At 31.8% G+C, this 144,179-nt stretch overlaps 4 protein-coding genes and 2 long non-coding RNA genes across 12 annotated transcripts; 5 read left to right on the top strand and 1 right to left on the bottom strand.

Moving 5' to 3' along the window:
• Positions 1-5,658: 5,658 nt before the first annotated feature.
• On the top strand, positions 5,659-6,120 carry LOC139510756 (uncharacterized). The gene has a single exon (XM_071297284.1). It carries the CDS (start codon positions 5,659-5,661, stop codon positions 6,118-6,120), a length of 462 nt encoding a protein of 153 aa, XP_071153385.1.
• A 646-nt stretch (positions 6,121-6,766) lies between these two features.
• Positions 6,767-13,096, top strand: LOC139511658 (26S proteasome non-ATPase regulatory subunit 9-like). The gene is made up of 6 exons (XM_071298625.1): positions 6,767-6,926; positions 9,182-9,284; positions 9,859-10,058; positions 10,646-10,747; positions 11,833-11,921; positions 12,986-13,096. The coding sequence occupies exons 1-6, from the start codon at positions 6,834-6,836 to the stop codon at positions 13,014-13,016; spliced, it is 618 nt and encodes a 205-aa protein (XP_071154726.1). The 5' UTR covers positions 6,767-6,833; the 3' UTR covers positions 13,017-13,096.
• A 1,686-nt stretch (positions 13,097-14,782) lies between these two features.
• LOC139511662 (alkylglycerol monooxygenase-like) lies at positions 14,783-41,673 on the bottom strand. 6 transcript variants are annotated; one of them, XM_071298649.1, is made up of 11 exons: positions 41,513-41,671; positions 40,683-40,810; positions 40,030-40,181; positions 25,608-25,711; positions 25,033-25,128; positions 23,265-23,397; positions 22,685-22,764; positions 22,103-22,237; positions 17,269-17,388; positions 16,783-16,865; positions 14,783-15,747 (listed from the first exon to the last, which is right to left on the bottom strand). In XM_071298649.1, exons 1-11 carry the CDS (start codon positions 41,615-41,617, stop codon positions 15,558-15,560), a joined length of 1,326 nt encoding a protein of 441 aa, XP_071154750.1. In that variant the 5' UTR covers positions 41,618-41,671; the 3' UTR covers positions 14,783-15,557. The 6 variants fall into 6 exon arrangements, with proteins under 6 accessions (XP_071154750.1, XP_071154751.1, XP_071154754.1 ...); XM_071298650.1 differs by lacking the exon at positions 25,608-25,711 and adding an exon at positions 38,958-39,061; XM_071298653.1 differs by having other exon boundaries at positions 40,076-40,181; positions 41,513-41,663.
• Positions 18,889-20,098, top strand: LOC139511664 (uncharacterized). The gene is made up of 3 exons (XR_011662072.1): positions 18,889-19,003; positions 19,354-19,432; positions 19,992-20,098. It is a non-coding gene; the product is annotated as an uncharacterized lncRNA (long non-coding RNA).
• Positions 26,159-32,073, top strand: LOC139511663 (uncharacterized). Its single transcript, XR_011662071.1, has 3 exons — positions 26,159-26,280; positions 30,683-30,771; positions 31,934-32,073. It is a non-coding gene; the product is annotated as an uncharacterized lncRNA (long non-coding RNA).
• LOC139511661 (methionine--tRNA ligase, cytoplasmic-like) lies at positions 41,668-90,936 on the top strand. Of its 2 annotated transcripts, XM_071298647.1 has the most exons (25): positions 41,668-41,867; positions 49,009-49,099; positions 50,244-50,322; positions 51,495-51,623; positions 52,143-52,218; positions 52,583-52,698; positions 54,256-54,387; positions 55,044-55,150; positions 57,401-57,517; positions 58,151-58,354; positions 61,173-61,262; positions 61,615-61,801; positions 63,903-64,073; positions 66,784-66,879; positions 67,965-68,082; positions 73,862-73,995; positions 74,910-74,989; positions 75,582-75,713; positions 76,048-76,152; positions 76,628-76,811; positions 79,596-79,691; positions 83,639-83,713; positions 83,901-84,074; positions 88,740-88,913; positions 90,700-90,936. In XM_071298647.1, exons 1-25 carry the CDS (start codon positions 41,759-41,761, stop codon positions 90,859-90,861), a joined length of 3,138 nt encoding a protein of 1,045 aa, XP_071154748.1. In that variant the 5' UTR covers positions 41,668-41,758; the 3' UTR covers positions 90,862-90,936. The 2 variants fall into 2 exon arrangements, with proteins under 2 accessions (XP_071154748.1, XP_071154749.1); XM_071298648.1 differs by lacking the exon at positions 88,740-88,913 and having other exon boundaries at positions 41,682-41,867.
• The last annotated feature ends 53,243 nt before the right edge of the window (positions 90,937-144,179 follow it).

The raw sequence follows: 144,179 nt of genomic DNA on the forward strand, positions 1-144,179 counted from the left end.
TACCAGTCCTCCCTTTTGTGTATACATATGAGAAAACATTTCAAAGTTATTGATTGAATTCAAATGCATCACACATACGTTACACATTGTAGTCCAAAAAAATAAAGGACTTCATTCCTATCAAACACCTTTTTAATTGTTTACCAGTATATTTCTTTTAGTTTTGGGTAAAGTTTTAAAGGAAATAATACTATCAAGACGTCCTTCCATAAATCTTTTTTTTCTGTTCTGACTTTGAAGAAATGACTACTTTTCGCCCAATCGAAATGGTGCATGGACATATTTTGTTTCATATTATTAGAATTATTTTCAATATTATCGGTATTAAACTTGCATGATTATCGACACATGAAAGTTTGTCAGCATTGTCAATCTTTTTAACGTTAAAGTACCATTAGTTCGGTAACTACTCAATTAAGTTTGTCGATAACGTAGCTAATTTTGACGGTAAAGAAACATCAATTCGATCACTTCTCTGTTACGGGCTGTAATATATCTCCGTTCTATTCAAGTGAAGGGTTTTTTGTTTAGAATCTCATCTAAATCGTTCTTTTCAGATTTGGTTTGAACTTGTTAATTAGTTTCAGAGAAAATGGTGAACATGTGAGTTCCTGCATAAGGTTTTAATTGATTGATGACGCACAGTGGCAGATATATCATGCACGTTCAGGACGAGGGTTTAATCTCAACCTGTAACATGAATAATACTGCTATATGTATGCCAATTGAGCAACATTAAATGATGATAGTTTGAATATGGTCTCACAATCGATCATCGATCCTGTAAAATCTTTATTTCTTGTATTTCTTAAAGGATACTGAGAGTTTTCGATATTGGTCAATCCGATAGTATCGAAGCTTGCCTTGTCCGATCAGAACCAATTAAGTGTCGTTTGAAGGACGAAGGACTCCAAATTTTGGCAAAAGCTCAAACGAACTTTCGGATTTATGATTCTTATTTGTCAAATAAAGTAATTTGTCTCATGGACAACTTAAAAAAAATACTATTTTAAACAAAATCGTTATATCTGTTTAAGTAAAATTTGGCATAATTTGGCCGCAAGTTCGTTATTCATTACCCCCTTCAAAACTCCATTCTCTGTTCGATTTTATGTCTGGAAACCACATTCCAACCAATATAAACTTTTAGCTATTATTTCGGATATTGCAAGTCACAGACTTTTCAAACCAGTTCGCATTGGAAAAGATGAAAAAGAGAAAAGATCTTTTCTTACTCTTTCCTTTGCCAACGAAGGTCTCGATGGCGTCAACTTAGGCAATATCCTTCATCCTAAATAAGTCGTAGATACCTCCTTATTCAAGGCCGTTACTACCCTTGAGGCAAGTGAGGCAATTGCCTCACTAAAATTTCGACACTGTTTTGTTTTTTTATACATATATATAAATATAATAGTCATTTGTTGTTCTATCTCAACCTTAATTTCTGTAACTTGTCATCCTTCCTTTTAAACTATTCTTCATGGATATAACTCAGCATCTCAACGGGTGGTGTTTCTCGATTACATTAACCTAGTAACAATAATCATCATGGATCTTTAGTTAAAAACAGGATCTTGCAGAAAAGGGAAAAGCGACACTGAAGGTAAAGAAGGAATAATTCTAGTAAACTAGTTTTTTTTGTGAACAGAGTCTGAGTATTGCATATAACTTCATTAGAACAATAAAAAAACGATAAGTAGACTGACAAATAAAGTACTGGTCTTCGGAAGGGGGCAGTCCTGTCTGCATATTCATTTCTCCGTTTCACCAACTTTTGACAAATCAAGTACTGGGCATCGCAAGGAGACAGTGAGTCCTGACTGCGTATTCATTTCACGAACTTTAATCTTTCTCTTTACAGATTTATAAATGAAATATAAATAATATGAAACATGAATGCATGGATTAGTTTTATCCATGTTTCTTTAACCTTAAAAATTGAAAGAATATCCCATATTCCAATTTGATATTATTGAGGAATGGTAGAACCTTTAACACAGGATTTTGTCTTTACTTATTCGGGACTACGGAATTTCATTTCTTTATATTCGGGGTTTCGGAATCGGACACCCCCAAACCCTAACTCCTAAATTTATAGATTGTGGAACTAAAATACCACCAACTATTTCCAGAAAATTACGGAACTACATGTACAAACGTCAAAAACTCCATTCCAATTCCCCTGTACCCATATATACTTACTCCATAGATAGAATCATATACATCATACGTTCAGGTATTTCACATCCAATTTTTAATGGAAATATTCTTTATAAAGCACAAAGGTGTCAGTATTCACCTCAAAAACTTACAAAACCTTTGAATAGACTTATTAAGAAGGGATATAGTTACGATACTGTTGTCAGGTCATTAAAGATTGCATATTTTGGCGTTAATATTGATTCACTTATAGGGTCTTTGCATCGGAACTAAACACATTTATTAAAAAAACCAGGTGTTGGCATGACACGGGTTATGTTCTTCTCATATATGTTATGATACTAAACCCCTAACGGAAAGGATTGTGCCTGATGTTCATATGATGAAATCATAATCTTTCAGTCAGTTCAATTGAAGCCTGGAGCTGGCATGTCAGTTAACTGCTAGTAGTCTGTTGTTATTTATGTATTATTGTCATTTTGTTTATTTTCTTTGGTTACATCTTCTGACATCAGACTCGGACTTCTCTTGAACTGAATTTTAATGTGCGTATTGTTATGCGTTTACTTTTCTACATTGGCTAGAGGTATAGGGGGAGGGTTTAGATCTCACAAACATGTTTAACCCCGCCGCATTTTTGCGCCTGTCCCAAGTCAGGAGCCTCTGGCCTTTGTTAGTCTTGTATTATTTTAATTTTAGTTTCTTGTGTACAATTTGGAAATTAGTATGGCGTTCATTATCACTGAACTAGTATATATTTGTTTAGGGGCCAGCTCAAGGACGCCTCCGGGTGCGGGAATTTCTCGCTACATTGAAGACCTGTTGGTGACCTTCTGCTGTTGTTTTTTTCTATGGTCGGGTTGTTGTCTCTTTGGCACATTTCCCATTTCCATTCTCAATTTTATGTATCTTATTTCATTCCATCTCTAGTTCGTCTAATCTTTGTCAGCATAAAAGCGAGTTTTATATTTTGTAACTGCGACTGTATGATGGTGCTTACAGGAAAGCTTAATTCCCTTTTGCAAACAAAACTGTTACTACCGATGCTGCTACCGAATTGCTGATGGAGAAGGAATAGGAAGAAGACATTGATCATTGTGTTGATGATGATGTGCTACCTTTTGAAACACAGACTGCCATGAAACGACTGAAAACTTGGAAAAGAGCATGCATGAGTGGCGAGAGATTGTGCGGTCTTGCCATGCTCCATGTTCATTGCGATAAAAGAGGGACGAAAGATACCAAAGGGACAGTCAAACTCATAAATCTAAAACAAACTGACAACGCCATGGCTACAAATGAAAAAGACAAACAGAAAAACAATAGTACACATGACACAAGTTTTCCTGATAAGGATATCAGCAGACCAAATTATGATTCTGAAACGATTTGACTAAACCGGCCATAGAAAAATTTGGAAAACTCTACTGAATCGATGTTTGTTCTATGTTCTGGCAGCAGACTCAAAAATCGAAGCGAGGCGAAATTTTTTTTGGAGGGTATGAAATGAATGGTGCAAAATCCTGCATTCTAGGCATTTTTAGAGAGTTTGATAATGTTTTGCATTTGAACTTTTTAAATAAATTTTTTCATATTTTAAGACTTTTACTAACATCAAATTTTTAACAACTTTATTTAAATTTATATGTAAGATAATCATCCAAATATCACTGATTTTTGAGTCTGCTGCCAGAACATAGAACAAACATCGATTTAAGAAGGGTCTAAAAACTGCACAAACAACATTTTCCAAAAGACCAAAAAAGTGAAAAAGTATATTTAAACAAAACGCATTTAACTAACAGGTCGAACAACTGATGTTCTTTAACCCTGTTGACTGCCATTGGCGATTGCCAAATAAAATTTATCACACATATATATATATACAACTCGTCTAAACATCAACCCAACACTGTTAGATCTGTAAATTGGCTTTCGCAAATTTTCTGTTCTTCCCTCACCGGGATTCGAACACATGCTACTGAGATATCGTGACACCAAATCGCCTGCACTGTAGCCGTCCCGCTAGACCACACGACCACCTGGGCTTTACCTTTCCTCGTCAGTTTTAATCTAGCGTCGTACTACAGTACATGATATATTAAGGCATGGAGATGTTATTGTTACAGATCAGCTCAATTATCTATAGTAAAGGATCCTACAAATTAATGCAAGATACAGTCACAGAAAATAATTATATTTATAAGTACGTCTCAGTCAGTGACAACTCTACAACAGATTTATCCATCGGATCACCAGCAATGATGGTGATACATGGCTGTGTACATTATGTATATACAACTTGTCTAAACATCAACCCAACAATGTTAGATCTGTAAATTGGCTTTCGCAAATTTTTTGTTCTTCCCTCGCCGGGATTCGAATCCATGCTACTGAGATATCGTGACACAAAACCGCCTGCACTGTAGTCGTCCCGCTAGACTACACGACCACCTGGGCTTCACAAAAATAAAGCTTTCGGTGGTCGTGTGTTACCTTTCCTCGTCAGTTTTAATCTAGCGTCGTACTACAGTGCATGATATATAAGGCATGGAGATGTTATTGTTACAGATCAGCTCAATTATCTATAGTAAAGAATCCTACAAATTAATGCAAGATACAGTCACAGAAAATATGCCGAACATGTACGCTAGTTTATAACATCTTGCGAGTGCTATCATGGAGATCTATCAGTGTACTACGTATGTTGAAAACAAATGTACGATCAGCAATGAACAACGACATACAGTTACTGCATATTCATCGGTATTTCAGTGTGAATATTGACAAAGTAATAGAGAAGTTTGTTTCTGCCTAGACCCGAAGAGCAGATTTTTGACGATTTTGAGTAAATTCTGTATCACAAATACATGTATGTTTTGTTTATGTATTACTCTATTCAGAAGATTAATTAATAATTTTCATAGGTTTTTATGGGATTAGAGGTAACACCCTAAAATGGATTTCATCATTTTTGTCATCTCGAACTCAAAGAGTGATAGTAGAAGGCTCTACCTCAGAGAAGCTAGATGTTCTGTCTGGAGTTCCTCAAGGCACTGTCCTAGGTCCCCTCTTGTTCCTGGTATACATTAACGACCTGCCTGACACAGTATCATCTTCTGCAGTTCGCCTTTTTGCCGATGACAGCTTGTTATATAAGCACATCAGGAATCAAGCAGATGCAATTAATCTTCAACAAGACCTGACTGCCATAGAGCAATGGGAACATGTATGGCAGATGAGCTTTCACCCTGCTAAATGCACAGTCATAAGAATAGGCACCAACCGAAAAAACATCTTGGAGACACAGTACCACCTACATGGACACCAACTCGAAGTTGTGGACAGCAGCAAATATCTTGGTGTTACTCTTAGCGAAGACTTAACTTGGAAAAAGCACGCAGAGATAACAGCAGCCAAAGCATCAAGAACTCTAGGATTCTTGCGCCGCAACTTCAGGGACTGTAAAAAACAGTCCGAGAAACAACCTACAGATCCATGGTCCGACCATCATTGGAGTATGCGTCCGCTGTGTGGGACCCATACAAAGTGGAAGACATAAACCGACTAGACAAAGTGCAAAGAAGGGGAGCCCGCTATGTCTGTAATAACTACAGAGACAAAACTCCTGGATGTGTCACCAACATGATTCAGCTTCTGAAATGGGAATCATTACAAGATCGACGTAAGGACCATCGACTATTGATCATGTACAAGGCCATCAATGGTATGATTTCCATACCAGAAGCCAACAGCATCATCAACAAAAGTGACACCAGAACCAGAGGGGCAAACAGATTGAGGCAGATCTACACCAAAACAGAAGTGTACCGACAATCCTTCTTTCCTCGCACTATCCAGAATTGGAACCAGCTACCAACAACGGTGACCAACTCATCCACTCTGGACGACTTCAAGGCCAGCCTCCATGCAGCGGCGGCCCTGAGGACAACCACATAAACCACCACTTGATGTACAGTGGCGGATCCAGAGGGGGGGGGGGGGGTTCCGGGGGTGCGCACCCCCCCTTTATTTTTGCCGATCAATGCATTTGTATCGGGACATATGTTTTGCACCCCCCTGCACCCCCCCTTTTGCCCTGGGTTAGCACCCCCCTTTCGAAAATTCCTGCATCCGCCCCTGATGTAGATAGTTTTAACTGTAAATACAAGCTTTTTATTTGTACATATAAAACCTGTGTGGAGAGTGGCTCCCTCAGACCTACGCCTGGTCAATATTTACAGTCGTCTACGACTCCTGACCATTATTGGAAGATGATGATGATGATGATGATTTTTTTTATAAGTCCTGACTACATATAGCGCCTCTTTTAACCGTCCTATGACCGAAAACCGAAAAAAAAAACATTTTTCTGCATAAAAGGGTTCCAAAAATTTTTTTCGACTCGCTCCGCTCGGCGGGAGTTGCTTGCACATTGTTTCTTTCTAGCTACGCCCCTGTAACCTGATAACAGTTGTTATCCATTCTTTTGATGTGTTTGGCTTTTGATTTTGTTATTTGATTAGGGACTTTCCGTTTTAAGTTTCCGCGGATTTCAGTACTTTTGTAATTTTTACTTTTTCCTTGAAACGGTTTATTTTTGGACGTTCTTGTACGATGTTATCTAAATTGCGATGAACGGTGTTTAGCCAAAGTAGTATAGAAAAACAAATATGGCAGCCCCCATGGAAAACATGAATCGTCTGGTCAAAAAGAAAGAAGAGATTGAAGCAGACATACAAGCGTTGTTTGAAGTTCTAAAATCAGTAAATGACTTTTACGAAATCAAATTCCACTGTATAACATTGTAATGAATGGAGTATTGTTCTTTGTTTAAATGTGAAACGAGTGGTTCTGATCTCAAAATGATTTTTGCAGAATCATTGTGTAGTTCTTGCTATCTCAATTCTCAAGTGTAAATGGTGGCAATTTATATATGTGGTACTGTTTTAATTGACAATCAATAAGACTTCTCTAAATCTTATAAATGGCTGACGGTTATATTATACTGTTAGAGGACGACCATGTCCGGCAAAAAAGGGGGGGATGAAAAAGGGATTTCGAAACTAAATATTTGGTCGGGTAGCATTCATACCATCCATCTGAGACTGTACATGTGAATCACTGAATTATTCAGTTAGAACCCCCCTCCCTCCCATCAGAATACCCAATCAATACACCTTATCGCTATTTGTCCGCCATTGCTGGAAATCACACAGGTTCCCGTAAAATTTTGACGTCATAAAACAAAATGTCTGACGCCACAATGGAAAAGTGATTGTTGTTGACGTCAAAAGTTCAAGCGGACGGGTCAGCCGGGAATAGCGATAAGGTGTATTGCTTCAAAAGAATGTCATATTTAAATGTTTATAGTTCACAATTTATCATTATTGATTTTCCTTAATAAGGAGTGACATACATATGAAAAGTTATACAAACTGTGAAAAAGAAGTGCCCTAAAAATCGCAAAGGTGAATTAAGGGGGGGGCCAGGCTCAGTCGCCTTTTGTGGGAATTTTGTTGTTGATTGTATAGAAAATCACTTATAAGCAAGACTGGAGCTGACTTTTTCTTATGCAGTCAGTGGGTCTCCTTAAGCAAATTTCTGGATCCACCTCTGAATCTTTCTTAAGCAAAACATAATGTTTCATCCATGATTCCATCTCTTTAAACAACTTGGTTGGCTAATATAACTATTAAGAATTACTACAGGTTGAAAATCTTGCTGTTACTTTGAAAAACGCTTAAGATGAAGAACAGCAATACAACACTTACTTTGCACAGGGTTAAGTAACATGTAGGTGTGTGTAGGGACTTTGTGTTTTCATTTAATACATTGTATTTCTTCTTTTCCATTTAAAGATACTATGAATTCATTATTATTCGTTGGATACCTATTTTCGTGGGTACAGGTGAACCTTGAAATTAGGTGTTCAATGAAAGACAAATTTTCTGTAGGCTTTTATGCAGAATTCGGCAAAACTACAAAATAAACAAGAAGTAATTGTAACAGGATGCTATTACGAAGTCTCCCAAACAAAGCTCCCATAATTCACCATTCATATGGTCCCATATGCATTTAATTTGTTTAATTGTCCCATACAAGAATATATATGGTTTAGGGGTGGGGATCTTGACCGTTTACAATTTATCGAACATAAGGGGGTGGGGGTGAACCCCATGGACTTCACCTATATTTCAATTGATTTGTTTTGTTGTCCCATTCAAGAATTAACATGGTTTAGGGGTGGGGATCTTGACCATTTACAATTTATCAAACATGAGGGGGTGGGGGTGACCCCCATGGACTTCACCTATATTTCATTTGATTTGTTTTATTGTCCCATACAAGAATATATATGGTTTAGGGGTGGGGATCTCAACCATTTCAAAAGTTTTTTCAAACATGAGGGGGTGGGGTAACCCCCATGGACACTCCCTATATTTCATTTGATGTGTTTTATTATTCCATACAAGAATATATATGGTTTAGGGGTGGGGATCTTGACCGTTTACAAGTTTTCAAACAAGAGGGGGTGGGGTGACCCCCCAGGGACTTCCCTTTCTTTCATTTGATTTGTTTTATTGTCCCATACAAGAATATATGTGGTTTAGGGGTGAGGATCTGGTTCTATAGTAAATCCCTCCCTTCTTTAAGCCCCCAAAATACCTCTTAATAGACCCCAATGAACAAACGAAAGATTGATGGCTCCCCTAGACATATTAGTCTAACATTTTATAAAACCCTAAGTAAATCTGACAAGCGGTGTTGGAGAAACCCTGTGGGCAAGTTAATTTTTAAAGTGGCGGAAGAAGAGGTGGAGAAGAAGAAAAAGAAGAACTGAGCAAAAACAATGAGTCTCTAAACTTTGTTTGGGAGACTTAAATATCATCAATAATCTTAGTTTTCCCTAATCCCAAAAATTGGTTCCACAGTACAGTTTTTGTGTATAAATGTAATTATTATTCATGATTGATGGCTAAGATGGTAAATAATAATTTTCATGTTCTATTTTAAATAGCAAAAAGGAGTTGGTATGAAAGAACCACTGGTGGATAAAGATGGATTTCCACGTAATGACATTGATATTCATACAGTAAGAACCGCAAGACATGATATTAATTGTAGGTATTTACAATCTGAATATAACTTAGTTACCATATAAATGAAATTAGCACTGTCACTCAATGAAGAAGAAAAAAAAGTATTATATTTTGCTGATTTAATATTAAAGAAAACTTGATGATAGATTTAAAAGTCAAATCTGAAAACTTTACAAAGACATAGTATAGTTTTGTAAGCTTTATATTTAAAACAAATGAACCACCAACTGAACCAGTTTATCATGATCATGTTTATGTGAGGGTCTTTTTTAATCTTCTGATTTTGTTTTTTAAGCTAACTTTTTATTATTAAGTGTATAAATGTTTTTTTCCTGGAAAATGAGCTGAAAAGTTCACTTTTCCTTGAAGGCAAAAGGAATCTGAAGATTTAGATTGCTATGACTGTTAATTTAGAAGATAGGTTTATGCTTAATGAGAAACTATAAAAAAAAAAAAAGAAAAAAAAAAGGTGGTTATGATGACCCTTGATACATCTATCCAACAAAGACTATAGGAATAGGCTATAAACAACAACATGCAACTGTATGCCTTCAACAATGAGCAAAAGTAATACTCAGCTTTTAATATTTTACAGGTTTACAGAATGACCATCTAGCAATAATGACTGAAATTGAAGAGGAACTGTATAAAATCCATGAAGTAGCTAGAGCAAACAACCCTCAAAGGGAAACCATGGATACAACAGATGCTTCAATGTCAGTTGAAATGAAGGAGAGGTTATCTCCCTTCCTGGAAGTCAATAAAGTTGATGATGGATCACCAGCCTCTACTGCAGTAAATAACACTTCCAATAAGATTTTTGAAACCTAAATTTTAAACTGTCTTTATAAAGATTTTATTCATAAGCTCAGTGAAATGTTTAATTGTCACTTGGCATTTTGTTTTTCCTTTCTGTTAATATATCATATTATTCTTGATATCCTAACAAAATGAAACAAAATTTTGCAGAAAAATTGATGTCAAGATCTTTACTTTACATTACTATTTTATTTTCGAGTCAACACACATGACTTCCTTTTCCTTTTGCTGGTTTGAAATGGTTAAACTATTTCTCAAGCACTATTTAATTCATTGAAACCTAACTTGACAGAAATATTTCTTTGAAGGTTTGTTATAATTGTTCTTTTTTGGTGTTGATCAGATATTCATATTGCTTCTAGTTGAGGTCAAATTTTACAATAACAATGCAACTAATTCAGGAAATTGGTTTATAAACTGAAAATCTAGTCAATTGTATCATTATAACCATCCAAATATTGAAAGGCTGGCAATTAGGCACATCGTACTGAAAGTCACTGTGACTGCTGTTTTAACATTCAAATGATCATACTTCGTTTTGAAAGTAGGTATTTCTTTTTTAGCAATTACAAGAAGGAGATAAAATTCTACAATTTGGATCTATTACTGCACAGAATTTTAAGAGTTTGCAAGACATAGCATCAGTGGTACAGCACAGCAAAGGGGTAAGAAAGATATTGACCAAAAGTGGAATATAAGTTTAGGGAGAACTGTTTTTTGTCATACATTTATATTGGAATATGAATATTATAATGTAACAATAAGAAAAGTTAGTAAGGAATAAGAAGAGTTTTCATGATCATCTTAAAACAATGTTTTCCGTCTCATATTACAAAATGCAGAAAAAAACAACAAAGGAATAACCTATGATTAAATGTTAAATAAAAAGTCATGAAACTGCAACACAATGACATAAAACTTCTGAAACCAACGTATGGTGATATCAATAGCCACTATACTTATATGATATATTTATTATGTCAGGCAGGGTAACTTACTTAAGTGTTAGTCTTTGTAAGAAGCAGGCAATTTAGGTAAAAATCAAAACATGATCAGAAAAAACCAACTGAGGTAATCATGTTATTTAATACTAACCGTCATCCTGAGTTAAAAATTATTAGTCTTTCGTTTGTGTGTGTCTGGTAATATCAAATAACTTGGTTAGAAAATTGGTTTGAATGATAGCAAATTACAGAGTTATCTCCCCTTATTCGAAAATTTCTAGTGCATTTCAACCAAATTGTATCTTCTATTACCAGAAGAGAAAACGAAAATGAATGTTATTTTTGTGCATATTAACTACATATTATGAACTGAAATCAGTGTCAAAATGGGTGGGTTTTTTTGGTCATGTTTTCACCACTGCCTGATTCTTAGGCAGACTGGCACTTAAGTCCTCATGAAGAAAATGGAAACATGCCAATGGGTATTCAAGAGTTTTAAATAGAATTTATGATAATCTTCATTGCTTGAATGTGCAACATGGGAGACAACTGCAATAACAATCTGATTTATGATTTTCTTCAAAAATGTTATGTAAATAATTTTCTAGTCACTACGGTATTAAAAATTATAGTTATCCGTTTGAAAACAGAAAAGATTTTTCTCTACCAGAACATCAGTGTAAAAGCAAATTATAAGAAACAGCCTAAATTTATATGTATGAATAATGAAGGTAAACAGTACTCAAGCCTATTTATTTTTTATATTTTAAAATGTAATAAATAAAAATTTTATATTTATTTTACAGAAACCATTTACATTAACAGTATCTAGGAGCAACACAGACCTTAGATTGTCTTTAACACCTAACACATGGAGTGGCAAAGGCTTATTAGGGTAACAATCATGGCTACACAATTGTTCAGCATCTTTATATCTACACAAAAACCATGTTTTAATGTTAAATATATTCTTAGACAAGAACTGTAACTTTTTTATGTATTGGGCAACAATCAGTGAACATTTATAGTCAATCTCAAGTCACACAAGTTATAAAATTATTCTTGTTATTATTTCTTAAAAAAAAAAGATATTGCAGAATCAAGCCTTTCTTCTTTCTCGATCAACTTTTAATTACAAGTAAAAGGGAAAGAAGAAATCCTTATTTTATGTAAAGGGGAGATAATAAATTGTAGACTTCTGAATTTCACTACATACATGTATAACATTAAATATCCAAATGAAAAGTGCAGTGCTATGGTGATGTTGTCAGAGGGTTAAAACAATTTTAAATCATTTTATTTAATAATCAAAAAACAAACAATTACTTTTTAATATTTACATAATTTATATTTTTGCATTAAAATGTATTATTTCGATATATATATACAGTTTGATACCACAAGTAGAAGAGCAGTGAAAGGGTGTGAATGTTCATGATTTGAGATAACAACATTTTATAAACTTTGTTTAAATGTTTTGAAAGAACTACAAAAGATACCAGAGGGACAGTCAAACACATATATTGAAAATAAACTGATAATGCCATTGCTAAAGAAGAAAAAGACAAACAGACAAATAATTGTACACAAGACACAACATAGAAAACTAAAGACTAAGCAACACAAACCCCACCAAAAACTAGCGGTGATCTCAGATGCTCCTAAACGGTAAGCATATCCTGCTCCACATGTGGCACCAGTCATGTTGCTCATTTTATGACAAACCTAGTTAATAGTCTAATTCGGTAGGTCACATTCGTGAAAAGGGAAGGGGATTGTAGTTACAACATTAGGAACATATCCAATATCATAAGTGAAACAGTTATTCCATAACGGTCAACCAACTTGTCATGGCGTCTGTAAACCTCTATCAAGGAAATCATGATCATGAAAATTGTTCAAAGCTTTTTTTAATTTCAATTTGTATTATAATAATTGAACTATATTCTTAACTTTCAGATGTAATATTGTTCCACTGAAGAAGTCATGACATTATTAGAAAGAAAAATTGGATTTATTTATTATTTGTTCTGTAAATGATTCTGATTATAATAAATTTATTTCAAGTCACCTACACTTTCTAGTAAAAAATGTTTAGGAGGTCAACAGAACAGCATATCCTTCTTATCTTTTCATAACCAATTGTTAAAAAGTTATGAGAAAAAAAGAATTTGTCTTGAAATATAAAAAAAGAAGATGTAGTATGATTGCAAAAGTGACAACTTTTCACAAACACCAAATGACACAGAAATTAATATCTATAATAGTTCACTGTACAGCCTTCAACAATGAACAAAGCCAATACCTCATAGTCAGCTTTAAAAGGCCCTGAAATATGTCTGTCTGATTTTTTCCTGTCTGTCATATCTTAGTAATGCTTTCATGGAAGTAATAATTCATAAACTGTTGGCAATAGCCAAAGGTTCCGTTACCGTGAATACAGGTAATTTCAAAACAGTCAAAGACTGTTTTGGTACTGTATAAAAGCACACTTCATCTCATAAGAGTGTGAATGTTAAAATGTAAATGATTAACCAATGGCTGTCTTATGTGCTCAAGCAACAAATATTACATATATAGATATAAGAAGATGTGGTACGAGTACGAATGAGTTAACTCTCCATCCAAGTCACAATTTGTAAAAGTAAACCATTATAGGTCAAAGTACAGTCTTCAATAGGAAGCCTTTGGTCACATCAAACAGCAAGCTATAATGAGCCCCAAAATTGACTAGTATAAAACCATTAAAACAGGAAAACCAACGATCTAATCTATATATATAAAAGGAGAAACACTTATCAGACAACTACATTCTTGGTCCAAACAGGAAAACCAACGGTCTAATCTATATAAAAGGAGAAACACTTATCAGACAACTACATTCTTTCATAAGATAAACCTGGTCCAAACAGGAAAACCAACGGTCTAATCTATATAAAATGAGAAACACTTATCAGACAACTACATTCTTTCATAAGATAAACCTGGTCCAAACAGGAAAACCAACGGTCTAATCTATATAAAAGGAGAAACACTTATCAGACAACTACATTCTTTCATAAGATAAACCTGGTCCAAACAGGAAAACCAACGGTCTAATCTATATAAAAGGAAAAACACTTATCAGACAACTACATTCTTTCATAAGATAAACCTGGTCCAAACAGGAAAACCAACGGTCTAATCTATATAAAAGGAGAAACACTTATCAGACAACTACATTCTTTCATAAGATAAACCTGGTCCAAACAGGAAAACCAACGGTCTAATCTATATAAAAGGAGAAACACTTATCAGACAACTACATTCTTTCATAAGATAAACCTGGTCCAAACAGGAAAACCAACGGTCTAATCTATATAAAAGGAGAAACACTTATCAGACAACTACATTCTTTCATAAGATAAACCTGGTCCAAACAGGAAAACCAACGGTCTAATCTATATAAAAGGAAAAACACTTATCAGACAACTACATTCTTTCATAAGATAAACCTGGTCCAAACAGGAAAACCAACGGTCTAATCTATATAAAATGAGAAACACTTATCAGACAACTACATTCTTTCATAAAATAAACCTGGTCCAAACAGGAAAACCAACGGTCTAATCTATATAAAAGGAAAAACACTTATCAGACAACTACATTCTTTCATAAGATAAACCTGGTCCAAAATGTAAGCGTGACCTCTTGCAGCCACTTGTCATCAATCTTGTGTCCATTTGTTGACATAAAAAATCAATCTGAAATAGCCAGTTTAATTTGATTCTTAATTTTCTTTATTGCACAAACTTTTATCACATATCATTTGAATTAACACATTTCAACACAATGTAAAAAAAACACAATAATTTAATCTCTTGCATTAACCAGAAATACACATAATGATGTGAACATTTTTTAAAATATCAAATATAAAAACTTATAATGTTATTTGGTTATCATGGTTATAGCATATATGAATAAAATCAATAATCTTAAAACAAGAATGTGTCCCCAGTACACAGATGCCCCACTCAGACTATCATTTTCTATGGTTAGCGGACCATGAAATTGGGGTTAAAACCCTTATTTGGCATTGAAATCAGAAAGATCATATCATAAGGAACATGTGTACTAAGTATCAAGTTGATTGGACTTCAACTTCATCAAAAACTACCTTGACCAAAATCTTTAACCTATAGCGGGGCAAACGGACGGACGAACAGACTGATGGACGAACAGACGTACAGATCAGAAAACATAACGATGTAAAAATACAAATGTATAAATATTATTCAAAATATCACAGTATTGGCATGAAAAATCAATCATTTATACCGGGTAGTTAATCAATATCTAAACCACTTGAAAATCATTTCTACATGCAACTGTAGCTTGAAAAGTCATGTATAAGTCGGCCATTTTGACTCCATCAAGGTGAGACAAAAATCCTTTCATAAATAAATAATACCATGGTCATAATATGTGGAGTAAATAATCATGAGCATCACCATGACTAGACAATTGGGCTTTTTAAGTATATTGAATATTACAAAGCCTTCTTAAATTTTGTAGTATACTGGTTAAATGTCAAGTAACCCCACAATATTGCAGATCCTATATAAATCCAATACACTAAAGAAGTAAATGTCAAAGACATTCCTATTGTAGGACTTCCAGCCTTACAGACAATGATGAAACACAAACATCTAAATAACTCCATATAGGATGCCATCATCCTGAAAATAAAAAAAATAAATTTTGAGGTTATTTATTAAAATACAAGAAGCATCTCAAGGCCTAAATCACTTGCCTGTCAAAAATATATTTTGTATTGCTTATTATCACCCCTAAGTTGTTGAAGGGGACTTGAGGTTTGCACTCTGTCTGTCAGTCTGGGAAATCAGTTTTCCACACTTTTTTCTTCATGCTTGAAGATATTGATTTGATATTTGGTATTGTTTTATGTTGACAAGTTCAAATTTTGTTCTGGTCCGATGATTTTGTGCAGTGCTATATTCCTTTGACGTAGAAAATTCACTTAGATAATCAGTTATAGATTAATTGACATTTTGTTCAAGTGCAATGCATTTTTAACTGTGCAATACTGTCATCAAACTCATCATGCTTGAAGATATTGAATGGATAGTTGGTATATAGCTTTATCATGACAAGGAATAGATTGAATACAAATTTTGTTCAGGTCTGATGATTTGGTGCAGTTATGGTCCTTGGACTTCGAAAATGCACTTCAATAATCAGTTATAGATCAAGTTTGTTCCAGTACAATGAATTTTTAACTGTGCAGTTCTCTCAGAATGAATATGTCTTAGGTTTAACTGTTATGGGCAAAATCAAAACCTGAATTAAAGATATTAAAATTGAAAATGGAAATGGGGAATGTGTCAAAGAGACAACAACCCGACCATAGAGCAGACAACAGCAGAAGGTCACCAACAGGTCTTCAATGCAACAAGAAATTCTCGCACCCAGAGGCGTCCTTCAGTTGGCCCCTTAACAAATATATACTGTTTCAGTGATAATGAACACCATACTAAACTCCAAATTGTACACAAGAAACTAAAAGTTAAAATAATACAAGACTAACAAAGGCCAGAGGCTCCTGACTTGGGACAGGCTGAATGAATAGTTGGTACATGTTTATAGTTTGATGAACAGGAACAAATTAAAATCAAATTTTGTTATGATAAAATGTTTAAGAATTATGGTAGTCGATGTTAATGTATGCATGTTAGCTGAGTTTTTATTCTTACCTTGCATCAAAAAGGGCTCCAAAAACTTCTAGACAATAAATTATATACAAAATATAGCATACCACACTAAATGCATTCATGCTCTGAAATAAAACAAGATTTTTTATTAATTATAGATCAACAAGGTACAAAATAAAACATCAAGATTAAAGCATCCTAAAAATAAAAACCAAAGCAAAATTTCAATGCATTTAGTACTTTAACAAACTTCTGAAATGCTGATCAGTTTGAGTGGCTATGTTTCTGTTTTTTTTCAGGAGCATAATCATTTTTGGAAATAAAATTCACTGCCAAGAAATTACAATAGAATTCTCAAAAACTAGTCTGTATAATGAAGTGTTGTGTGCAGCATTAATTGAAAGATATTTGTTTTGATGAAAATCATTTTAATGTTCTAAAAACAATTTCAGACATACATAAAAGGAACGTTAAGAATCAAAAGAAAAATCTGTTCCCTTATTGCTGTGTCTATGGTATTCCTCTTACCTGGTCTCTATGAGCTAACACATCATACCCAACAATAAGTAAAGCAAAATGAACCCATATGTAAACATTCATCCACGTTGGTAACATGGGTCCTTCAAACTTTGGCATTGGAGCTGACACCTGTAATAAAACTCAACACATTATTCATTTTTTCAAAATTCTACTGCAAAAATTAAAAGCAATTGACAGTGTGTGTCAATTTTTTACCTGGTATGTAATAACATGAGCAACATGACGGGTGTCACATGTGGAGCAGGATCTGCTTACCCTTCTGGAGCACCTGAGATAACCCCAGTTTTTGGTGGGGTTCGTATTGCTCAGTCTTTAGTTTTCTATGTTGTTTCTTGTGTACTATTATTTGTCTGTTTGTCCTTTTCATTTTTAGCCATTGCGTTGTCAGTTTTTTTTAATTTATGAGTTTGACTGTTCCTCTGGTATCTTTCGCCCCTCTTTTAGGACTAATGTGCATGTAATAAATGGTTTATTGATTGAAGACATCAGTACACATTGAATATGTTACAGTAAGAATAAAGGAGAAATTTCTAGAAAATGATTTAAGGAGGCTAATGGATAGAAAAATTTCAGCAAAAATTTAAACATATTTTTTTTTCTTTACAAATCATATATGTTACACTATTACTTTATGATATGGCACAAAACTCAATTCTTTTTGGTCTTTGATGACTTTTTAAATGTTTATATTATTGAAAAAGCTCTGAATTATCTCCCTTTGGTGCCAAAATGCCATTATTTGGCATTACAATTGAAATATATTCTTTAACTCATCGGTGACCTATATTTTTTATTATTTTTTTCAAGTAAGCTGTACTTGAACTAAACAATTTTAAAGTCTAAGCAATTTCAATGGCAAGCTGTTTTACTATTTATTTTCGAATTTCAAGATATCTCATATAATATATAAGATATCATAAAATATATAAGATATCTCCTTTAATATATAAGATATCTTATAAGATTTCATTATCATAAGATATCTTATATATTATATAAGATATCTCATAAAGTTTCTGCGATATCTTATATACTTTATAAGATATCTTCTAAAGTTTATAAGATATCTTCTAATGTTTATAAGATATCTTATAAAGTATATTAACTATCTTATTAATATTTTTTATACAAGATATCTTATATAACTTACGAGATATCGTCTAAAGATTTAAAGATATCTTATATATTTATAAGACATCTCATATAGTTTAAAAGATATCTTATATAAATTATGAGATATCTTATATAAATTATGAGATATCTTATAAAGAAAATCATATAAGATATCTTATAAAGTATATGAGATATCTTATAAACTATATAAGATATCTTATAAAGGTGTAATACCACCAAATCATGGTACGTCACATCCGGTTGCATACGAAAGTAGGCCTAAAAAAATATTCCCTTGAATTTGACAGTTGTAGAAAATTAACCCTGCATTTCAGTGCACTTAAATTTTTCTGAGTCGTAAATATGTATGTTGGATGTCTGAAAGCAGCATTCTTTTTTTATTTGATGGTCTTATAAAATATTTTGGAGCGTTAAGGTTACATAGTTACCAAAGCAGGTAACCAGTAAATAACAGTGTAAAAATTGGGTTGTTTACTTCCGGTGCTGGTTACTTTCTTATATGCAATGAAATGTAGTGTGAAATTTTCACTGTATCACTGGAAAGGATTAAACTTTATACATGCAAAGTATTTCTTTGGTTGAAATAAAGGTAAATACTATACAATTTTTTTAAAAGTGCCAATTTAACAAAGACTAATTGGGAAAAATCAATGGTGGTATTACACCTATTTAGGGAAACTCCATGTGCACTCGTGACCTTATTGTACTTTCATTTTTAAAAGTTATTAATAAACCAGTTCATGCATTGTAAACATGGACTATTCGGAATGGATTTAGACACAGAAAGCACGTTTGAGGTACAATTGCCTTGAAATGGGGGTTTACGGGTGTTTTCTAAGTCAAATGGGTGGACAGACGAGGCTGTATTTAGTTTACTGTGTTAAATTTTAAATTGCCCTTACAGTTTTGTTTATACAACATATGAATTTTTTATTTCAGTGTTACCCATGTTCTGAAGAGCATTCTGTTGAAAAATCTTATATGTGAATTGGTCGGCAGATGACACTTCAGCATTAAAGTATGTATCAACTATGGTCATGTTATTTTTTGTTTTGACCGCAAAAGTTTACAATTTGCCAGTGTGCCGTCTACATTTTGCACAGACAATAAATCATTTAAACACTTATTTGCCCTGGATTTATACACATCAGAATCCAGTTCACATACTTAAACTTTATAATTCTTACCAATTTATTTTTTGTACCAGCATTCCAAGGGACATAACCCTTTTTTAAAACATTTTGAGGTATTTTTTTATTACTCTCTCCCCATTTTCTAATGTAAAATACAAGAAAGTGGATTTTTGTGTAAACCTATTAGAATTAAACTGTTATGAGTAAATAAAAAGACTTTAATACCAGTAACAATTAATGATCGACTGAAAGGGAACCGTTATTTGTCACACTAGGGGAACAGACCAAAAACTCAAGTTACACATAAGGGCTTATAGAAACTTCCGTGTAGACTGTTAACATTTATAGAGACAGTTCTTTCAGCTAAAACACTTTAATTATTGATTTAACAGTACATTTATTTCATTTTTGTAGGAAAGTAATCACATTTGTTTTATTTTTTAGACAAAAGATATCAAGTTTTGATGAAAAAGGAAGGAAGGAAGAAAAATAGACCAAAACAGACCTTCAAATGAACTCTAAAAGGTGCAATAAACTTGTTTATCATCTTAAAATTGTCTTTTGTATTCTATTTAATTGTTTGAATGCATATATCATGAGTTTATGATCAGATATTAGTCAACACTGCATTTTATTATGATACACTGAAATTAGGATTTTTCGAAGAAATTAGACTGAAATTGCCGTAGGATATGGCCTTACATTATAGTGATTTTCTCTGAAACAATAGCTCTGACTGAGACAAAACTTGACAGTTATGCTTGAAATAACTTGCAATTGGAGGGAAAAAAATTTAATTAAGTTTATTTGACATTTAGGTGTTCTTTAGGTGTAATACCACCAAATCATGGTACGTCACATCCAGTTGCATACGAAAGTAGGCCTAAAAAAATATTCCCTTGAATTTGACAGTTGTAGAAAATTAACCCTGCATTTCAGTGCACTTAAATTTTTCTGAGTCGTAAATATGTATGTTGGATGTCTGAAAGCAGCATTCTTTTTTTATTTGATGGTCTTATAAAATATTTTGGAGCGTTAAGGTTACGTAGTTACCAAAGCAGGTAACCAGTAAATAACAGTGTAAAAATTGGGTTGTTTACTTCCGGTGCTGGTTACTTTCTTATATGCAATGAAATGTAGTGTGAAATTTTCACTGTATCACTGGAAAGGATTAAACTTTATACATGCAAAGTATTTCTTTGGTTGAAATAAAGGTAAATACTATACAATTTTTTTAAAAGTGCCAATTTAACAAAGACTAATAGGGAAAAATCAATGGTGGTATTACACCTAAACTATATAAGATATCTTACAAGATATCTTATAAACTTATATAAGATATTCTTTTAAACTATATAAGATATCTTGTATAATATATCTGATATAATAAATAAGATATCTTATATAATATATCTAATATAATAAATAAGATATCTTATATAATATATCTAATATAATAAATAAGATATCTTATATAATATAGCAGATATCTTATATAGTTTATAAGATATCTTCTAATGTTTATAAGATATCTCATATAATAAATAAGATATCTACTAAAGTTTATATCTCATATAGTTTATAAGATATCTTATAACTTAAGAAGATATCTTACAAAGAAAAGTATATGAGATATCTTATAAACTATATAAGATATCTCATAAACTATGAAAGATATCTCATAAACTATATAAGATATCTTATAAACTATATAAGATATCTTATAAACTATATAAGATATCTTATAAACTATATAAGATATCTTCTAAAGTTTGTATCTCATATAGTTTATAAGATATCTTATAACTTAAGAAGATATCTTACAAAGAAAAGTATATGAGATATCTTATAAACTATATAAGATATCTCATAAACTATGAAAGATATCTCATAAACTATATAAGATATCTTATAAACTATATAAGATATCTTATAAACTATATAAGATATCTTATAAACTATATAAGATATCTTATAAAACTATATAAGATATCTTATAAAGTTTATGAGATATCTCGGTGTAAGAATAAATAGCAAAACGGCTTGCCATAAATTTCTGTAATTTAGTTCTCTTTTTATTTTGATATTATCTCTATTTCTCCTATTAGTTAAACAGAAAAAAAGTACCTGTACGAAAATGCATGCTTCTTTCTAAGGGAGATCGTGAGCTGAAATGAACAGTGACCCCATTTTTTTATTTTATTTTTCCATAAAGTATATGACAAAGTTCATTTAAAGAAAAATATTGGATTTATACCCTTTAGCCGCCTTAATGGCCATTATCTTATCACAATGCATTACCATAATCATAGTGACCAATTAAAAACTGGAATAATGATTGACAATGCTTTTAAAAAAAATATATTTACCTATTTGCATTAAATTATGTCAATACAAATTGTATTAACAAATATTTCATTTTCCAAATGAAAATTACTACCGGTATTAATGAATATTTATAAAATCTACACATTCTTTTAACACATGTTTGATTGTGTTCTTTTAATTGCACTATTTTACATGGTTTGAACTTAAAACCTTTATTTAATTGTTACCATAGGTATATCTTCTATCAATCCCAATCTTGGTTTCCCTGGAGACCATCCAGGACCTTTAAAAATAACTGATAATTTGTTTCCAATCCCTGAAGTATCAATGAAAGTTTTCATCATGTATTGCAGATGGCATATCTATAAAAAGAACAATACAAAACATCAATGCAAGTATAATTTATTACGAAGTCAAAAGTTTATAATATTGAAAAGAAACAAAATTAATTTTCTCATGATTTTTTAAAGGCTAGTAGTCGCCTGGTAAGGATCTGGTAAATAAAGTGCATACATTACTGTAAATTCAGAAATTATTGCAATGTTATTATAATGGTGAAAAATAAAACAGGGTTATAATCGCAATAAATTGAACTAGCATTTAAATTTTTTGTATATGAATTCAACAGGATTTTTCTCAATATTGCAAAAATTAAATCGCATGTTAGTCTAAAATGACAAAATCGCAATAATAAATGCATGCAATAATATCTGAATTTATCGTACTTGATTCCTGTAATGTTTCATCACTTGATCTGTAATTTAATCATTTAAAGGGTGTCTCTACAAAAAAAAAAAAATAGTGCTTACCTGAGAGTGAATAGGACCCCAAGAATCTAGAGGATGTACAAGACCATAAACAACTTCTTCTTTTTCTGCCTCAAATGTTCCTATGATAATAACAAATACATAAAATTTTATGAATGTAAATGTAAAAGATTAAGGAAAATCTCAATAAATATTTAAAACAGCTCAAGGATTTTTTCATGACTTGATTAATAATTTAAAATGTTTAGGTTATATATTAGTAACTGCAACTATTGCCCCAAACCAAAAAGTTAATTATATTAACTTTAGATTTTTTTCTGTAAATACCATACATCAAACAAAATCAGAGGTGCTTTTTGAAAATCACTGTTTGTTAGAAAACTTTATATATTTATATCCTATTTACATATTAAGGACATCGTTCTGAATATACATACATTATTTATTGTAAATGAACAATATAAGTTATTCAAAGCAGAATGGATTTACAGTGTTCCATATTAATGAAATAGATTACCAACATGAGTCATAATTCAGATTATTTTTTTTGCTTAATTTGCATTAGTCAAAATTCTGTTTCCAGTTTCCTTTAATGGTGTTTATGTTGTGTATAAATATTTACCAAATAGTCTGTCAAATATAATGAGTGTTCCTCCAAAGTTTTTATCTATATATTGTCTGTTTCTGCCATGATGGGCTCTGTGGTGGCCTGGACTATTCAAAATCCATTCTAATGGACCAATGCTTTTAATTGTCTGAAATAAAACACAATCATGCAATAAATTCTAATATTTATAGTGAATGTAAAGCAGACGACCCTCGTCAGTGATCTTTCAGGGCTTGTTTGGTTTTGAAAGTGATTACATACTTTATAGTGGCTGATCCTTGTTAATATTTCATTATCAGGGGCGGATCCAGCCATTTAAAAAAGGGGGGTTCCCAACCCCAAATATATGTCCCCATTCAAATGCATTGATTGTCCAAAAAAAAAAGGGGGGGGGGGGTCCAACCCCTGGAACCCTCCCCCTGGATCTGCCACTGGTGTAATGATTTTATTTGTGAATGTTTTGTAACTGTACTTGTGAGTTACATGTAAGTTATCACGATGCCATTGATGGACCAAAACAAGTGGAGTCAAAATACACAATCATGAATTAACATAAAAAAATGCACAATGTTCTAAATTTTTCATATCGTATTTAGTTCATTCAAAATTTATGACAACACACTAGACCTTGGAAGAGTCAAATCATAGATTAGTTGAATACTTTCGTTCTATCACTTTGATTTTGACGTAAGGAAGTTTGCTACTCAGTTTCAAAATAACAAGCTTTTCATTACACTAGTATATATTGATAGGGGATTAATAAAGGAACCAAAAGAGCAAAAAAATATATGTCAATGTGCTTGTTTTCGAGATATTAGCCATTGAAATTTTGGCAGGAAAATGTTCTGTCTTGATTTTTCAAAGCTTTATCATTGACTAGTTTAAGTTCTGAATTCTGAAAATCTGACAAAAATTCAAAAACATGACAAGCAAACTTCCTTAACCCTTACCATGCTGAATTGTTTTCAGAAAATGTCTTATTTTCGTTTATTTGCAAAAATATGCGAATTATATGCAAATGAGCTTAGCCCTGTTGCTGTAGCATATTGATTCCTTTAAACCTAATGTAGGTGATCACGGGGTGGGGTGGTCAGGGTGATGAGGTGGGGGTAGGTGGGTGGGAATTTGCCCCAAAGTGGGTCATCAAGTGCAAAAAGCGTCAATTTTGCTGATTTTTCGTCCTTTCTCTTGACTCAGAAGACCCAGGAATGCTGGTAAAGGTATCCATCCAGCTGCAGCCTGCATGTAGAGTGGACCCTAGTTAACAAATTGACCCCAACAGTTGTTAGGTCCGAGTGAATCTGATCTTGGTTCAGCAGTCTACAGAAGGTCATTTGTACCAAAAATACTGAATTTCACGTTTTTTGCCGATTGTTGACTTCAAATGGACACAAAACTGGAAGTAGTTGTTTCCTATGCGTATTTCAATAATAATAACGATCAGTAGTTATATGGCCGTGGGTTTGCACTATTTTTGCAAGTTTTATGCCTCTGAACTTCCTGTGTAAGATACAGATGTGAAGCCCACCCCCTCCAGAAAACCGAGTTTTAGCCAATTTTCCAAGTCCCTATTTGTGCTCAAAATGCTACTTATACATGAGAAACGTGAATATGGATAGCCTCAGGTTGATGGAACATGCATAACTTTTAAAATAAGTATCATAAAGTGGACTTCTAAAAAGTATGGAAGGCCATTGGAGCCAAATAACGGTTATTTGGGTACGCTCGACATATGACGGTCACTGCATGGTAAGGTACATGTACATTGTATCAATTTTATTACCTCTGTATGTATCCAGAACTGGTACAGCAGACTAAACTGGTTGTGGACAAGGAAAATTGATGGTGGTACACATAAAGCCATTGGAAGATAAAACATCTAATAAATAGAAACATTTCATTATTTCAACATTTATACTTTTTGGCAGTATAGATAAGAATTAGTTTGGTTTTACCAATTCACTATTTCATAAATGACTACTATCAAACTTGAAAACTGTTATAATTAATTTTTTCCATCTCTAATTGGACTAAAAAATATGAAGAAAATTGATAACTTTGTATTATATTTAAAATGCAGATTGTTTAAAATATCATGTATAATTGATACAATAGTTATTTCCCCTTATACATAATCAACATTTCACAATGTAAGGCTTGCATTAAAAAAAATAGGAACAAGAAAAGGTTGTTTTATTTGATCAAATTTCTTCCAACTACCGGTATTATATATAAAAAAAACCCAATAAAAGTGTGTCTGGTATCTTAGCTTGTATTGGTTGAACAAGTGTCAATAAAATGTAATAACTTTCAGATTAATTTGTTAGGTTCAATCTTTGCAATAAATAGTTAACATACCCAAGAAATATACTTAAGTAAGCAGGACTGTCTAAGTGCTGTGGTAAGGTTATAATCTTCTGAGCTGTGATGGGTTTGGTGTGCTGCCCAAATGATATTCACTTCTGTGTAAAGCAAGGTAGGAAGGAATCAATAGAATTTCCTTTACATTAAGGATTGATTTTAACACAAAAATATGTCACACTTGAATAATTATAAGTTTTATACCTATTAAATATAAAGACTAAGTATAAAAGTGCTTCATTTTCTTTTTTTTTTTTTTAACATTCATAAATTCTTTATTGCACTCTTTGCTGTTTTAACAAATTACTTAATGTACAGCATTCCATCAAGTATCCCTGTTACATACAATTATAACTGATATCCAGGGAGAATATACAGTAAAACTTATCTTATTTTATACATAGCCATTTAATACATTTCTATTTTCTATCATTACTTTATAAATATACATAATATCATATAAAATCTTATCGAAGTACTTAAAGATGTTACAGACCATGTGTCGTGAAATTTACGGAGAAAAATCCGTTATCGGTTCTTTTAATAGAATTTTGAACCATATGAAAATATGAATGAGATACAGCGTGGTTACTGTTTCTGTTAACTTTTGTTAATTCGTACCTTTGGATTTATACAATTCTTTGGAAGTGTTTGTTAATACTAAAAAATGGTAAGTAAAGTATTCTCTTTGTATGTTTCTTATAAGCTTTTGTCATGATTTTTGATTTTACAAATTTGACCCAAATTTTATTACCTGTGAACAGTCTGTGACCTGTCTGTGACCTTTATATTGTAAACATTAGAATTATCCTTATTATTCTTGTACATAATATGTTCATATAGTTTCACATAAAAAAAAAGAAAAACATCATTAAACATATGAAAATGTACATAATCTTTGTTGTACAGATATAATAGAATACATGTTGAATATTTTTTTTTTTTTACCTTTATCCCCCCCTTTTGTTTCCAAATTATTTTTATACTTCACTTTCATGCATACATAACTTACATATCTACATACATGCATTCACACTTACATATATATTCATTCACACATATGCTCTAGTTACATACATACATGTCCACACACATATAACATGTATAAAGACCTTTACAAAAAGATGCATTCACATACATTGTACATGTATCTACATGTGTTTTCATACATTTTTTGTACATAGACACCTATACTTATATTATAGTATCATATTTTTTTACTAGTCCACTGGTGAAATATTGAAAACAAGTACACAATATTAACATTCTAGAACATACATTCTGGTTTTTTCCAAGAGTTAATTTTGTTTATTTCAAGATCTGCAACACTTTTTTAAACATTTTGTTTATTTCCATATTGGCCGTATAATATAATTCAACTGTACTCGAGATTTCATATTTAAAAATTTTCACTATATCTATTTTTTTTGCCTTATTATTGGATTTATAATTTGATTTATAGACTGAAAAAAACATTAAACTCAGCAAGTGATTGAGTCCAAAATAAGCATCATCATGAATCTTGTATCCTATTACTAGAGAGTGTAGGCTTATTACATGTTTGTCAATACCTATTTTGTTAAATATATCTCTCATTGATCTCCAGAAGTTTGTGTTATATGCGCATGTGATGAAAAAATGTTTGTAGTTGTCTTGTTCATTACAATATGAACAAAGGCTGTTTTCAGAAATTTTCCATTGAAATAATAGCTCTTTATTTGCTAAGATGAAATGCATTAATTTCCACCTGAACATCTTAATTTTATTATCTTTTAAGTATTCAAAAGTGAATTTTATCGTGTCTTTGAATTCACTATTTATATTTCCTGTATGTAATATCTTTTCCCATTTCAAAAAACCAATGGGTGTTTCTGTTTTTATTCTACTTTGCACTATCTTATAAATATCTTTATTATTAATGCCGAGTATATCCTCATCATCTCTTAATCTGATTTTTTCTCTGTTAATATTTACTTTAGTTTTGAATGATCTCTCAGTTTTAAGCTTCTCCTCCCAGTTATTTGGTATGGCTTTTTTAAGTTTTGAAAATTCAGCAATCCAATTACCTTTGTTTTTTAGTTTTAAATTGATTACTTTTTCTGATATTTGTCCTCTATTGTCAATTATGTCATTTATAAATAGAATATCACTTTCAATCCATTTATCAAAAAACAGACATTGTCCTTTAAATTTTATCAAGTTATTGCCCCATATTATTTGCTTTCTGATCTCTAAAAAGTTCCATGTTTTATTATTTTTAGCTTCATTCAGATTTACCTGAATCCATGATTTTATCAGTTCTTGATAGAATAATGGTGTATTGTTCCATATTTTTTTGTCAATTAATTTTATATTTCTTATATTTATCTTGAAAATTAGCAAATTTTTGCCAAACTTATTCAGGTATAGTTTAGGCAACACTGACCAGTTAGCATTTTCTGATTGTATTATTTTTTTAATCCATTTTATATGTATTGACATTATATAAGACTCCAGATCAATCATTTTTAATCCCCCTTCAGCATAATTTTTTGTTAATATTGACCTCTTTATTTTATCTTTTCTGCCATTCCAAACAAACCTATAAATTATATTGTTGATGATTTGCAACTTATCTTTAGTAATAATACCATTAGTAGCAAAATAAGTTAAATTTGGTAGCAGAAGAGCTTTTACAATTAAAATTTTTCCAAGCAATGTTAAATTTCTTTTTGACCATCTGTCTACAAGTTTTGTAATTTTATCCAAGATTTTTTCTATGTTCAATGTTTGACATTCCTTATTATCATATCCAAAATAAATACCTAGACTTTTGACTGGTTTATTTGTCCAGTTTATATTTTCATATTTATCTTTACTGCTTTTTAATCTCCCTAACCATATTCCTTCTGTTTTATTCCTATTAAGTTTCAGCCCTGATAGACTTCCAAATGTCTCTATTATACTGAGAGCTAGACTTATATCTTTACGAGACTGAAGAAATAGTGTTGTGTCGTCTGCTAATTGACAGATTTTTAAATTACAAGATTGTCCGTCTAATTTTATTGTTATTCCCTTAAGTTCTTTATTTTTTCTTAATCTTATGGCCATTAATTCAACAGTTATAACAAACAGTAACGCAGAAATCGGACACCCTTGTCGAATACCGCGGTATATTTTAAATGGACCTGAGACCCACCCATTATTCAAAATACACCCTTTAATATCATTATACATAGTTTCAACCCATCTGATAAATCCACTTTTAAATCCAAACTTTTTGAGAGTTTCTGTCATAAAGATCCATTCTAAGGAATCAAAAGCCTTACTGAAATCTAGAAATAGTACTGCTCCTTCTATGTTAAATTTCTCTGAATAATCAATTATGTCTTGAATTTGCCTTATATTAAAACCAATATATCTATTCTTTACATATCCAGTTTGGTCTAGACTTATAATAGATGGTAAAACTTTTTTTAGTCTTTGTGCTAACACATAAGCCAGTAGTTTTGTATCTATGTTAAGTAATGTAATTGGACGGTAATTATTTAATGAAAGCGGGTCATCTTTTTTATATATTAAGGAAATCGCACCTTTTTTTTGTGAATTGGTAAGTTCTTTTTTCTCATAATTATTATTGAATACTTTAACCATAATATTTTTTAAATTATTCCAAAATTGCCTATAAAATTCCACCGTCAGACCATCCAGGCCAGGGGATTTATTTAACTTCATTTTAAAGATTGCTTCTGTACATTCTTTCTCAGTTACTTCCCCTTCACATTGATTGCTTTCTGATTCATCTAGCTGTTTTGATATTTCTGTTTCTGTTATATACTTCTTAACCTCATTATCACAGGGATTAGTTGATTCATAAAGTTTTTTATAGTATTTTACTTCTAACTCTAAAATTTTATTTTGATTTTTAGTAGCCAAACCATTTTCATCATATAATTCAGTAACAACTTTTTTTGTTTGACGACTCTTTTCTAGCCCCAAAAAATATGCACTATTTTTTTCACCTTCTTCAAACCATTTTACCCTTGACCTTATTTTTTGACCTTTAATCTTATCTTTATACAGAGTGTCTAACTTATTTTCAACATTCTGTATTTCTTTTTGTAATGTTTTATTTATATCAGTACTATCATTTATTTTATTATTAAGGTTATTCAACTTTGTTTCTAGAACATTTATCTCATCTTTTCTTACTTTAGCTTTTCTTTTACAATAGTCTAAACTTGCATCCCTTACTTCTATTTTCAAATTATCCCAAAGAATCCCCAAATCGTCACAGTTTGTTAATTCTTTTTCATATTTAGATATTAGTTTTTTAATAACATAAACATATTCTTCATTGTTCATTATGCTAGCATTTAACTTCCAATACCCCCTTCCTTTATTTCCTCTTTCAGTATTTATTTTGAGTGACACTGCATTATGGTCAGTTATTTTTTGGACAATAGGTCTAATATCACAATTTTTGCAGTTTTTTTGTACTTCTTTAGAAACAAAAAAATAATCAATTCTGGTAGCTTCTGTTCTATCTTTCCTACACCAAGTAAATTGTCTAGTATTTTTATTTTTATTTCTCCAAATATCAATTAGTTTACATGATTTTATAAGCCCTTTTAAACTTGTTACAGGTTTATCAAATTTTTTGGAAGATTTAGTTTTATTTTTTGTATCTAGCAGTGACCAAATGTCATTAAAATCACCTCCTAGAATGACTTGCCCGAGTCCGTATTTATTAATAAACACTTTTATTGTTTTAAAGAAACTATTTCTTTCTCTTAATCTGTTCGGAGCATAGATATTAACTAATGTGTAAATATTTTCATCAATTTCAATATTAATCATAATGACTCTCCCTTCTAAGTCTTTATGTTCATCTATGTATTTGAATCTGGTTTTATCTTTTATCCATATCGCTACCCCACGTGAATTGCTTGTCCCATCGCTTCTAAAAAGATTTTCACCAAATTCCTTTTGTAATGTGAACTTCATTTTATTTGTAAAATGGGTTTCCTGTATGAATAGAATATCATTTTTTTGTTGATTCGACCAGCTTACAATTTTACTTATTTTTTCAGGTTGTTGCAGGCCATTGGCATTGACCGTGCTTATATGTAGATTATTCTTCATTTTGGATTAAAAAAAATTTGATTGAGCGTTTTATCTGGTAAGTACCATTTTCTAATCATAGTTTTCAAAATATTTTCCATATATAATATACAGCTGTTGCTATACATTTGTATATCATTTTTATACTTTGCTTTTTCATAGGGCTTTTTATTCATTTTTTGGCAGAAACCTTTTACCATATATGTAGCATTTTTATAACTTTTAAATGTATGTTTACAGAAAGGTTTTAAATGGCTTTTTCTTTTCATATACAGGTATATTTCCTGAGTATTTACAAAATACGCTTCACTGATTCTTACGGATTTAAATTTTATCGATGTACCTTTAAACAATTGTCTAGCTTTTACTACCGGCGATTTTTTGTTACGGTTTATCCTACATTTATTTAAATTTGCTTGCCTCTTTACATATGTTCTAGATTTTAACCTACTGTTATTAATAACTCTTCTATTGAGTCTAATGTTTAAGGCTGAATCGAATTTTGATGATTGTTTCCATTGTTTTAATGATTTACACTCATTATAAACTATGTTATAAAATTTAATAGACAACCATTTAAGACATTCGTCAGTAGATCTTGTTGCAAGATACAAAACTTTTGAAATTGATTTAAAAGTCCGTTCAAGGTCGAATGACCTATATTTACTTGCCCACGTGACACTGTATGTAAACACAAGCACGTGTTGACACACTTTTTTTAACCACAAAATAATGCATGTAAACTTAGGCGCTTTTTGGCACAATATGCAGTTATCAGTACTCTTTTCATCATAAATATGATAAGATAATTTTATCACAATACATATCTCTAGAACGTATATCATTAGTATTAATAGATATAAAAATGTCCATACATAATAGCATACATATACATATAAATTTCTTATAACAAAAACATGTGATATATAGTATACTGTTTTTCTCAAGTACACAGTTTGAAAAATAGCATTTTTAGAGCTTTTACTATTAGGCAAAATATTAAAAACCTTTACTGAAGCTAATCTGAGTATTGAATGTGTGCTTCTTATATATTTTACAAACAAATTTAACATTATTATCATTTGACAAGTCATAATTCGCTTTGAATAGAAAAGATTTGTTTTACTCAAATTTATTAAATGTAATTTATTCACTATCTTAGTACACCTTTGTTCTATATCAGAATCTTCATATTTTATTTTTACTTTTTTCTTTTTCAGGTTAAACATTTCAAACAGGATTAACTTCAGTAGAGTTAAAGAATCTGTTGAAACTAGACCTTCAATTCTCTTCACAACTTGCTGCAATAGAATACAGCTTACATCAAATTTACAGATCAAACATTTTAGATAGTAAATACTGGATGATATAAATAAAAACAGTGCTGTACAAACTATTTTGTGAGACATTTTAACATGGCAATGCATTTTTTTTAATGTTTATATATAATTTTTATTAAAAGTATTTCTATCTAAAGTTTGTATTTTTAATATCATCATCATCAAGCTAGCGTCTCTTCTTTGGCTTCTTTGCATCTCTCGTTGCGTCATGAAGATTTTCAGTTGGCGTCACAGGAGATTTTTCAACGTTTGGATTTTTATTTCTTAACTGTTTAGGCGTATCATTAATATTGTTAGTGCTGTCTTGATCTCTGCCTTTTGTTGATAGATATCTTGTTATGCTCTCTTTGTGGCCTGTGTTTTTGTTGTTCTTTGGTGTTTGACCTTGTTGTTTCTTGGACAACACACTTTGAGTTTCAAGGATTGACTGAGACTGTTCTGGATTGTTATCCGTCTTCTTACTTTCCTCGATACTCATTGACGGCTTTGTTATATTTTGGGAATTTCCTTCCTCAAGAGACTGATTGTTTTCACCTGTGCAATCATCATTGCTTTCGTCATCATCATCATCATGATTTTCTTTGTTGAACGTGTTATTCATTTCATCACCATCATCATTTACCTCACTATCAGAATTCATATTTTCTGTACATTCAAATTGTTTATGCCCAAATTGCCCACATTTTTTGCATTTCCAGCCATTTGGACATTCTCTTGCTGTATGTCCTTCATCAAGGCACTTGCTGCATTTTGTACTTGGCCTTGTTGTATGAGGTTGACCATAATGATTTATGTTGGCCCAGTATTTCCCAACCTGCATAGTTTTAGGTAAGGGTTGTTCAAAAGTTTTGCATATCAATATGCGGTCACCATTTTTACAATTTGTAATCTTGTTGTCTATTCGGAGCCTCTCCCTATAACAGCTAAGAACCTCACATTTACTGACAGAAGTTTCTAATGTTCTTATTATTTGGTTGTCGTCAGCTGAGAGGGGAATGTTTTTTACCCGTACTCTGATTGTATCTTCCTGTTCACGAAAAGTAATTTTTGGATTTCGAGTGTACAGGGTAACAGAAATCCTTCTGATTGTAACTCCTTTGGACAACAGGTCTTTTTTGTCCATTTCGTTATCAAAGTATATTCTCCATATACCGCGTACTCTTTGTAGACCAGACAGTGATTTGACTGGAACTTGCTCATTTATTGCATGGTAAACTTCATGGTGAGTTAAAAAGTAACGCTGACCATTGGAACTTACAAGATTGTTTCCGAATACATCTTCTTCCAGTAAAAAAATAGGTTTAACTCCGGTCATTTTATCATCATATGCTTGTGATTGTGTATTGTCACCTTTTGCTGCCTCGGCATATGAGGCAGCCATGTTTTTTTCTTTGTTTGGATCGTCTTTGTCAGTACACATTGACAATAGTAATTTACTGGGTTTTATCCCGAAATATTGCAGAAAAGTTCTTTAGAGTAGTGCAACTACCTACTGTCTTCAACACATATAAGAATGTTACCATTAAATCTTCAAAATCTTCAAATAGGTTTAATTTTCGTCGGAGCTATGTAACACCCGTCACCTTAGTTCAGGGGCCGCAACTCATCTCCCTTATATTTAAAATGCAGATTGTTTAAAATATCATGTATAATTGATACAATAGTTATTTCCCCTTATACATAATCAACATTTCACAATGTAAGGCTTGCATTAAAAAAAATAGGAACAAGAAAAGGTTGTTTTATTTGATCAAATTTCTTCCAACTACCGGTATTATATATAAAAAAAACCCAATAAAAGTGTGTCTGGTATCTTAGCTTGTATTGGTTGAACAAGTGTCAATAAAATGTAATAACTTTCAGATTAATTTGTTAGGTTCAATCTTTGCAATAAATAGTTAACATACCCAAGAAATATACTTAAGTAAGCAGGACTGTCTAAGTGCTGTGGTAAGGTTATAATCTTCTGAGCTGTGATGGGTTTGGTGTGCTGCCCAAATGATATTCACTTCTGTGTAAAGCAAGGTAGGAAGGAATCAATAGAATTTCCTTTACATTAAGGATTGATTTTAACACAAAAATATGTCACACTTGAATAATTATAAGTTTTATACCTATTAAATATAAAGACTAAGTATAAAAGTGCTTCATTTTCAGTAATTGAAGAAAATCAACACCATATTACCCTATTTCATCTGTTTTTAAATTGTAAGAAGAGATAAAAACTAGCTTGCTCAGAGATTTCTACAATGCCATCCTTTCAATTATTTTTACATATACAGTCAAACCAGGTTTAAGAGACCAAAAGTGGTCTCACAAGACAGGTGATCTTTTAATACAGGATCAATTTATATGAAATGTACTACAGGTGTTTGCTTAATACAGATGGTCTCTTAAGCAAGTTTGACTGTATCAATAAAAATTTAACCTTTTAAAACAATGAATTATTTAAAATTTGAATATACACACAACACAAAAAAATGATTACATGTATTGACGGCTATTGGTACTTTACGGAACGGAAGGTATCCAAAGGGGGCATTTATCAAAATTTCGAAAAATCTTTAAAACAAAACAAACTTTAAAATTTCTGTGTTTTACGGTTTTCCATATACAAATAACACAAATGTATACTTAATCTCATCTCATCTTCACAGGTGAAATGTGTAATAATGTATAACATCGGGAAATATTCTGTAGATGAATATGTCGGATTGTCCTGATAAATTATCATGAAATTAACGCATTTGCAAGTCATGCATTATGATATCTAGACTGACCTCACGTCGTCCTTGATTAGAGACAGTGATCCAGTTGAATCTGATGTAAACTTTTTAATTTATTTTTCCGTTCCGTTCCGTTCCGCAAAGTACCAATTGCTCTGAGGAATTGGTATTTAACGGAAAAAACGGAAACAGACATCTTTAATGTAATTAAAGCAGTATGATAAAAAAAAATTGTCTGACACCTCTTTTTGCATGAGTGGTATGTGTTTTAGATAGCATTTTCGACTTGATCAATATTAAAATTTTAACACAAAGGCAGGTTACACAAAAAGTCTTTCTCCTTCCATCGGTAATTATATTTTAAAAAAGGGGCCTTCAACAGCCCGTTCGGACGATGATTAGAGACAGTGATCCAGTTGAATCTGATGTAAACTTTTTAATTTATTTTTCCGTTCCGTTCCGTTCCGCAAAGTACCAATTGCTCTGAGGAATTGGTATTTAACGGAAAAAACGGAAACAGACATCTTTAATGTAATTAAAGCAGTATGATAAAAAAAAATTGTCTGACACCTCTTTTTGCATGAGTGGTATGTGTTTTAGATAGCATTTTCGACTTGATCAATAATAAAAAATTTAATACAAAGGCAGGTTACACAAAAAGTCTTTCTCCTTCCATCGGTAATTATATTTTAAAAAAGGGGCCTTCAACAGCCCGTTCGGACGATGATTAGAGACAGTGATCCAGTTGAATCTGATGTAAACTTTTTAATTTATTTTTCCGTTCCGTTCCGTTCCGCAAAGTACCAATTGCTCTGAGGAATTGGTATTTCCCTTTTTTTAAATACTAGAACACACCCGTATATCGCGGGTCCGTGACTGAATTAAAGTATATAACTATGCGCAAGCCTTATTTCGGTATTAGTATTGTCATCTGATAAAGTCATGCTGATTATAAGATACAGTTTTCTCTGCTTTCAAATCTTTCTGTTTGAACCCGTCGAACTGGAACTTATCAATTATTGATAATATTAATTATTTGGAAAACAAAAGGTCCTGGAATGGAGTATTTTTTTATCAACAGCATTGTCCTATATTAGTTATAAATATTGAATTCTTTGATTCGCTGTTTTACGTCATGCCCGCTAACAAATTGAATACTGTACCTATACGCCTTATTTTAGTCCAGATTGTTAGTATTCGTATTGTTATCTTAGAAAGTCTAACTGATTAAAATACTACAATAGGTAACAATTCGACAATTAAGTAGTGTCAACCCTGTGATTTTGACCCGTGTAATACTATATAGCATATTAATCCTGAATACACCGTTTGGTGGTGCGCCTGTCAGATGCGGACCATACAGATAAGGTAATCGGTAACAGGTGAATATACTATTGGTATCGGTATCGGACTCGACCCGGAACTTCTTAATTATTGGCAATACTAATTACGTGGAAAACAAAAAGGCCTGGAGTGGTGTAATTTTTAATCTACACCTTTGTACTATATTAGTTATATATAAAGTTGAATTTTTTGATTCGTCGTTTTTACGTGATGACGGCTGACAAATTGGACCTCGTAATTTTAGCATTATAGATAATTACCGATGGAAGGAGAAAGACTTTTTGTGTAACCTGCCTTTGTGTTAAATTTTTTATTATTGATCAAGTCGAAAATGCTATCTAAAACACATACCACTCATGCAAAAAGAGGTGTCAGACAATTTTTTTTTATCATACTGCTTTAATTACATTAAAGATGTCTGTTTCCGTTTTTTCCGTTAAATACCAATTCCTCAGAGCAATTGGTACTTTGCGGAACGGAACGGAACGGAAAAATAAATTAAAAAGTTTACATCAGATTCAACTGGATCACTGTCTCTAATCATCGTCGGAACGGGCTGTTGAAGGCCCCTTTTTTAAAATATGATTACCGATGGAAGGAGAAAGACTTTTTGTGTAACATGCCTTTGTGTTAAATTTTTTATTATTGATCAAGTCGAAAATGCTATCTAAAACACATACCACTCATGCAAAAAGAGGTGTCAGACAATTTTTTTTTATCATACTGCTTTAATTACATTAAAGATGTCTGTTTCCGTTTTTTCCGTTAAATACCAACTCCTCAGAGCAATTGGTACTTTGCGGAACGGAACGGAAAAATAAATTAAAAAGTTTACATCAGATTCAACTTGATCACTGGCTCTAATCATCGTCGGAACGGGCTGTTGAAGGCCTCTTTTTTAAAATATAATTACCGATGGAAGGAGAAAGACTTTTTGTGTAACCTGCCTTTGTGTTAAATTTTTTATTATTGATCAAGTCGAAAATGCTATCTAAAACACATACCACTCATGCAAAAAGAGGTGTCAGACAATTTTTTTTTATCATACTGCTTTAGGGGTCATCCATAATTGTCAACCATTTTCCAAAGTGTACAAAACGTACACTTTTTCAGACCCCCCACCCTCCCTCAAAAAGTGTACATCAACCATTTTCAGATTTCAAGAGAAGAATCAATCATTCTTAATAAAAAGAAGATCCTGTCTATTATATTTTTAGTTTAATATAGAAATTTGCATTGAAAAAAAAACTAAAACATATCTGACTATTTTATTTGATGACATCTATCTGTGATACTTGTGTTTTGTCAGAATAAAGAGTACAAAGATTAGTGTTTCCCCTATCACACAGTGGGAATGGTAACTCCAATAAAAAAGGGCTCCTAGAGCATGCAAAAGATTAACAAAAGGGCACATAAATTATGCTAAGAATCAAAGAAAGGGAAATGCATGGTTATATTGCATTGGTAAAGTATGGACTGACAGTTGTTGATGGAATCAGAGCTCAAGACAGCAATCAATAAAAGTGTAATGTTTTAAAACATTTTGAGTTCTTAAATTTCCTGCCTGTATTTCTATTTAAATGGTCCCTGTAAATATGCCATTCATGGCACTTTTATCGTTTATGTATTATATATACTGTTACGTGTACATATATTGGATATTTTTAAAGTTAAGGTTAAACTTCATATGGAGGTGCTCCTAATTAAAGGAGGCTTATACTAAGAAAAATAAGTTTACTTCCGGTTTACTGGTTTACTATTTTAGAATGCATTACAAGGAAATCAATCGAAGGACCAGTTTAAAATCTTTTCACAAAATGGCGTCTTGTCAAAATCAAAACATTCAAAGAATTTAGTGTTTCCATCAATTTTGTTTATTAAACAGAGTAAAACGATATCGATCAATAATAAAGCAGCTGAAATTGACAATCGGGGGTACTGATCGAGAAATGCTTGCAAACTTTTTGTTTAAATAATTTTACTAGTTCACATTTTTGAAAGATTTAGTTTTCATATGATTTGATCTTTTAATCGTTCAATTCCGATTGAGTAGAATTATGATATAGAAATCAATATCATCAAGTGAAAATAATAAAGAAGAAATAAGAAGAGAAACACACCCAAGCCAATTCTCGATTTTATAAATCGACTTTCCCTACGGAAACGATATAAATTCCGGAAATAAAAAAAAAAGCGTACGCTAAAAATGTTGATTGTTTAACCCCCTCCCCCCAAGTGTACGTTTTGTACACTTTGGAAAATGGTTGACAATTATGGATGACCCCTTAATTACATTAAAGATGTCTGTTTCCGTTTTTTCCGTTAAATACCAATTCCTCAGAGCAATTGGTACTTTGCGGAACGGAACGGAACGGAAAAATAAATTAAAAAGTTTACATCAGATTCATTTTGATCACTTTCTCTAATCAAGGACGACGTGAGGTCAGTCTAGATATCATAATGCATGACTTGCAAATGCGTTAATTTCATGATAATTTATCAGGACAATCCGACATATTCATCTACAGAATATTTCCCGATGTTATACATTATTACACATTTCACCTGTGAAGATGAGATTAAGTATACATTTGTGTTATTTGTATATGGAAAACCGTAAAACACAGAAATTTTAAAGTTTGTTTTGTTTTAAAGATTTTTCGAAATTTTGATAAATGCCCCCTTTGGATACCTTAAATGAAATTCCGTTCCGTTCCGTTCCGTAAAGTACCAATAGCCGTATTGACAAAGGTTTGTAGAGATGCTGATGAAGAATAAAAATCATGGGTAAAACATGTGTGTGTGTGGTGATTTTATAAGGTGTTATACTTAACCCAAGCAATATATCTATGAATAGTAGACTGACGTAGCGCTGTTGTTAAATTATAATCCTCAGCGCTATGATGTGTCTGATGACCAGCCCACATTATATTGACTTCTAAAAAGTGTAAGAAGTTGTGAAAATGAGATAAAACGCTTTGCTGTTAATCACTTTAAATCTCATTAATCATAAAAATAAAATCACTTGAAATAAAAAAGGAAATAATTTTTTTTAATCAATTTTAGAAAATTCTTTAAAACACTGAAATCATAGTGTTCTTATGTTGAGTTGATACACTGCCGTCCAATGTTTGTAGGGTTTTAATTGTTTACAGACATGTTTACAACTCTTTCAAATTCATAATGTGGCTGTCTCAAGTCATTCTGTGGTTGTTGTTTGCCATATTTTTTTTTAGTTATTTCTTTAGTATAAAATAGCTAAATATATTAAAGTCATTGTTTTTTCTCGTTGATTTTTTTTCACATTTTGTCTTACTAGAGCCTTAGTATGTGATATGTGATTTGCTTGTTGTTGAAAAACTAAGTGACATCTATATTATATTGTCTTTGTTGGATATTAACTGTCTAATTGGCAATCCAATCACATCTCCTTATATTTTTTTTATGTTCTATTTGCTGTTTCATATATTTCTCAGTTGGCATCAATGTGTTTTCAACAAAGTTTCAGTTAATATCAATCAATATAATATTTCTGTTACTGAAAAACTTCTTAAACAGGCATCTCTTATAGCTCATTATACAGTACAAAGGTGTAGCAAGGTATCCAATCAGTGGCGGATCCAGAACTTTTCCTAAAGGGGGGGGGGGGCCCGCTGACTGACCTAAGGGGGGGGCCCGTTCCAGTCATGCTTCAATAATTCCCTATATAATCAACCAAATTTTTCCCACGAAAGGGGGGGCCGGGCCCCCTGGATCCGCCTATGCCAATAATCTGTATGCCCTAATTGCGGCAGGGGATGTTGGGCATAGACTGGTCCAAGGCATAGACTTACACATTTTTAGTAGCAAAATTTTGTGTACACAAAAGAGAAAAGTTAAACTCCTTATTATTGTCAAATTCATTACCATGTCCCCATCTGTGAACCCAGTAGTAACAGAAATCCACACCAACCATTCCAAGGATCCACGTCCATGGGTTGTTCCATGGTAACTGTATCATATTAAACCTCTCATAAAACCATACATAAGTAGACAACTCTACAGATCTGAACAGCAACCTAAAATACAAGTGTTTAAAACATTAATCTCTATGTACCGGTAACTCCTAGAACACTAACATACCATCTTTATAACTTTTCTAGTTTCAGTAATTGGAACATAAAAATACATTTTTATTACAGACAAAACTTGAATTTGTATCAAAGCTTCCATTAAACTTATCTAAATTAAAAAAAAGAATTGTTGAATTAAAATACTGTTATCTAATACTTAAATAATATTTACAAAACTAATTGTGTAGAATGATAAATCATTATATATATTCTTCAAAATGTTCAAATCTACATAAATTCATATTGAACATACTAATATGTATATATTGGAAAGTATAAGGATGATTTTACTTCTTTCAAATGCTTATAAATCTTCATATATCATGCATGTAAATGATCATGACAAGCTTAGGTCATTATGTAAAACTTCATATATACATGTGTATGGATGGAGAGTTGTCTCATTGGAGCTCATATAACATCTTCTTATTTCCATTTATTTATTACCCATGCATTAATGAAAGTAATCCATTAGCAACAGAACTAAATCCATCATTGAATCTTGGTAATGGCTTTCCTTGTATATATCTTACGATTGCTTCTATTATTATCATAGAGACAAAGTATGGTATTGCCTGAAAGATTTAAATATATTTAATTGTTTGTGTGCAAAAAAAAATAAATTAATACAATGTACAACATTATAAACATGTCATAAGTACTTTGTAAACCAAACCATTCCATTTTCAAGAGAGCAAACATTAGGGAAATAACTCAAGATCAAATTAATATATTTCTATTTGAATAGGCACTAAAGATAGAGATACATGAATATGAAAAATCTAAAATATGATTTTTTTGGTTCAATCATTAATAAAAGTGAAATAGTGAATTAATAATTCGCTTTAAGCAGCCAGTATGGTTCAATATCTTAAAATAAGCAAAGAACATTGATAATGTATTATTCACTTGCAAGTGAATAATTCCACCTCATTAAAATTCCATATTCATGTGAATTTCAATTTAACCACCTAGCTAAAAATAGATTACACATGAATTGCTTGTATTTAGTTATTTAAAGGAAAAGAATGTCAACATTGAAAGTGAAGGTAAATCATTTAATTGACTAATTCAATCTATAAAAAAGGTCATTTTTATGCAGGTAAAAAACAATTATTTGCATATATTTCTAATCTATAATATGAAATTAGACAAACTTAGAAACATCAGGTTTATCTATTTATGTCTTTGTTTATGTTTATATCACTTATAAATATGGTCTTTGGGGTATATAGTCTGATAAGTCTCTTTTAACAGGTACTGTAAGAAAACCTTGCCTCGTCCACATATTTTGGAACCTCCTCCAGTTTCTCGAATGATGTTTCATTTGGAGAAACAAAATAAAACAGTCTTCTTAGAGGTTCTGCAGGAAACTTTGCCATTGTTTATACTTTGATCTTGTGACAGACGTATTCGGAACTGAAACCCGTTCGTTTTTATTTTTATACACAAACACGTGTATTTCCGGTTCTGTGACTGATGAAATTTCTTATTTTTATCGCGAATTATCTCCTTATTTTTGAATGAAAATGAAGCTATATACAGAAAAGGGTAATCTGAATACCCTGAAACTACTAGCTGCAGCAGAAGAAAGCGGAATCAAGCCGGAAGTTATCGAGAAAAAGCATGGAGGTATGTTCATGACATATGGCCCTAGTTTCTTCAAGCTCGACCCAATTATACCAACTCGCCCTACAGATGAAACGCGTCTGTGAGTTCGTGGTCTAGTGGTTAAGACCGATGGCTACAGTGCTGAAGGTCCCGAGTTCGATTCTCACTCGGGGTGCTAAAAATATCAGTACATCAGAAGGGTAATTTTCACCCTCTGACACACCGGAGTTTAAACTAGAATGGGTACTTAGGGGACTTCGGTTGGTCAAAGTTGTCCCCTACTTTGACCTGTAGATCAATCTTCTGATATCTCTCTGGTTTGTCTGTTTCCACCGAGTGACCCGGTGGTTCTCTCCGAGTACTTCGGCTTCCTCCACCATAATAACAGACTTCCCGGTGTCCTTACGCTCCCTTGGGCGGTGTTGGGTGGGGATTGTTCTGGTGGTGGGATAATATTGTAAAGGACACATCTCCATTAATCCTTAGGGAGTGTACATGGATCCTCTGTACCCTTGCAGTCAATCAAGGGGTGCGTCTAAATTGGTGGAATCTCGAGTACATATATAAATACTGTGAATAAAGACTTGCAAACAAGCCCCGGTTGTCTTCCAATCCTAATAAAACTGGTATATAGTATTTTTTATGCAATTTTTTTTTACAATAACAATTGTATTTACACGCAACACTAACATCACAGGCGCTTGTTTCTATCCATGGAAAGACCCACTATCAAGTATATTTACCATGTTTACTATACGTTGATAATCATAGTGGGTCTTCCCATGGATCGAAACAAGTGCCTGTGACAAACATGACTATACTAGCCCATGAATTAGTTATATTAGATAAACTGTTCCCAGACTAGCCCTAGTACAAATAATTATGTCTGGAAAGGCTAATTTAATTTTTTACTGTGACATGGCAGGAAGGCGTCACAGAAAAAAAATGTAAAAAGCCTTACACATGTTACAAGACTTCATAATATATCACTTCTGGAATCATGTCTTTCACCAGAAAATATCATCAATTTCGCATGTGTTTATGACGTCATTTACCAGATAGTAGGCGCACCTGTATCCCTGCACTATTAAAAGTTTCCAGCACTCTCATAATTGTCATTCTGTAGAATAGTATAGAAATAATTTATGTTCAGTAAGTACGTAATCTTAATTCCCGTATGACTGAGGGAGGTGACCATCTTATTAGATTTTAATTTCCCAAATATTTTGTAAAGTATAAAATCAAACGTTTTCATTCGTTTGTTCAACATGTGTTGGAAAAAAACGATAAATATATTTTTGTCACGTGGTGATGGAAGTCACATGACAGATTCATCTGAAAACAGTATCCCAGAACTGGCCTATTGGACTAAACTACCTCAATAGACAAAATTTAGTTCAAACCTAGCTGAATCAAACATAGTTATAGGAACTCACATATTACATGTATCTCTTAAGATATGTACATTGTAAGTCAGGGGCGCGAAAATCAAAATATTCAACTCGATTTCAAATAAAGATTACTTTACTTTACTTTGTATATAGATTGTACCACAATGCATGCATTTTTGTTTTAAATTTGATATTAGTTCTGCATTCTTCTTTATATTTGCTGTCATGTAAGATACAAAGTTTTTGGTCGATAATATTTAAACTATATTTCAATACCTTGTAATTGGAAATGAAGTTTGTTTTCACATTGTTGAACTTAAGAAAAAAACCTTTCCCATCCAAGATACAACCAATGATGGTCTACTCTTTGTTTTGACATTTCTCTAACATCTCAGCAACATGTGTACATGTACAGACACAGGTACAATTAATGAAAGGCAAATAAGTTTGGATACATATATATGTAAACACTGCAAGATGGTGTCAAAGGAACATCATCATCTGAAAAAGGAAAATTAACCATGGGGAAAGAAAAATCATCCCTTTTGTGGTAATTGATTTTGTAGATTTCCTGCTTTCTTGTGTAAAGCTGACATCTAGGAATGTAGTTATTCCTGTGTTTTTTTTTTAATTTGTTACATGTTTATTAAAGAAAGTTCCTTTGGGTAAATATTGGCAGCATATTTTGAGAATATTTGGAAACCGTTGTTGAATTTATCAATTAATTGGAATTACAAATGTAAGATGGGTCTTTAATGAGTTTGACCATAAACTGTGTTTCAATATATAACAAGAAAGAAACAAGTCTGCTATTAAAATGGATTGAATGGGAGCAATAATTCCCACAGGAATACCTAAATATTTGCTGTATTATATATAATTTCTCTATATCTATTTATGGTTTCTGTAAGAAAATGAAAACATTAACAAAAATCATCTTTCATGGACAATAACTCTTATAAGTGGCCAATTGACAATTTTGGCAAAGTTGACTTCTTTCATAGACCTTATTTTGCTGAACACTTCTGCTTCATACATTTTCTCTCTACTAACGTTTCTACAACGAATGCATGTCTAAGTCAGGAATCTGATGTACAGTAGTTGTTGTTTGTTTATGTAATTTATACATGTTTCTCGTCTCTCGGTTTTTATATGTAGATTAGACTTTTAGTTTTCTTGTTTGAATGGTTTTACCCTAGTAATTTTGGGGCCCTTTATAGCTTATTGTTCGGTGTGAGCCAAGGCTCCGTGTTGAAGGCCGTATATTGACCTACATGTATAATGGGTTACTTTTATAAATTGTTATTTGGATGGAGAGTTGTCTCATTGGTCCCACACCACATCTTCCTATAAATATCTATTATGTGTCATTTAGGGTCATTTGAGGATTTCTTACAAGTTAACCTATTAATCGATATTGCATTGGTTATTTTAATAACTAAAATTTCTCTGTCTGTAATTATAGTTTTCAATATGATAATTAAAACTGGAAATATTTTTTTTTTTTTTTTCAAATAGACATTTCAGAAACAACAACTCCGAAAAGGTGGTAATTTTTTTTTCTGAAATTCTCTAGGAGATTGACCTTGACCTACTTTGTAATAATACCCTTATCAAAATTTGGTGTCACTGCTTTAATTTTTGAGATATAAGCCACAAAATGTCTAACTATATATACATTTTGTATATCTTTAAAGTAAACTTTGGTAAAATTGGCCCAGGATTTCAGAGAGTTTTTATACGACCGCAAAATTTGAAAAATTTTTCGTCGTATAATGCTATCACGTTGGCGTTGTCGTCTTCGTCGTCCGAATACTTTTAGTTTTCGCACTCTAACTTTAGTAAAAGTGAATGGAAATCTATGAAATTTTAACACAAGGTTTATGACCACAAAAGGAAGGTTGGTATTGATTTTGGGAGTTTTGGTCCCAACATTTTAGAAATTAGGGGCCAAAAAGGGCCCAAATAAGCATTTTCTTGGTTTTCGCACTATAACTTTAGTTTAAGTGAATAGAAATCTATGAAATTTTGACACAAGGTTTATGACCACAAAAGAACGGTTGGGATTGATTTTGGGAGTTTTGGTTTCAACAGTTTAGGAATTAGGGGCCAAAAAAGGGCCCAAATAAGCATTATTCTTGGTTTTCACACAATAACTTTAGTTTAAGTAAATAGAAATCAATGAAATTTAAACACAATGTTAATGACTACAAAAGGAAGGTTGGTATTGATTTTGGGAGTTTAGGTCCCAACAGTTTAGGAATTAGGGGCCAAAAAGGGAAACAAATAAGCATTTTTCTTGGTTTTCGCACCATAACGTTAGTATAAGTAAATAGAAATCTATGAAATTTAAATACAAGGTTTATGACCATAAAAGGAAGGTTGGTATTGATTTTGGGAGTTTTGGTCCCAACAGAATAAGGGGCCCAAAGGGTCCAAAATTAAACTTTGTTTGATTTCATCAAAATTGAATAATTGGGGTTCTTTGATATGCCCAATCTAACTGTCATGACTGTGTATGTAGATTCTTAACTTTTGGTCTCGTTTTCAAATTGGTCTACATTAAGGTCCAAAGGGTCCAAAATTAAACTTAGTTTGGTTTTGACAAAAAATGAATCAGTTAGGTTCTTTGATATGCTGAATCTAAAAATGTACTTAGATTCTTGATTATTGGCCCAGTTTTCAAGTTGGTCCAAATCGGGGTCCAAAATTAAACTTTGTTTGATTTCATCAAAAATTGAATAAATGGGGTTCTTTGATATACCAAATCTAACTGTGTATGTAGATTCTTCATTTTTGGTCCTGTTTTTAAATTGGTCTACACTAAAGTCCAAAGGGTACAAAATTAAACTTAGTCTGATTTTAACAAAAATTGAAATATTGGGGTTCTTTGTTATGCTGAATCCAAAAATGTACTTAGATTTTTTATTATGGGCCCAGTTTTCAAGTTGGTCCAAATCAGGATCTAAAATTATTATATTAAGTATTGTGCAATAGCAAGTCTTTTCAATTGCACAGTATTGCGCAATGGCAAGAAATATCTAATTGCACAATATTGTGAAATAGCAATTTTTTTTTAATTAGAGTTATCTTTCTTTGTCCAGAATAGTAAGCAAGAAATATCTAATTGCAAAATATTGTGCAATATCAAGATTTTTTTTTAATTGGAGTTCTCTTTCTTTGTCCAGAATCAACTTAAATCTTTGTTATATACAATATAAAGTGTATATTCACTTTTTACTACCAACTGATAAATTAAAATAATCTTTACCATTCAGTGATAACAAGCAGTTTTTTTACATCTTAATATTTTATGATGTATTTAAATGAGTAGTTATTGTTGCAAACTCCATTAGAAATTTTAATTGAGATTGGTTTTGGAATAAGGGAAAGGGGGATGTGATTAAAAAAATTGGGTTCAATTTTTCTCATTTGAAATTTCATAAATAAAAAAGAAAATTTCTTCAAACATTTTTTTGAGAGGATTAATATTCAACAGCATAGTGAATTGCTCTAAGAGAAAACAAAAATTTTAAGTTCATTAGAACACATTCATTCTGTGTCAGAAACCTATGCTGTGTCAACTATTTAATCACAATCCAAATTTAGAGCTGAATCCAGCTTGAATGTTGTGTCCATACTTGCCCCAACCGTTCAGGGTTCAACCTCTGCGGTCGTATAAAGCTACGCCCTGCGGAGCATCTGGTTTTTAAGTTAACATATATTTATTGCCTCTTTATATTAAATAGTTTATGGAAAAGATTTCAATTTTAGAATAAGTCAAACTAACAGATAATTATTTTTTTACAGGTAGAACTTGTGTAACATACTATTTATAAATGTCTATATAAGTCATGTATTTGAGACTTGTTCATGGTTGTATGAATGTCACTAAAGTGTGTCTATTTCATGTTAAACTTGTAAAAAAATCCCTTTCATGTCTATAACAGTTTCATATCTGCCTTAAATTCATTTGAACACATTGATGATGAAATAACAGTCCTGTCATGCTCTTCATGTAAATTCATTACTTACAATTTTAAAAGGTGTTTTAGTTTGATGTACATATATATATACATTACTACACAATGATCAGTTTTTAAAATTTGTTAAGGAAACCTGTCGTGGTAAGTGAAATTTAATTGAAAGAACATTTTAAACTTCATTAAACTTCATTAGGCAGTTTATTTCTTCAAATAAATTATTAGTAAAATTTGATGTATGGATAAACTACTGTTGATTGATTTATTTTAATGGGTACCTTGTTAGTGGATTGAGAAGTACCTTGTTAGTGGATTGAGAAGTACCTTATTAGTGGATTGAGAAACAAGTGTATTTATTTCATTATTTTAATGGGTACCTTGTTAGTGGATTGAGAAACAAGTGTATTTATTTTAATGGGTACCTTGTTAGTGGATTGAGAAGTACCTTGTTAGTGGATTGAGAAGTACCTTATTAGTGGATTGAGAAACAAGTGTATTTATTTCATTATTTTAATGGGTACCTTGTTAGTGGATTGAGAAACAAGTGTATTTATTTTAATGGGTACCTTGTTAGTGGATTGAGAAACAAGTGTATTTATTTTAATGGGTACCTTGTTAGTGGATTGAGAAACAAGTGTATTTATTTTAATGGGTACCTTGTTAGTGGATTGAGAAACAAGGGTATTTATTTTAATGGGTACCTTGTTAGTGGATTGAGAAACAAGTGTATTTATTTTAATGGGTACCTTGTTAGTGGATTGAGAAACAAGTGTATTTATTTTAATGGGTACCTTGTTAGTGGATTGAGAAACAAGTGTATTTATTTTAATGGGTACCTTGTTAGTGGATTGAGAAACAAGTGTTTTTAACTTTTATTTTAATGGGTACCTTGTTAGTGGATTGAGAAACAAGTGTATTTATTTTAATGGGTACCTTGTTAGTGGATTGAGAAACAAGTGTATTTATTTTAATATTTGATTGTGGTTTAGAAAAAGTTTGTATAAACATGATAAAGCCTATAGAAAGATAATACTTTGTTGAACATTTCAATTTATGGTATCCCTTTTACCCCAAAAAAACAATGAAAATTGGTATTCCACAAATAAAAATGAATCCAGGGAACATGTACAGTTAAGATATGGTTATTAGGTTTTGAAAGAATGTTGCAGACTACCATCCAACACTTTTCTTTGTAGTCAATCATTTCATTTTGATTTGTTTTATTTGTTGGAAAGTTTTTGAAAACTTCATATAGAATAATGATTGCAAATGATAGAGTTGTTGTCCTTAGACAGGGTAAATTCTTTAAAGATTATTGTTTTTCTGCATTTTTAACTGATGCATTTTTTTTGGGAAGTATTGGCTTTCATCTCATTCCATTTCCCCCACTTTTTTTTAGTAAAGTCTGATTCAATTAATTAAAAAATCGATATATATAGTCATAAGTACTCTAGAAGTAACAGATTTGACTTGGTTTTTGAAATGGGTAATTTTGAATTTTAATTAAACATTCAGTTGATCTCCATCACAATAGAACCTTTATTTCAAACATGTGTAATTCCCCCCAAATTAAATGCCCAATGTCTCACGTAACAAATATTGTACATGTATTGCATAAGCTTTTTTTTTTATTAAATTCTAATGCGTTTTCTGTTTATTTGTGAAATTACAAGTTTTCCTCAATCTATGGAAATTGGCACATTATAGAAAACAAATACACCCACAGTGTGCTGTTCTACTTATTCTGCTTCATTATGACTTACTGCTATTGAACTTTTTTTTCTTCAGAAAAAGTAATTCCTTACCTGACTGCAAATGTGTTACCAGTGTTAGAAGTGTACCCTGGAAAGTTTTTGTTTTCTCCAAATTCTGCAACTAGGTTAGTCAATGATAAGTTCTATATGTAAATGTATTACTTTGAAATCTGAAGAACACTGTAGCATAGAAATGAGGAGAGGTGGTAGGATTGTCAATGAGACAACTATCCACCATTCAAATGAAGTTGATGTAAACAATCATAGGCAACTGTATGGCCTTCAGCAATGAGAAAAAAACAATGCTGTAAAGTCAACTATAAAAAGCTCATACATTAAAGCTTGAATGTGTCACATATAATTGATCTAGTCTTTGCTGTACATTGTTAAGGTATTTTGAATTCTGTTTGGTTAATTTGAATATCAGTCATGTCAAACTTCCAGCATTGTTTAAAACAGGCGAAAGAAATTCTGAAAGAATAAAGTGATCAAAATAATTTTTTACATTATAATACTCTCTTGCACTATATTCTGGAAAGCATTTACAGTAATAGATTAAAGTATTGAAGTTGTGGACCATTTTGAAATAACATCTAAAACTAACATCTGCAACTATAACACACACATTTACACAGTCACATGAACATGTCACTGACTATTTGTTACTTTTTCCAAAAGATCATTTCCATCTGTAGAGTCAAAAGTAAATCTCATTGGGTGAAGTAAAAATTAACAGAACAGAAAATTTAACATAGCATTGTCAGGTTCTTGTAATTGATTTAATTGTACTCAAATAATTGTAATCATTTTGTAATCATTGTACCAAATTTAACTTGTGATTATTCTGCCTGTAATGGGCGTCTTTAATTGACAATAAAATATATTTTGATTTGATTTTGTAATAGAAAAATAAGGAGATGTGGTATGATTGCCAATGAGACAACTATCCATCAAAGTTCAAATAAAGTGGATGTAAGCAATTAAAGGCAACCATATGACTTTCAAAAATGAGAAAAACATGTGCTGCATAGTTACCTATAAAAGGCCCAGACAATAGGTCTGTAGTTAAATCCAATTTACATTTATATACATATATACCTATATATACATGTATATGTATTATTTATTCACAATTGGTTCAGACTTGGGACAATTTAGTGATAAATTTCAAATAAAACATTTTTATTATATGAAATGGAATGTTTGCCATCAAATTAAATATTTATAAACTAATATTTGTTTATGCAATGACTTGATATTTGATTTTAGATATATTTCAAATAAAAAAGCAGAAGAAACTGATGCTGATGTAGATAAATGGTTAGAGTGGGAGAGTTCACAGCTACAGGTAGGTAGGTCAGGATGATGTCTTCATGGTGGTTAGAGTGGGAGAGTTCACAGCTACAGGTAGGTAGGTCAGGATGATGTCTTCATGGTGGTTAGAGTGGGAAAGTTCACAGCTACAGGTAGGTAGGCCACTAAGAATTCCTCATGATTCAATCTTGACAAAAGAGGCAAACAGTATCAAATAGATATTCAAACCCATAAGTCTAATACAAGCTGATAAAAAAAAAAGAAAAATAACAAACAACAGTATAAAAAACACAACATAGAAAATTAAAGACTGAGCAGCATGAATCCCATTAAGGATTTAGGAGGGGTCTCATGTGACCAGAAGGGTAAGCTGATCCTACTGCACATGTAGCACCTGTCATGTTGTTGCATAGTAAGTGTGTAACAGAACGATAGTAAAAACTGCTAAAGAAAAAAAGTTGTGCAATTATAATAAAAATGGGGCCCATTTTTAATAAGAAATGGGATTTGATTGATTGTTGTAAGCCTTAGATCAAGTGGCAAATTAAGAGTTTGATAACACTCTTATTAATAAATATCTATTGAAAAAATAAATTCCTGCCCACAAAATGTGATGATTCGTAAAAGTTTCACAGAAAATAATGTACATAATAAGTACCATGTAAAACATTTATGGACACCATTGTGCAAAGTTCTTGCATACTAGTTCTAAAAAAATGAATATTTTAACTTTAATTTTTATTCCAGTGTCTCCTTCTTTAAAAAATCATATTCTGATTGTTGCAAATTACTCATTTATATTCTGATAAAAATGAGAAAATAATTCAAGGGAAAACCAGGTTGATGGAAACATGTTTTATAATTTTATTTATATCGCTGTATTATTTGCAATCTAAAGTAATTTATAAAAAATCTAAATTGCCTTGGGCAAAAATGTGCCTTTACGCTCCTAGGTTCTTTCTAAAAAAAAATTATCCTGATGATGCCTATCTACTAGGTGAAACATGTAGACCAAATAAACAGATACTTTGCAGTTAAAACTTGAGTGTTGTTGTCTTTATTGTCGACACATTCATTTTTTCAGGATGACTGTGAATACCTAGCGGTATCCACTCGTTTTAACCCTACCACACGATCACCACTTCAGTAGTTGATTCACCTATATTTTTATAATTTAAAAAAAACCCACTTTTTATTTTGTTGTAGCCAGTTTTATATCCTTACCTTGTTAGTGTTATTGGCTCAGGGAAACCAGAGACTGGATTACTAGTACATATACAAACTTTACTGAAATCATTGAATGGAGAATTAAAAGGCAAGAAATTTCTGTCAGAGGTAAGTACTTAGGAAAGTTATTTATTGGTAAACAAAATATCAGAGATTTGTTTTGCGAGTTGTCTTGTATAACTGAATTTTAGTAGTAATTTGTATAAGGAATTTATGGCACACAGTATTCTTTCTGCTGCATTTTGTAGAAAAACAAGCAATGAAACACAACAACATTGATAGATGACGTCACCATTAACAGTAGAGGTGACATCATGATCTTGAACCCTCTATGAAATTAGCTACCCCCTACTGATCCATGGGGGGTCAACACCTGACAGCCTTTAACAATCACAACTTGATAGTTTCCCGGTGGTGCGATAATGCAATTTAACTAAAAGGTCATGCACAGTAACATTTTATTTATTTAAGGTACATGATATATGCAAAAAGGACAGTTCTTAAAATTATATTTAAGTTATTTATACACTATATAAAGTTTTATTTTAGATTATATTTTGAGTTTTGAGTTTTAGTTTTTATATTGTACATACAAATGATTTATGATGAATATTGTATGTGTTACAGATTGGTCTATCAGCTGCTGATTTTGTTCTGTGGGGTTCACTCTACCCACTTCTTGCTGGGAAATTTGTGTTAAAAGGTAGGAGTTACTTCCCTTAGACTGTTGATTTATCCTTGATTGTCATATCTTGATTAAAATGAAAACAATTTTTCTGAAATATTGTCTTTATAAGAAGGTGAATGCATTATTTGGGGTCGAATTGATCATACAATCAAATCGATTTAGAATTTCTCAGAATTAAAGAATTAAAAGTTATATCTGCATGTATGAATATACAATGCACTTGGTTTGAAAAAAAATCTTTTTGTTGGTTATACAGCCACAATATTGTAGCCAATAGTTAAAATTGCAAAATGCTGACAGTCTGACTCATATCTGCTAGAAATAAAAATGAATTTATATTTGCATAAATTAAGGAATAATCAAGAGACCATTATTTCAGGTTGGGAAGGCTTATATCCCAAGATAAAAACTTGGTTTACTGCAATGTGTGATTTGCCATCTTGCCAAAAAGCTGTTACATTGGTGATAACAAATGGTGATACAGCTTCATTGAAGGTAACATATTAAAGTTAAAATAAGCATTTTTGAATAAAAGTTCTACTCATTTTAGCAATTTTATAAGGGTCTGTTCATCAAATGGCAGTATCTAAATATTTTATAGGAATTTTAAATTGTTATATTGTCTTAGGTTAAAAAAAAATGTTGAATGAACTTGTTATTTTTTTGAAAATAGGCATCCAAGTCTAAAAAAAAATTTGAATAAGGGTAAGACAGAATTTATTTTTGGGATACGATTGCTTTTAAGCAATCTGTAGACTAATACCATTGACTCAGGGCCATGCCCTCACGTCAACTGTTTTATTCTAAACATCAAGGAACATCTCAGATTCTTGAGATTGTCTTGCTTTAAATGTTATAAAAAACAAAAGGATTGAATTTAAACAACTGTCCTATAATGTTCTTCTCATAATCTTCATGTTTCAATATTTCCCTTGACTTGTATGCGTGTTTTTAACAACGCGGAAAATCAGAATTAAGCAGTATTTATATTTAATGTTTTTATAAATTTAGAAACATGTCAGAGGGAATTCCCCAGTTTTGATAACATGCGAAAGTTCTCTGAATTCCGTTCGATAAATCTATTTCTGTCATATAAGAAATGAAGTGGTGTTTTCTTATATGTCACCGTTATGAAACTGATATTTGATCTTGTACTTCCATAAAGAAATGGAGGTCGTTTAATTAACATTTAATATATGTCCTTGCTACATGACAAGTCTAGGGTTTGTTTAGGTAATTATGCACATGTCTATAGTTTTCTTGACTTGAAGGGGTATCAGATTGAATGGTTGCTCTGGATTCCCTACTCCATTGATTAATTTGAAACTCATGAGATCCTTTCTACGTCTGTCTGCTATTGAGGGTTATTGTTGTTGCATAATTTTAAATCATATGCATTATTTAAATTAAAATAAATGTAGTCCACAAAGTGAAGGTGTAACTAGAACACCCCTTCAGCCAAAATGGAGTCATCCATATTATCACTTCAAGTTGTCTCCCGCCAAACGACAATACGTTGAAAAAAATTAACTCGTTCTGTCGAGACCTCGTATTATATTAAAACCGATGTCAATTTAAATAGAGGAATGTGCAGGGAAAGGAGTCTTGCCTACTGACCCAAAGGAAATTAAATATTTAAAGAGTTAGGAATGGGGTTCAACCTAGAATTCATGTAGGAAAATAGGTGATAAGGTACGAAGTGAAATACCTTCTCTCACTCTCAGTGACTGCTGTGGAAAGTAAACTTGGAACTGATAGTACAAAAATAAAACACAATAAGTTCATTGTTCATACACTTGTATCGAGGATTGGCTATTTTTTAAAGTTGAATAACTATTCAGATTACGTAAATTACATTTTACGAGCATTTTACACATGCAGTTGAATTATTTTTGAAAATAATACTAATGCATGTATCAATGAAAACAATGGCAATCATATCCCTCAGAGCAATCTGCTCTTTGATTATAAAGAGGGTCAGATAAAAAAAAGAACAACTCAACTATTACTAAAAACTGTAAGTGAAACAGTCCAGTTTTGTTATTTTTTTAGGAATCATTATTGTCACAACCTGCACCACTACCTCTTCCTCATCTGAAAAATATTGAAAAACTAGAAAAAGTAAAAGGAGACGATAAAGTGAAAGTGAAAGTAGAGAAAGCAGCTGAACCAGAAGAAATACAGGTACCAATTTTTATCAGTCTTTCTTGCTCATGCATAATCTTGCTCAGCTTTTTTGTAAAACCTGATGACGTGGCATCATGATTTCAGATTTGCTATAGCCTGCCGTAGCTTGATGACTCAGAAGCAGTCAGATCATATTTTATTTGGCCTGACATTGGTTAGATTGAAGCGAAGTTTGAATTTGGTTGGGGTCACTTTTGCCTTTCTCTAGTCATGTCCTTGTATAAATTGGAAAAATGCTGAATTTGCCATATATTTACAATCTGTGTTCTATGGAGACATTCTTCTCTTATTAAGTATTGTAACAATAAAACCTTAGGAACTCAACTCCTCAGAGTCCATTTTGAAGAAATATTTCACATTTGGTACTGATGTTTACCATCATATGTCGATAACCATATTATATATCATTTTGTTACAGAAGCTATGGAACTTAGACCAAATTACAGCCAACCTCCCAGTTTTTGCCAAACAGAGACGCCTGTTTTTTCATCAAATAACTGTGTTTTATTTTGGCAGTTTCTTGCAAATGAATTTGATATCTTCTTTTCAATGCAAAATTTTGATATTTAAAGCGGTATATTTAGTATCAGCCAAAGTAATAATTTGAACAAAAAAATATTTGTACAGCCTTTTGCATTTGAATTATTTTATAGGTAATATCACAAAAAGCTGTAACAAAAGAAGAGTTGGCAGCAGCTGTAAATGCATGGAATTCTGGGAAGAGTAAATGTCCAAAACCACTGGAGCGTAAACATCCAATGTAAGTACATATGAAGCCTTTTAGGTTTACAAAATATATATTGACTGTTGGAAAAGTAATAGTAAAAATATTTCATTTTAATACTAGAATGAAGTTCTTCCTACAATCAATATCATTTTTGCACTTTGATGAAAAATACTTGAGCTACAAACTGATGATAATTCTTGAAATTGTAATGAGGTATAAACTTCGGTAGTGGCTATATATAAGTGCTGGCAAAATAGCAAAGGTAATGGCCAATTTTGGCCTCAAATTTCCGGTCCATCTGACGAAAGATTTTGGACACTTTTTAAACACTTTTAAAAGTGTCTATTTCAGTTGATTCAAGTAGTTTATGTGAAAGATTTTAACTGATTTAGTCATTGAAAACACTCCGATTCAAGCTTAAATATGAAAAATCTATCAAATATGCCAAAAAAACTTCACTTTTCAGATGGTTTTTGTCAAAACTGAAAGTGTGAGCATCAGTGTTCATCCTCAACCTTTATATATTTATGTATTATCATCAAATACAACTTACATTTCAATATTAAGAATGAACACGAATGCGACCACATTCATTTAAGATGGAAACCGTCTAAAATTTAACTAAAATGCTAAAATTGTAAAGATTTCAGTAGTTTAGCATGACTTAACCCTTTCCCTTTCAGGCATTTTTGACCTTTACATATCGAAAAGACATTATCGAAGTTTAAATGAATACTGCATTCGCATCAATGGTCATACACATGCCATGTTGGGCTCAAATGAAAGATAATTGGTAAAATATTCCAAAAAATTAGGTTTGAAGATCATTCGTCATTTTTTGGTCACGTGGTATATTTCCAAAAGTCACGTGACTGTTGGAGAAAAAGTGAAAAATACGAAATCCTTGTTCAAAAAGTCGTGCAGAGACATATTGGTGGGCTAATAGGGTCAGGTTTTGGTGGAAACACAATGCCTCGAGTCTGTTGAAGCCATATAAGTTATCATAGTGGTATAAGTAGACGCATAATGTGCTATAGGCCTTGAAATAAAGATGTCCATAACATTCACAATAACTGATTTTAGACGCCCTTTTTGTCCGATTTGAAACTTGGACCTTAGTTATTTGTCGAATTTGTTTTGAATCAATCAGCAACCTAAACTTTGTTTTTACAAGGGAAAAGTCATTGAATTACCAATGCTAGCTTGATCTGGGACACCCTTGACCGAGCCCGATGGAGCACAGGGGGTTAAAAAAGGGGGGGGGGGGGGGGCAATTTGGCACACACATTCTTTTAAAAAAATTTCGTAGGTTTTTTTATTGAAATTGAAAGTAAAGTACTTGAGTCTACTACTACAGCAGTTTGTTTTCTTTTTGGAATTATGTGTTCAGATGATAATTTTTTGTTGTCAAATGCATGATTTTTACGCAAATCTAGGAGGAATCCACTCTTTAAAATGTCATTTTTTCATTGAAATATACATGTTCCTTTATTCAAACAAAAGTGTTTTCAACTTAATCATACCGCAACACTTACGAAACCATGTTTTGTTACATCTTATTCTATTTTAACTTTGCATAAAAAATTCAGAATATTTTAGTGGTTTTTGTCTCTTTTCTCATAATATCTTAAAGAAATGACTTCGGATTTTTAGCGCATTTCAAGTTTGTGATTGCGCTGCTACACTAAAAATTACATTAGCAACTAGTGTACAAGTTAGAACTATTAGTTTAATACTATTCTTCAAAAACTCACTGCACAGTTATTGAAAAAAGTCATAAATCCTCTTAAAAGAGCAATTTTCTTTGCACTTCTTTTTGAGAATATTCCTCAAAATTTGAAGAAAAATAAATGGTTTTTACAGAAAAATTACACATCAGTAAGGGGCGACTTGTTTAAAAGGAGTCTTACTGAACCTACTCCTTTGCAATTTGCTTTTTTGATGGCTCTGGTTAAAATATCTTAATTCAATAGAAATATCCTATTTTGCCAGCTTGAGTTTTAAGATATTTTAATCAGTGCCGGCAAAAAAGCCACTGCCAATTTTTTCCATGCTGAAAACTGACTGGGTTGGAGAACAGCAATAATAATGCTGTTAGGTGCATGTTAGCATTTGTTGCCATGGATTTATAGACTATATCCCATCTTTTTCATCATATTGATTTCAATCTTTTTTGAATGAAGATGAAATAAAATGAAAATATAGCTTGAAAAATTTCACAGTAATTATGTATCTATGTTATTATTTGATTCAAATCAACCATGTTAGTTTTTTTATTTACAGATTGCCAAAGGAGGGTGAAAGAAACATACTTATTACTAGTGCACTGCCATATGTAAACAATGTGCCACATCTTGGTAATATTATTGGTTGTGTACTTAGTGCTGATGTCTTCTCTAGGTATGTTAAATTGTTGATCGGGAATATTTTCAACAATGTCTTATATGAACAGGGTACTGCATTGCAATCAATAAATAGCTTACAAAAATGTGTATCTACAGGGGATGATATAGCTTTCAACAAATATTTCATAATTACAGGGGACTGCTTTGCATTCAACAAATACCTTTTATCTACAGGGAACTGTACAGCTTTCAACAAAAAGTTGTATTCAACAGTGACGTATTCAACTCCCAACAAAAACCTTGATATCTACAGGGACTATACAGTCATCAAAGAAAAACTTGGACATATATAGGGAAATGTACAGCTTTTAACAAAAATAAGATGTCAATGAGGGACTTGACAGCCTTAAAAAGATGAAATCTACAGGGGACTATGACTTGTAACACAAAGTTGGTATATACAGAGGACTGTACAGCCATTGACAAACTAATTGACAAAGAAAAAGGACTATTGTATGAATTATAGACTCACAAACTGGAAATATTAAATCATATTCCACAACTATGATGGTATTTGCTAGATTTTGTCATTCTTTTACCTTTAAAGAAAGATTTTTTTTTTCTGTTAGCCTGTATGCAACTTTTAATTATGTGGCTGATTCTACTGTATTATTTCTTCCTGTTATAGATATTGTAGACTGAGAGGATATAACTGTTTATATGTCTGTGGTACAGATGAATATGGGACTGCTACAGAAACTAAGGCCATTGAGGAAAAGCTGACGCCACAACAGATCTGTGATAAATATAACAAGCTACATACTGAAATCTATGATTGGTTCAATATTGATTGTGACTTCTTTGGCAGGACAACAACTAAAGAACAGACAAGGTAACATTGACGGGACGTTTCATTTGTATTAACATTTTGCAGGTCCAAATAGAAGCTCTGATATGTTTAAGGGCATACGATACAGTTACAGGGGAGATATTATAAGTTATCTACGTTCATATACGTTCATATACGTAGATATGGGTATTTTAACACCCTGAAGTACCCAAGTACACCCTGAGGTGCAGACGAAGGTTGACAGGGGTACTGAAGGGTGTTAAAATACCCATATCTACGGATAGGAACGTAGATAACGCCTATCCGTAGATAACAAAATTATCCCCAGTCTTAGTCCTAATTGGGCGAGTTTTAGGGGAATTCGGGTACAAAATGTGAAAACAACGTTTTTTTTCATTATCTTTAAAAAGTTTAATTGAAGTTTGGAAATTTGACATATTTTTTACGGGGTGTAGGGTACAACCTTTGGTAGAACCCTACAGGTAGTAATATAAGACGTTTTTTATACGGAGACAAGAGAAACTGGATTGAGTCAAATTTTGCGCTCAATGTTGTGAGAGTTACGTCATATATGGCGTGACGTTAACGTGGGTCATTTGCATAGCTAGGTCAGTAGTCCCATTCCTTCAATGTGGCAGTCAAGTGATGCATTTTATGAAATGAGTGTAAATGATCGGCATAATAGGACAAAATCGTTAATGAATTAAATATTTGATTACGGACATCATGTATAATCTACAAATTCAATATTTCAAAAGGAGCAACCATGAACTAAGGAAAACTTGCATGAAGTTCCACGGAATAATGGTTAGCAACGTCAGGGTATATGGGTTAGCAACACCCAGGGACTATGGGTTTTGTAAAGACGCGCATTAACCAATCAAAATCCTAGAAATATACTAAGCTGGGGATAATGACGTTTCTAACGTAAATTGTTATTTTCGCAACGTCAAACTATGACTTATCCGGAAAAGATTCAGTTTTCGACTGTTTTTTATCATTCAAACTGATTTAACTTGAAAACAAGTTCATAAACCCCTCTTTTTTAAAATGCCATTTGGTTTGTTTACGGGAGAAAATGATGTGTGTCAATTTTCATAATAACGTAAATAGTGCAATTTTTATAAATTTGATAAATAAACATTCATGAAATTTTGATGAAAATGAGTTATTTCTGAATAAAAAATGTATACATTTTTAGGATACTTATAAAATACAGAAATTACAAATTATTAAACAAAAAACAATTTGTGTTTATCTTTTAAAACAAAAAAGTTATGTCTTTCTTTCGAAAGGGAAAATACAGCCACAAATCTGAATTTTGAGCAAATATACCAAATTTCGCCCTTATTTTTCTCAAAAAGTAGCACATGACGGTATATTTTTTATTACATATTTGATTTAATCAGGTAAAAAATAGTCTATATGGAAATTTTTATCAAAACATATACGGGATCAAAACTGTATCGTATGCCCTTTTAAAGATCTATCTTGATGATAGAATATCATACAAATAGAAGTTCATTCTAGCACTTGGACAAGGTAACATTGATCTGAGGTTTCATACATAATTATCCATCTAACATCCCAAATAAATGCAAACTTTTAAATGAGTTCTATCTCTTATACAGAATGTTATAAAAATAGAAGCGCTTTAGTCATCCTATTTGATACCTGATGATTTAAGTGACACATGGCAAAAGTTACCTGTTGGTAGCGAAAACATTTGCTGTACTTTTACGCCAAAAATTGAAAATAACATTTATATGTATGTTATACATCAGATTCACATATAGGATTTCCCTTCACCAGAAATGCTCAAGGCAGAATATTTTGAAAGCAATAGGTATATATGAACTGACACCTGTTTTAATTATTTATTCCTAAGTCAGACAAAAACTATAAAATTAGATACTTCGAATTTTACTATAGTATAAACTGTTGAATATGGACGTGTAATTTTGATGACTTCAAATTATTCTTGAAAGCAAGAGAGGACTGTTTTTAGGATTATTTTTTGGAAGATTTCTAAACCAATAAAAAAAATGTCAAAAAAACTTAATCCAGTCTAAATACTTCTATAGACTATTAACCCTTTCACCGATTGCTGCCCAGACAGAAGCCACTCTGAGACGATGGCTTCCCTGGCTACTTTTACTCAAGTGGGAGACCTTCATAATAAATGTCAATAAAAACTTATTTATAGTTATTTGTGTATTTATTTCATTCACTAACACCATGTTCACAGTTTTGTTCATGTTTTGATAATTTTTTCTTCATAAAATATTCAAATTTTCAAATTTTCGGTTATCTTGGTGAAATTCTCAAAATTCTGCTCTAAGACCCCAAATCGTAATTTTTTAACCCAAAACGGCAAAATTTTGAAAAATTTTATGAGGCTGTACAAATTCCTCACACTGAACGATGTCCATTTCAAGTGTTTTGTATATAAAATGACATTTTATGTCAAAAAAGTATACTAGTTTGGCTTCAATTCTTCCATATTCTTTCAAAAAAATGTTCCCTCATTTCAAATTCTCGTAAATTCCGTAAATTTCGTCTGATTTTGACATGGTTTTCAACAAACGAAAACGCCATGTTTACACTTTCATCCGGGTATTTATCAAAGAAAGATAACTCATGTTTGCACTGTTTTGAGCGGGAAATATAAAAGAGGTATTCCGATCCCGGTAAAACGGGACTCATCGTCAGCTGTCTGAAGCGTGAATCCCGGTAAACCGGGACTCATCGGCGAAAGGGCTAAAACAGCAATACAGGTCTACTAAATATAGTTTATTGATTTTGCTGTAGAAATTAATTTGGAAACAATAATTTATGTAACAATACCTTTTGGTTACAGTATAGCACAGGATATATTTTGGAAGTTATACAATCAAGGATATATACTGAAGGACAGCATTGATCAACTTCATTGTACAGCTTGTGATAGGTAGGTTACTGTGAATTAGTCATTATACCTATTTTCATAGATTTAATGGGCAAAGGAGAGCCACCATTCAATTGTTCAGCTTATTACAAATTTTCTATAGGATTGAATTCTGACTTTGGCAAAAATATTGAAATCAATAATCAACATAAGTATGGTATGCTTGTAGATATATATCAATAAACATAGATATAAATATGAAATAAGAAAGAAACAATATGATATTCTTTTAAAATTTAATAGAAAATTGTTTTTGGTAAATTTTCAAATATATTTCTGATTTAAAAGTTTGATGAAGATGTTTTTATATTTGTATTTTATCTCAAGCAGATTTACATATGTTTGTGTGTTTTAGGTTTTTAGCTGACAGATTTGTAGAAGGCACATGTCCACTTTGTACATATGAAGATGCCCGAGGCGACCAGTGTGACAAATGTGGAAAATTAATTAATGCTGTAGATCTAGGCAACCCTAAGTGTAAACTATGTAAAGCTACACCTGTCATCAAAAGTACACAACATTTATTCTTAGATTTACCCAAGGTAAATATCTCAGTCATCAAAAGTACACAACATTGACTCTTAGATTTACTCAAGGTAAAGCTATCTCAGTCATGAAAAGTACACAACATTTATTCTTAGATTTACCCAAGGTAAATTAAAGCTATCTCAATCTTAAAGTACACAACATTTATTCCTAGATTTACCCAAGGTAAAGCTACATAAGTCATCAAAAGTACACAACATTTACTCTTAAGTTTTACCCAAGGTAAAGCTATCTCAGTCATCAAAAGTACACAACATTTATTCTTAGATTTACCCACGGTAAAGCTATCTCAGTCATGAAAAGTACACAACATTTATTCTTAGATTTACCCACGGTAAAGCTATCTCAGTCATGAAAAGTACACAACATTTATTCTTAGATTTACCCAAGATAAAGCTATCTCAGTCATGAAAAGTACACAACATTTATTCTTAGATTTACCCAAGATAAAGCTATCTCAGTCATGAAAAGTACACAACATTTATTCTTAGATTTACCCAAGATAAAGCTATCTCAGTCATTACATCCCAGCTTCTTTGTTCTAATAGGGGTGATCTGAGCCTGATCACCCCTACCAGATCACCCCAGTTTGATTTTCTTTGTTAGTCATACTTTCCTTTGTTCTGTAACATTTTGGCGGGAATGTCAAATCAACTATAAAACTTATAATTAATTATACTGAAAAGACTATCTATCAAAATTCACGTAGAAAAAATCCAGTGTATATGCTGGGATTCGAACTCAAGACCTTTAGCATATGAATCCATGACACATACCACTAAACCAGGATACGAACTAACAGTAATTTAACATACTTAAAGGAAGTAAGATCTTTTTATAAGTGGGGCGAGTTGGCAGACCTTTATTCAGTGGGGTTTAAACCTTTTCCCTTAATAAATGAGTTGTCAGACTGATTGTTCAATTTGATTTTACACTTTTTCAAAAGTGGGGTGAGTCGGTAAACAAGAGTTGGGTGTTTTTTTTAGCGTGGGCCGACAGGCAAGTGGGGTGAGTTGACATTGTTTGATTTCTACTCGTCGTGTTCGGGGTCATAAAGGGTATACATCATATAGTAATATATAAAGTATATTATAATGATTGTGTGAGGTTCTAAACTAGATATTATGAATTTTAAATGATATTTTGTCTAATCTAAAACAGCTGGGATGTAAAATAGTTATCCCACTCGGACTTGGTGTGTCAGTGTTAGATCAACCTCTGGCCTCCGGCCATCGGGATGATCTTACACTGACACACAGCGTCCTTGTGGTATAACTATTAATATAAAGTACACAACATTTATTCTTAGATTTACCCAAGGTAAATTAAAACTATCTTAATCTTCAAAAGTACACAACATTTATTCTTAGATTTACCCAAGGTAAAGATATCTCAGTCATCAAAAGTACACAACATTTATTCTTAGATTAACCCATAATAAAACTATCTCAGTCGCCAAAAAGTACACAACATTTATTCTTAGATGTGCACAAGGTAAAGCTATCTCAGTCATCAAAAGTACACAATATTTATTCTTAGATGTGCACAAGGTAAAGCTACATCAGAAATCAATCTACATACTGTAAACCAAACTTATATTTAGGAGATACTTTCTTTTGCGCTATGCCCTTTCTAGCTAACTTCACAGGGATTTATTTTCATGATAGTCTTATTTTTTGAGGAATTTATGCTAGGACATCTGTGTTTTACTAATTCCCGACGATTCACATTCACTTTATTTTTCTTCTCGCTCAAGTAGTGAATAAAAATAAATATGCTTGTGACGATAAGTTAGTTTACATTATTCAGAATTCATTTGAATTTTACATAATGAACAAGTCATTTTTCTTTTGGCTTTTAGCATAACAATAAAAAAAGGTAATTGATGTTTGTATTTCACTGATTTCATTATATTGTACATATTTTTCAAAGGAAGTAAATATAGAATAAAGAAAATTTGTTTTTGCTACTGACCTTATCAAGGTGAAACAAAGGCGAGCACAATTTAAAAGTTATTTAGCAACTACTGATAATTGATTAATAAAATAGATGATTTATTGCTATTGAAGAAATAATAAGATCGTCTTTTTGTTTTAGATTGAACCACAGCTGCAGAAACATTTAGACAAAGTATTTAAATCAGGCACATGGACGAATAATGCCAAAGTAATAACAAGCTCTTGGATACGAGATGGACTAAAGCCTAGATGTATCAGCAGAGATCTAAAATGGGGAACACAAGTACCATTGTCAGGGTACACTGACAAGGTAAATACTCAACTTTGTTGTAATGGTCTATCTGTCAGTCCTTCGGTCTGAAACACATAAATACTAAGAGACCATTTGAATTAAAGCATTCATATGTGATACATTATTTTTCATCATTTGACTGTGCTATATTGCGAGTTTTAATTTGTCAATTTTCACATGAGTTAATGAACTTTACCCATTATTGTTTAGTATATATAGTAACATTGACAGCTTCTGAATGTTACTTTTCTGAGTCTGTTTTACATAAAGCTCTGATACTTTTTTGCATTGTTTGCAATCATGTGTAGTTGACCATATTGTTCTACCATTTTTATAGGAGTTATGGGACTTTGATATTTTTATGCCCCACCTACGATAGTAGAGGGGCATTATGTTTTCTGGTCTGTGGCTCTGTTCGTTCGTCCGTCCGTCCGTCCGTCCGTTCGTTCGTTCGTTCGTCCCGCTTCAGGTTAAAGTTTTTGGTCAAGGTAGTTTTTGATGAAATTGAAGTCCAATAAACTTGACACTTAGTACACATGTTCCCTATAGTATAATCTTTCTAATTTTAATGCCAAATTAGATATTTACCCAATTTCAAAGTCAATAAAACATGGAAAATGATAGTGCGAGTGGGGCATCCGTGTACTTCGGACACATTCTTGTTTAATATATTGTGACACACCCATCCTTCATCAACCAACTAACTATCAAATATTTGTAGATGGGGTATTATTTGTTAGCAAAAGACTTAGGTCCCATACTTTGAAAAAAATATGAAAAGCTTTTGATAAAAAAATATGATTTTAAAAAGGTGTATTATTCATGAAGATTCCTACATTAACATATATTTGTCTTTGAGGCCAACCTTAAAAATATGTTTGTTTGTAGTTTTCCGACTGTACCTTCAGACTGCAGGGTCAGTATGTAGGGAAAATATTTTATTTTATCAGCCAAAATAAAGTTTAAACAAGCAGTTGCACAAATCAAGTTTTTTGTGAAGAAAAACTTTTTAAAACAACAAAACAACAAACACTGAAAACCAACATGAAATGAACAGGCATTTTCAGGTAAAAACCCTTTTAACCAAAACTGAAACTTAACATAGTGTCATTATACAATTTATGACATAAAATTATGGTATTATGAAATACTGGAACACTTATAAACAAGAAATGACTAGAATTGTTGTAAAGAAACATATTCACTGACATATATGCATCTTTACTAGATGTTTTCATGAGTAGAGTATTTGCATCAGAAAAACATAGATATTAAAGATTCAAAAGACAATGTAGGAGTGTGTTAAAAATAATAATCAACCATTAAATCTTCCTCAATTGAAAAAAAAAGACAACAAAAATATATTAGACATCTGACTGTTATAAAGGTTATATTTTGAAAGATCTGTTGATGCCAAGCTTTAATTAAAACAAACAAAAATGTTAAGACTAGCTTTGGGGTGAAATCCATAGCACCGGGTGACCCCATTAAAAGTAAATGGTCTGTACTGAAATGTTTTGACTGCATAAAAAAATTGGCAGCATAGCTCCTAAGGATATGTTTCAATTCAATTCACACAGGCCACACAGTTTGGGTATATTTAATATTGTAAGAAAGAGAATAATTGCAATGAGTGGGACAGCCCCCTTATCCTAAAGAAGCATACTCATTGCAATTAATGATAGATTTGATACAGACAGAATATATTTATTTCTCAAGCCAACTATTCATTTTCTTTACATCTTTGTGTAGTTTGTGTGGCTTCTTACTGATTTGACATTTCAAATGTGCCCTTCTACCATACAGGCGTCTTTACAGGTATTCATGAAGTCATGGAGGAGTGGTTTCATCTTTGTTGTCTTCACAACGATTAAAAGAAAATATGGCATACTTCAGGCTGCTGTCGAATTGTTGAACCACTGATATTGGTTCCATAAAGTCAGTCTCAAAAGATTCTGTATCCAATTTGTTTGACACAGAAACGGTTATCGTGTTGGTTTTATAAATATTCGCTTCATCATCGTCAATGATATCATTGAAGACATCATAATAATGATTGAACAATTCTGTCTGAATCAGTATAAACAGTTTACTATGATTCTTTTCTGTGTATTATTTGTCTTAAAGTTGACAGAAGACGACAGAATAAAGTACTCCTCCATGCCTCGTGGATACCGGTAAACAATCTCCATGTGCTTTACCATTAAAGGGTCCGATGAACGCTTGACAGGAAGGGAAGAAAAACTTCAAACATGTAATTGACCTAGACTTTAAATCTATTCCGGAAACGACCCGAAATTCTGGATGGATCGAGTCAATAGAAGTATTAAAAATAATTTCTTCAAATTAAAAGCAATAAAATTTTCACAGTCGGGCGGATTTTCGAAGGTCGGTTGGTAAATTGCAAACAAACACTATTTTGATTTAAGCCTGACAGTTCTTTTATGCATGAATATTCCTATATTTGAATTTAGTTTTACTTTTGACAGACTTGTATGTATGAAGATTCCTTAACTAACATATATTTGTCCCGTGACAGTTTTTTTCAAGGTTGATCTTTTCTCTTTTAAAATTTAATTGTCCTTTTCACAGTTGCTATATATGTATGAAGAAGACCTAAAGATAGATAGATATAGATAAATATATTTTATTTCCAATAGTGGACCCATTACAGGCATAATCAGTACATTGATTTTCCTATAATAACATATAATTGTCCTTTTGACAGGTGTTCTATGTATGGTTTGATGCACCTATTGGCTATATTTCAATAACAGCCAATTACACAGAGCATTGGGAGCAATGGTGGAAGAATCCTGACAAGGTAGTTGTCCATAACATTTTACGACCAGTCTATTTGTCTTTGTGACCCATATGTAAATCAGGAAATGAAACACTGTGGATTCACATATTCTCGTGAATTGTGAAAAAAAGGTAGTTTCGTGGATATTTGACTACATTGTTTTGCCAGAATCTGCTACAACCTATAAAAATGTTTACTTTGTTGTGAAATAAATAAATTCATGGTTTCCCTATACCAATGAAATCCGCAAAAATTGGTATCCCACCAATAATAATGAATCTGCAGAACCTCTGTAGTTACCAGGGAATACAGTGAAAATCAGTTTAATAATTAGAATTACATTTAACTTGGGTAAAACAAAGTCTTGTCTAATATGAACAAAATTTTCAATGCTGAAAAATGTTCAATTTAGACAGGTGATACATTTAAATGAAAGATCTTTATGATATATGAAGGTAATCAGTGAAATGAAAAAAGATCATGCATATGTACTAACTATTTACAGATTAAATTTAAATATTGTTCCAGTTAGCATACTTTTTATTCTATTACAACCTATATAAAGGACTTAAAAAATATCATACAAAAAAACAATTTTCTTTTCATTATTCAGTCTTTTGTATATAAACTGATATTTGGTTGCATATGAATTTTGTTCTGATTGACTTGCTTATGAAATAATGATGGCTATTAGACATAGACAATTTCACTAGAATAATAGCTTTCCTATACATTTTCTACCCATATAGATTTTGGACTTTAGTAACAAGGTGAAGGTCACACATTAGACTAGTTTAGTTCTGGTTGACCTACTTTTGACCAAACTATGCAAAGAATTAATAATGATGTCAGAAAATTCATTTGTGAGCAAGCAAAACCAGAAGAACCAAATTGGATGTGCAAAACCATTTAAGATAAGCTATTGCGAGGGAAAGTCAACCATTTAAAAAAAAAAAGTACAATAACAATTTTTGAAATTGAAGATTAGCTCATTTATTATTTTAGTATGAATCATGATTTTTGCTGATTGTCAATGAATTCCATTTATAATATGCATATTAAATTTTGAGTTGACTGTATGTTGTAAGTTTCCCAATTGGTTTCAGGTTGATATGTATAATTTCCTTGGGAAAGACAACGTTCCATTCCATTCTGTCATATTCCCATGTACAATGCTAGGAGCTAACGATAACTACACAGTTGTCAAACACATGATAGCAACAGGTAATTACACATGATAGTTACAGGTAATTACACACGATAGCTACACAGTTGTCAAACACATGATAGCAACAGGTAATTACATGTGATAGCTACAGGTAATTACACATTATAGCTACAGACAATTACAAATGATAGCCACAGGTAATTACACACGATAGCAACATTTAATTACAAATGATAGCTACAGGTAATTACATATGATAACAACATTTAATTAGTCCGTCCGTCCGTCCGTCCGTCCGTCCGTCCCGCTTCAGGTTAAAGTTTTTGGTCAAAGTAGTTTTTGATGAAGTTGAAGTCCAATCAACTTAAAACTTAGTACATATGTTCCATATGATATGATCTTTATAATTTTAATGCCAAATTGGAGTTTTACCCCAATTTCATGGTCCACTGAACATAGAAAATGATAGTGTGAGTGGGACATCCGTGTACTGGGGACACATTCTTGTTATATATAATTATGACCCACCTACGATAGTAGAGGGGCATTATGTTTTCTGGTCTGTGCTTCCGTTCGTTCGTTCGTCCGTTTCTTTGTTCGTCCGTCTGTGCCTTTCGCTTCAGGTTAAAGTTTTTGGTCGAGGTAGTTTTTGATGAAGCTGAAGTCCAATCAACGTGAAACTTAATACACATGTTCCCCCTGATATGATCTTTCTAATTTTAATGCCAAATTATAGTTTTTACCCCAATTTCATGGTCCACTGAACATAGAAAATGATAGTGCAAAGTTCAGGTTAAAGTTTTTGGTCAAGGTAGTTTTTGATGAAGTTAAAGTTACATCAACTTGAAACTTAGTACACATGTTCCCTATGATATGATCTTTCTAATTTTAATTCCAAATTAATGTTTTGACCCCAATTTCTCGGTCCACTGAACATAGAAAATGATAATGGGAGTGGGGCATCCGTGTACTATGGACACATTCTTGTTGTTTTCTTATTTCTTAATAGGGCAATAATATTCAGATTTTAGTAACCTCAAACAGACCCCTCACCTAATATTGTTTGCCAGACTTTGCTTGGCTGTTATAACCTACTTTACTAATAGGTGCATCCTAATTCCAAAAGTTTTGAGAGCCCTGGTCAATAATCATGAACACAATGAATTATAGATATAGAAAATCTAACAAGAGCAGAAAAGTTCAGAAGGTCAAGATTTATATATATAGCTTGTTGTTCAATTGACTAAATTATTGGATAACTATTGTTTAAAGATGGCCTTGAAATGTGTAAAATCTTTAGGTGATAAATAATTATATTTCCTCTATATCTAGATGTTAAATTAACAGATAAGATTATGAAAAAAAGCTTTTAACATTTGAAGGATAAGAATGAATCCAAAAGAAAATTAACAGATAAGGTTTTGAAAGCAGTTTGGATTATAATATGAATGATAGGATAAAGGCAAAAGGAAATGACCAATTAAAGTGTCCTTTAAGTGATAAGTATCCCCTGAAATGTGACGATTGAATAGGTATTGACATTCACAATTTTGGCAGTGATCTGTATAGGGATTAGATGTTGATCTTTGGATGATTTATAAGTTAGAAGGTCTCCCATTTAATAAATGCTAATAACTTGGAGAGTAACATTTAAATCATATGGATAATTTGACTTGAATGACGATTATTACCAGCATGAATCAATCTGTAAATGGAAGTCATGTTGATCTTTAAAAAAGTTGTAAATTAGAAACCTTACATAAAAAATGCTATTCATACGTGATGTCATTATTTACCTTGTACACAAAGCCATGTTCTGATTAACACAAAATATGTTTGACACATAAACACAAACTTACTTTAAACATTCTCGCTATTTTCATGTTATCCTAGTAAAATAAATTTATTTTAGCTGCTTACATAAAATGTTATGATATATTGTTATTAAAACATCATAAATTAACTCTGCTGTTAGTTTTTAAACTTATTTAAAATGGAAATATTCATAATGCATGGGGAGGACACAGGAATAGCCAAATATTCCTAAGACATTTCCGTATGCTTCGACCTATAAAAGTACTGTATGTGTCCTATTTGAATCGAAATAATTCCTTCGTGTAATGCTCTATGCTCATTTTAACATGGGTAGGCATTATATTTGATCATATTTTACACCTTGCTAACACTCAGGGTAAAATACCAACAAATATAATGCCTACCCATGTTAAAATGTGCATAGAGCATGACAGGAAGAAATTAATTCCTAAATATAAACTTGGAGAATTACATTTAAAAAATCATATGGATAAATTTGCCTTAAATGACAACTTTTACCACCAGGAAAAGATCTCTTAAGGGATTTGATGTTGATTTTTGGATAATTGGTAAATTAGAAATTTTCCAATTTAATAATAACATGAACAGTACATGTACCAATTTTTCAACACCAGATGTGTATTCAGGGCTGTAAATTACATAGAGGCATGTAGGCAGTTGCCTCCTATTGCTGGCTGAATGAAAAAAGAAGGAAAAGCAGAAAAGTAAAATGGTTAAAATCATGCATTATTTTAAGAACGCTGTTTGTTAGTTTAACCAACAAGGTGATTAATCATACTGGAAGGTTTTTTTTCTCGATATTTAGATCTGGTAAATATCTCTGAACCCAACTTCTTTGCACACTTTGAATTTAAGCTAATATTAACAAATTTTACTTGCTACCCTGGTATTTTCTTAACTTAAACCGAAGACATTATTAGGCTCTATTGCTAATGAGTATATAAATGATATCCCATACCCTGGTCCACAGATGGAAAACTTTTATGATGGCGAATAAAACTTTCTGTGAGAACAAACAGTGTTACTTTCTAATACTTTGAATTAAAGTAAAATTATGAGTCATTACGTGTGCATTTACATTTTAAGTATTGAAAATTGAGTCTGTGAAACGAATTTATTAAAATAGCTCGATTGGGACAGCCAAAAAAGCAGAAACAAAAAACAAAAAAACAAAAGTGCTCAACTTCAGAGGGGCCTTTCATTTGAAGTTCGCAAATTGTTAACTTCCCTAAGACTAAGTAAAATAGTTTGTGAAGAGTCATAAAGTAGGAAAATCGTTAAAAAAATCTTACTTTACTGGCACACCTAATCTAGCTCTTGTTTATAACTGTATTCAATATATTTCAGGCGCTTATTTATTGAAATGTAACAAAAATATACCAAGTGGTGGATTCTGGGGAGGTACATTGCATACAGGAATATTGCCCGATAAATATAATTTTCTGCATAAAATAGGTTCTAAAAAAAATTCGTCTCGCTCCGCTCGGCGGCTTGCCTCCTCTTTAACACCAGGCAATTTACGGCCCTGGTATTTTGACAATCAATGTCTCTTCAGTGATGCTTAAGCCAAAATTATTGGAAAACCCAAAGCTTCTTATAAATAACTCAATTTTCAAACAGTTGCACTTTTGCAGACTTTGCTAGGAGATTGTTTCAAACAGAAATAGTTTAACAGATGTATTGATATTTATTAAAATTTGCATATGGTCAATTTCTACCTACCGGGTAATTCAGCTCAAATACTTATTACTTGGATAGTCAAATTTGCCTGGAGAAAATTTTTTTTTTACCTGGAGATAAAGATCTATAGATGAACTTGATTTTGATCTTTGAATAATTTGTAAATTAGAAACTTCCATTTAGTAAATGTTAATAACTTTGAGAGTAACATTTAAACGATGAACAAATTAGCTGTTAATAATGATTTTTGCCAATTTTCTGAATTTTGGCTTTTATTTTGAAAATCATTATACTAGTCGAGATAAACTTTAAATGGCAGAAATGATCAGCAAATAGTCTCTATGGCTGAAATTGTCAGTTACCTACTTATAAATAATTTGAAGTGTTAGGTTGAAAGTATTGAAGATGGAGAAAAACTGTAAAAGCAAATATTTTGTTTTTTTTGTATCAGTATTTGTTATTTGTTTACCTTCTTGTTTCAAATATAATAAGTTCAAGGACACTTGTGTCAGTTTTCTACTGTTGTTTAAAGATACCATTAAAATGTGTAAAATCTTATGGCGTTCGATAATTGAATTCCTTTTAAAACTAGATATAGATTAAACGATAAGGTTATTATCATATGAAGGGCAAAATAGAGACAAACACGGATCACCTATTAAAGTGTCAGTGAAGTGTTAAATATTCCATGAAATGTGACAATTGATTTGATATTGACCTTCAAAATTTTTGCAATGATCTGTAAAAGAGAATTGATGGTTGATCTTTGGATAATTTGTAAAGCAGAAAATCTCCTTTTTAATAAATGCTAATAACTTTAGCAAATTGTTTTATCTAATAAATGGGTACCAGTACACAATACGATTTGTTTTTCCTCACTTAAATATGATTTGTATGCCCCACCTATGATAGTAGAGGGGCATTATGTTTTCTGGTCTGTGCGTCCGTTCGTTTGTCCATTCGTCCGTCTGTCCGTTCGTCCATCTGTTCGTTCGTCCGTCTGTCCCGCTTCAGGTTAAAGTTTTTGGTCAAGGTAGTTTTTGATGAAGTTGAAGTCCAATCAACTTGAAACTTAGTACATATGTTCCTTAAGATATGATCTTTCTAATATTAAAGCCAAATTAAACTTTTGACCCCAATTTCACGGTCCACTGAACATAGAAAATGAAAGTGCATGTTTCAGGTTAAAGTATTGGTCAAGGTAGTTTTTGATGAAGTTGAAGTCCAATCAACTTGAAACTTAGTACACATGTTCCCTATGATATTATCTTTCTAATTTTAATGCCTAATTATATTTTTTATCCAATTTCGTGGTCCATTGAACATGGAAAATGATAGTGTGAGTGGGGCATCCATGTACTTTGGACACATTCTTGTTTTTCTTTTTCTTGCTTTATTAAATAAATTATCTGGTGATAAAATGGTTTATGCATGAGGAATAAAGCAGTCATTTTTGTTGTTGTTAAAATGGCATTTTTTTCCCCTGCTAAAACATACACTAACAATATTGAAGGCCCTTTAAATTATCCAAGCACACAATGTGTATATTGTTTAAATATATATTACTATAAAAGATTAATATTTATAAAAAGAAAATGCAAATAAAGGTTTCCAGTTAAAAGTGTTTATTGAATGGTTAAGTTTCCTTCAGAAATGTGATAATGAATAAAATATAACATTTAGCAGGATAATAATCTTTAGAATAAATTTTCCAGATTTAATAAAAGTGAATTAACCTTTTGATAATGAAAAATTGTTTGGTGGTAGACATGAAGTTAAAACTGGAACCTTTTTATAATTTGTTTGCTGATTTCAAGGCCACAGTTTTAATTATATCAACTTGATACTGTAAATTCAAACTAGTCATGAAGTTTTCATAAATGCAATTGGTTGAGTATCACATTTTTGTTTAGGGACCAGCTGAAGAAGGCCTCTTAGTGCAGGAGTTTTTGCTGTACTGAAGACCCATTAGTGGCCTTTGTCTGTTTTTTTGCACTTTAGTCAGGTTGTTGTCTCTTTGACACAATCTTCATTTCATCTAGATATGAAATTTTATTTTCTTGGGTACCAAATTTCATGGATGAATGAAAACTTACATGTTCATGTATATTTAATTTCATGGTTTTGCTTAAGTTTTCATACAATTCTAATAGAAATTTTATCATTTGTTTGAACATTCAATTTTGTAGCTCATCAGTACCCACGAAATTCACTAAAATTGGTATCCAACGAATAATAATGAATCCACTATAACTTGTTAATGACATTGAAAGTTATAATTTGCTATCATATAAAGATAATTTTCTTTTCTTCCACTAGAGTACCTGAACTACGAAGATGGCAAATTTTCCAAAAGTCGTGGAACAGGTGTGTTTGGAAACCAAGCCAAGGACACAGGGCTACCTGCTGATATCTTCAGATTTTACTTACTGTATGTCAGGCCAGAATCACAGGTAAAATTCATTCATATTCTGTATGATGCTTTATCATCAAGTAAGAGGATATATTCTTGGTTTAGAGGGGGGACACTGCTGTACCATTAGCCTGTCAACACTGAGCTTGTCTGTTCAATCGATGCACAAGAAACATAACAAATAAAGATCAATATTTTTTTTACAGTAATGATTTATTTTATACTTGATATACATTGTAGATTCTAAAATTATTGCATACATTTATAATTGCAATAATTTTTATACGGCAGCGAAATTTTTTTGGTCGTATATTGGTATGACGTTGGCGTCATAGTCGTCTGAAGACATTTGGTTTTCGCACTATAACTTAAGTATAAGAAAATAGAAATCTATGAAATTTAAACACAAGGTTTATGAACAAAAAAGGAAAGTTGGGATTGATTTTGGGAGTTGAGGTCCCAACAGTTTAGGAATTAGGGGCCAAAAAGGGCCCAAAATAAGCATTTTTCTTAGTTTTCGCCCAATAACTTTAGTATAGGGAAACAGAAATCTACATTTATAATTGCAAATTTTGAAGAACGGACAAATATACACAATTAATTATTGGGAGTGCAGGAAAAGCTGCTAACAGATATATGTATTCAATATCAGAATGCAAGTTATAAATATTGCAAAACTCAACCAGTGGCATTATTAGCATTATTAAAAACCTGGCAGAAGTTTCTAAATTTACAGTAAACAGGAACTTGTTGGAAATTGATCATTTTGGTTTATAGCAATTAGTTCAATTTAATTTAGTTATAGGTTAGACAAAGGCTGTTAAAAAAATATGATTTACGAAATGACACTTGAATACATTTTTAATGGACACTTGTGTTAATAAATAAAGTTTTTTTAGAAGTTTGTACCGATTACATCAAAGTTATAATTTTAAAGGCTCATATTCATTGCAGGATAGCAGCTTCAGTTGGGATGATTTCTTGTTGAAAAATAACAGTGAACTTCTAAACAATCTTGGAAACTTCATAAACAGGTAAAATAATCTTAATCTAAGACATTTAATGTATTCAAACCAGAAGTCAAGATGTGGAATAATTTAAAAGTAAAATCAGTGATTATCATAACATTGTAGAAAAATAGAAGAATCAAAAGACATAGCCCTACATTTAATAGTAAAAGAAGAAAAATACTTTATCCTATACATTAAAATTGACAATGGAAATAGTAAATGTGTCAAAGAGCCAACAACCCGACCATAGAACAGACAACAGCAGAAGGTCACCAATAGGTCTTCAATGCAGCGAGAAATTCCAGCACCTGGAGGCGTCCTTCAGCTGGCCCCTAAACAAATATATATACCAGTTCAGTGATAATGAACGCCATACTAAACTCCAAATTATACACAAGAAACTAAAATTAAAAATAATACAAGACTAACAAAGGCCATTGACTGCATTCAGGTTACTTAATAAAGTTATTTAAAAAAACAAATACTATATGACATGCATGATGTTCAAACAATATATAAAAAAATAAAAAATGACAATATGAATGGGTTTTTTTTGTTCATAAAAAAGACTTATATATTTGATGTTAACAGTAAGATTAAAACTATTTTTTGCTAGGGGGTTGAAGTTTCTCAGTGACAACTTTGGTGGAGTTATCCAGGAAATGAATCTTAGAGATGAAGATAAGGAGCTGTTGGCCCTAATAAACAGGGAATTACAAACATACATTGATAACATGGAACAGGCAATGTAAGTTCCAACTATATACAAGTCAAATTCTGAGGACCTGTAGGTTATTACATCAGTTTTTAAATGGTCAGATATTTTATCTTACAAACTGTCAGCAAAGCACAGTTGGTTAACAATTAATGTTAGCAGTGCAAATGCAAATTGGAAAATGTGTTCATTTTTTTTTACCAAAAAAAGAGGGAAAAAAAGCTCTTTCAATAAAAACCTAAAACTTTGAGAGAAATACTTTAAGATAAAATGTGTTGTCAAATTAAAACATCCTGCTTATGATTTTACATTTGGAGAAACTAACAAATCAGAATTGAAAAGTCATAGTTGCAGTCCTGTATTTTAGATTGAGAGACTCCATACGTAACATAATGAGCATATCCAGATTAGGGAACCAGTTTATGCAGTCTAACAAACCATGGGTCTTAGTTAAAGGAAGCGCAGACGACAAGTAAGTTATTTACATGTGTCTACATGTTATTATTATCTAGCTAATAAACGAGAAGTTGTATAATTTGGAAATTTTTAGATGGATTAATGTGGAAATGGACGGTAACTTGCTTTTGATTGTTATGTGTTATTTGTATTGGTTTTACAACCAAAGATGACAAAATTGATAAAATATGTTAATACTGCAATAACTATTACTTTATATAAAGAGGTTACTGTTACATATAGATAAAAAATTGAGAATGGAAATGGAGAATGTGTCAAAGAGACAACAACCAGACCAAAGAGCAGAAAACAGTGGAAGGCCACCAATGGGTCTTTAACACCGTGAGAAAAATTCTGCGTACTTCAGCTGGCCCCTAAACAAAAATTTGTACCAGTTCAGTAGTAATGGACGTCATACTAAACTCTGAAATATATAAATGAACTAGCTATGTTACCTAATCCACCTTTAAGTTGTATACTCTTATCTTTAGGTCAAGGTCAGGAACAGTTGTTAGTTTAGCTGTCAACATTGCCAATCTTTTGTCTGTGTTACTACAACCCTATATGCCAGAGACAAGTCAGACTATACAGACACAGTTAAACACCCCACCAGACTCTAATGTTGTGTATCGAGAATTTGTATGCCACCTGCTACCGGGACATAAAATAGGAAAGGTAAGAAACTTTCACCTTACTTTGATATATATGTAGAGAGTTTGTATGCCATCTGCCACTGGGACATAAAATAGGAAAGGTAAGGAACTTTCACCTTACTTTGATATATATGTAGAGAGTTTGTATGCCACCTGCCACCGGGACATAAAATAGGAAAGGTAAGAAACTTTCACCTTACTTTGATATATATGTAGAGAGTTTGTATGCCACCTGCCACCGGGACATAAAATAGGAAAGGTAAGAAACTTTCACCTTATTTTGATATATATGTAGAGAGTTTGTATGCCATCTGCCACTGGGACATAAAATAGGAAAGGTAAGAAACTTTCACCTTACTTTGATATATATATATAGAGAGTTTGTATGCCATCTGCCACTGGGACATAAAATAGGAAAGGTAAGAAACTTTCACCTTACTTAGATATATATGTAGAGAGATTGTATGCCGTCTGCCACTGGGACATAAAATAGGAAAGGTAAGAAACTTTCACCTTACTTTGATATATATATAGAGAGTTTGTATGCCGCCTGCCACTGGGACATAAAATAGGAAAGGTAAGAAACTTTCACCTTACTTTGATATATATGTAGAGAGATTGTATGCCGCCTGCCACTGGGACATAAAATAGGAAAGGTAAGAAACTTTCACCTTACTTTGATATATATATAGAGAGTTTGTATGCCACCTGCCACTGGGACATAAAATAGGAAAGGTAAGAAACTTTCACCTTACTTTGATATATATATAGAGAGTTTGTATGCCGCCTGCCACTGGGACATAAAATAGGAAAGGTAAGAAACTTTCACCTTACTTAGATATATATGTAGAGAGTTTGTATGCCGCCTGCCACCGGGACATAAAATAGGAAAGGTAAGAAACTTTCACCTTACTTTGATATATATATAGAGAGTTTGTATGCCGCCTGCCACTGGGACATAAAATAGGAAAGGTAAGAAACTTTCACCTTACTTTGATATATATGTAGAGAGTTTGTATGCCACCTGCCACCGGGACATAAAATAGGAAAGGTAAGAAACTTTCACCTTACTTTGATATATATGTAGAGAGTTTGTATGCCGCCTGCCACTGGGACATAAAATAGGAAAGGTAAGAAACTTTCACCTTACTTTGATATATATGTAGAGAGATTGTATGCCGCCTGCCACCGGGACATAAAATAGGAAAGGTAAGAAACTTTCACCTTACTTTGATATATATATAGAGAGTTTGTATGCCACCTGCCACTGGGACATAAAATAGGAAAGGTAAGAAACTTTCACCTTACTTTGATATATATGTAGAGAGTTTGTATGCCATCTGCCACTGGGACATAAAATAGGAAAGGTAAGAAACTTTCACCATACTTTGATATATATATAGAGAGTTTGTATGCCGCCTGCCACTGGGACATAAAATAGGAAAGGTAAGAAACTTTCACCTTACTTAGATATATATGTAGAGAGTTTGTATGCCGCCTGCCACCGGGACATAAAATAGGAAAGGTAAGAAACTTTCACCTTACTTTGATATATATGTAGGGAGTTTGTATGCCACCTGCCACCGGGACATAAAATAGGAAAGGTAAGAAACTATCACCTTACTTATATATAGATATAGGAAGATGGGGTATGAGTGCCAATGAGACAACTCTCCATCCAAGTAACAATTTATAAAAGTATATGTATATATTAAGTTGTAATGTCAGTTGTGGAGGACACGTCATTCAGCTGCTGTTGTGTTGATCTCAGTAACTTGTGAACAATGAGATCAAATGTAGATCTATTTGTACATAATTAGAGCATTTTTAAAAGTAGGTTATTTTATGCACCTACTCTAAGTCAGGAGCCTGTTGTTCAGTGGTTGTTGTTTGTTAGTGTGGTTTTATATAGATTAGACCATTGGTTTTCCTGTTTGAATTGTTTTACACTAGTCATTTAATCACTTGGATGGAGAGTTGTCTCATTGGCACGTGCACTCACAACACATCTTCTCATTTACTGTAGATTCATTACTATTCGTTGGGTATCAATTTTCGTGGATTTCTTGGGAACAGATAAACCATGAAATAAAATGTTCAACAAATAGCAAATTTTCTATAGTCTTGTATTCAGATTTCAGCAAAACCATGAAATTAAATATCCACAAATATGTAAGATTTCCTTAATCCACGAAAATTGGTACCTACGAAAATAAATGAATCCACAGTTATTGTAGTGTACTTTTGGAGTTCTCTTATCTCTCTAATCACTTTATGATGCCAAAATTTTGAATGACAAGTATTGGCAGTAGAACAAAGTTTTGTCACAAAACATAATTTTCCTGAGAATTCATTTAGGTATAAATTTTCATTCTTTTACAATTTACTGTTTATTTCAAATTGAGAATGGAAATAGGGAATATGTTAAAAAGACAACAACCCAACCAAAGAGCAGACAACAGCTGAAGGCCACCAATGGGTCTTCAACACAGCGTTATGCTATATTTCTTTATTGCGTTATCTACATAAATGAAAACATATTTTAGAAAAGGACATAGGTTGTGCCATGTTTTCTTGGGTCATATACAGTAAAACCTGACTAAACCGAACCCTTTCGGGACTTGAAATTTTGTTCAGTTTTGGCAGGTATTCGGTTACATCAGGTTCACAATGCATAAAATGTGATATGATTAGTCTTGATTAGAACAAGTTTGGATAGACAGGTTTACGGTTTATTCAGGGTTCAGTTTAATCAGGTTTCACTGTATATAATTTAGTATGAATCATGAAGTTTTTTTTTTTGCAGCCAAGTCCATTGTTCCAGAAAATAGAAGCTTGTAAAATAGAGGAATTTAAAAAGATGTTTGCTGGGCAGCCAGCACCTGAGACAAAGCCAAAAAGGGTATGTTTTCTTAGATATCTGTAGGTTGTGTCTGTGGTAAATGAGTGGGCATTATTTTGTCCTGAAAAAAAAAATTAACTGCACTCTTAAATTTTGTTACATTAAACAAAAATACTTTGATTAAATTTTGAGAAAATTATTCAACAGTACAGAATGGCATAACCCTCCAACATGACATCATTGTATGCAAGCATTGCTTAATCTACAAAATATGTAAAGAAAGCAGTAGCTTACAGTAATAATTTCCTTGAAATAACTTAATATAGAGATGTAGCTTCAAAGTGTATTTGTTAGACAGTGTTAAGTTAAGGTCAAAGGGAAATATTTGTACCAAGAGTACCAAGGGACGACCAACAACCTTTTTCAAGAATATACGTGCAGTTTGTTTATAAAGCAGAACATTGTCCCCAATTAAACATCAACAGTCTTTTCAAATTGCAAGAATTATGCTTGATAAATTGTATGGTTTTGCTATTTAAATATTTGGAAGAAATTCATTTGATGCAGTTTATAGAAAGGAGATTTGGAATGGAAATTTCATTGTGAAAAACAAAAACAATCAATTGAAAGAGACAGACATTTATAACAATCATAATTCATATCACCACCATCATAATTAACTTTTATTACACAAATGAGATTCTCATGTCTTCAAGAAACTAAGGAACTAAATTTGAAATCAAATCAAATTTAGTGACAAGTGTTTGTCAAACTGCTCTATATCCAAAGAAATTTTTCCGATAAAGTGTGTGGTTCAATTTTTTGTGAATTTTGATATTTTTGTCAAAGTGTCAGAGTAAATATTTTGTTAAAATTTTATTAAAATTTAACGAGTTAAAATAACTTTATTCAAGTGGTTTGGTACCACCTTAATAGTGGGGAAAATGATATTTTTACCTGAATAATTCTTTAAGTTGAAATTGAGGTTGTGATGGTTGTAGAGGGAGTTTACTTACGCCACTAATTTGAATACAACTTTAAAGAGCAGACAACACCTGCCTTGAACATTTTAGTAAAGTTCAAATGACCCAATTTGGAAATCATATAAAAGATCAAATCAATCCACTGTGAATACCATTTTAAAGATCAAAAGGCACCTTCTTAATTTCTTAAGATTCTGGACAGTTTGTTAGAACATTCGTACTGTGAATAAATGTGAATTAAATAAGATATGTTCAGTCCTTTATAGAGAGAAGATTTAGATTAAAAAATTTATTGTGAAAAACAAAAATAAATAATAGAATTTTACAAACATCTATAACATCCATATATCATACCTAGTTAAATTTCAAAAATGAAATTCTCATGTCTTGCAGAAACAAAAGGAACTGAATTTGAAAATACAAATTTCCAAATAAAGACATTTTGATTTGTTATTAATTCTATGAGTTGTGGGGCACAATCATCATAGATACCAGGATTAATTTTATTTGCCAAGGCCCTTATGCATAAAACAAGTTGAAGTTAAGATTTTGAGAATAGAATTAGTAGTTATACAGAAAATAGTAAACTGTTACATTTATAAAAAAATTAAAGCCTAGTGTAGATAGAGAATACAACTTTAAAGATCAGACAACACCTGCATTGGAAACTTTAGGAAAGGTCAATTTGAATACCCTTTTAAAGATTAAAAAAAATCTACATTGGCGAACATCTGGCCAAAAGGCCTAGTGAACTTTTTTCATCACTTCATCATCTTCTGTCGTCCAATTTTGTCTTCTGTTAACTTTTACAAAAACTCCCCTCTGAAACTACTTGGCCAATTGCAATCCTTCTGGAAATATGGTCATAATTAAGGGGTAAATTCAACAAAAAAATGCTAATATATGTTTATACCCGATTTACCTTTAGAAATTAGAAGCTTTCATATATCATTCATGAAAGAACAAATGTAGCCCTTTCTTTTGCAACAATGAAAACATAGGGTCATGAGGCATATTTCATTATTTGGGCCTTGTTTACAAACACTAGATCCACACTTAATTCCTTTACTAATCCCCTTTAATTCTCAACCCTGTAGTAATAAGAATTAGTACATTCAGCATTTTATTTCAATTTTTAACTCTAGTTTTGATTCATTTATCAAAAAATATTTTTGACAAACATTATCTACCAATCAGAAGAGCACAGAACTTCACTTATATACAGAAAGCTCTCAATTTTCACAGAATGAAATATCTTTCATTCACTAAACACAACTAATAACGGCGTCACACATCAGCGTAAAGCACCGACGTAAGCCAGGCGTGGTTAAAAACCATGTACGCTGCCAATGCACTAATAATTTTGAATGCATTCAACTTGTCAATCTCATCTGTATCATGTGCATAATAAGTTTTGAGCATGTTAAGGGTGTACCAGATGCATATATATGCCTTTATTGGGCATTCAAGTTACCTATGTTGGCGTATGTCTGGCGTTTGTTTAACGTAGATGAAATGCACGCTACAAAGGAAAACTTTCCCTTGAACATGTTTGCGACGCGTCCCTGTCGCTTTCGGCGTGTCTGGGACATGTAATTATGGGGTGTTTGGGTAGCACTCCACAGATAGGTGTGTAGTTTGGCATTTTTGATTTTTCAAATATGAGAGCTAGTGTTCAATAAAATAGATTTTTTGATAGCTAAGGATTAATATAGCCTTCATAGAGTGTTTATAGGAAAATAAACTCATCATAGATAGGAACATCAAGATTGTGTTATTTATGTATTATGCACTGTTTTCTGTATGACAGTCGTTATTTTTGAATCTATAAAGTTTCATTCCAACTTTCGTTGCAAGAACTTTGTGATTAAGTTGTACCAAAAAATGAAGCGAAAGACATTTAATTTTTATTCGATCAGTTAGTAGATAAATGTTTACAGTTTCGTAAAAGGTATCACTCAAGAACATTCAAATTCTACTTTAAACCAAATTGGGGAGGAATATGTGGAATTTTCATGCCCTTTTTTGCAATATTTTATGGTAAATAAATGCAGAATGTTGCCATGGATACACAGATAAGGAAGTATTTTTCCCATCTTAACGTTTGAAAAACTATGGAAGATATTGTTTACATGCATGTGCACATGTATGACACAAACAGTTGGGTAAGTGTATTAGAAAGTTAAAAAAAGAAGATTATCAAACATTTGGTGGTTCAATTTTAATTTAACTTTTAACTTTGGGGTGCTATATTGTTGTATCATGTACTATTCCTGAATTGACATGGTCTTGTAAATTGACGGACAAATATGCCAATGAAAATGCCAAAGCAAGTTTCGTTGAATGTCAAAACACGTTTTGACACGACAAGGGTGCATTTTGTACAATCAAGGAGCGCTGAAACTACGCCAGGAGTCTGTCAAAAACATGCCCCTCATACTTCCAAGTAAAAGTCGAACGATCTTGAGGCGTATACAACGTGCCTTAAACATGTCTCAAACTTATCTGTAGCGTTTTCAAACGTGCTTGTAGCGTATGTATTATGTGCGTGTAGCGTGTATATGCTTGACAAATGCTAGAGCTAGATGAAAATTTTTATGCTGCATAAAAATTTCCTGGAGTTATAGCATTCACCAAGCGTATACGTTTGCATTTCGACATACTTCAAACTTATGCAACATGTGTCTGATGATTGTTTAGCTTTCCTCTTGCGTGCACCTAACGTATATGGACTTAGTCAATTTTTTATGTACGTCTGTTGCACGTCTGTCTACACGCCAATGTGTGACGCTGGCATTAGTGGGGAAATGTCAGAATGTATTAAATGTTTTTAAGACCAATTTAAACAAACATGTTTGACTATTTTGAAGATGTTAGCACAGTTTTGTATTATATCCTCTTTAGGAATTTGGCTTTTCCCTAAATGTGCACTTTCCCTCCATGTCGAGTTCACTCCAAAAAAAAAAAACATGTTGCAGAAGAATATATATGCTGAATTATTTCACCTTCTATTGTCTCTTTCAGGGGGAGAAGACAGCTGTCTCTGGTCCTGTGAACACTGCAGAAGTACAAAGGTTAACAGATGAAGTTACTAAACAGGTAAATACCTATAAATTAAATTTCAAAGAGATGAAATAACTTTATTTCATAGACCAAAAATGAGCTAAAATTATTTTTTTTAATAAATTTCAAAACAAAAAGAATAAATGGAAATGTATAAGAATAATATTCAAGTGAGCAATAAAAGATTTGATGAATTCCATTGAAACTTTAATTTTGCTTTCAGGGTCTTGTTGTAAGAGATTTAAAATCTAAGAAAGCAGAAAAGTCTTTAATTGATTCTGAAGTGGCTAAATTACTGGATCTGAAAAAGAGTTTGGCAGCTGTCTCTGTTCCAGCTTCCAATGGTCCTGGGAACAATGCAGAAGTAGAGAGGTTAACAGATGAAGTTACTAAACAGGTAAAACTTCCACACTGAATTCTGATAGAATTTTGTTTTTGCAACATTTACTGAATTAACTTATTAAATCAATATCCCAGTTTTATCAATTTTTCAAAAATAAAAATAATGAAAGGACACAAAAATATCTAGGTATATATTTACACTACTTAGATCATTGTCAAAAGACTTGTAAAGTGTTGCTTTATATAATTATATGGTTTTGGTTAAATAGATGAAACTGATATTCTATGGAAGCATATCCTTGAGGAATAGAGGTAATAAACAGAATACATTTTTTTGGGGTCATATTTCACTAAAATACCAAATCACAAAGTATTCTGTTGATATTTTATAAAGTCATTGACTTATTGTATTTGTGTTCTAAAAAAAACCAGTAGAACATAAACTTTAGCTGTTAATTACTAAGGATTAATGAAAGATTGTATATCATTCACCTCACTTATGAGTTGTAGAAATTAAGCTGTTTTATTCATATTTACTTTTATATAAAATAATGAGTATGAATAAGCCTGATAAATTTTTTGGTGGTATTTTATGCATTGGTATACTGAATTGATCAGTTATTGTGTGTTAATTATCTTGATCAAAACTTGTTTGTGGTATTTTAAACCAAGGAGGTTATATGAGAAGGAGAGAGAACAAAAGACGATAATTACACATAAAATGTTACCGACTTTTCTGTGAGTGGGTGCTAATTAGTTGAGATTGACTCTGTCACAGAGGGAGATGTTGTCCTAATTACATACCCGAGTAAGAATGGAAACTGACCGGGTATACAATTATTGACATGCTGATAAGATTTTTTGTGATATTTTTTTTTTAGTTATTAAAAATTAAAATTGTATGTTAAAAGTAAACTCGTTACCAATAGAAATGAAATGAATATCTGTCTCATTGCCGTCAATATTGATATCAACAGAAGGCACTTTTCCATTGTTCCCGATAAATTGCTCTATGTTTCAATTGCAAATATTCCTTCCGGTCGTTACCGGTCACCGTAACTAAAGTTCTTTGCATATTCGTATATTTTCTATGATTAGTACCTGCCAATTCTCATCAACAGAAATTGAAAGGTGAAGCCAAAATCTTTCTTTAAAGCAATGTAGTGTTGAATAAAAATCGCACACTAACTTTCCTTTAAACCCTCATAACTTTGTCATTTCTTTATCTTTTTTCACGGTAGACAGACAATTGATTTTGAAATTGCGCGTCCGATCTTTTTCCATATCATAAACACCTATACACTGCATTGTTACAAAAAATACACCTTAACTTTAATGACTAGTCACTGATAACAATCACGTGACATATGCAATTTATCTATTAGCCCGAACTGCTCACGGTAACAGCCCGGTACATCAAAGGGCCATGTCAAGTGGGTGATAAACATGTTGGTTTCTTTATGTTTTTATCATTTTTCTCTGATCGAACTGCTATCCTGGGGATGCTAATTTTGTATCAAGCAGAGTGTTCACTCTCCTTCTCATATAGAATCTGGAGAAACAGAACAAAACATATCATTGATACATCTAAACAGAAATATTATAATGATATGATAAAAGACTCAAAAGATTCTTAAACACTATGGAAATGTATTCACAGCCTAAATCCATCTAATCCATCAAAACCACATGAACTTATTACAACTGGAGACCATAAAACAACCGATCATAAAGAAATTGATAATACGTTCAATAATTATTTCACCTCATGTGTTGAAAAATTAAGGTATAGTAGGGCACCAAGCAACTCAAATTTTAATACTCTGACAAACTATGTACAAATGAAATCCTTGAAAAAAAAAGGCATAATAAATTCATCATTCCTCCAGTAAAAGTTTCAGAACTATTTGCTGAAATAACTAAACTAGATGTTAAGACATCTTCTGGTTCTGACAATATAGGTCCAAAGATTTTAAAACTTAGTGCTCCTTTCATAGCATCTTCCTTAACATACATTTTTAATCGAATGATTGATACTGGTATTTATCCATCTCTTTTAAAAAATGCCAAAGTAGCTCCAATTTTCAAATCTGGTGAAAAAAATGTAGCTAGCAATTACAGACCAATATCTGTTTTGCCAACATTATCAAAATTAATTGAGAGACATGTATCTAAACAACTATAAATATTTGACAAAGTTTGATATATATTTTACACCTTTCCCAGTCTGGTTTTAGACCCAACCATTCATGTCAAACTGGCCTCATTAATATTATTGATAAATGGCTACACGAAATGAATAATGGAAATATCAATTTGGCAGTCCTCTTGGATTTTAAGAAAGCTTTTGATGTTGTTGATCATGAAATTCTATGTAAAAAACTTCTAATTTATGGCTTCCATGAAGATACTGTTGATTTTTTAAAATCATATTTGAGTGAAAGAACACAGCAAGTCTATATAAATAATCAGTTTTCTGATAAAAAGTTTATAAATTTTGGTGTTCCACAGGGCTCAATACTTGGTCCCATTTTGTTTGTTTTGTTCATAAACGACCTTCCATTACACATAAAAAACTGCCATACAGACTTGTATGCTGATGACACAACTATGCATACATCAGGCAAGACTATTGGTGATATGCAATTAAAAGTACACGATGATCTCCAATGTGTTGAAAAATGGTGTCATGAAAATAGCATGTTCATAAATTCGGATAAGACAAAATGTATGGTTATAGGTACAAGACAAAGGCTGCGTTTAAATCAAGCAGATCCAGTTCTAACTATTGAGAATAATATTCTTCAAAAATCATCAATTGAAAAACTTTTAGGTGTTAGAATTGACTCTTAATTTGTCCTGGACAGGCCATATTAATTACTTATGTTCATCAATTTCATCTAGAACTTTTTTACTCTCTAAAATCAAGAAATTTCTAAATATTGATCAAAGAAAATTATTTTATAATGGTTATATTCTCCCACTGATAGATTATTGTTGTATTATTTGGAGTGGTTGTGCTAAAAATGAGCTAGTCAGAATAATAAAATTGCAGAAAAGGACTGCAAGACTTATTGTACATGCTGATCCACTTTCATCATCAGCTCCACTGTTTAAACAGCTTGGATGGATGACAGTAGAGAACAGAATGTCATACCACAAATCAGTTTTGATGCATAAATGCCTTAAGAATGAAGCCCCTGTATATCTCACTGAAAAATTTTAAGAAATGCCAGAAATAAACCAATATTGTTTGAGAAAGGCCTCTTGCAAAAATTTACAAGTTCCAAAAGCCAAACAGAGCTTTATAAGAAATCTTTTATATATTCAGGATCTATTTTATGGAATAACTTACCAATATCCCTGAAAAATCAACCTCAAATACAATCTCATTCAGAAAAAACTTAAAAAATTACTTGATGGAAAATTAAGAAGCTGTGTGTTTTTTATATGCATAATAATTTTCACACACTTACTCAAACTTATGATATTGTTGATGCCAATACTAAACATGTCATATATGAATTTGAAACTTTTACCTGTTTTGAAAATTGTATATTTCATAACAATTTTTTATTTCATTATTCATGTATGTGTGTCTGTTTGATATTTTGTAATTGTTTGTTATATTTCTTTGTATTTCATGAGTTCCTCAGGAAAGATTAGCTTTATAGCTTACCGTGTAACCCTCTTTAAATAAAGAATTATTATTATTATTATTATTATTATTATTATTATTATCAAAACTTTCTGTGGTATTTCAAACATAGGGTATACTGAATTGATCAGTTTTTGTTTGTTAGTTATCTTTACCAAAACTTTCTGTGGTATTTCAAACATAGGGTATACTAAATTTTTCAGTTTATTTTTGTTAATTACATAGGCGGATCCAGGGGGGCCCGGGCCTCCCCTTTCGTGGGAAAAATTTGGTTGATTATATAGGGAATCATTGAAGCATGACTGGAGCCCCCCCCCCCCTTAGGTCAGTCAGCGGGCCCCCTCTTAGGAAAAGTTCTGGATCCGCCACTGAATTATCTTTACCATACTTTCTGTGGTATTTCAAACATAGGGTATACTAAATTGATCAGTTTTTGTTTGTTAATTATCTTGACCAAAACTTTCTGTGGTATTTCAAACATAGGGTATACTGAACTGATCACATATGTTTGTTAATTATCTTTACCAAAACTTTCTGTGGTATTTCAAACATAGGGTATACTGAATTTATAATTTTCTATGTATCAATTTTTATTTTAAACTATGCAAGAAAGAAATTGTTGTTTGTTCTTGCTAAATGTGTTCATAAGAACATACACTATAACTTATTCTCAAGTTAATGTGCACTTTCAATATGCATTGCTTGTTTATTGTTAAAGCATGTAAATGTATCATGTACAGGCTGTAAGGATAATATTCAAGTGAGCAATACAAGATAATAATAAGGCCTAAATTAATATATTGTTTGTTTCCCTGATCCCAACCCTGCCAAGCCAGGTGTGGGTAGGTAGGTAGGAAAATAATTTTATTTTTCCAAAAAGCTTGAACATTATTGGACGAGTGGCCAGCCTGATAATCCAAAATGAATAAAATAAATTTTGACTTGGTTTTGACAATAAAATTTTATGAGTAGCACCATTTTTGCAGGGTCAGTCGGGATTGGGGAAACAAACAATATTTTGTTTTAGGCCTAAATTTAATTGAAACTTAATTTTGCTTTCAGGGTCTTGTTGTAAGAGATCTAAAATCTAAAAAAGCAGAAAAGTCTCTGATTGATTCTGAAGTGGCTAAACTGCTGGATCTGAAAAAGAGGTTGGCAGCTGTCTCTGTTCCCGATTCCAATGGTCCTGTGAGCAATGCAGAAGTAGAGAGGTTAACAGATGATGTTACTAAACAGGTAAATATCTATTGTGGATTCAGTAATTTTGGCGTGGACCAATTTTTGTGGATTGAGGAAATGGGTATTTTTCTGGATATTTTATCTGGTGGTTTCGACAAAGTCTGCATAAATGTTTGAAACATATGTACCTTGCTGAACATTTCATGGTTAACATATACCCACAAACCCCCTCAATTGGTATCCCACAAATGATGACAAAGACTACATAAATGTCTAGAGAAAATATGTACCTGGTTGAAAAAATACCCACAAACCCAAAATAAGTTTAGGATATATTGTATTTGCCTTGTTTTGGTCAGCAGCTTGACAGTGATCAGTTGTAAAGTGTTAGCACTTTTCAGCTCTGTCTGACTTTTGCTTTGTATAATTTTATGGTTTCGGTAAAATAGATGGAACTGATATTCTATAGAAAGTAGGTGATAAACAGAATACGTTTCTAGTATTCATCATTGCCCTTTGCTTTTTTTGGGCGTCAAATTTCACTGAAATACCTAATCTCAATGTAGTCTGTTGATATTTTATAAAGGTATTTACTGATGTCATTGATATTCTAAAAACAGGGTGGGAGAACATAAACTTTAGCTGTTAATAAAGGATTAATGAAAGATTGTATATGTTTTACCCCACTCACGGTTCAAAGAAATAAAGATGCATTTTATGCCCCACCTACGATAGTAGAGTAGCATTATGTTTTCTGGTCTGTGCGTCTGTCCGTTCGTCCGTTCATCCGTCTGTCCGTTCGTCCTGCTTCAGGTTAAAGTTTTTGGTCAAGGTAGTTTTTGATGAAGTTGAAGTCCTATCAACTTGAAACTTAGTACACATGTTCCCTATGATATGATCTTTCTTATGCCAAATTAGAGTTTTTACCCCAATTTCATGGTCCACTGAACATAGAAAATTATAGTGTGAGTGGGGCATCCGTTGTACTTGGGACACATTCTTGTTTATATTTACTTAAAGGAGAAAATAATGAGAGTGAATAAGCGTGATCAATTTTTTTTGTGGTATTTTATGCATTGGTATACTGAATTGATCAGTTTTTGTGTAATTAAAATTACCTTGATCAAAACTTTCTGTGGTATTTTATACATAGGATATACTGAATTGATCTTTTTCTTGTAACATTTTATTTTCCTTTTAAACTATGTAAGAGGGGGGGGGGAGGGGGTGGTCAGAGGGGTCCTGAAACCCTGAAATCCGGGGCTTAAAATTATGAAATCCAGATGTCCCAAATTTTAAAGAAATTTAAATCCTGACATCCTGAAATTTGAAAAAAGAATTCCTTGTTCCCGAAAGGATCAATCCCGAAATCCGGGGCTTTAAAGCACCTGATCCCAACGTCCTGCCCCCCTCTCATTTAAGACAGAAATTGTTGCTTGTAATTGTTAAATGTGTACATAAGAACATATCTACATTTGTATAGCTGTATGAAAGAAACTTATTCTTAAGTAAATGTGTAATTTCATTGTCTTTTACATGGCTGGGTTATTGTCAAAGCCTGTAAATGTATCCTGGACATTTGATTTTTTGAATATATATGCCACTACTTAACAGTATGTATTTTTATGTGTAACTTTAAGCCACACCAAATTAATTCCTGGTTGTTTTGACTCCTACTGGTTCCTATTTTGATAAATTTCAAATCAAAATGAGTGAAAGGAATTTTAATCAAGTAAGCAGCAATATTTTTTGATATTTTTAATAAGTAAAGCAATGTAAGAATACTATTCATGTGAGCAATTAAAGATTTGATGAATTTAATGCAACTTTATTTTGATTTCAGGGTCTTGTTGTAAGAGATTTGAAATCTAAGAAAGCAGAAAAGTCTTTGATTGATTCTGAAGTTTCTAAATTACTGGATCTGAAAAAGAGGTTGGCATTGGCTGGAGGTCAAAACCCTCAAGAAGCTGCTGGTAGCGGAAAGAAGAAAGGAAAAAAGAAGTGACAGACAGATTTAAAGTGATTGATTTATTTATTGGAACATAAGCTATCAGTGAATAAAAATGGCAAAAAAATAAAATGTTTATCTTATTATGCCATACTTAATTATGCATTATGTTTTTTGGTCTGTGCATCAGTTCATTTCTTTTGTGCCTTTGTCTGTTTATGGTCCGTCTGTTCATCACAAAAGAAAATATCTGTGACAAGGGAAAAATCATTGTTGTATGATGTCAATAGTTCAAGAGGTGTACATTCTCTTGTCAAGCCTGTGCAGATTTCCAAATAAAAATAAGGTATATAGTAACCCCATAACAAATCTTCTTTTATCCTGATGACATTACTTTTGGTTGTCCGGATCCCTTATTGATGTTATCTTTTAATCACATTACAGAAGGTGCTTGACCAGCATATCATTTTACTCATTTTATAAATTAACCTCAAGATATGGTTTGTGTATGTTAATTAATTGCATCCATGAAGTCAGCATCTTTATCATAAAATTAATTACTTGTAAACTTAAATGGCTTTTCTGTTTGTATAAACAATACTTATATTACATATAAGTAAAATATTTATACAAACTTCAAGGTGTTTGTATTCTGCTATCTCATATTGTATTTTCTTATAGTGTTCTATTGTATTTTCTTGTAGACTCTTGTTATATATTTCTTGTAGTCTCATAGTGGAAATATTATTTCTGTAGTTTCAGTAGGAGGTTGTGTAATCTTTTGTTTGTGTAACTGTTGAGGGATCCTGATATAGCAAATCTCAATTAAAGTCAGCATGGCAATATGATAGCTAGCCCACATAAATGAGCATAAAAGACCAAATAACTGCTCCAAAACAAACTGCAAACAAGGCAAATATAAGGAGTTTCTGTGTGTAAACCAAAACATAGTCTCAGCAACTCATACTGGCTTAAGCAGAAAGACGGTTAGAATAAATAATAATATTTATTAAAAAATCATTTAATTTTGGCCCTTGAGAAACACTCAGCATACAAATGGAATTTTTGAGTTCCTGCCTTAGCAAGTCAGCTTGCAACCTTCAGTGTAAGGAAGAACCTGCCTGCCCGACAATGCGTCAGCCTGTGAATGTGAAGCGAGGGTTCTCCACTTAGGTGATGAGACTAGGCGTATCATCGGCAGCCAGGTAGTGCAAGGTCTGCCTGGGGGATAGCCCATGTACTAGTGAAGTAGCAGGGGTCTATCAAACTGGCACTAGAATAAATTTCATAAAATTTGTCCCCGAAAAGCTTGGGGATGAATGAAATTTAAGAAAAGACCAGTGATAAAATTCCATTAAGGTCCAAAAACTCGGATGAGTGCCCCCAAGGATTTAGGAGTTTTGATTTTTTCACCTTCAATGAAGTCATGAGAAAGAAAAAAAATAATGAAAATATATGTTTACATACTGACTCATAATAATGTTACTACATGTATTACTAATGGTGTTTAGTATTTAGACATTAGAAATTAATGTTAAAATTTCTTTACAAAACTGCATACTTGTTTGGAAATCAAACATGAGAATGTTATAACAATGGTATTCAGTATTCAAAACATTAAGTGATGCAATTAAAATAGAATTCAAATTTTTCAAAAATCCCAATTTTGAAAATGCTATAAAAAATGATATTCAGTATCCAAACAAAATTAATTCAAAATTTTACATGTTTAAAGATTCAAACATGAGAATACTATCATAGTCAGTAATGCAATGATGAGAATGATATAAAAAGGATATTCAGTATACAATAATCAGAATTTATAAAAAATGATATTCAGTATATTCAATGATGAGAATGCTATAAAAAAGATATTCAGTGTATTCAATGATTAGAATTCTATAAAAATGATATTCAGTATATTCAATGATGAGAATGCTATAAAATGATATTCAGTATATCAATGATAGAGTGTGTCAGTATCAGTTTCTGAAATGCGAAAGCTGCACCAGATTGGTTGATAATAGATTGAACATTGTAAGAAATGCATTCAGAATGCAATTCAGAGTGGGGGGGGGGGGGGGGAAACTGCCTGTATAACAATCTGCTAGTTTAGGGAATGTGGAGCGAGGATTCTTCACGAGGTGGTGAAACTTGGCATCTCATTTGTAGCTGTTTGTATGCAAGGTATACATGGGGATATCCCAAGTGCTAGTAGATTACCATACAGGCATGAGAACTAAAATTCAGTATTCAAACATGATAAATTTGCCTAAAAAAATTTGTGAGGAAAATGCCACTCTGTTCAGTTGAGGCAAAAATAATCCTTTTCGGGCTTAAAAGCTCTCATCATTGAAAACGATGTTAATATATGCAGTTATATATTTAATAATTTTTTCGAAGGGTTTGTCAAATTTCACAGCTATAAAGTACTGTTAGATTCTGGGGTAGATGTAGTATTAAATGCTATGTATACTGCCATCTGCAATTAAAAATTGTGTGAGTAAATAAAAGTTTGAAATACATTATACTCTACAGTAAACATCACTATATCCCAAAGTATTAATATCTTTAACATTAATAAGAAAATATAATACAATCTCTAAAATATCTTAAATTAATAGGAAAACTGTATAGATCCTTGGTTTTGACATATTTTTAAAAATGTAAAGTTGTCTATTCAAAAAGTGTATGTTGTCCAATTTTAAGGATTCAAGTTGCTGGAAATAGCTACATCCTGAGTTATGGAGTAGGTTTACAATCAGGTTCGCTATAACACATACTTCTGGACTGCTTGGGTACTGATGAGGCTGTAGTTTGTCCTGTATGATACATCACTAGTTACGGAGTAGGATTACGATTTGGTTCACAATCAGTAACATACTTCTGAACTGTTTGCACAGGCACTGATGAGACTGTACTACTGCCTTGTAGTCCATAAACTTTATTGTCATACATGATCTGATTGAAAGGTTGGAGAAATAATATGTCCACACAGATAAAGAAACTGATATACACTTATGTCCATGTTGAAATGCAGTGAGTCTCGTATCAAAAATGTGAATATCTGCCATGTTTGTTGCAATCCTGTTTGAAACATGGGATCATTCTGAACTGATAAATGTGAGAACTAGTTGCTGAATGTGCTTTAAACCACCGACAAGTTTGTGATACTATGATAAGAATACTGGCAATGTTCATGCTCTGTATAATATGTAGGTACGACTGAGATACAGTTGAATAAGTGTAAAGTTTAATAAACAAGAGTGGAAATTAATGTCCAATGACATATAAGTCAAGCTGTAATGCCACATCTAAGGTAAAATGAAGAACTTGATCCTGTTGATGATGTCCAATTCTTTTCTTGTAAATCTGATGAAACCAAAGTGCTTCCAGGACGTGTCTATGTCTCCATTTCCTCAGTGTTAATATGCAATATAAGAAATGAAGAAAGGTGTCAGTAATAGGCAATATCAAAAGCTGTACTAATGTAATAATTCTATAAATGTAAACTGTATAACAAGAAAATAACTGTTTAACTTATTAGAATTATTCAAAAACTGAATAAAATTATACTATATGTGAACAAGTGTCAACTTGGGTCATTCCTCAACTTTCTTAATCAGTTACGTACAATATATGAGATGCAAAAATATCTGTTTAAAGATCTCTGTATAATAAGAGAATAAACTAAATATGATTATTAAGAATGATGGTCTCTCATTCATAAAACAAAAATCGAAATTGTATATCATAAGAGCATAAAAAATTGTAATAATAAAGTAACTATTGCTCATCATGGCCAGGTTTAAAAAAAACAAAAAAAACCCCAACTTTATCTTATCTATCTAAGATCATGAAACTACTAAATAATTATTTGCCGAATGCATGAAAGGCAGGGTATTATTTGAAGACAGCAAGCAAAAATAATATACAAGAAGAATTAAAAATGAAAATAAAGCATTGATCACTATATACTTAATCCAATAATAAAAAGAAATAAAAATAATCAGGATTGGTAAAATTCTAAGTGGCATGCTTCTGAATAATTATGTAAATTAAAGAAGTGAATAATTTGTTCAATCTCGTCTCTAGTTGCCTTCAGATAATAATAATATGCAAAGAAACTCCAAGCACTATACATCTGTATATAAGAAATAAAAGTTCAAACAAATATACTTGCCTAGAACAGTTGTGTAGAATGTAAAGCCAGTTCAATATATGACACTCATGGAAATCTCTGTATGGTCACAAATATGTAAGGATCTGATGATATAGATTCTGCTAGATCACATAATACTCTCTAACACAGTAACATCATACATGGTTATAAACTTCGCATGAAAAACTACACAAGTTTGCAAACATTATAAACTCGGTTGTGTATAAGTTAATTAGATCCAAAGGTGAAATAAGCAAGATAGTTCATGTCGCAAGAAGTAGATATCTAAAATTTAGTATGGTAGCAGTTCAAAAATAATGCAGCCACATTGTGACATATAATGGTAAAAGTTAAAAAAAATTTTTTAAAATGAAGTCCAGTTGATAATAAATTGAGTAATAGCATTGTAAAACTCCATCAACTAGTCAGGCTGCTATGAACCAAGAAACTGATTATACAAAGACCATGCAATTGGCTTTACACACATATTGGGTACATCTAAAATCCAGGGGGAGGAGACTGACCTACTGTCCCTCAAATAATATACTATTTATTGTGTAATAAGTATTAAGAGATCTGGTATCATATTCTGCTTTCCTCTCCTCTCAGTGATTGTTTGTAACATGTATCTGATTAAGAAAAGATTAGTGTGCCTCCTAGTGAGATTCCAGTTGTAACTTCAAAGTGTCAAATGTTAGACAAATTAACCTCAAGATATAACAAATGGTCTGTGTATGTTAATTAATTGCATCCATGAAGTCAGCATCTTTATCATAAAATTAATTACTTGTAAACTTAAATGGCTTTTCTGTTTGTATAAACAATACTTATTTTACATATAAGTAAAATATCTATTTAATTTAAAGTGAAGTTATGTAAAATTCAAAATTAAAAAAAAAAAGTTATTTTTATGCCCCAGCTACGATAGTAGAGGGGCATTATGTTTTCTGGTCTGCTGGTCCGTTCGTTCGTCCTGCTTCAGGTTAAAGTTTTTGGTCAAGGTAGTTTTTGATGAAGTTGAAGTCCAATCAACTTGAAACTTAGTACACATGTTCCCCATGATATGATCTTTCTAATTTTTTTGCCAAATTAAAGTTTTGAACCCAATGTCATGGTCCACTGAACATAGAAAATGATAGTGGGAAGTTCAGGTTAAAGCTTTGGTTAAATGTTTGGTCAAAGTAGTTTTTGATGAAGTTGAAGTCACATCAACTTGAAACTTAGTACACATGTTCCCTAGCTATGATATGATCTTTCTTATGTTAATTCAAAATTTAAGTTTTGACCCAATTTCACGGTCCACTGAACATGGAAAATGATAGTACGAGTGGGGCATCCGTGTACTATGAACACATTCTTGTTTTTTATACGACCTCAAAAATTGAAAATATTTTGGTCGTATATTGGTATCACGTTGGCGTCGTTGTTGTCGCCGTCGTCAGTTGTCCGAAGAAATTTGGTTTTCGCACTCTAACTTTAGTAAAAGTAAATAGAAATCTATGAAATTTAAACACAAGGTTTATGACCATGAAAGGAAGGTTGGGATTGATTTTAGGGGTTTTGATCCCAACAGTTTAGGAATTAGAGGCCAAAAAGGGTCAAAATAAGCATTTTTCTTGGTTTTCGCACAATAACTTTAGTATAAGTAAACAGAAATCTATGAAATTTTCACATAAGGTTTATGACCAAAAAGGAAGGTTGGGATTGATTTTGGGAGTTTTGGTCCCAACAGTTAAGGAATGAGGGGACAAAAAAAGGTCCCAAAATAATTTTTCCTGGTTTTTGCACAATAACTTTAGTATTATAAGTAAATAGAAATCTATGAAATTTTAACACAAGGTTTATGACCACAAAAGGAAGGTTAGGATTGACTTTGGGAGTTTTGGTCCCAACAGTTTAGGAATAATGGGCCAAAAGGGGCCAAATTAAACTTGGTTTGATTTCATAAAAAATTGACCTATTGGGGTTCTTTGATATGCCGAATCTAACCGTTTACATGTATTTAGATTCTTAATTTTTGGTCCCGTTTTCAAATTGGTCTACATAAAGGTCCAAAGGGTCCAAAATTAAACTTAGTCTGATTTTAACAAAAATTGAATTCTTGGGGTTCTTTGATATGCTGAATCTAAACATGTACTTAGTTTTCTTATTATGGGCCCAGTTTTCAAGTTTGTCCAAAATTAAACTTCGTTTGATTTCAACAAAAAATGGATATATGGGATTCTTCGATATGCTGAATCTAACCATGTATTTAGATTTATGATATTTGGGCCCTGTTATCAAAATGGTCCACAGTGAGGTCTAAAGGGTCCAAAATTGAACTTTATTAGATTTCATCAAAAATTGAATTCTTGGGGTTCTTTGATATGCTGAATCTAACCATGTTTTTAGATTTTGGATATTTGAATACCACAAAGGGATGGTAAGAAGTGTCTTTTTGGAGTTATGGCTCAAACCGTTAAGGAATAAGGTGCAAAAAGGGTGGAAAAGGGTTTCCAGGTTAATGGACAATTACTTAAGTACAAAACATAATTTAAAAGCAGTGTAAGCTTGAAAATTGAAACTCATTTGAATATCTGACCTAAACCGCTTTTAAAGTATATTGGAAATTTGCAAAAAAAATTATTATTAATAAATTCCATTGGAAATTTGCCAATAACTTAGTTTAATGAACTTCATTGGAAATTTGCCAATATAAAATGTTGCTGTTGAAGCTTTTTTGTTTATCTCACCTAAACTGCTGTTAAATTATGTATATTGGAAAATTGCCAATTACTTTAGTTTAATAAACTTCATTGGAAATATGCCAATATAAAATGTTACTGATGAAGCTTTTTTGTTTATTTGTAGCCATGATTATTGTAGTTTCAAGACAATAAATTGGAGTTATCTTTCTTTGTCCAGAATCGAACTTAAATCACTGCTTTGTACAATATACTAATAAATTAAAACAATCTTTACCATTCAGTGATTACAAGCACTTTTTTTACATTTTAATATTTTATGATGTATTTAAATGAGTAGTTATTGTTGCAAACCCCATTAGAAATCTCAAAGGCAAAAAAAAATGTTTTACGTTCATTAGACCACATTCATTCTATGTCAAAAACCTATGCTGTGTCAACTATTTAATCAAAATCCAAATTTAGAGCTGAATTCAGCTTGACTGTTGTATCCATACTTGCCCCAACCGTTCAGGGTTCAACCTCCTCGGTTGTATAAAGCTGCTCCCTGCGGACCATCTGGTTATACTTAAAGTTTTAATACAAAGCATGTGTGCTTTCAATATCTTGTTAACTTTAGTGCTATTGAATTATTGTCTGCACAAAACTCATTTCACTGATATTATCCTTTCTGCAGTAACATTAACTATGGGACCTCTCCATAGAACTGAGGCCACACGAATGAATTTAAAAAAAATCATTTCACACCTGTTAAGGAAATTATAAAAGTAAAATCAACAAAAAAGAAGTTATTGAAAATAGAAGAAAAAAATAACTTCTTATTCATCACATGCTCAAAGGTTGAAACAGTTTTCCATTTGCTATGTGGTTGAATGGCAAACTTTACCTTTTGTAGGATTAGGTTAGAAATTTATCTATTGTAAATATTCAATTAACATATATAATGCTTATTTTTATATATATAAGAACAATTAGGTTATAAAACTAAGGATGACAGTCTTCTGACTTCTCTTTTAAATCCTTAGTCTCTATTTAACTGGATTAGGACAGGGAGTTATTTAAGGATTGTGTTATGGCTATTTTTACTTTTGTAAGAGGAAACAATATTAAAAATGAACCTTTTTATTTCTCTTTTTACACCGTCATCATTGAATTGACTGCATATAGTAGAAAACAGATAGGTGATAAATAGGCTCTTACACTTCTTAAATAGTTATCAACAGTACCAGGCTTATGAGTTAATACGTCAGACGCAAAATCGTTGGTCTCAATTAACTCATTAAGGAAACAATTGGGAAAGAAAAGTAGTATTTATAGTAATTTTTATTACTGTTTTTGGCAGAGTCTAGAGAAATCTAAAAATTGCTTTTTATATGGTGATGTTGGGTGGATGTTCCGATAGGTGGGGAAACAAGTAGATACTTTATTAGTGTTATCAATTCCTAGTGTTCAACTCAGATCCATGAAACTTCACAAAAAGATTGCACATATTTTGAAGTTGTGTACCTCAGTAGAGGTACAAAAATGGAACCCATTTTGTGTACACAATTATTACAGTTATTATACCAATCTTTGAAATTCTCTAAGAATAATTGCACATACTTAAGTTGTACACTTGCTATTATGAAATTGTTTGTGATAATTTTTTCAGACTTTAGAACTTGCATGACTAAGTGTTTCTTCCACCGGAGATCTTTGGAACCATCACACATTCTTTGCAACGCTATTGAGGTTGTGCATCGTTCAGTATGGTGTTGTATAAAGATTTTGTCCCTTTTAACATGTTATATTTTCTTTATATATACATTTTCAGTATATATACCTTTCTTAATTTTTAAAGGAACATTCCGCTCAAGCTAGCTGTACTTCATATAAAGTATTTTTCAATCTACATGATACACGTTTCCCTCAGTTTTAGTTTGTTACCCCGATTTTGTTTTTTGTCCATGGATTTATGAGTTTGAACAGCGGTATACCACTGTTGCCTTTATCTAAATATAAAAGCGTTTTTATTTATCTTCTTTATCGTCATTGAACTGATGGCTCATAGAAAACATTTGGATGATAAAAGGGTTATGATACTTCATAAAATCATTGGTGTCTAGATATCAATTTTGAAACAATTAGGAAGGGATGTATTTGTAGTAGAGTGGGCGCTCATATTCGCCAGGTACACAATTTTGCCGTTTTATGATTTTTAGGTGTAAAAACTTCAAAGGATTGGTGAAATGGAAGAAAAATGGCGGTAAATTATATTATTATAACAAATATGATTATTTTTATACGACCGCAAAAATTGAAAATTTTTTGGTCGTATATTGGTATCACGTCGTCGTCGTCGTCGTCCGAAAAAATTTGGTTTTCGCACTCTAACTTTAGTATAAGTAAAATAGAAATCTATGAAATTTAAACACAAAGTTTATGACCATAAAAGGAAGGTTGGGATTGATTTTGGGTGTTTTGGTCCCAACAGTTTAGGAATTAGGGACCAAAAACAGGTCCAAAAATAAGCATTTTTCTTGGTTTTCGCACAATAACTTAAGAATAGGTAAACAGAAATCAATGAAATTTTAACATAAGGTCTATGACCACAAAAGGAAGGTTGGGATTGATTTTGAGAATTTTGGTCCCTATTGTTTAGGAATAGTTTGGTCCAAATTGGGGTCCAAAATTAAACTTTGTTTGATTTCAACAAATATTTAATCCTTGGGGTTCTTTGATATGTTGAATCTAAACCTGTATTTAGATTTTTGATTATAGGCCCAGTTTTCAAGTTGGTCCAAATTGCGGTTCAAAATAAAATTTTGTTTGATTTCAACAAAAATTTTATATATGGGGTTCTTTGATATATGCTTAATCTAACCATGTATTTAGATTTTTGATGTTTTGGCCCGGTTATCAGATTGGTCCACATTGAGGTCTAAAGGGTCCAAAATTGAACTTTATTTGATTTCATCAAAAGTTGAATTCTTGGTGTTCTTGATATGCTGAATCTAACCATTTTTTAAGTTCTTAGACCACATTCATTATGTGTCAGAAACCTGTGTTGTGTCAACTATTAAATCACAATCCATATTCAGAGCTGTATCAAGCTTGAATGTTGTGTCCATGCTTGCCCCAATGTTCAGGGTTTGAACTCTGCGGTCGTATAAAGCTGCGCCATGCGGAGCATCTAGTTAGGCAGTTAAGCTGCCTTATGCGAACACCCTAGATTTGTGTTCTACCCAATAAATACTGAAATACGTGCCATTGTTATTATCTAGCTGGGTATTATGTTATTTATAACTAATTGGACAGTTTCATCATACGTTTAATTCTGGATTACAAAAAAATAATATGACCAGAAAAACTTAAATGATCGTCGAATCAGCCAAAAGTTTTGAAGTTGCACATAGGAAGTAGAGCACATAAGGAATCTTTATATAGTTTATTATCTCGTGTGGTTTTGGGTAAGATGCCAAAGAACAATTATATGAAATGTTTAATCGCCGAAAATCTCTAAAGACAAGTAGTTTAGAATTCCCAAATGGAAAAAAGTCGTAGTAATATTGTTTGTCGTCAATACGTAGAACAACTACACCAGCAGTCCATTCATAAATTCAACTATTCATGCTGTTGGCGGCAATTTCAAATTAGAAGACGAAATTTTCGTATCTTTACAATTTGGAGGCAGGGGTTCAAATTAGCGGTGGTCCGAGGTCCGCGACCTTCTACTTTGCAATCGGACTTTCGACTTTGGTTACTAGTTACGCCCGACGGACGTTCATCCACTTTAAAGAAAATAAAAAATAACTTTGCAAACCTTTTTACCAAAGTCTCCAAATAAACGATCTCAAAACTTATTTTCATCTTTATAATTCATGACAGCGATGTTCGTTTTGTTCAACCGCTAGCTTTATACAGAAAATCGCGGACAAGTAATGTGTGAATTCGAGTCATATCATGATATGACTGACAAAAACAACATTGAAAAAAATCAATGGATGCCGTAGGACAATTACAATATTGGGTCCGATTCCGGAAGCGGATAAGGGTAATTCCGGGGTTTTGGCGATTTAACAAACACTAGAATTGAAAATAAAAAAATATATGTAAAAGAAAGAAAAAGCAGAAAATAGGTTATTCAGAAACTCAAAATTACTTTTTGACAAATTTTAATGTCAAAACCCAATACAATGTGACAGCTGGGAAGAGTATATCTAACAATATATATATGTTCCTGGTGACAGTATAAATTTTCTTTACCAGTGATAAATGTTGATAATGTTTATTAGATTTTTTTAAAGTGAAAACATATTACTGCAATTTCAAGGGATATTTTTTTCTCAATTTTAAAGGGTCTGTTAAAATAGCTGGAAGTTTCTTACTTTATTTTTACAAATACTGTATGTAAACAAATCATATGATATATAGGTGGAGTCCTTTGGGCAACTCTACCCCTCCTGTTTGATAACTTTGAAACGGATGAGATCTCCACCCCTAAACCATATATAGTCATGTATGGGACAATATAACTAATCAAATGCAATATAGGGGAAGTCCCTTGGGTCACCACCCCTCCTGTTTGAGAACTTGGAAACAGTCGAGATCCCCACCCCTAAACCATATTTATTCATGTATGGGACAATATAACTAATCAAATGAAGAACAGGGGAGACCCTTAGGTCACCCCACCCCTATTGTTTGGGAACTTTGAAACGTTTGAGATCCCCACCCCTTAACCTGCATATTCAAGTATGGGACAATATAATAATCAAATGGAATGTATTGGGAGTCCCTGTGGTCAACCCACCCCTCCTGTTTGAGAACTTGAAAACGGTCAAGATCCGCACCCATAAACCATATATATGCATGGATGTAACAATATAACAAATGAAATGGAATATAGGGGGAGTCCCTCTTGAGATACCAACTCCTAAACTATATTCAAAAAAGATTTGAATGACATACAAGGTCAATCTCATAGGCGTCATATTATGCAAATCACTAACCTAACCTATGTGTACTAGACTTTGACCACTGTCAGGAGGAATGAATAATTATGTGAGCTTTGTTCGGTAGACTGCATTCTGTTACAACAATTCTTGTTTATTATAAAATTTTATTGATGCAAAAATTGAATAGGTTTAAGAATTTACCTTCATTTTATTTTGAATTATTTCTGGTCCTATAAAAATTTTCATTTTGATATGGCTCATTTTAAAGAAAACATATTTTTCAAGCCCAAGAATGTTTGACCAACTGTTTTATAATCACTTGTCATTTTATTCCAAACTATGACATCATGGACTTTGGGTGAGGGCGGGAGTCATTTACATTTACTATGGGCAGGTCAGTCGGACCTCACCTTTGATCCCTGTAGTAGTAAACATTTGTCTGATTTGTGTCTCAAAGCTTTTGTACTGTAGAACACAAACTCCGTTTTCTTTCAGGGAAGCAATCTCATTCACACTATTACAAGCTCGTACTAAGTCAACTTGAACTAATAATAGTCAACTAATACCAATGTTTACTATCAACTAGAACAACTGCAATCATTGCGAACTTGTACCACTGCAGACTCATGACGATTAAAATGATATACTTGATATATATGCATTGCATTTGAAAACCTTGCTAAAATATGAATTATTTGCCTTAATAATTAATTCATTCAATGAACATACATGTTCAATATAGTAATGTTTAATGTTTGTTCTTTTAAATTTTTAAGAAAAATTTGAAGCAACATTGCCACAGTTTTCATAATCATATTTGTTTTGTTTTTTGGTTAACTGCCTACAGCGCTTACAGTGTTTTGATTTTTTGGCAATGTTATCCCTATTGGGCATTTTCTGATTTAAAGATATCTCTGTGTAATATTTTTAAACTTTCCGAGATGTGTTTAGGCGACTGAGTCCCGGTAGCACATTGACAAATTGTAGATGTATCGTGATATTGTTTTCTAATTAGTCTCATGTCGTACTTGGGCTCAGGTGCTGAACATTGGAGTCCTCATGTTATTTTTTTCAATAAACTATTATAGCTTTTCCTGTCAATTTTACTAGAGTCTCAGAATGGATTTGTTGTAGAAGATGTAAAAGTTTTAGTCGTTGCAATAAGAGCCTTCCTTTGAGCTTTTGATTTGGCCATTTGATATGTGACTGTCAGTTTTGAAATTTCCTTGATCTGATATTATATATAATAGACAGGATAGATAGTTTTGGATTGACTTGATCTGAACAAGTGTTATTTGTATAGCCATGTCATAGAAACGCCTAAGTGCGCAAATTCCTTCATAAATCAGCTAATTTCCACTTCTTTAAAAAATCATACCTTAAGAGAAAGTGTACATTAAAAGTTGACTTTATACTCTTTTAATCAGAAACATTACATTTGTCATGAATAAAAAACTGTTTCTTAATTCAGATTGTAATGAGGTGCAAATCTGTATTATTTGAGTAGTATGATAGGAAATTCTATTACATTCTATTCTGACAGAATTTCGACTTTTGAGATGGTCCCCAGCAATGATCAGCCTTAAACCAGGGACGCAGGTGTAAAAGAGAAAGTCTGGATTGATTAGCAAAGCTGTGCTGTCTTTTGTTTGTATTCTGGGCTTTGTAAAAAATGCGTAATGAATATAAATATGTAATTTATAACAGAGATTCTTCAAAAGGAATATTATACGGAAGGTGGTTTATGACGAAAGAAAAAAAGTAGATTTTCGAAAGTTTCTTAATTTCATGAAGAGATATTTTTAATGAAAAATTGATTTGAGAAAATAGTATACGTGTACAAATATAGGTACTGTTGTTATTCTTATGTAAGTCATTGACTGAACCAAACCAGCATGATGCGTAACACTTTTGAAATTGTGATAGATTCTTAATTAGCAGTTTGTGTGTGTACATGTGTTTTCACCTGCGTCTATTAAAATTGTGCAAATAAATGGATTAAAAAATGTAGGCACAATTTTTTTATAGCTATTTTGAAAAAGTAGTTTCAACGCCTGGAACACCATGCGATTTTCACACTTTTCAGAAAGAAATTAGAGGGAGAGGGGTCAACCAACCCATGGAACATATCATCAATAATTTCATTACACTTTTCTTGTTCACAGTATTGTTTAATATTAGCACTATTTGATTCCATTGAAACACCTACTCCTGTCGCAAAACTTTGCTTGACACAGATTTGATAATAAAGTGGGGGCAATACCATATCCACAGCACGCTATTGTGATATTCTAATTAGGGCATTGTTAGTATTTGTGGCGGTGTCTTTCTCGAATGCCAACATTTCATATATTACCTATTCCTTGAATGCCAACAAAAATATTTCAATAGAAGTTTTTATAAGAACAATTGGTGTTTTTATAACTTTTAAAAGGATTTTATAAGCATTTAAATGCAAAAATTGATTAGGGAACTTGATAAAATTGAAACATTGTACTAAATTTTGATGAGAAAATATAGCAGATTTGGGGTTAAAATTATCATTAATTTTAAAGAAATAAAGAAGAAATTTTTTTTTATTACTTTTTATTCAAAAAAAAATAAATTTTGGAAATGGAAATATTTATTAGCATAAGACACATTTTTTAAAAGAAATTCTAGTTAAATACAATTATTTCAAACTTAAAATGGATATTACAGATTTATCTAAATCCATTTCATATTGAATATTTTATCTGTTAGTAAACACAACTATACTAACTTTTTAATTGAACAGATAATTAAATTTAACACTTGTAATAGACTGTTAAATGAAAATTGCTTGTTTAAATTATTCACATATGAAGATTTATAGTGCTTTTTGTCAATCTGCGTATATGTTTACTTAAGTATATGCATTGTTTTCTGTGTTCTCTGTCTGCAAAAAAATAATATGTTATTCAAAATTCTCTTCTTTTTATGCTATGAAAAAAGTATGAGAATATTTAAAGTTTCGAGAAATTCCATCAAGTAAAATAGGAGTATATTACAGCACACAAAACTATAGAAATATTGAAATATTGAAAAAAGCATCAAAGTCTAAAGACTTAGTAATGCAACAATTTCAAAGTTTTAATTTTAGAGAAGAGCATATTGGTGCAAGCAGTTTCAGAAAAAAAAAATGAATTTTCAACAACTTCACAAACATGAATGAGATTTAGCTACCTGGAATATACCTTTCTGTTTAATTAGTATGATTGTTTTGATGAGCATCCATTGTTGTTGTGATAACTACTTACACATATTCCTCGAATGCCAACATTACTTTACAGGTAAATTATCGGTAGATCAAAGGATGTTGGCATTCAAGGAATAAACCTTTGTGGCTTGTAAATTAAAAGGATAGGGTGTGAAATACTTAGAATAATTAATTGTTCGTTTTGAAGGTGATATTTAAATGTCTATATTTTTGTTTATAGGAAAGGTGATAGTGACACCATCCTGACATTATTACTAACCAGATATAGGTTTTGTTTGTTTTCCTGCTGTGTTGGAAAACAATATGCATTGTGTTTAAATGCAATATCAGTATTTAGTTCTATTTTAATCTTTAATCAATCCTAATTCTATCTTACTTTCGAGATATAGTTTTTCATATGTGACGTAATTTTTCTGCTGTTTCCGAAATTTAATATATTCAAATGTGACGTAATTTTTAATGCCTTTTCACCATCGTATGTGACGTAATTTTTAATGCCTTTTCACCATCGTATGTGACGTCATTTTCATAATTTACTGCGTTGAGGCCTGGACTGAGTCGGGTGTGTCTATTCTGTGTTGGTCATTCATTGTGTTTGTTTTATGTAATGAGTTAATACTTCAGTTTCATTATGTATATCTGTTGTATTCATTTGATAAAATTTACTGTTTGCAATAGCATTAATTGTTCTAAATAATAATCATAAATAATAAGGCTGTTCTTATCCCAAGCTTAAAAACTTAGCCGTATTTGACACAATCTTTTTCAACTTTTGATCTTCAGTGCTGTACAACTTTGTACTTTTTTTCGCTTTTGATCTTTTATATCTGGGCGTCACTGGTGAGTTTTGTGTGGAGGAGGCGCGCTTTTGGCGTATTAAATTTTAAACCCAATGCTTTTTGTTATTCATTAATTATGTGTTTCTTTGTCTAATACGTTTTCCTATTTATTTGTATTGTAGTCCTGTAATATTATGTTGTCATTTCTATGTTATATTTAACATTGCCATTTAAGTGCGAGGTTTGGCATGCCACAAAACCAGGTTCAACCCACCATTTTTTCCTTTAAAAATGTCATGTACCAAGTCAGGAATATGGCCATTGTTATATTATAGTTCTTTTCTGTGTGTGTTACAATTTAACGTAGCGTCGTTTGTTTTCTCTTATTTTTGAGTGTAAATTGACATTGCGATAAGACGTGTCACGGTACTTGTCTATCCCAAATTCATGTATTTGGTTTTGATTTTATATTTGTTATTCTCGTGGGATTTTGTCTGATGCTTGGTCCGTTTCTGTGTGTGTTAGTTACATTGTAGTGTTGTGTCGTTGTTCTCCTCTTATATTTATGCGTTTCTCTCAGTTTTAGTTTGTTACCCCGATTTTGTTTTTTGTCCATGGATTTATGAGTTTGAACAGCGGTATACTACTGTTGCCTTTATTGAAGACCCATTGGTGGCCTACGGCTGAATTTTGGTCGGGTTGTTGTCTTTGACATATTCCCTATTTCTATTTTTGAATTTTATTTATTGTTGCCTCATGATGTGGCTGAGGTTACAATGGCTAGATTGAAATACATTAAACCTGCAATTTGAAAAAATAATAAATACAACAGATAGCACTACTGCAAAGCTAGAATTCAGCCTATTCAAAAAGTTTTAACTTATAAAATCCTTATTTGACACTAATTAAGATTAACCTTACGAACTCTTTAATAATATCAATGATGAATCATACTTGAGAGAGACACAAAAGTAGTTTACTCTAAAACTATTTTTTCGCAATCTTTGAAAGTAGACAAATAGCACAAATTAAAATCTTCACAAATATAAGAAATTTGAATCTTCTCTCAAACACATAAGTCAAGGAAATGAGAACCTGGCAAACATAAATCCCTCCTAAGTTGTCTGAATAGAAGTTTATAAGAAATGAAGTATATATATGAATTTTAGTTAGTTTACAGTACTTGATTCAAGGCAATTTTTTGAAATCTGAAGAAAACTGTGGATTCATTATTATACAGTGGATACCAATTTTCGTATGTTATATGGGTACAAAAATTCAAGGTTGCCGCAATCCATGAAAATTGGTACCGAACGAATCCCCAGTAATATGTATCCATCAGGTAGAATGTGTTCTACCCTTACTACCTAAAATGGACTAACCTTTAACTTTAATGTGGTACTAACCATTGTGGTAATGGGGGAATTCGGGTTGAATCCTATATGTTTATTTTGTTTTTTTTATCCCTTAAACTAATTTTACAGAAATTCACAATTAGTTTCGTCAGATTTATTTATAGGTATTTATGCTGCATTTGTTTGCATATGCTTTCGTGGTTTTTTGCTCATATAAATTGGTCTATAATCTAAATTAAATGTTCAAAATTGAAAATTTTCATTTTGTGTACATGTAAGTAAATCAAGAAAATTTCATTGCGGCTGCTCAGGCAGATTGTTTGGATTAAAAGTGTATATTAAATTTACAATATTTATATTTTACTCTGTATGGTTGAAGTTTTTTATATTTAGGTTTGTTTGCTTTGACAGTGTGAGACTAGCAGTCATACATTGACCAAATATAAGGTTTGAAATACAATGTATGTTCAGAGGACATGAAAGTCATGACAAACTTGAGAGAATATGTGAAAATTGTGATGATGACCATGATGAACAAGATGCTGTTTGTACAGAATGTGATTTGCTCCCAACACTTCATGAAATTTACAAATATGTACAAGCCATTGATCAACTTACTTGGAAACAATGAAAAAAGAAGAAGGGGGAAACTAAGTGAAGTTCCGTTTTGATCAACTCCTGTGACATTAACCGTCTATTGCTAAAAAAATGATGGGACAGAGAACTGTCACTGTCTAATGTGGAAACTATAAATATACTCATGGACTAGTCCTTCAACTTGAAACAGGTAAGCATATTTTTTAACTAAATTATAAATTTCTATTTTTTGCAAAGACATGTGTTCCTTTAGGCATAAGCCATTAAAGGGGACTGTCCCATTTCTTTGCATGTTATTTCTTTAACATTTAAACTTCTTAATGTAAATAAGGTTTGTATTATATACAGTTATATATGGTAATGATTTTACATTATGCATGTATGTTTATATCTTTAAAAAAAATTATGAAGACATAAAAATGAATTAATTTTGTTGAAATCTATGCAGCTGAACAACAGTGTATCTCCTTAAGTTGCATACATGTATGTTGTCTTTTAAATATTTAAAGTTAGAAAAAGTTCTGATTTAAATATGGCTTAATTTTGTGCATGCTTATTTTAGGGACATACTAGTATTAGTATTATTTTTTTAGGATTTTAATTAAAAATACAGACTAATTAATAATTATGATCTTCACTGTCCAAATATGCATTTTCTTTTTTTTTTCTTTTTTCAAATAGACAAGTCACAGCTTTAGATGATTCAGGTCCAATCAAAAGAGCAAGACAGGTAAATAGCAGAACACTGTTACAGCTATTCTATAAAAGCATGCAAAACAAAACTTTTATAGACTTGCTTGCTATATTTGCTTGAATGTTTGCAAACAAGAATATGCAGGCAGAGTTTCAGTCTGTTTTATATACTGTGACTTAATTGGACAATAGAAATTAACATCAAATTCCAGTATATAGTAGACAGACTACATACATGTTGTTTACAAACAAGCATTAATGCAAATATACATATATAAATACAAACAAACATAGCAAACAAGTTGATCAAACGTTTGCTTTGCATGCTTTCATAACAGAGCTGTAATTAAGATTCAGGAGTAGATCTAGTACTATGAAAGAATAGTTCCAGTACTTCACAATTAAAGAAACAAGGGGTTACCCCAAAATTCTCGTACTGCTTCACTGGAATATTCAAATCTGACCTCTCTAAGATCTGATACCAGTATTGATGTCAATTAAGGAGGCTGAAAAATACTGACTCAAACAAGCTTTGTCATTTATAATGACAATTGTGAATAAACATTCTAATATTGTACAGGCCTAAACTTAAATCATAGGAATAGATATCCTTAACATGAATTTTGGGATTAATTATTATCAACATAAAACATGGGAATATATATTCTTAACATGAAACATAGGAATAAAAATCCTTTACATAAAACAAGGAAATATATGTAGTAAAGAATTATACTTTTATTGTAATGTCTCCTTGTATTTTTATTTTATTTCAGACAATACCAGTGAAAGGTGTTCCATTGTTAATCCTAGAAGATACATGTAGTCAGGAAATAAGTAAAAGTGAGCAAGCTAATTTGAGTCAAACTTCAGATTCTTCTATTTGTAATTCCATAAAGCTAGAAGCCTTGGACAGATTGCTCAGTTATTTAGATATGAAAATATTTTTTTGGCAATTTGTATTTCAAGTACATTTTTTTTGCTTTAAGAAAATAGAACAATGTAACTCAGAATAGGTTAGTTGATATAAACTGATTCTTATTAAACCCCATGCAACAAAGTTAGTAATTAGTAATTTTAAAGGAAATTTTGTAGTTTTTGGTAATTATTATAAAAAGAGATAAACTGTAAACAGCAATAATGTTCAGCAGTTAGATCTCACAAATAAGTGAACATGACCAAATTGTCAGTTGACCCCTTAAGGAGTTATTGCCCTTTAGAATAGAATTTTATGAAATTTATACACAAGGTTTATGACCACAAAAGGAAGGTTGGGATTGATTTTGGGAGTTGAGGTCCCAACAGTTTAGGAATTAGGGGCCAAAAAGGGGCCCAAATAAGCATTTTGTCTGGTTTTTGCACCATAACTTTAGTATAAGTAAATAGAAATCTATGAAATTTAAACACAAGGTTTATGACCATAAAAGGGAGGTTGGGATTGATTTTGGGAGTTTTGGTCCCAACAGTTTAGAAAAAAGGGGCCCAAAGGGTCCAAAATTAAACTTTGTTTGATTTCATCAAAAAATTAATAATTGGGGTTCTTTGATATGCCGAATCTAACTGTGTATGTAGATTCTTAATTTTTGGTCCTGTTTTCAAATTGGTCTACATTCAGGTCCAAAGGGTCCAAAATTAAACTAAGTTTGATTTTAACAAATATTGAATCCTTGGGGTTCTTTGATATGCTGAATCTAAATATGTACTTAGATTTTTTATTATAGGCCCAGTTTTTAAGTTGGTCCAAATCAGGGTCCAAAATTAAACTTTGTTTGATTTCAACAAAAAATGAATTCTTGGGGTTCTTTGATTTGCTGAATCTAAACATGTACTTAATTTTTTTATTATGGGCCCAGTTTTCAAGTTGGTCCAAATCATGGTTAAACTAAGTTTGATTTCAACAAAAAATGAATCCTTGGGGTTCTTTGATATGCTGAATCTAAACATGCACTTAGATTTTTTATTATAGGCCCAGTTTTTAAGTTGGACCAAATCAGCGTCCAACATTGAACTTTGTTTGATTTCAACAAAAAATGAATTCTTGGGGTTCTTTGATATGCTGAATCTAAACAAGTACTTAGATTTTTTTATTATGGGCCCAGTTTTCAAGTTGGTCCAAATCGTGGTCCAAAATTAAACTAAGTTTGATTTCAACAAAAATTAAATCCTTGGGGTTCTTTGATCTGCTGAATCTAAACATGTACTTAAATTTTTTATTATGGGCCCAGTTTTCAAGTTGGTCAAAATCGTGGTCCACAATTAAACTTTGTTTGATATCAACAAAAATTGAATCCTTGGGGTTCTTTGATATGCTGAATCTAAACATGTATTTAGTTTTTTGATTATAGGCCCAGTTTTCAGGTTGGTCCAAATTGGGGTCTAAAATTAAACTTTGTTTGATTTCAACAAAAATTGTATATATAGGGTTCTTTGATATATGCTTAATCTAACCATGTATTTAGATTTTTGATGTTTGGGCCTGGTAATTAAAAATTGGGCCACATTGAGGTCTAAAGGATCCAAAATTGAACTTTATTGGATTTCATCAAAAATTGAATTCTTAGGGTTCTTTGATATGCTGAATCTAACCATGTATTTTGATTTTGGATATTGGACCATAATCATGATAATAGGTAATGTCCAATTTAAAATTTAAAGTTTTAAAGTTTAAGTTCTTAGACCACATTCATTATGTGTCAGAAACTTCTGTTGTGTCAACTATTTAATCACAATCCAAATTCAGAGCTGTATCAAGCTTGAATGTTGTGTCCATACTTACCCCAATGTTTAGGGTTCGAACTCTGCGGTCGTATAAAGCTGTGCCCTGCGGAGCATCTGGTTGTAAATTTTTACAAAATATTTACCTCTGTATCTAAAGGGCCAAGTTCATTATAGATAGAGAAAATTCTAAGTAGCAAGAATGTTTAGTAAAGTAAGTTTACAAACACATCACCATCACCAAAACACAATTTTGTCATGAATCCATCTGTGTCCTTTGTTTAAATTGCACACAGACCAAGGTGAGCGACACAGGCTCTTAAGAGTCTCTAGTTTCTTAAAGTTATGCCCCTTTGAACTTATTTGCCTCAATATACTACTGCAAGTTTTTCATAACAACTCCTCTAAAACCACACAACAGAATATCATGAAACTCTAGAAAAAAAAATTGAATCATAATTTCCTGATAATATGCACATCTACATAGTATGTAACTAAAATACACTTTTAGTTTTAAGGTGTTACAAGAGGCCTCATCAAATTGATTTTTTTTTCAATTTAACAAAAATTGTGAGCTTTTATGTGACAGCTTTAATGTTTAAATATTTTTTTTTATTTCAGAGAATGGAAATCAAGAAAAATGTACTACATATACTACATGTACTAAGAAAGCAAGGATTACCATTTTTAAAATGTCCCGAAGACAGCTGCACACAAGAGAATTCTCAACAAAAGCAGCAGTGAAGAGCATGTCCTCATACAACATAGTCAATTTTTTGTTAAATGATGTAAAAATGAAAATATCAGAAACAGCAAAAAGATTGTATGCAGATAAGATAATTTCAAATCAGCCTGAAAAGTCTATATCTTTAGAATCAACAAATAATTCATTGGCACTTAATTCAGATAAAGTTCTTCAAATGGGATAGGCATCCAAGTCAATAAATCCAGAGTTACATTAAGTCAACAACTAAGGCAATATATTGTACATGACTGACAAATCTAATATGAAAAGGCGAGTGGTAACAAGGTAGATCCTTAAGTGGCTGCTGATGAGATGAGAAATTCCTCTTTATACAACATGCACAAAAAGGAGCATTTTGCTCAGACCAACAAATTGCTTCATTTTCTCCGGCCTTTGTCAGATAGAGAAAAAGACTTAGTAATTCTGAGATTATGTAGCAGCAGAGAAAAAAACAGAAAAAAATATAAAGTACTTTTGGAATCAAATAACAGTTAAAATGTTTTTAGTTTTAATTCTTTGGTTTAAAGGAGGAGGTGCTCTAACGGTTTTTTTGGCCAACAAAAACTAGATATTAGTGTCTTTGTAAATATTGAATGCATTATTTAAGAATAACAAACTTTATTTTGTCTGTGCCACATTATGTTATTCCTCAAAATTACAGTTGGCATTTCTGATCAATTCACCTTAATTGCCATGTGTACAGTCTCTTATATTCGTAAGATGACTTATGTTTATCTCTTAAATCTATGTTGATGAAATGCTCATCAAATCATTTTTTTAGTAAGACAAAACGGTTGCTTGAACTTAAATCTGTGAACTAGTAGTCTTCTTTTGCATATAAAGGCTATAGCAAACATCTTGACAACATTGAAACCATTTCTAATGTTTACATGAGATATGTTTTAGCATTTTAAATATTTACATTTCAAAATTATTGCAAGAAATAAATAGTGTTGATGTTGATTTGCATAAAAAAACCCGACATGTTTGACCTTATTGCAGTTCTCCAGATATAATCCATATATTTACATGGTAACCATTTTCATTGCCAGATTAAAGTTGAACTTAAACTTTAGTCTGTATAATTCTCAAATTGTTTTAATCTTGTTTTTTTTTTGGTAAATTTGCAGATTTTACAAATTTTTACAATTTTTCGCTAAAAAATAGCAATTTTGAAAGCCCTGTTTCCATAGCAACAGACCTATTATTTGTCATTAAGTTGAATGTCTCCTGTAAATGATAAATAAACGGTTATGTATGATTAAATAAGTTATTAGTTAACTTTTTAATTGCATTTTTTAATGAAAAAACTGATAAAAATTTGAAAATTTCACTTTTTTGTTTCCATGGTTACCAGTCTTGGAAACAAGATCCCCAAGAATTTTATTCCATATATCGAAACTATAATGTTGCCTCAAAGGAAAGTATAATGCCATATTCCAAAATGGATGCGTAAGTTTGCTACACATCCTCAAAAACTGTCTAAATTGGGTATTTTATATACCTGTTGAAGTCTTCCATGTATCCAAGGATCAAATCAGGGTAACATAAAATATTTTATATTTTTAAATTCATCCATTATATCAATTTGTAATGATATTCATATAAATTATAGGTATTTTTACCAATATATTGCTATTTAATTGGATATTAATGCCCAAAGTAGACCTATTTCATAGTTGAAAAAGAGCAATTTTGAAGGTAAAATTAGAATATCCTGTTACCATAGCAACCATGGTCCATAGCAACAATATCAATATATTTTTTCCATTTATACATAAAAGTGTATTAACTGACAAAGTTTGAGGCTTTTCTGAGACTATACGTGCCACGACCTATATGTGGCATGGTTGATATTTACAGAGAATCCATGTTAAGTTTTATAGCTCACTCATTAGACAATGTGGTTACATTATTTATATGACTATAACTTTACCTTATTCATAAGACAATCAGTTTAACTTCACAAAAAATTGGGGGTAATCTCATGTAATCCCGAAGGTTAAGCATATCCTAGCTGTTCCACATGTACCTCCCTCACCTTTTATCTATAGCAATACTACTGTCAAACTGAATTTCACATAAAGTGTTTGACTCTCAGTTACTTTGTACTTCAGTACCGTTACTGTTTAGATTATAAAGACTGTTTTAGACTTTTTGTAAACAATAATTGGGAGCATAACATAGACAAATAAGGGACAATTCTATGTTTTAAATAAGTGAGTTATCTAATGCTGGTTTTAAATGTTAGAATAAAAACCTTTTGATCAAGTCTGTTTTTTTTTTTACAAAGGCACCGTTTCACAGTAGATGCAGTGAACTAATACTCATACTGTAAACAGGTAAATTTTCGCAGTTGTTTTATTTTCGCTATTTTCACGTTAGGCTAGAAATGCGAACATAAAGATGTTTTTCTAGGAAAACTGATTCAAAGATTGGAGACCATTCATTAACGTATATCAAACGGATTATGAAAAGGGTCAATTTATAACAACAGTTTACTATACGACAAATATATATCACAAATCAAAACTTTATTTCTGAATGAAAGCTGTATGAAATAAAATCTTTGAATTTTTAATGAAAGTCGATTTGAAAAGAAATCTCAATAAATAATAATTAAAAAAAAAGAGAAATCATGCGGTTTAATTATACTTAAAGGGACACTAGCATGTTCACCGATTTGACTGATATCCTCATATTTGAGTTATAATATTGTAAAACATTTATCCAAGTCATAAAAATTCTAACATAAACAATTTACAGGGCATGGGCTTGATAATATTCAGCATCGTTTCGTGTGTACTTTAGCCAAAAGTCTACCACAAAAGAAATAATTTCAGCTTCCCAAATGTGAACTTTCCATTTATATGTAGCAACATTCCCGCATACGGAGTATATATCTCCAAATTGGTACGATATTTCCGGGCTTGTATTTCCTATCAGAATTTCCTTGAAAGAGGGTTGTTGCTCACAAGGAACTAATTATACCAAGAATTATAAGTGGTTTATTTTACGGACGCCATCCCGAGTTGTTTGACCGATATGGAATATTCAATTCACAGATGATATCGGATATGTTCCTTATAATTTATGTCGTAACTAAGATCCCGTTCTCTTTTCACGAATGTGTCATACCGAATTATACTATTTACCGTTTTTTTTAATAACATGAGCAACACAACGGGTCTCACATGTAGAGCAGGATCTGCTTTCCTTACGGAGCACCTGATTTCACACCAGTTTTTGGTGGGCTTCGTGTTGCTTAATCTTTAGTTTTCTATGTTGTGTCTTGTGATATATTATTTGTCTGTTTGTCTTTTTTCTTTTTTAACAATGGCGTTATCAGTTATATATTCGATCCATTAGTCTCTCTGGTATTCTCCGCCTCACTTTTAGTCTACACGCCATCTTATTTACTATCGAGTTGACCTCCGAAGACATCCGATGGTCACATAAGTGATCTAAACATAAATATAGATACTTATAGATAGCGAACTCATGGAATTCGATTCGTCTAGGTCTGTTTCATTTCATATTTTAAAATACAAATATATGTTGATCATCGTTTCTACCTGTAGAAGAATGACTTTTTTGTTGATCGAATAAGTCAATCAAATGTTTCACCTTTGTTTCACTTTTAATGTTGGCATTTCTTTCATTTAAATAACCGAACACGCACAACGCATGCGAGGGAATAATTCCTCATCAATGTTTCTTATATTTTTGGGACAAAATTGAATACAGATAGTTATCAAAGGTGCCAGGCTTATAATTACGTACGTGCGTTTTGTCTACATCAGTGACGCTTCGATCAAAATAGTAAGAAAGCCAAACAAGTTCAAAGTTGAAGAACATTTATGACCCAAAATTCCAAAAAGTTGTGCAAAATACGGCTAAGGTAATCTATGACTAGGAATAATTGCTCATCAATGTTTCTTAGCTTATTTTGACAAATTTGTGGCTGCTAAAAGCGAATTATTAATCATTTTGTCACTTTCATTAATGATTGAAAAAAATAAATAAATCGTATTTTAGTTTTTTTATGTATCTCATAGCCATTGAACCTTTAATAAAAGGCAATAGAAAAATAATTTGAAATCTACTTTTATGAACTGACGGAAACAGGAACCGTTTATTTTGTTTTTTTCTGATCGATTGACAAAAATTGTCCTATTAATACATAGTTATACATGATGTACAACTGTTATTTAATTTAACTAACATAATTTACTAAATGTTTGACATGCCTCCTACAAATCGCAAAGTTAAAGTGAAGCCAAATAGATTGCAGTTATAAAACAGCGAAATAAAAACGGGCCAAACATTTCCCGGTTTACACTTAACATCATTGCTGTGATTGTTTTGTTTTGTATTCAATGGCTAATCTCTTTTATCATGCTTTAAACATAGGTCTACATATAAACCTTGACGAACAAAGGGTTTTCTAAACTATCTGTTGGAATATTTGTACAATCTATTGTTCAAGTCCTTTTTGATTTGATTCTTCGAAGTTTGAAACAGGTTTGAGTTTTCATATTTTCGGCCTAGGGCATTACTGAAGAGACATTAATTGGTGAATCGTGAATATTATTTAACTGCATAATATCATCCAATGATGAACGAAGAAAAAGAAATAGACATATTTCACCTGTTGTCGACTCTATGGTTGGGTTGTTGTCTCTTTGACACATTTAGCATTTACATTCTCAATTTTATAAAGATTTAAACAAAGATCGGTTATCATTTTAATTGTTTTTAAGGAATTAATTTAGATAAAATGAATACATAGAATACATAAACATCAGAAAAATTGTGGAAATCTAATCTCAAATTAACAAATGTCCACATAAAGGGTATACACGTTTCAGCATTCAGTGTTCAAAATTAAATTTGTTCTTTTCCACACCTAGTTTAAGTTAGGTTTAATAACAAATGTCGAGTCTCACTATCACATCTTCTGCTGGTGTGCATTTAATATATACATATATATATATATATATATATATGTTTCAACAGCCTTTCTATGGACATTGTAAAAAAACTCAAGGGATATTCAAATTCATACTTCGACGACAAACTGTAAGTTGAATGTCAAAAAAACAAACAACACACGATGAAAACCTATTGCATACACTTGTACCAATAGTTTAGAGAATTTCTTAACAAATTATAATAATATGAAGATAAATTTATAAAAAGGTTGTCATAAAGGCAAACAAGTATAAATACATGTTCTAAAAATGGACCTAGATGGTTACAGTTGTTTTGTGTTACATTCAATTCGTATTTCTGGAATAACTATTATTATCAAAATTCCATAAGAAACTAATTTCTAAAGTCAATGTTCAAAATGATATATATATATTTTCTAAAAATGAACACGAGCAATCCATATTCAAGTTGTATTTCACCCAGTCAAATTGACGTCTATGACTTTGTTTTTTAATACAGTTTGAAGTTACTAAAGTTTTCGCTTAGTCATTTTTTCAAAAAGTTATTATCATGATTTTTCTCTCGGTATTTTTACATGTATTCACATTTTCTTATTATTATCAACATTTTTGTTGTTTTTATGTAACAATACATGAATAGAAACATATATGATAGACAATTAATATTCAGAAAATTCATGAATAAAAATATCTGTTTTAGCAGAGAGCCAATCAGTTTTCTAGTTTAAACAAATGAAAATAAGCTGTTTTATGATTAGATACTAAATTTTCTAACAAACAAACAATTTCGTGCAATTAACACTTTAGTAGTTTCAAACAGCAGGAGAAAATCAAAAACTATCATTTCACTGATATCCTTGCTGTGGCTTCTAGGTTGCGGTGAAAATATCACACCTTCGTCTTACTAAAATATTGAAACGGGTATACTCGAGCAACGGCTTTAGGTCGAGAAATTTGTCATTACAACAACGAACAGTGCAAACGTTAAAGGCTTCTTATTGTGTGAGAACTTAATATACAGATAACGTATAGATTTTGTTTTGGAGTGATTACCAACCTTTTTGATACGAATATGTCAATTGTTTTACCGTGCGATTACAATGTTACAAGAATGGTTGATGATGAGATACATACACCAGCAGAATTTGTTGATATGATAAACCTGATATTCAGTGCAGAGAAGTGTAGAAAACGTAGTACAATGTCTGACGAAGGATATTCCGATTTTTCGACCGAACAGATACAAGTTTGACACTTTTTTAGTGAATTTCCCAAGAACTTGATAACAATCAAGCGAAAAACAATATATTAAAGACTATGTGGGCTTTGATGAATTGGAAGTTCAAATTTCCAGAATTTGTACTTAATGTACTTTATTCATATATTTTATTTATTTTGTACACAATAAAAAGTTATAAACGATCTTTGGTCTAAATATGTCTTAATATTGTACCTTGGTCCTCAGCGACAGAAATTGCCGGATATACTAAACATTTTTTTTGTAGCTGGCACCTCTGCTAGGCCAGTAGTCTTTTATTAATTTATGTCTTATTGTCATTTTGTTTAGTTTCTTTTGTTACCTATTCTGACATCGGACTCGGACTTCTCTCAAACTGAGTTTTACTTTGCGTATTGTTGTGCGGTTTTTTCTACATTGGCTAGATGTATAGGGGAGGGTTGGGATATCAAAAACATATGTAACCCCGCCGTATGTGTTCCCCTGTCCTAAATCAGGAGCTCCTAGCCTTTGTTAGTCTTGTATGATTTTTAATTTTAGTTTCTAGTGTATCTATAATCCCTATCTTTTATTTATTTTCCCTTGTGTGTAAAGATCTTAACCCTGAAAAGTATACATAGATTGGGAATCAAAATTACAAAGCTATCATATAGAGATCTGCCATAAACATAGCTTATCCAAAAAAGGATACACAGAATAAAATATCAAACGACAACCACTTATGATGTTCGTAACCTAGAAAATGTACATAAGCATGTCTCATGCTACCATCGTTTTGATACATTAAACAACCAGGATCGACCTACCTCTATACATATGAGATCATCCCTGGTCTAAAGCTGGGTTCGTGTTGCTCAGTCTTTCGTTTCCTATTTGTGTTTTGTTAACTGTTGTTTGTAATTTAATATTTCTTACGTTTTTGTGTGATCAGTTTTATCATTTTTAAATGTCGCTTTGGTATCTTTTGTCTCTCTCCTCTGTCGAAATTTGAAAATTAAATTAATATATTAATATTTATCAAACTGCAGTTAGTCTTTACACTATTAAATAGAAACAGCGCCGTTAGTACCCGATGGGTATTTACTTCGGCGCTTCCATGATTTTTTTTTTATCAAATTTACTATTTGAATAGATTGTGAAACCTTTGAAATTAAGGAATGTATCTTCATCATGGAAAACTCTGATTCCCAATCTGGATTTGAATTTTGGTACTCAACGTTTTTATAAGCTTTACAACTTTAATTTTCTATAATAATTTGATATTGAAATATTTTGCCTTAAATCATTGCTGAAGGAATATCTATTGTCGAAATTTGCCTCTGATGCAGTAAGATTGGTAAAAATTGTTGTGAACCTTTATATAGTTTGGCCTCGAGCGTCATTAAAGAAACATCCAGCGACGAAATGCGTAGTACAGTTGGTACCCTTTAATGTAATTATACGATTTTTTCGTCTTTATCCTTATAGGAAAATTGATTAGCATAAATACAGATGCATTGTTTAGGTACAGTAAGAATATCTTCCCATTCTTGACTTTAATAGTGTTTTAAATTGACTTAAGTATCTGAAGTATTACATAGTAATTTTTTCATCAAATTCATTATTATTACTCATTTTTTCTCAGTAATTTTCGTTGTTCATTTGCACTGTGAGTATTCTGATTTTCGTAATCTCCTCAAGAACTCCTTTGTTTTTATATAAACTTGACATGAAAAGAAATTATATGATATATAACCAATATTTGGAAAATAAATGGATGACAAAATTGCTGTTCTAGCAGAGCACCAATCAGATGCTAGTGTAAACAGATGAAACCTAAATGTATTCCGATTTGCTGCTGAATTTTCCTATACACACAAACAATTTTGTGCAATTAACACTTTAGTAGTTGAAAAGAGCAGGAGAAAATCAAAAACTATTATTTCACTGATATCCTTGCTGTGGCTTCTAGGTTGCGGTGAAAATATCACACCTTCGTCTTACTAAAATATTGAAACGGGGATACTCGAGCAACGGCTTTAGGTCGAGCAATTTGTCATTACAACAACGAACAGTGCAAACGTTAAAGGCTTCTTATTGTGTGAGAACTTAATAAACAGATAACGTATAGATTTTGTTTTGAAGTGCATCACCATTTTTTGGAGCGACTACCAACCTTTTTGATGAGAATATGTCAATTGTTTTACCGTGCGATTACAATGTTACAAGAATGGTTGATGATGAGATACAAACACCAGCAGAATTTGTTGAAATGATAAACCTGATATTCAGTGCAGAGAAGTGTAGAAAACGTAGTACAATGTCTGACGAAGGATATACCGATTTTTCGACCGAACAGATACAAGTTTGACATTTCTTTAGTGAACTTCACAAGAACTTGATAACAATCAAGCGAAAAGCAAAATATTAAAGACTATGTGGGCATTGATGAATTGGAAGTTCAAATTTCCAGAATTTGTACTTAATGTACATGCAAAATGTACTTTATTCATGTATTTTATTTCTTTTGTACACAATAAAAAGTTATAAACGATATTTGGTCTGAATATATCTTAATATTGTACCTTGGTCCTCAGCGACAGAAATTGCCGGATATACTGAACATTTTTTGGGAGCTGGCATGTCAGTAACTGCTGGTAGTTCTTTATTAATTTATGTATTATTGTCATTTTGTTTAGTTTCTTTTGTTACCTATTCTGACATCGGACTCGGACTTCTCTCAAACTGAGTTTTACTTTGCGTATTGTTGTGCGTTTTTTTCTACATTGGCTAGATGTATAGGGAAGGGTTGAGAAAAAAAATTATTTAATCCCGCCGTATGTTTGCCCCTGTCCCAAGTCAGGAGCTTCTAGCCTTTGTTAGTCTTGAATGATTTTTAATTTTAGTTTCTTGTGTATCTATAATCCCTATATTTTATTTATTTTCCCTTGTGTGTAAAGATCTTAACCCTGAAAAGTATACATAGATTGGGAATCAAAATTACAAAGCTATCATATAGAGATCTACCATAAACATAGCTTATCCAAAAAAAGAATACACAGAATAAAATATCAAACGACAACCACTTATGATGTTCGTGACCTAGAAAATGTACATAAGCATGTCTCATGCTACTATCGTTTTGATACATTTAACAACCAGGATCGACCTACCTCTATACATATGAGATCATCCCTGGTCTAAAGCTGGGTTCGTGTTGCTCAGTATTTCGTTTCCTATTTGTGTTTTGTTAACTGTCGTTTGTCATTCAATATTTCTTACGTTTTTGCATGATCAGTTTTATCATTTTTAATGAGTTTTTGAATGTCGCTTTGGTATCTTTTGTCTCTCTCCTCTGTCAAAATGTGAAAATTAAATCAATATATTAATAATTATCAAACTGCAGTTAGTCTTTACACTATTAAAAAGAAACTGGGCCGTTAGTATCCGACGGGTGTTTACTTCGGCGCTTCCATGATTTTTTTTTATCAAATTTACTTTTTGAATAGATTGTGAAACCTTTGATATTAAGGAATGTATCTTTATCATGGAAAACTCTGATTCCCAAATCTGGATTTGAATTTTGGTACTTTACGTTTTTATAAGCTTTACAACTTTAATTTTCTATAATATTTTGATATTGAAATATTTTGCCTTAAATCATTGCTGAAGGAATATCTATTGTCAAAATTTGCCTCTGATGCAGTAAGATTGGTAAAAATTGAATTTTGTTGTGAACCTTTATATAATTGGCGTCGAGCGTCATTAAAGAAACATTACTTGACGAAATGCGTAGTACAGTTGGTACCCTTTAATGTAATTATACGATTTTTTCGTCTTTATCCTTATAGGAAAATTGACTAGCATAGATACAGATGCTTTGTTTAGCTACAGTAAGAATATCTTCCTATTCTCGACTTTAATAGTGTTTTAAATTGACTTAAGTATCTGAAGTATTATATAGTAATTTTTTCATCAAATTCACTATTATTACTATTTTTTTCTCCGCAATTTTCGTTGTTCATTTGCATTGTGAGTATTCTGATTTTCGTAATCTCGTCAAGAACTCCTTTGTGTTTATATGAACTTGACATGAAAAGAAATTATATGATATATAACCAATATTTAGAAAATAAATGGATTACAAAATTGCTGTTCTAGCGGAGCACCAATCAGATTCTAGAGTAAACAGATGAAACCTAAATGTATTCCGATTTGCTGCTGAATTTTCCCATACACACAAACAATTTTGTGCAATTGACAGTTTAGTAGTTGAAAAGAGCAGGAGAAAATCAAAAACTATTATTTCACTGATATCCTTGCTGTGGCTTCTAGGTTGCGGTGAAAATATCACACCTTCGTCTTACTAAAATATTGAAACGGGGATACTCGAGCAACGGCTTTAGGTCGAGAAATTTGTCATTACAACAACGAACAGTACAAACGTTAAAGGCTTCTTATTGTGTCAGAACTTAATATACAGATAACGTATAGATTTTGTTTTGAAGTGCATCAACATTTTGTTGAGCGACTACCAACCTTTTTGATGAGAATATGTCAATTGTTTTACCGTGCGATTTCAATGTTACAAGAATGGTTGATGATGAGATACATACACCAGCAGAATTTGTTGATATGATAAACCTGATATTCAGTGCAGAGAAGTGTAGAAAACGTAGTACAATGTCTGACGAAGGATATTCCGATTTTTCGGCCGAACAGATACAAGTTTGACATTATTTTAGTGAACTTCACAAGAACTTGATAACAATCAAGCGAAAAGCAATATATTAAAGACTATGTGGGCATTGATGAATTGGAAGTTCAAATTTCCAGAATTTGTACTTAATGTACTTTATTCATGTATTTTATTTCTTTTGTGCATAATAAAAAGTTATAAACGATCTTTGGTCTAAATATGTCTTAATATTGTACCTTGGTCCTCAGCGACAGAAATTGCCGGATATACTTAACATTTTTTGGGAGCTGGCATGTCAGTTACTGCTAGTAGTCCTTTATTAATTAATGTATTATTGTCATTTTGTTTAGTTTCTTTTGTTACCTATTCTGACATCGGACTCGGACTTCTCTCAAACTGAGTTTTACTTTGCGTATTGTTGTGAGTTTTTTTTCTACATTGGCTAGATGTATAGGGGAGGGTTGAGATAACAAAAAACATATTTAACCCCCGCCGTATTTTTGCCCCTGTCCCAAATCAGGATAGCCTTTGTTAGTCTTGTATGATTTTCAATTTTAGTGTCTTGTGTATCTATAATCCCTATCTTTTATTTATTTTCCCTTGTGTGTAAAGATCTTAACCCTGAAAAGTATACATAGATTGGGAATCAAAATTACAAAGCTATCATATAGAGATCTGCCATAAACATAGCTTATCCAAAAAAAGAATACACAGAATAAAATATCAAACGACAACCACTTATGATGTTCGTGACCTAGAAAATGTACATAAGCATGTCTCATGCTACTATCGTTTTGATACATTAAACAACCAGGATCGACCTACCTCGAAACACATGAGATCATCCCTGGTTTAAAGCTGGGTTCGTGTTGCTCACTCTTTCGTTTCCTATTTGTGTTTTGTTAACTGTTGTCTGTCATTTAATATTTCTTACGTTTTTGTGTGATCAGTTTTATCATTTTTAATGAGTTTTTGAATTTCGCTTTGGTATCTTTTGTCTCTCTCCTCTGTCGAAATGTGAAAATTAAATTAATATATTAATATTTCACAAACTGCAGTTAGTCTTTACACTATTAAAAAGAAACTGGGCCGTTAGTACCCGACGGGTGTTTACTTCGGCGCTTCCATGATTTTTTTTTTATCAAATTTACTTTTTGAATAGATTGTGAAACCTTTGAAATTAAGGAATGTATCTTCATCATGGAAAACTCTGATTCCCAAATCTGGATTTGAATTTTGGTACTTTACGTTTTTATAAGCTTTACAACTTTAATTTTCTATAATATTTTGATAATGAAATATTTTGCCTTAAATCATTGCTGAAGGAATATCTATTGTCGAAATTTGCCTCTCATGCAGTACGATAGGTAATAATTGAATTTTGTTGTGAACCTTTATATAGTTTGGCCTCGAGCGTCATTAAAGAAACATCAATTGACGGAATGCGTAGTACAGTTGGTACCCTTTAATGCAATTATACCATTTTTTCGTCTTTATCCTTATAGGAAAATTGACTAGCATTAATACAGATGCATTGTTTAGGTACAGTAAGAATATCTTCCCATTCTCGACTTTAATAGTGTTTTAAATTGACTTAAGTATCTGAAGTATTACATAGTAATTTTTCATCAAATTCATTATTATTACTCATTTTTTCTCAGTAATTTTCGTTGTTCATTTGCACTGTGAGTATTCTGATTTTCGTAATCTCGTCACGAACTCCTTTGTTTTTTTATGAACTTGACATGAAAAGAAATTATATCATATATAACAAATATTGAGAAAATAAATGGATGACACAATTGCTGTTCTAGCGGAGCACCAATCAGATTCTAGAGTAAACAGATGAAACCTAAATGTATTCCGATTTGCTGCTGAATTTTCCCATACAAACAAACAACTTTGTGCAATTAACACTTTAGTAGTTGAAAAGAGCAGGAGAAAATCAAAAACTATTATTTCACTGATATCCTTGCTGTGTCTTCTAGGTTGCGGTGAAAATATCACACCTTCGTCTTACTAAAATATTGAAACGGGGATACTCGAGCAACGGCTTTAGGTCGAGAAATTTGTCATTACAACAACGAACAGTGCAAACGTTAAAGGCTTCTTATTGTGTCAGAACTAAATAAACAGATAACGTATAGATTTTGTTTTGAAGTGCATCACCATTTTTTGAGCGACTACCAACCTTTTTGATGAGAATATGTCAATTGTTTTACCGTGCGATTACAATGTTACAAGAATGGTTGATGATGAGATACATACACCAGCAGAATTTGTTGATATGATAAACCTGATATTCAGTGCAGAGAAGTGTAGAAAACGTAGTACAATGTCTGACGGAGGATATTCCGATTTTTCCACCGAACAGATACAAGTTTGACATTTTTTTTAGTGAACTTCACAAGAACTTGATAACAATCAAGCGAAAAGAAATATATTAAAGACTATGTGGGCATTGATGAATTGGAAGTTCAAATTTCCAGAATTTGTACTTAATGTACTTTATTCATGTATTTTATTTCTTTTGTACATAAAAAAAAGTAATAAACGATCTTTGGTCTAAATATGTCTTAATATTGTACCTTGGTCCTCAGCGACAGTAATTGCCGGATATACTTAACATTTTTTGGGAGCTGGCATGTCAGTTACTGCTAGACTAGTAGTCCTTAATTAATTTATGTCTTATTGTCATTTTGTTTAGTTTCTTTTGTTACCTATTCTGACATCGGACTCGGACTTCTCTCAAACTGAGTTTTACTTTGCGTATTGTTGTGAGTTTTTTTTCTACATTGGCTAGATGTATAGGGGAGGGTTGAGAAAGCAACAAACATATTTAACCCCGCCGTATTTTTGCCCCTGTCCCAAATCAGGAGCTCCTAGCCTTTGTTAGTCTTGTATTATTTTTAATTTTAGTTTCTAGTGTATCTATAATCCCTATCTTTTATTTATTTTCCCTTGTGTGTAAAGATCTTAACCCTGAAAAGTATACATAGATTGGGAATCAAAATTACAAAGCTATCATATAGAGATCTGCCATAAACATAGCTTATCCAAAAAAGAATACACAGAATAAAATATCAAACGACAACCAATTATGATGTTCGTGACCTAGAAAATGTACATAAGCATGTCTCATGCTACTATCGTTTTGATAATTTTAAAACCAGGATCGACCTACCTCTATACACACGAGATCATCCCTGGTTTAAAGCTGGGTTCGTGTTGCTCAGTCTTTCGTTTCCTATTTGTGTTTTGTAAACTGTTGTTTGTCATTCAATATTTCTTACGTTTTTGCATGATCAGTTTTATCATTTTTAATGAGTTTTTGAATGTCCCTTTGGTATCTTTTGTGTCTTTCCTATGTCGAAATGTGCAAATTAAATTAATATATTAATATTTATCAAACGGCAGTTAGTCTTTACACTATTAAAAAGAAACTGGGCCGTTAGTACCCGACGGGTGTTTACGTACTTTTTTTTTATCAAATTTGCTATATGAATAGATTGTGAAACCTTTGAAATTAAGGAATGTATCTTCATCATGGAAAACTCTGATTCCCAAATCTGGATTTGAATTTTGGTGCTTTACGTTTTTATAAGCTTTACAACTTTAATTTTTTATAATATTTTGATATTGAAATATTTTGCCTTAAATCATTGCTGAAGGAATATCTATTGTCCGAATTTGCCTCTGATGCAGAAAGATTGGAAAAAATTGAATTTTGTTGTGAACCTTTATATAGTTTGGCCTCGAGCGTCATTAAAGAAACATCAATTGACGAAATGCGTAGTACAGTTGGTACCCTTTAATGCAATTATACCATTTTTTCGTCTTTATCCTTATAGGAAAATTGACTAGCATAAGTACAGATGCATTGTTTAGGTACAGTAAGAATATCTTCCCATTCTTGACTTTAATAGAGTTTTAAATTGACTTAAGTATCTGAAGTATTATATAGTAATTTGTTCATCAATTTCATTATTATTTTTGTTTTTTTCTCAGTAATTTTCGTTGTTCATTTCCACTGTGAGTATTCTGATTTTCGTAATCTCGTCAAGAACTCCTTTGTGTTTATATGAACTTGACATGAAAAGAAATTATATGATATATAACCAATATTTAGAAAATAAACGGATGACAAAATTGCCCGTTCTAGCGGAGCACCAATCAAATTCTAGAGAAAACAGATGAAACCTAAATGTATTCCGATTTGCTGCTGAATTTTCCCATACACACAAACAATTTTGTGCAATTAACACCTTGATAGTTTAAGAGAGCAGGATAAAATCAAGAATATCATAACACTGATATCATTGTTGTGGTATTTGGTTTAAAGTGAAATCACGCTTTTTTCCCTGAAAAATTGAGACGTAAAAGGATTGGAACTGACTATATCTCATCAGATATATATTGTATTGTGAATGTGAATACAATCTCTCTGTGTGACTTTGGAACCTTTTGAAAGAAATATATCTATTGTTTTACCATTTGATCACATTGTTACTAGAATGGCTATGGATGAGATTCTTATACCAGCTAAACCTGTTGATATGACAAACCTTGCATTTTGTGGAAGGCAGTCTAGAACATGTGGTTGATTGTTTCATGAACGATCTTCTACAAATTTTGTTATGCAGATTGCAAGACAGGATATGTGTTATTGAACTCAACAGATAAAATTGAGAATGGAAATTGGGACTGTCTCAAAGAGACAACAATCCGACAAAAGAACGGAAAGAATACAAAAGCCACCTATGGTAAAACTGTAGGTGGAAAAGAAAAACCAAACGCAAACTGCTGTGACAAGCAGCTCCATGCGTACTTTCATTTCTTGCAAGCACTTACATTTAAAAAAAATTTATACATGTTATATATATCGTTTAAGTTTGATACAATAAAAATTTAAAACCGATTTTCGTCTTAATATGTCATAATATATATAAAAAAAAGTATATATGAATATATTTACAACATTCATCGACAAGAAAAAAACGATGTCAAAGCATGGCATATAATATGAGATTTGCAATATTCTTCAATCCTGTAGAAAATAGTCAATCTGAGGTTTTATATAAAATTTTGACGTCTTTACTAGCACCGATTTCCGAAACACTTTGGGTGAACTGCAGTTCTCTGAAATTGTGTTCCCTAACAACATTGATAGGTTGGTAATAACCTGTACCATTAGGTCAGTCTCAAATGTGCATCTTTATATAAAGAGACACAACTCTCATGGTTTTACCACAAAACACATACGTCCATACATATATCAATGTTGTTGTGTTCCCTAACAACATTGATAGGTTGGTAATAACCTGTACCATTAGGTCAGTCTCAAATGTGCATCATTATATAAAGAGACACAACTCTCATGGTTTTACCACAAAACACATACGTCCATACATATAGTCATACCAAAATTGAACCGATTACCCAAATTGAATCGATTACCCAAATTGCACCTATTTAGCAAAAACAGCATTTCCTAGAGACTATGATTTTATACTATGCACATCTTTCAACAAAGGTAAAAATATTTAGATATGCACAAAACGTTCACAGTATTTATCAACAGACGAAATGTTTATTGAAAAAAAATCAAAATGTAAGGAAACGTCGCTAGCGACGTCATCAAAACGTCATCTCTTTAAAATTAGCAAAGACAATATGTTACAAGTATCCTTTTCTTAAAAAATGAAGAGTAAGCATGGACTATCCAATAGTTCAAAATATTTGAAGAAATTAAACAAAAGCTATGTTATTCGACTTTTGACGATGCGAATTTAAGCATGGATGCAATTTGGGTACTCCTCATTACAGAATAATTGATGGTTTGGAGGTAAGTTCAGATCAATTTTTGTATGATTCCATATGGATTCTAAATTAAATTGCTGAAACCATATTATTATAGTAAATAATGAATTGATGCATCTCAAAAATAACTTATACTTGAAACTTTTGTCTGAAACATAAATAAACGTAGGTTAAAAATATGTCAAAATAGGTGCAATTTGGGTACCCTCACGTTATACATAACAACGTCGTATTACGCCCATATGTCATTTTTTTTAAGAAACCTCCAGGAACCATTTTTACAAAACTAATGAGTAAACAAAATAAAACTGTACAATATTAGTTTTTCTTTGTTATCTTAAAATGAATTTGTGTCTTCTTAATCGATATATGAACATCAGAGTTATCATGCCACAAAACCGATATATGAACATCAGAGTTATATGAACATCAGAGTTATCATGCCACAAAACCAGGTTCAACCCACCATTTTTCCTTTAAAAATGTCCTGTACCAAGTCAGGAATATGGCCATTGTTATATTATAGTTCGTTTCTGTGTGTGTTACAATTTAACGTTGCATCGTTTGTTTTCTTTTATTTTTGAGTGTAAATTGACATTTCGATAAGACGTGTCATGGTACTTGTCTATCCTAAATTCTTGTATTTGGTTTTGATGTTATATTTGTTATTCTCGTGGGATTTTGTCTGATGCTTGGTCCGTTTTTGTGTGTGTTACATTGTAGTGTTGTGTCGTTGTTCTCCTCTTATATTTATGCGTTTCCCTCAGTTTTAGTTTGTTACCCCGATTTTGTTTTTTGTCCATGGATTTATGAGTTTGAACAGCGGTATACTACTGTTGCCTTTATTTATCAATAATGCACTGGTACCAAGAACAGTAAATGTTCAAATAGCTATGAGTGTGAAATGAAGGAAGCTAACAAAATAGTCAATTCATAAGAGCTATCACAAATAGAATCAAGCGTGTTTCATACTGTCATGAAAACAAAGACAAGAAGCAGTTTAACACACAACATTTTGTAAAACAGGTGAAACATCGGTTTCCTTTGTTACATACATTTTGTTTTGATTTGATTTGATTTGAATTTTGGTGTTTAACGCCACTTTTAAGCACCGCATTCAGGCTATTTCATGGTGGCCAGTTATTATTGGCGGAGGAAGCCGCAGTGGCCGAGAAAACCACCGACCTTCGATAGGAAAACAGACAATCCTAGTCAAATTAGATTGGAGTCGAGTGCACCCACACGAGCGGGGTTCGAGCTCACAACCTCAGTGTTGACTGACTAGTGATCACAGTTGTAACTACTGAGACTACTCTGCCCCTCATTTTGTTTTGAAACAATACGCCAACAAAATTGAACATAGAGAGTTGATCTTTCAAATTGATGCGATACTTACTAGCATATTTTTCTATAAGAATTTCCTAACTATAGGACGGGAGCTGTCAATCAGGTAAATGAACATTATTGACCTTAAACCGTCATTCGGAAAACAATGGAAGGGTAACATTTTATTGCATTATCTTAAGTAATGGGTCAAATATTACAACTAACGTGTTCTATTTGTTTTCTCTGTTTGGGACTTGTTATCGGTTAGACTAGGCTTAAGACTAGAAGACAAAACTAACTTTCCTTCCTGTGTGTCTAATATTTTTTTTCAATTTTTCAATGGCGTTCATGCTAATCAATAATCCTGTACTACTTTCATTTTTATGGTGAAGATTTTTCATTAGTACCAAGGGAAAAAAACCTACAAAAATACATTTTATAGGAAATTTGATATTGCTTTTTCAATATATAAAAACTCATCATAGTAACCAGTATTTAAATTCTGTATTTGGGCCAGACGCGCGGTTTATCTATAAAAGAATCAACAGTGACGCTCGAATCAAAACGAATTTAAAAAAAGACCAAATAAAGTACGAAGTTAAAGAGAATTGAGCTAAAGTAATGTTCTCCTGGGGTAGAAAAGCCTTAGTATTTAAAAACTCTACGTTTTGGAAACAGTTAATTTATAATTATGACCATAGCATTGATAATTCATGTCAACACAGAAGTGCTGTATACTGGGTTGTAGATACCCTCGGGGAATAAAAACTCTATGACCTGTTTCAACACGATACACCAATATAATTACGAAACACCGATATAATCACGAGAGCTATATATGTGTTGAGGTTTAATACGGTGTATAATATTGAAATTCCAAATTATTGTATACACTTTTTTATATACATTTACCTGAAGCATAACTTATCTCTCTGTTGCATTTTTTTCGACATATGACATAATACTTATCAGGGGCTTGATAAAGGTTTTGTAACCATGACTTATACGATTTATGTGACGTCATACATATTATGGGTTCGATAATGCCTTTGCCACAATGACTGACATCGATATTATCACGGATGGCTGGTAAAGCACGATTGAAATCATGTGTATTACACATACAATTTATCTGTATTAACTACTTAAAATATAATAAATAATACTATAAGATCATAAAGTGTGATGTCTGATGAATATATCAAATATGAGAGTTGTATAGATATTTGTTTTTTTGGGTCCACAATAATGGCCTTTATCTTACCTCCTATACATTTCCAGGAATATGATTGGTTAAAAGCTTCCGCGTGCAAACCGTGTATATTTGATATTAGGTTAGTAGGGAGGCGGGGTTTATCTCATACACGGTTAGTAGTGGAGTTACGTCCCTTTATATTCCTTATTAGGTAAGAAGGGGGCGGGGCTTATTTCATACATGGTTAGTAATGGTGTTATGTCCCTTTGTAAAAAACAAAACGGTACTGAGAAAAAATCTTAAAAGTTCCAACTGACGAAGAAATTGATGATTCAGATTGAAACAAATTCATAAAAATCATTTAAGGGGGTTCGCGGGTCTAAATCATTTATATAGGATTTCTCAATATTTTTCTATGAATGAACTTTATCTTATAGTTAACAGAAAAATAAAATAAAAAAGTGGGGTCACCGCTCATTTGCGCTCACAATCTGCCTTCGAAAGAAGCATACATTTTTGTAAAGGTGTTTTTTTTCTGCTGAAGTAATAGGAGAAATAAAGGTTATATCGAAAAAAATGAAAGAAATTTATTACAGAAATCGCTCAAATTTTACAATAATTTAGTTTAAGTACAGCTTATATGGAAATTATATTAAAAAATATAGGTCACCGATGAGTTAAAAAAGATATTTCAATTTTAAAGTAAAAAAATGCCATTTTTTTTTACCAAAGGGAGATAATTTGGAACTTTTTCAATGATGTGTACATTTGAAAGTCATCTGGGGCCAACACGAATTGTTTGTTTTAAATGATTTTTGTACCATATGATAAGTAACAACTACAAAAGGTAACAAATAAAATTTGAAATGAAAAACAAATATTTATTTTTTTTCTGAAATTTTTATACCCTCGAGCCTCCTTAATGGAAGTATTTTCTTAGCGCTAACAGTATTGAAGACTTGCTCCTTTTGAGAATCACTAGTCTTAATTTCACACGTTAAGATAGTCGGTAAGATAAATTCGTTACATAGTGTGCTAGTGACGTAATACGGTATATATGGGGTCAGTAAATTCCATATGGGGATTCGAGCTTCGCTCTCACCCCATATGAAATTTACTGACCCCATATATACCGTATTAGGTCACTAGCACACTATGTAACTAATATTATGTATTAACTGTGTCTGTATCGAATAAGAATGGACGATCACAGTATGCACTAAATGCATTGGTCTGCATATTTTATTTTGTTGGCCATGAGATGTCAGTACCTTACCGAATAACATTTTTAAGTGTGAGACAAAATTTATAATGTAATATACAGAGGAAGCCAAGGTTAAGGACTGTAAATCAATTGTATATATAAAATTGTATTCAATTAATAATTTAAAGGGGCACTAGCTACGATATGTATAAAAAAATAAAGTATGATTTTTTTTTAGATCAATCATTAATCAAATTGGAATAATGAAATAATAATTTGCTTTTAGCAATCAATTTCCTTTAATTTTGTTGAAATAAGCGATTAAACATAATTTTTGACTGATTCACTTGCAAGTGAAAACGTCATCATCATTCTAACCGGTATTCATGTGAACTTCAAGTTAACCCCTATGTAGAGATTGACAACGCATGCATTGTACGTGTACTGTTTATTTAAAGAAAAGAATGTCAACAATGAAAGTGAAACTACGGTAAATCATTGGATTACTAATTCGATGCACATAAAATCATTCTTATATGGTTAAAAACAATGAGAAACGTCTATTTTTAATCTATAAAATAAAACCAAACAGACCTATAAAAATGCGATTGCACGTGTTGGTTTAATCTATTCGTATCTTTATTTTTGTTTACATCGCTTATATGGTCATCTGAGGTCAAATCGATAGTTAATTAGATGGCGTCTGGACTAAAATACACACGAAACGAACCTATATATTATCTACCCCATGCTCTGTAAACTGTTTATTTTAGACTTTTGATAGTTTGGATAAATGTTTTACATTGTTATAAACCAAATATGAGAATTTGAGTCAAATCGGTTACAATGAATTTGACAGCTAGTGCCCCTTTAAATAAAAGTTTTCTCTTGTCAACCAACAAGAACGAATATAATCACCTGCTCGCAATTAATTTTATTAAAACAAAACCCACACTTATCCACTTCTTAACTGGTTTTATTCGTGCATCAATGACGAGTCTTTTGTAGACGAAATGCACGTCTGGCGCAAAAACAAAATTTCATTCTTGGTTTATTTCGTCCATTTTAAATATTATCGATTAAGTTTTACTTCTACTTTTTGTGAACTGCTTGATGCGTGAAATCTAGTTATATCTAGCTATTATGGTATACTTTTATAAATTGTGAATTGGATGGAGAGTTGTCTCATTGGCACTCATACCACATGTTTATATATTTATTTGCCCTTAGAATTATATGAGGATTAACAACGGTAAACTATCATAATGTTACCAAGACAAATCCGAATAATTTTTCTTGTTTTAATATATCATTATATTATTTTTTCTGTATTTTTTCTGTCCTGAGTGTTCTTGCATTTATTTGTACTGTATTCCTGTCATAAACTAAGTAATGTTGTCATGTTAGCAGTATATTCAACATTGCAATAAAGCGCGGGTTTTTGCTAGCCACAAAACCAGATTCAGACCACCATATTTTCTTAAAATGTACTATACGAAGTCAAAAATATGACAGTTGTTATCTAATAGTTCGTTTTTATGTATGTTGCATTGTCGTTTATTTTTTGTTGCATTTCAGTGTTTCTATTGTTTCGTTGTTTTGCTCTTATGCTTGATGTGTTTCTCTCGATTTTAGTTTGTAACCGGGATTTATTTTCTCTCAATTGATTTATGACTTTTTTATGACTATCCTTCATGCATATGTGCGTTGATTATTTAAGTGATAATGATTAACTTTTAAAGAATATATGAATTGACATAACAGCGAATGATAATGCACATTTTTTTTTACATCAATTTCTTCTTCATTTTTTGTTAGTGCAAACAATCGTTGGTATTTAATTATGACAAATTTTAGATATATTTTTGAAAAATATTACATTAAGACGATCAAATACAGTGTTTGTAGATTAAGTAACACATTTTGAAAATGTAAAGGTGTAAGAGTTGGTTCTAGTCATACCTCGGTTATTCGAAGACCAAAATCAAGTATGTAAACAAAATATATATATATTTTCCAATCGAATGGTAAAGTTTAATGTCTTGTATGATTAAAAAGCACAATAAATTTATAGACATTGTTATATTTCGGTCTAGAACTATAGCCTTAAAATTTTCTTTCATAAGCTTACAAGTCTATTATTTGTGAAAAAAGTGAGAAAAGTTTTGGTTTTCTCATACATATATTAATTTTCTATTGTTCCAAGGTGTAACAAATTAAATAAACGACCTTTAATCGTGTAGATAAATTTTCTTGTTTGATCTTTTTACATATGTGTAACGATTTACAACGAATCTTTTTGTTCAAGACTAACTAGTGGACTTCATCTGTTGACACTGGTTGGGAACACTAACCCAATTTTACTCCGAATGACGTTAGATTGGATGAATCCTTCAAGAGTAATGTCGTTTTGTGTTACTTTCCTTGTTACTACTACCAATAGGTCAATACCTCTTCTAGAGGATTTTTAGTCTCCGAGGATATCACCAGGCTAGTAGTCAAAAATGTGATTCTTTTATGAATACATGCATACAATCTCTTATTTTTACAAAACATTTCAAAAGGATGGTTAAACTCCTATCACACATTGGCTGTGTATTGTTTTTTTACATGGTATTATAAACTGAATGAAAAAACTTTAATTTTCTAAGGAAATTATTTATAGTCAATGTTAAAAATATTGGTACAATTTCAAAATTAATCAATTTTATGAATCAAAAGTCAAAGACCACAAGTACACATATCTTTTAAATGAATGACTACTTTAATTCGATCTACTCTATAAGGGTAAAAGTAGGAGTTTGACGCATCAGCAGTAAAACAAAGAAATTAAAAGCAATTAAATCAGAAAAGTATGTAGAAGGCCATGCGGTGACCTATTGTTTCTAATTTCTGCGTCATTTGGTCTAAGGCGGAGAGTTGTCTCATTGACAATCATACCTCATCGTCTTTTTTTTTATATTATGACAAAAACAAGAACACAATTTTCATTTTTTTTAACAATACATTGATCTGAAAAAAGAAACTTTTTTGAGCTGCACATTTAAAAATTAGTCACCCAAAGTTGATACGATACTTCTCAACGTTTTTTTCAATAATAAATCCTTAGACTGACTGCTGCTGCTACTAATGGCTCTTCTTTGCAAGTGATTTTTGAGTTTTGATTAACCCTTTGGTATAGTCTGTCTCTTTTTAAACATACTCGTGGAGAGTTGACACATCAGCAATCATACAACAACTTCTTATTTTATATAGGACGTGTACTAAATTTTGGATCATTTTGTGTTTGTTCTAACTGAGATTGTAACACTGTGATGACTGCTGTACCCCTATTTGTACATTTTTACCTTTTATGTCTGTTTTGTTCACGAATTGTTGTAAATATAATGGATTTTGATGCGATTGTGACACAAGTGAGAGGTTAAGCGCGACAAAACCAAGTTCAATCAACCATTTTCTACATTTGAAAAAGTCAGGAATATGACAGTTGTTGTCCATTCGTTTGATTTATTATATCATTTGATTTTGCTATTTGATTAGGGATTTTCTGTTTTGAATTTTCCTCGGAGTTCACTATTTTTGTGATTTTACTTTTGATAAGAGTAAGTTTTGAATAAAGAGTAAGTTTTATTGAATCTTTCAATGAAACTTCGTTTTGGATTATTTGCCCTTATATTACTATTATCACTACGTTAATAACTCAGCTACTGGACTGATGTGTCCGAGGGATTCACCTGATTAGTAGTTAAAAATGTGGTTCTTGTATGAATATGTAGATACAATTTGAAAATAATTAATGAAAAAGGTAAAATTCATTTTCAAAAGGATGGGTAAACTCCCATAACACATTGGCTGTGTATTACTATAATTGTTATTATTTAAAGACATCAGACACTGAAAAATAAAATCAGATATTTATAGTAAATGTTATAAATATTTGTAATATTCTAAAATTAATTATTTTTGTGAATCAAAAGTCAAAGTCCACAAGAACACAGATATTTTCAATGAATGATTTATTTGATCTGATCTACCCCATAAAGGTAAACATAGGCGTTTGCCACATCAGCTGCAAAACAAAGAAATGAGTATCAATTAAATCAGAAAACCATGTTGAAGGCCGTGCGGTGACCTATTGTTTCTAATTTCTGGATCATTTTGGCTCTTGTAGAGATGTTGACTCATTGATAATCATACCACATCTTCTTTTTTAAATTGTGAGATTTTTTGGTAATGAAAAAGGAGAAAAAGGATGGGTAAACTCCTAACACACATTGGCTGTGTATTACTAAAATTATTATTTGCATGGCATCAGAAACTGAATGAACTAACTTTTTGTAAGGAAAATCAGATATGTATAATAAATATTTGCACAATTCTAAATTCTATTATTTTTTTGAATCAAAAGTCAAAAGTCAAAGACAACGAGAACACCGATCTTTTCAATTAATTACTAATTTGATTCGATCTTCTTCATATAAAAGGGTAAACGTAGGTGTGTGCCATACTAGCAGAAAAACAAAAACCTGATTAGCAATTAAATCAGAAAATTATGTTGAAGGCCGTGCGATGACCTATTGTTTCTTATTTCTTGGTCATTTTGGCTCTTGTAGAGATGTTTGTCATTGACAATGATACCACATCTTCTTTTTTAAATTGTGAGATTTTTTTGTAATGAAAAAGGTGAAATTCATTTTCAAAAGGATGGGTAAACTCCTAACACACATTGGCTGTGTATTACTATAATTATTATTTGCATGGCATCAGAAACTGAATGAACTAACTTTGTGTAAGGAAAATCAGATACGTATAGTAAATATTTGCACAATTCTAAATTTAATTATTTTTTTGAATCAAAAGTCAAAGACAACGAGAACACCGATCTTTTCAATTAATTACTAATTTGATTCGATCTACTTCATATAAAAGGGTAAACGTAGGTGTGTGCCATACTAGTAGAAAAACAAAAAACTGATTAGCAATTAAATCAAAAAATTATGTTGAAGGCCGTGCGGGGACCTATTGTTTCTAATTTCTGCGTCATTTGGGCTCTTGTAGAGATGTTGTCTAATTGACAATCATATCACATCTTCTATTTTATATTGTGACAAAACCAAGAATACAATTTTTCTTTTTGAACAATACATTGATATGATAACCCACCATGAGATACCCCCCTAATGATGATTTCCTCAATTTTCAAGTAAAACACTAATTTCATAGTAACTTTTTAATTTTTTACAGTAAAAACATTTTTTTTCTACATAATTATAAAAAAAACATTTGTTTCATATATTAATAATTGGATGTGTGCTTTACTTTCAGTTCCAGTCTGCGAACGGGGTTAAAATAACACAGTTTGATGAAAGTAAGCACTTCTATAGGAGCCAATTATGCAAATTTGGTCACCCTGTACAAAAAACTACCCAATAGATTTGTTTTTTTAAATACAAGCATTTTGAAGGTCTTTACCTTAGCATTGTTTCAGCATAATATGAACATACATTTCTTACCTCGTTTATTTTCTATACCCTATACTGATAACTGAAGTAAAGTGGCAAAATTTGAAAAAATTGACTTAAAATACCATTTAATAGATAAAATTTTATAAATTAGTAATTAAAATTGATGAAAAAAGTATGGTGAAAGGAGTTTGTTCTGTCAGTCATTCAGAATTAACAAAACCTTATCATGGACCTACCAAAGAGGAAGATGCCCGTTGGGTATCAGTCTATCCGTAGGTCCATCTGTTCAGATCAGGTTCTGGTTGTAACATGTTTGTCTTTTTATGTAGGCTATTCATATATGATATAAGGGTAACTCAGCTCAAAAAGTTATGTTACTACCATGAATAGTGACTTTTGACCTTGAAATTTGACCTCAAGGTCAATTTAATGATTCTTTTTTTTTCTAGAACTGTAACTTTTGTCTTTTGATGTAGCCTTAACTGCCGCTTTTGATATTTTGTATGAAGGTAAATCAATTCATGAAGATGTGCCATGCACCATAGTGACCATAATATTGTTGACCTTGAACAAAGACTTCAATGAATAAAAAATTTCACTAAATACAGTATGTGGACAACTGGAACAGACAAACAGACAGGTTCATTTCCATATAAACAACTTTTGTTTGCAGGTCTTATTGTGACAAAACGTTGCACACATGATAATGATCTGACTACCCCACACTTGTAAAATTCAAAGTATTGACAACAGGTGTGTTGGCCAATTATGAATAATGAAGTCATTAATTCTGCCAAGTATTTGTAAGAAAAAATATTCGACCTTAAATGTTACAAGTATCAGCAATTAGGAATTAGTTTTTAGACAGAACCAAAAATGACAACATTACAAGAGACAACTCATCACTGTTAACTTTAAGGTGGTGGCAAAATTGATATTTTTATTCTTAGTGGTTCTCACTTCTATAGAATTTAATGTAATAAACAATTAATTTCTCCATAAGCAACAATGGTAGCCTTTTTCAAGATACAGACTTTATAATGTTGTTTTTATTGACAAAACCCTGCTAGCATTAAAGAAAAGTTATTCTGTCAGTATCATTTGGTACAAAAAATATATGTTTGTGTTGCTTTTTTTAACGTTATTTTACTTATCTATAATTATAGACGTGCAGATTTACAACCTTTTTAAATGGCGTTCAAGTCATTATATCCTTCAAGTGCATTGACTTAAATAGTGTTTTAAATTGACTTACGTATCTGAAGTATTAAATAGTAATTTTTTCATCAATATCATTATCATTTCTGTTTTTTCTCAGTCATTTTCTGAATATTCTGATTTTCGTAATCTCGTCAAGAACTCCTTTGTTTTTATATAAACTTGACATGAAAAGAAATTATAGGATATACAACCAATATTTACAAAATAAATGGATGACAAAACAGCTGTTCTAGCGGAGCACCAATCAGATTCTAGAGTAAACAGATGAAACCTAAATGTATTCCGATTTGCTACTGAATTTTCCAATACACACAAACAATTTTGTGCAATTAACACCTTAATAGTTTAAAAGAGCAGGAGAAAATCAGAAATATCATAACGCTGATATCATTGTTGTGGTATTTGGTTTAAGGTGAAATCACGATTTTCCCCCCTGAAGTATTGAAACGTAAAAGGATTAGAACTGACTATATCTCATCAGATATATATTGTATTGTGACTGTGAATACAATCTCTGTGTGTAACTTTGGAACCTTTTGATAGAAATATGTCTATTGTTTTACCATTTGATCACATTGCTACTAGAATGGCTATGGATGAGATCCTTATACCATCTAAACCTGTTGATATGACAAACCTTGCATTTTGTGGAAGGCAGTCCAGAACATGTGGTTTATTGTTTCATGAACGATCTTCTACAAATTTTGTTATGCAGATTGCAAGACAGGATATGTGTTATTGAACTTAACAGATAAAATTGAGAATGGAAATTGGGACTGTCTCAAAGAGACAACAATCCGACCAAAAAGCGGAAAGAACACAAAAGCCACCTATGGTGAAACTGTATGTGGACAAGAAAAAATAAACGCAAAATGCTGTGAAGTGCAGTACCATGCGTTCTTTCATTTATTGTAAGCACTAACATTTTATTTACATTATACATGTTATATATATCAATCTTATTAAAATAAGTTCTCATCACTTGCTCCTCGATTTTTTATATGTCGCCGTGTGCTCACACGGCGACATATAAAAAATCGAGGAGCAAGTGATGAGAACTTATTTTAATAAGATTGTATATATATCTTCTAAGTTTGATACAATAAAAATTTAAAACCGATTTTCGTCTTAATATGTCATAATATATATATAAAAAAAATATATATGAATATATTTACAACATTCATCGACAAGAAAAAAACGATGTCAAAGCATGGCATTGAATATGAGATTTGCAATATTCTTCAATCCTGTAGAAAATAGTAAATCTGAGGTTCTATATAGAATTTTGACGTCTTTCTTAACACCGATTTCCGAAACACTTTGGGTGATCTTAGGTGCTCTGAAATTGTGTTCCCTAACAACATTGATAGGTTGGCAATAACCTGTACCATTAGGTCAGTCTCAAATGTGCATCATTATATAAAGAGACACAACTCTCATGGTTTTACCACAAAACACATACGTCCATTCATAAAGTCATACCAAAATTGCACCGAGTACCCAAATTGCACCTATTTAGCAAAAACAGCAGCGGAAATCTTACAAGATTTCCCAGAGACTATGATTTTATACTATGCACGTCTTTCAACATAGGTAAAAATATTTAGATATGCACAAAAGATTCACAGTATTTATAAACAGATGAAGTGTTTACTGAAAAAAAATCAAAATGTAGGGAAACGTCGCCATGCGACGTCATCAAAACGTCATCTGTTTAAAGTTAGCAAATACAATATGTTACAAGTATCCATTTCTTAAAAAAATGAAGAGTAAGCATGGACTAATATCTAATTGTTCAAAATATTTGAAGAAATTAAACAAAAGCTATGTTTATCACTTTTGACGATGCGAATTTAAGCAAGGATGCAATTTGGGTACTCCTTATTACAGACGGATGGATGGTTTTGAGGTAAGTTCAGATCAATTTTTCTATGATTCCATATGGATTCTAAATTAAATTGTTGAAACCATATTATCATAGTAAATGATGATACATCTAAAAAATAAACATATAATTGAAACTTTTGTCTGAAACATAAATAAAAGTCGGTTGAAAAGATGTCAAAATAAATGAAATTTGGGTACCCTCACGTTATACATAACAACGTCGTATTACGCTCATATGTCTTTTTTTTTAGAAACCTCTTGGAACCTTTTGTACAAAACTAATGAGGAAACAAAATAAAACTGTACAATATTAGTTTTTCTTTGTTATCTTAAAATGAATTTGTGTCTTCTTAATCGAAATATGAACATCAGAGTTATCAACAATGCACTGGTACCAAGAACAGACAAATGTTCAAATAGCTATGAGTGTAAAATGAAGTAAGCTAACAAAATAGTCAATTCATAAGAGCTATCACAAATAGAATCAAGCGTGTTTCATACTGTCATGAAAACAAAGACAAGAAGCAGTTTAACACACAACATTTTGTAAAACAGGTGAAACATCGGTTTCCTTTGTTACATACATTTTGTTTTGATTTGATTTGATTTGAATTTTGGTGTTTAACGCCACTTTTAAGCACCGCATTCAGGCTATTTCATGGTGGCCAGTTATTATTGGCGGAGGAAGCCGCAGTGGCCGAGAAAACCACCGACCTTCGATAGGAAAACAGACAATCCTAGTCAAATTAGATTGGAGTCGAGTGCACCCGCACAAGCGGGGTTCGAGCTCACAACCTCAGTGTTGACTGGCTAGTGATCACAGTAGTAACTACTTAACCTACTCTGCCCCTCATTTTGTTTTGAAGCAACATGCCAACACAATTTAACATAGAGAGTTGATCTCTCAAGTTGATACGATACTTACTAGCATATTTTTCTATAAGAATTTCCTTTTTTTTGCAATTATACGATTTTTACGTCTTTATCCTTATAGGAAAATTTACTAGCATAAATACAGATGCATTGTTTAGGTACAGTAAGAATATCCCGAATAAGTCAAGTCGACAGAAATTTACCGATGTTCAAATAATACACACAATCAAAAGAATATTCATAGTACTATTATATTTCACTAGACCTCTTGCCATTCTTGACTTTAATAGTGTTTTAAATTGACTTAAGTATCTGAAGTATAACATATTAATTTTTTTTACCAATTTCATTATTATTACTGTTTTTTTCTCAGTAATTTTCGTTGTTCATTTGCACTGTGAATTCCGTAATCTCGCCAAGAACTCCTTTGTTTTTATATAAACTTGACATGAAAAGAAATTATAGGATATACAACCGATATTTAAAAAATAAATGGATGACAAAACAGCTGTTCTAGCGGAGCACCAATCAGATTCTAGAGTAAACAGATGAAACTTAAATGTATTCCGATTTGCTACTGAATTTTCCTATACAAACACACAATTTTGTGCAATTAACACCTTAATAGCTTAAAAGAGCAGGAGAAAATCAGAAATATCATAACGCTAATATCATTGTTGTGGTATTTGGTTTAAGGTGAAATCACGCTTTTACCCCCTGAAGTATTGAAACGTAAAAGGATTGGAACTGACTATAGCTCATCAGATATGTATTGTATTGTGAATGTGAATACAATCTCTGTGTGTGACTTTGGAACCTTTTGATAGAAATATGTCTATTGTTTTACCATTTGAGCACATTGTTACTAGAATGGCTATGGATGAGATCCTTATACCAGCTAAACCTGTTGATATAACAAACCTTGCATTATGTGGAAAGCAGTCCAGAACATGTGGTTTATTGTTTCATGAACGATCTTCTACCAATTTTGTTATGCAGATTGCAAGACACGATATGTGTTATTGAACTCAACAGATAAAAATGAGAATGGAAATTGGGACTGTCTCGAAGAGACAACAATCCGACCAAAAAGCGGAAAGAACACAAAAGCCACCTATGGTGAAACTGTATGTGGACAAGAAAAAATAAACGCAAAATGCTGTGAAGTGCAGCTCCATGCGTTCTTTCATTTATTGCAAGCACTAACATTTTATTTACATTATGCATAATATAAATATCGTTTAAGTTTGATGCAATAAAAATTTAAAACCGATTTTCGTCTTAATATGTCATAATATATATAAAAAAAAAGAGTATATATGAATATATTTACAACATTCATCGACAAGAAAAAAACGATGTCAAAGCATGGCATAGAATATGAGATTTGCAATATTCTTCAAGCCTGTAGAAAATAGTCAATCTGAGGTTCTATATAGAATTTTGACGTCTTTATTAACACCGATTTCCGAAACACTTTGGGTGAACTGAGGTGCTCTGAATTGTGTTCCCTAACAACATTGATAGGTTGGCAATAACCTGTACAATAAGTTCCGACTCAAATGTGCATCATTATATGAAGAGACAGACATCTCATGGTTTTACC

This window comes from Mytilus edulis, chromosome 2, assembly GCF_963676685.1.
Source record: "Mytilus edulis chromosome 2, xbMytEdul2.2, whole genome shotgun sequence".
Taxonomy (NCBI): Eukaryota; Metazoa; Mollusca; class Bivalvia; order Mytilida; family Mytilidae; genus Mytilus; species Mytilus edulis.

What these genes read in the sequence shown, in the direction of transcription:
- LOC139511662 (XM_071298649.1), bottom strand. Translation starts at nt 41,617, where the DNA reads ATGGCAAAGTTTCCTGCAGAACCTCTAAGAAGACTGTTTTATTTTGTT. An exon ending in TACTTAAGTATATTTCTTGG is followed by an intron (nt 25,129 to 25,607) that starts GTATGTTAACTA and finishes TCTATTTATTAG; the next exon opens with ATGTTTTATCTTCCAATGGC. An exon ending in TATATTTGACAGACTATTTG is followed by an intron (nt 22,765 to 23,264) that starts GTAAATATTTAT and finishes TTATTATCATAG; the next exon opens with GAACATTTGAGGCAGAAAAA.
- LOC139511658 (XM_071298625.1), top strand. Translation starts at nt 6,834, where the DNA reads ATGGCAGCCCCCATGGAAAACATGAATCGTCTGGTCAAAAAGAAAGAA. An exon ending in TGGTACAGCACAGCAAAGGG is followed by an intron (nt 10,748 to 11,832) that starts GTAAGAAAGATA and finishes TTTATTTTACAG; the next exon opens with AAACCATTTACATTAACAGT. An exon ending in AGTGGCAAAGGCTTATTAGG is followed by an intron (nt 11,922 to 12,985) that starts GTAACAATCATG and finishes CTTAACTTTCAG; the next exon opens with ATGTAATATTGTTCCACTGA.
- LOC139511661 (XM_071298647.1), top strand. Translation starts at nt 41,759, where the DNA reads ATGAAAATGAAGCTATATACAGAAAAGGGTAATCTGAATACCCTGAAA. An exon ending in ACAACTAAAGAACAGACAAG is followed by an intron (nt 58,355 to 61,172) that starts GTAACATTGACG and finishes TTTTGGTTACAG; the next exon opens with TATAGCACAGGATATATTTT. An exon ending in TATTCTTAGATTTACCCAAG is followed by an intron (nt 61,802 to 63,902) that starts GTAAATATCTCA and finishes TTTTTGTTTTAG; the next exon opens with ATTGAACCACAGCTGCAGAA.
- LOC139510756 (XM_071297284.1), top strand. Translation starts at nt 5,659, where the DNA reads ATGGTCCGACCATCATTGGAGTATGCGTCCGCTGTGTGGGACCCATAC.